The sequence below is a fragment of the Emydura macquarii genome, unplaced genomic scaffold (genome assembly GCF_026122565.2).
Source record: "Emydura macquarii macquarii isolate MOO-44397 ecotype Brisbane River unplaced genomic scaffold, CSIRO-AGI_Emac_v2 contig_1230, whole genome shotgun sequence".
NCBI classification, from domain to species: domain Eukaryota; kingdom Metazoa; phylum Chordata; order Testudines; family Chelidae; genus Emydura; species Emydura macquarii.
Window position 1 is genome coordinate 14,392,624 of NW_027131367.1, and position 132,241 is coordinate 14,524,864.

Below are 132,241 nucleotides of genomic sequence, written 5' to 3' on the forward strand. Positions count from 1 at the left end.
CCAACTATACTGAAGGTCTTTCTAAGGCACCTGGTCTCTAACGGACACGGGAGCCAACATTGCAAAAGGCCTTCAGGATTTCTGTGTCAGAGCTGCATTCGCTCTGGTCCAAACTCTATCAGGTTTCTGCATCACTTTAGGCCAATGGTTCTCAACCTTCCCAGAAGCTTGTTCCCCTTTCAGGAGTCTGATTTGTCTTGTGGCTCCTCACGTTTCACCTCACTTAATGAATACTTGCTCACAAAATCAGACGTAAAAATACAAAAGTGTCACAGCGCACGCTTACTGAAAAGTTGCTGTCTTTCTCCTTTTTACCATATAACTATAAAATAAATCAACTGGGATATAAATATTGTACTTGCATTTCATTGCATCGTGTATAGCTCAATATAAACAAGTCATTGTCCATATGAAATTTTAGTTTGTACTGACATCGCTGGGGCTTTTTATGTAGCCTGTTGTAAAGCTAGGCAAATATCTAGATGAATTGATGTATCCTCTGGAAGACCTCTGTATACCCCCAGCGGTACATGTACCCTTGGTTGAGAACCACCGACTTAGGTAATAACTGGTGTAACACTAGTCCCAGCTCCAACTCCCTTTCTTGGGACAAACAAATCCCCAAAGCCTTTCACAAACTCTTCCTTGATTAAAAAATGCCAAGTCCCACAAAAACTAGAAAGCTAAAACTCTGCCCAGTGGCGGAGGAAAACCCAGGGGAAGACAGAAGAGTCCTGCTGTTCCACAGCCATTTGGGGTAATCACTCATCTGGCTATCCCAGGTATTCCTAGAGCACCAGTCCATGCAGGGCCTAGCCTCTGACATCATCATCATCATCATTTACTTGTATTGTGGTAGTGGCTGGGAGCCCTCGGACCGGAACCCCATTGTACCACTTCCTCCTAGTATTTTACATTGGCTGGGTATTACTGAAAGCTTTTTGGAGGCCAGGACTGCCTTTTTGTACAGCGCCTAGCACAACGCGGTCCCCGGCTGGGGCTCCTAGGTGCTACTGCAATACAAAGAAATAACACTCTCCCCGCATTCTACACAGAGGGGAAACTGAGGCACGGAGCAGCCAGGTAACTTGAGGCGGGTCTCACGTTGCCAGTCAGAAGCGGGAAGGCAGCCCCGCCGGTCACAGGGCTCCACTTTATTGACGGGGGCTGCCGGGGACTCAGAGATGGGCGATGGTCCCCCGAGCCCGTGGGGCCTCTAGTTCTTTATGAATGAAACCAGAGCCGCTGCCGTGCTCTCCAGCGGCCGCTAGGCGGCGGCGGCGAGCCAGACGGACGCGTGGTGCTCCGGAGCGGTGCAGCCCGCGCCCTGCCCCGCCGCTGCTCCAGTGTGTCCCGGCCGAGCACGGCAGCAGCAGCCGCCCCGCCTGTGTCTCCTTCTCTCCCCGCCCAGGTGCTGCCGGAGCCGCCGCTGCTAGATGCGCCGGCCATGGAGGGCGCGCAGCCGGGCCCCGGGGCCAGCTCCCCGCCCGGCGAGGCGGCCGAAGTTTTGCTGCGGGGGGTGTTCGCCCAGGGCCCCCCCCCGGCGCCCAGCTGCGCCCTGAGCCTCACCCGCGGCCGGCAGCTGCACGTGGAGCGGCTCGGCTCCGCCGGCCCCAGCGCCGGGCTGCCCCTGGCCGACTGCATCGGCTGCCGCGCCGCCGCCGGCCCGCAGCCCGGGGAGTCCGGGCCGGTACCGGCCGCCTCCTTCTCCGTCGTCTGCTACCCCTTCCAGCGGGGCAGGTGGGACGCCGCCCCCTCCCGGCAGCGGCTGGTCCAGACGTTCCGCGTGTGCGCGGCGCAGGACGCGGAGGGGAACCTGAGGATCGCGGAGACGTGGGCCGGAAAGATCCGGGAGCTGGCGGCGCCCCAGGTCCCGCCGCAGGCAGGTGAGGGCCCGGGGAACGAGGGACGGGAGGGGCCGGGAGATCGCCCCCAAGCCCCGCTTTCGGGGACCCTTGCCCTGCTCCCCACGCAGGTTTCCAGGGGGGAGAGGCCCTGCCCCCCCCCCCCGCAGCTTTATTACTTGTAACTCTGGCTCCGAAGTAAATTCACTTCCACTTCGGAGTTTTTTTTCCCGGTCCGATTCACTCCGGCAAAGCTCCACCCGCCCCCTGCCCCTGGAGGCACCGGGTGCGCTGCTTGCTCCAACCCCGTCCCCCCCCCGGTTCCCTTTCTGCAGGGAAGCTGCCGGGGTTGCTCTGAGGGCCCTGCTTCCCCGCTGTGTGTGGGGGCCGGGGGAGCATCTGCCCGGTGAACAAGGAAAGACCAAACGGTGTCACTTGGAGAGCCAGCGCCGGGTGCCTGGCCGGGGGAGCGGCTGGGGGCTGGGCGAGCCGTCCTCTTAAAAGAGGGGCCAGTCCCCCGGCTGTGCTGGGCCGGCCCCGGCCGCTGGGCCACCGTGGGGATGCGGGGAGGAGGAGGCAGGGCTGGCAAGAGGCGAAGGGCCCAAGGACAAACTCAGGAGTTGCCGGTAGTCTCTGCCTCTAAAATCACGCTTGACCTCTCCCAGCCCCAAACCTGTCGGACCGGGCCAGCCCGGGTGCCCAGCGGATGAGTCAGGGCTGTGTAGCCGTGGGGCTGGGCCTGGTCCACCCCCTTGGTTCTGAACCCGGTCCACCCCCTTGGTTCTGAACCCACCTGTTCTTGGGACCCACACGATGCAGCTCAGGGCTGTCAGTGGACATGCTGGGACACTCGCATCAGGCCGGGGAGGCAGATGCTATGGGAGCCGCTCGGACAACAGGTGTTCTGGAGGTGGCAAGATCAGCAGCAGGGAGCAGCTTGTTCTGGGACAAAGTCCCCATTTCCCCATTAACCCCCCTGACTCATTAGCGCACCCCTCCCCTGCTCTCATGACAATTAAAAACCATTTAAAAACAAGTAAAGGCGGGGACCTGATCTTCCAGCCACCTTCCTGCCCCTCGCTGGCCTGGGTCACGTGGCAGCACCTCCTCCCTTGGTTGACCTCTTACCAGTTACCGACCCCCCCACGGTCATTGTTCTCCACACTGACTGCAGGTAGAAAGCTGTAACACCTGCAATCACTCACCTACCCCAGGCAGTGCCGTGTTTACCCAGCAACTGCAGGTGGTCTGACGGACTGTGCGGAGCACGGTTTGCCTAGCAGATCACAGCAACATTCCTTGGGCCGGCCCCGGCCGTGGCTTCCTCCCTCTGCTGCGCAGACCCCGTGCCCAGCTATTCTCCAGGCACCGTTGCTTTCCCGGCAGAATGCCCCGCTCTTGGTGCCATCTCAAGCGGCTGGCAGCTTCCCTGCATCCAAGGGGGCTCGGCGGGTGCCACAAAAGTACACGCACTAGGGGTGACATTGGGGAATGTCGCCTTCACCTAGCGTCTGTCCTGAGGCATCTCATTGTGCAGGACATCCAGCGTGGGATGAGGCTGGAAGGGGAGAGACCCAGGCTGGGAAATCAGCTGCCTTTTGTCAGTGTCAGCAAATTCTCTTCCCAGTGGGGCGTCCCAGTTTGAATTGCAGTGCATGGCTGGCTATGGGCTAATGCCAGGGCTCTCCATGTCACAACGGTTCCCTGATATCTTTCACAGGCTTGTTCTCCTGGGAACTGTGCGCTTGCTGGGAGGGGGATGGGCACGGTGACTCGCTCAGGGCTATTAATAGAAACGAGCCTCAGTTCTAGGTCACTGGCACAAACCCAGCCTCGATTAGTAGCGATCGAGACACACAAAGGCTGTTGAATGGCCCAGGTGAAGTCAGGTTCATTGTCTCAGGCCAGTTCCTAATGGACAAGTGTCCACCTCCCACCACCATCACTTCAGTTGGCTGCCTGGCTGCTGGTCTCGGCTCGGAGGCCAAGGAGGGCGGTTTTGGTGCATGGGCCGTTAGGGAAAAGTCAGGCTGTTGCCTTCTGTGCTGTACCTACCCTGGGGAGAGGGGCCTTGGCTTTCCAGGGCTGCGAATCCAGCACCCCCCACAAGCACTTAAAGAAAGCAGCTTTGCCGGGGAGGGAGGGGCATGAGAGATCTGCAGCTGGTTAACACAGAAACGTCCTAAGGAGGGAATTTGAAAGCTAACACAGAGCAGGTTCGTTCTGCTCATGAGGGTTTACACCTGGACCCAGGTGGAAACTTTTGATTTAAGTGTTTGTAGCTTAAAGACAAGCATAGGCGTGCACAGCACATTTCATTAGGGTGTGCACCCAGGGGTGTCAAACTCAATTCCCGCGGCGGGCCACATTTGAATTACCCGCCGGTGGAATTCTCGGCGCGTCGTGGTCTCCACCGCGAAATGTCGCGCGGAGTGGGATTTCGGCGGCAGATGGGGGTGTGTTCCCAGCCGCCGCGAAATCTCCTTTTTCGGCGACAGCTCATTGTGTCCGCCAAAAAACCGCACACCTGCCAGTCTTTCGGCGGCAGCTTCAAACACTGCGAGATGGCGCCGGGGGCCATATCAGAGAAGGTTCGCGGGCCGGATAAAAACGGCATGTCTGATGCCACTGCATTAGCGTGTGCCTGGGCACACCTGGGCACACCCCCTACGCACGCCTTTGAAGACAAGGGATGTAACCAACCTGAACTCTTTAGCATTTGACCCTCCCAGGCGGGTCCAGCGGAGGACTGGCTGACACGACGAGTGATAAAATTCAAGACTTGACTTAAAATAAAATAGTTACAGCAAACAGGCATCACAGCATCACCGACCACTACCTTGGTACTCCCCCTCGAAGGTGAACAGTGCACCCAGGGGTGATCTAAAGAATGGGTGCAGCCCTCTCTCTAACGGTACCGTAATGGGGGACAGGCGCACCTATCTAAAATCAGCGTGCTGCCCTTTGTATAATCAATTCTAAGAACAGTTAACATTAAATCCACCTCTTACCATAATATATATATATATATAGAGAGAGAGAGAGAGAGAGAGGTCTGCTGCCATAATGAAAGATTTTCTGCTCCCTCATTGGCTATTTAACACTGAGCATTGTCTTAATTAACATCTGCATAAGGGCCAGGCCAGTAACTCTCAGTACTGAGAACACTTTCCAAGCCATTAACATTTTATACAAAACACTTGTAAAAACCAGTGAGGACCAAAACCTGTTAACAGGCCCCATGTTTATGTTCTCACTTCTCTCTAACTTACCTCTGAATTGTCTCACTTCACCTTACTCAGATTTTACATGGCCTTGCTGGACTATTGTCAAGCCTATTATTAGGAAGTAGGTTTTGGGGCCTATTTGCGTTGCTATACAACATAAGCAAGCACCATCTCTGCGTGCTATGTGGGGGGAGGCGGGTACACCAGAAATCCCAGGCAGGGTGGGAAATGCACTGCAGCGTGTGTCAGGCCCCGGTCCTGAAAGGTGCCGTGCTGCCTCCCTCGCTCCACAAAGTGGAATGAGTTGCGAGTGCTCTGCAGCATCCAGGATCGGGCCCTAGCCAGCCTGGGTTCAAAGGCACGCTTGTGGCTGTCCCTGCTGTGAAAGGCTCAGCTGGTGTCGCTGCTCATCAATGCCCCCGCTGTCAGGATCCGACGTGGGACAGCCACACTGAAAGACCCTGCAGAAGCTGACAGAGCAAGAGGAAGCCTGAAATCATGCGGTGGTTGAAAAGCCCACGTCTTCTCATGACTCAGTGTTTCTGAGCACTGGCTCCCGCCCAGATCCAGGGGGGGGCAGGAGGGAAAGACGGGCTGGCATGTATAAGAATAGCTGCGGTGGAGAGAGACTCTAGTTAGGAGGCCCCTGCTTTGCTGTGATGATACCATTGCCTCAGCCTTTGTGACAGATTTCCCCGAGGGGAAGCGTGTGCGAGGGGGGACGGTGAACGGGAGCGACAGACAGAGAGCGATGGCAGCTGACTCCGTGCCCAGAACACTTGGCTGTAATTCAGTCCATGAAGTGACAGACGGGAGCAGGGAGGGAAGGAGGTTTCTTGCATTGACCTTTCTGCTGGGAGCGCGTCACCTGTTCAGAGCTGGGGGTGGGAGGTGGCATCCTTTCGTTTCCGTCTGGCTGAAGTGGCTCCTACCCCCCCCCCTGCACAGCTGGAGGTGGGGGGACTGAATAGTGAGTCCTAGTTTATTCTGGCGCTAGTGTTCTCACCAGGACGCTGCACTCCTTGTGCACAGGTAGGGTTAGTCAGTCCTTGCACGCGCTGTACGTTTAAGGGGTAGAATAACTGGTGCTAGGCAAGCCATAACTTGGAGTTTGCTCCCATAAGGGGGCATTCATTCTTTTCTCCCCTGAATCTCTTCTCACCACAGTTGGTGGGGGGCACTCTTGCTGTCAGACCCCAGCGGTGAACTCGGAAGTGCTGGTGCTCAGGCGTTCGCATCAGAGGGTCATCGACTCCATCTGTCAGCTCCCGAATGGGGGGACCTTCGGTGCATTGCGTTACGAGGCACGTTTCTTTAATCAAACAGCTCCCCGCCGCGTGGGCATGCTGTGGGGTGGGATCTGTGTGGCAGCGCGTTGTTTGCCAGTAGCAGCGGGTAACGTATTCCTAGGTTTTGGCTTTCAGTTTGCTATGCTGATCAGATGCCAACATGACAGGTGCTGGCTCCATCTTAATCCAAATCTCAGGAACATAAAAGGCCACATCCATTCCTGGCTTAATCCCGTTGTCTGCAATGGAGTTACATTAGGGACAAATTTGGTTAGATGTGCGTAAATCTGACTGTCTGATCAGAGATTGAGTTGTATGCACCAGTTTACATGTCCAATTGCAACAATCAAACGTTGAAATTAACAGTGTGTTGAAAGGGACACACTCAACACACATTTGGCGCAATGTTTAGATTTGTATTTTTAAAAGCATCTTTTCCAAAACCTAAGGCCAAAAGCAACTATTTCCTGACCTCTAAACACTAATAAATACAATTCCAGTGGAAAGATTTGTTACACAACTTCGCCTGCTGTTAGCGCTATGACAAAGAACCTGATTTCACTGGCTTGTATAGCCCAAAGAAAACCGAGTTTTAAATTTTTTTCCTTCTTAATAATTAGAGATGTCATTAGTAGCCTAGAGGAAAAGGATGTTTAATGTGTGATTAAAAAAAAAAAATTCACACCGTTCCTTTGAGAGGACATTTTCAAATGCAAACACGTTTAAAAACAATTCCTTCCATAACACCTTATTATTAGAGCCCAGGTTTTCAGAAGGTAACTTGTGCTCTTGCTGTTTATTTACTTTGTATCTTTCACCCAGCTTGGAGAGAGAAACCAGATGGACCGATTTCACTTACTGCTGATGGTTTCTGATGCAGCAACACCTAGGGAACCCAAACAGGACTGAGGGCCCCATTGTACTAATGAGTAACACAAATACTGAGCCCATTATCCTGCCCATTTGTGGTTGCTGTGTAACCCTGGGTTGTTGTTGTTTGGCCCTGCATGGAGGCCATTGCAGGAGCGGGGTCTCAGTTTCAAACGCTGAAGGGAAAATCTGTAGAAAAGGGCTAAGAAATCAATGGATTTTTAAATTATTTCATGAGTCTCTCTAGGTCGCAGTTGCAAACCAAGCTACTCTTGGAACAAACCATCTAAAAATGACTGGTGGGGCCCCATGCTTCAACATGTCATCTTTCACAGCCGCACACGTGTGTATCTGGAAGTTTGCACCTGTGTGTGCTGGGAAAGATAAGGCTAGTGGCATACAACTCCTGAGAAGCGTGTGATTTTTGCAGTGAGCCATCTTAAGGTATGACTGGATGGCTGTTCTGCCAGGGGGGCCATGAGTTTCTCCAGGGTGAGGTTGCCTCCTGCACCCGTGTAGGAAGTCAGCACCCCACCTTGGCACCACTGAAGGCCAGGGCTGGCTTTCAGCCCAGGGGTGAATTTCAAAACTGGCGTTTTCCCAACATTTCTTTAATTCTAAAGAAAACCTCTTCGGATGTGGCACAGAGCTGCCCCCCTCTCTCCACTGTCACTGAGGGCTGCAGAAGGGGCAAGCGTGCGTTTTATTTTTAAAGAGAAAAGGCTATTTAAAAAAAGAAGCTCCATGTACAAAAGTCCTCTGAAAAACAACTTTAAATAGTGAAACCACATGTTCCCAGGGAGAGCCACCACCCGGCATTGTCTGGTGGAACAAACTCCACCCAGACAACCTGGAGGTGTTTGCGTCGAGACCCGGTGATGTTCTGGCCCAATGCCAGCGTATGAAACTGCTCGCAAGCTGCAGTGATGTTGCATCACAATGTCCTCACGGTGCAGCACGTTGGTGAGATATTTCGCTAGCCCCGCCCGTGGTTTCGAGGACTCTTGAACATCTCACAAGCCCAGCTTTCGGGTCAGAGACTGGCTTGTTATTTGTTGTTTATTCAAGGATCAGGGCTGCTTTCTGCACGCAAACACACGCACAGTGAAAACTGCTCCCTGCCCCAGTCAGTCCCTGACTGTTAAAATGAGGACGAAGGGCAGCGGCCTTTCCCGGCTAGCTGCTACCACCTCAGCGTGCCACGAGGCTGGATGCTTTCAAATGAACTAATGGGGCGATGGGGGGCAGGGCGGCGGCACACCCCATTCTAGCACATTCCCACCTCAGCCCCGTCTACATGTGCAAGGGAAGCTGTGCTCAAAAGTCATGTCCAAGCTCAGTTCCTCAGACCTGGCTCCTGCCAAATCCCTTTCCATCCGGATTTAGCCCAGCCTGCACCCTGTTAGGTCAGTGGGAACGGTCTCTGAGCTGCGTTTTCACACATTCCTTAAACACAGGAGCCAAGACTTTTGAAAAATGACGGGCGATTTCGTGTGCCCAGCCTGACAGCTGGGCAGGGCCTGATTCAGACCGGGCCGAGCACTCACCCCCGTGCTCTGAAAACCAACCCCATAAAATGCCTCGAGTCGGGCACTCAGGAAACGAAGCCCCCCAAATCACGAGGTCACTCCTGAAAATTCTGGCCAGGATCATTTCTCACCAGCGTTACAGTGAGAACCGACTCAGCAAGATAAGGGAAGCATGAGGCTTTGGGGACATCTCACCTGCTTAGATGTGCTTAAATCCCCCCCCTGCTGAGTCAGGGCCTGAGCCTTTCTCTGAAAGCCCCCCCCCCCCTTTGCCCTGGCGCAGCTCCAGTTGGCAGTAGCACTAGACTGTAAGGTCTTTGGGGCAGGGACCATCTTTTTGTTCTGTGTTCGTACAGCGCCTAGCGCTGTGAGGTCCTGGGCCAGGATTAAGGCTCCTCGGAACTATCACGATACAAATAGGTACCAGGCTGTCTGCCAGCATTATAACCACTGGGCCGTGTAACCCTGCTCAGACTCGTACCTGTCTGCTGGGGGAGATCCCGTTATCTCACTGGGCAGAAAGTCCAGGGGATCAGGAGCAGCGGGAAGGACAGAGTCCAGCCCTGGGTGCTGGGCGGGAGGGAGGGACAGTCTGAGCAAGGCTAGAGGACGGGCTGCTGAAGGCGACCAGGGGCTGGTCTAAGTGACAGCTCCAGTGACCAGAGGAAACTCTCCAAGCGAGAGCTCGGCCTAGTCAAGACCGCAGGGCACGTCTGTGCTACGGAGGCTATATCGGCATGGCTAGGGCGCCGTGGCGAAGCTAGCTTAGCCCTATACGCTGTAGCGATGGCAGGGGCTTTTCTGGCTCTGTAGCGCCGCGCCCCTGCCCAAGCAAGGGTAGCTTTGTTGATGGGAGCGTTCTTCGGGCTTGGGAAAGCTTCCTAACGACACTGACCTGGCGTCGTCGTTCTCACGTAGCTGCGGGAAGCGGATGGCTCTTGGCCTGTCTCGCAAGGGTGGAGTCACGTGGAAGGACCTGCTGGAGCCACCCTTTCCCCATCTGACCTGCAAGGACACCAGTCTCTTCCTCCCACCCATCACCACAGCCCTGATCCTTTCCTTCCTCTTGCTCCTGAACCCGGGGGCTCTCTGCCAAGGGAGAAAATAGCCTCCCCCAGCAGGCAGCCGTGGCTCAGCTGCTGCTCTGCTTCTGCTTCATTGATGCATCCGGCCCGCTCTGCCTCCAGGGCCCGGTCCCTACAGAGCCGAGCATCCTGCTGTAATCAGCCCTTGCTGGGCCTGGTGGGGTGTTGCTTTCAAGAATCCCCGAGGTGCAGATGAAGCGCACCGACAATGCTAATTAAGTTTGGATTCTAATTAGCACTTCGTTTCCCAGCTGTTTAAAACTGGCTCCTAGAAATGCCATCAGCCCGCAGAAAGGGGCAGGGGCCTAGTGTTGCACCCCCTCCAGCACGCAGCTTCTGGAGCTGGTCGGAGGCGACCGGAAGGAAGAGCGTGGCAGCTGGAGCCCAGTCTGAGCGGTTCGCTTCTCCCTCTGGAGAACGGCCGGGGAAGCAGGAGGTCTCTGGTCTTATTCTCCAGCCCAGGTTCCCCCAGCACCTGGCTGTCAGATGGGACTTGCTGGTTTGGGGTAGAGGAGCTGCCTGACGCCAGGAACCCAAGAGAGGAAACGTTTCACAAGCCCCCCAAGAATCGCTCACACTTAAAACTTGGGTGGACATAGCTCCAGCGTGCAGGGATGTGAAACATCCACCCCCGAGCGCCAGCGCGGTGCTGACCCAGCCCCCCGGCTGGAGGCGGCGAGGTGGATGGGAGAACGCGTCTGTTAAGCTAGGCACCGCCGCTGGGGGAGGAGGCGTTCCCACAGCTATGGAAGAACACTTCCCGCTGCCGTAGGCTGCGTCTACACAGCGGGGCCCGCTGGCCTCGCGCCGGTGCTGTACTAATTCCACCAGTCCCCATAGCATAGAGGTGGGCTTCAAGCGTGACCCGAGTCCTCAGCAGCAGGGCTGCCCTTTGGCCTGCGTGAGATGATTGATGGATCACCATCAGCGCCTAGCGATCACCTCACCGCCACGCCCAGAGCCTCTGCAGAGCGGCCCGGGACTGAGCGAGCTGCGCAGTCTGCTCGGGTGCTTACACGGCCTGCGTCTATGAACCAGCCATGGAGTCTCTGCCCCTCACATGGACGTGAACTTTGTGCTTGTGGAGCGGACTGGATTGGAGACCCGCCCCCTCCGCAGCATAGACACAGCAGAGGCAGCAGCAGGGCCGGCTGGCTTCCGGCTTGGCCCGGGGAGGCCACTTCGAAGGCAGCTCCGTCTCGGTGACCTATTCCGACCTCTCAAACGTGCCAGGTGTGACAGTGGTTTGTAACGTGATGCACGCCTGGGATCGGGACGGAGACCAGCTGCTCTAGTCACACAGGTGCAGTGGCGTAGGGAGGGTCTCCAGGACCCTGGAGCCAAGCCTGCATTTGCGCCCCCCAGCCTCACGTCCCTCCCTGTCCCCGCGCAGGGCAGGAGGGGTCCTGGCGCCACGCCCCCAGCTGCCCCGGGGAGTGGGGTCTGTACCTGCGCGGGGTGGGATAAGGTGGGGGGGGGGGGGGGAGAACCGCAAATGCAGGCTTGGCTCCAACGCCCCACACTCCCCGCACTAACCAGGCACGTGGTGCCCACGTCTCCTGCTGCAGCCCGTCGCTGGCTCGGATGGGGTGGTTCACCCCCCCGGGCTGGGGAGGGAGGCTGGGCTGGGCCGGCCCTTTCCGAAGGTAACACCATCCAGCGTTGCCTGGGAAGGGATCGGAGTGAAACGATCCATGCTCTGTTCCCAATTCCCATCTAATCCCGGTTCTCGCACTGCAGCCATCGCTCCGATGCTGCCATCGCTGGTCCTTGCTTCGATTCTCGTTCCCCACACTGCAGAGTGTTACACTTGGTTGTGGAACTTTTTTGGGGGTAGATACTTGAAATGCTGGATCATTGGTGCTCTCACGCTACACAGAGGATCTCGCTGGGAACATTGCTGCCTGCTGGTGACCGAGCAGTTCATCTATTTCTTGCATCTAGAAGCCAGCTCATTTCAGAGAAGCGGCATCAGAGCGAACTTTGCAGCCAGCTGTTTTGCGGCGTGAGGGCTGTGATTCAAGAGGGGTGAGGAGGGAACATGACACAAGGAAAATCAGCCGGCTGGGGAGGGGAGGGAGACCGTCTGCCCGATCTCAGCATCTTTCTGCTGACTCACTCTCAGCTTGTTGCTGCTGAGCCCTGGAAGAGGAACCAGGCTGCCAGATGTGTGTCCCGCTGGTATGTCAGATGTTCCCCCGCATCCCACAGTTACTCAAGAGAAGGGGAGTCTGTTGAAATCTTGTAGTTTCCTGTGAGTCTCTCTTGCCCCTTTGGCACACCAAGAGCTAAGTCCCGGCATCTTTCACTGCCCCCCGTTCTGAGCGATGGAGGGGAAGGATACACCCCCCCTTGGAGAGGCCTCCACAATTCGATACAACTGTCCTGTCCCTCCAGCGTCCGCTGCTGCTGGGCTGGCGAGGCTCGTCAATAGCCAGACCCCAGGCCACCGACCCGGGCAGTACTTTCTAGCCACTCTTCGTGGCCACGTTTGCTCAGCAGAGGGATCTTGGCAACAGCCAAGCCCCCGGCTGGCCGAAGAACGGCTGAGGTGGGAGGTGGCCGTTTCCCCCGGCGAGCGCAGAGACGGAGATCGGCGTGAAAGCAAGTTCCCCCAACTCCCACCCCAGCAAGGTCGGCGCGCAGGCTCCCTGGGAGCGTCGCCTCCTCCTCTCTGCCCACCCCCAGCTTTTGCTTTTGGATTCCTAAGAGCCAGTCGTGAACAGAGCCACTCCTTCAAAACCCACGGGGTCTCCTCCTGGGCCACGTCCAGGGCCACCGACAGCAGTTCTGGGCCCCAGGGCAGAACGGTCAGTGGCTCCCCGAGAAAGGTGGCTGAGGGCTGAGTGGACTCCCCAGGGAGATTACTGATGAACCTGGGAACCTCCTCAGCCGCCCGTGAACATGCCTGGTGCATAATAAATAAGCTCAGCTCAGGGGAGGGGCGGACAGTGTGTGTGTGTGTGGGGGGGGGGGAGAGGAGGGCAGGAGACCCCCAAGACCTCAGGGGAAGGAGGTGTGTGGAGGAGAGGGGCACTTTTAAATGGCTGGGGCCCTGGGCAGTTGCCCCCTTTCCCTTCCTGTCAGCGGGCCTGGCCATGTCTGGCATGTCACTAAGCCGCCCACAGTCCGGTGTAGGTGGACACCCCGTGCACGGGAGAGGGCTGGGCTAAAGCAGCCAGATGCCTGACTTGAACCAGCCACATTGCCAAGCCCACGCGTTCAACAATCACGAATCAGGCCCCCCAAAATCATGAGATTTAAAAAAAAAAAAAAAAATCCTTCATGATTTTTAAGCCAAAGAAGTGATAAGTATTTGAGCTCTTTTTCTTGGCCCTTTACGGTGTCATTGCTTCACATTTCTCAGCTTTTCTCCACAGCCGTGGGAGCTAAAACCTTTTTCCTTTTCAATGAAAGCTGAGATTTTTGCGTAATCACCTGACTCCAGGAGCTGGAGCTTTAAGACGACACCAGATATCATGAGCTTTGGCAGTGCTGGACCAGTACTAATGGACCCTCATTTTCAAGAGAGGCAAAGCCACTCTGGAAAAACGCCAATCAGAAATTCACAGGGGAGCAAAGAAGGGAAGTAGATTAGTGTGTTTGACTAGCTGCACTTGATCCCTCGTCCCTCCCTGATGGAGTTATGCTCTGCTCTGAGGCTGCTCAGCCCCTGGCAGGATGAGGTCCCAGAGGAGGGGCCCAGGGAAGGGGAGAGCATGTTGGTCCCTGAACCTCTTCCATGCAGAAGGGTGTCTGTTTCAAACTGATAATGAGCTCCAGCGGGTGGGGCCAACCAGCTGCTTCCCAAAATCCCGTCACACAAGCGTGGGAGGGGTGGTGGAGGCAGGGTGGGGCCGCTGTTTATGAGCCAGTTTTCGAGAGAACTCTGTGCAACAGGCCTTTGGGTAACAAGGGGCACCCAGTTTCCTGCTGTGGAGAAGCAGCTGATTCTCCCCCGTCCCGAACGTGGCACAGCTGACTACGGGCACATGCATAGTGATGAGGTTTTACCCTCCTCCTCCTCGTCTGCACTGGGCACTCGCAGCAGCGTGCCCCGGCCCAGCGACAGACACAACTAGCCTGACGCGTGCTGTCAAGTCTGGCACCCAGTCATTTAAACTGGACTTGGACAACGCTCTGGGCCTCTTGGGGAACGCACTCAGATATTCAGAGGTTGACTGTCGTGGCGAGAGACTCTCACAGAGCTTCACACCCCGTGTGCTAGGTGCTGTACAGCCTCACAGGGTGGCCTGTTTCCTACCCTACAAAGCTTGCAGTCTGACTATAAGCCCACGACTCCTTGGGGCACGGTCTCCCGACACAGGAATATGGATCTGCTCTGCTGGCAAAGAGTCCCTCGTGTTGACACAGCTACACAGACAACGCGGTGCTGCGTATCAGTCTAGTAAAACCACACCCGGGAGCAAAACAAGCAACACCGGCACTAGCTAGGTTTTGCCAGTATAAGTGCGTCTAACCAAGGGGTTTCTGCTGGCACACCCGTGGGTAAGGGATCACACCTCCTCGCACAGCGGTGCCGGCAGAAGTCTAATGTACACATTGGTCCCAAGCCTGGGCTACTTGGAAAAAGCTTTACCGACGGAGCCCTGCTGGTAAAAGCCTTAGTGCAGATGCAGTTATACTAGTGTAACTCTGCTTATATCCCTTCCCTGAGCTGGCATAAGCATTTAATACCGGTATAGCCGCATCTATGCTAGAGGAATTTGCTGGGTAGTGTGGACAAGGCTGGGCTGTAGACAAGGCCCCAGAGTCAAATCCTGGCCGCAGCGAAGTGCCCGGCAAAACTCCCTTAGGTTTCAGCGGGGCCAGGATTTCATCCCCAGTGTATAAACGACAGGCACCTAGGCCACAACCAGCATGCCACTGACGGGTGGCACAGCCCCCAGCCCTGGCTCCGACAGGTGGGTGCGTGGCCCTGAATCTGCCCCCAAGAAGCTTTAGTTATTGTGGTGCAAGTGATTTGGACCAAAGCTGACGGAGACAGGCTGTCCCCATGGAGAGCAGGAGCGTGCGTTGGAGGGGAATCCCACGCCGGGGAGGGTCACAGTCAACCCCCAGGTGCCAGTTGGTTCCCTACCTGGAATCGCAGCCCTGGGGGCGTCTCACGAAGGAGACGCAGCGAGAAAGGATGGCAGGGGGGAGGAAACGAGCCATTGTAAATCTGTGCTCAGCACCCACCCCGGGGATAGGGTATTGACAAGTGCCAGCCTCGTCTGGGGGGGAAGAAGGCTTCTGCCCCAACCCTATGAAGAGTGTAGACGTCTCTTCAGATGGAAAGGGTGAGGTTCTAACCCATTCGTTCCCGGACCCCTGCAACGCCAGGGTTGCGCAGGCCTGCTTTAAAGACTCTTCCCTGGCTAACGCTGTTGAGTCCAGCGTGCTGCCAGCTCCGTAAAGTTGGGGATTTGTCTGTAGAGAGCCCTGCCTGAGTTCTGTGGGCTGCTTCCTTGATGACTAGTTCAAAAGAACATGACCAAGCAAATGTTTCTGGCAGTGTCAGCCTCTCTCTCTCTCTGGTGGGGTCAGGAAATCTGAGCGAATTTATGAGCCACATGCACCTCTCAGACAGCCCGTGCTGTGGAGAACGGCTTTCTGGGCGGTGAAAGCAGGGCTCAGTGGCTAAGGCACCAACCTGAGACTCAGGAGATCGGGATTCAGACCGTAGCGCTGCCACAGACGCCTTGTGTGACCTGAAGCAAGTCAGTTAGGCTGAGCCTTTTTCCAAAGCCTTTCAAGGGATTTAGATGCACAATTCCTATTAACTCCAGAAAGTGGAGTGTCTAAATCCCCAGGGGTTCTGCACGTCTGTCTTGATCTCTCTGCGTCTCATCTCCCGATCTGTAAAATGGGGATAGAAGCACCTAGCTATATGGATCTACACTGCCATTCCTTCCACGTTCAGAGACGCAGGGACAATATGGCTGGTTTCCCTGCCCCTGGCGCCAGACATGGTTAGAAGATAGTTCAGGCTGGTAGGGTAAATGGGCATAGACTAGCCATGTTCAAGGAAAGCAAACTGAAAAGGGGAGCGATCGCAGGCGAAGTGAATTCACTCTGAAATGTGACCTTCTGTTCGCTGAAACTTCCTGGCTGGCTCTGCCCCTCTCCAAGCTCAGCTGTCAGATGCTTGGTTTCATTTGATTAATTATTCACTGGTATTTACAGCGAGCATCTTGTTCATCTAGGTTAAATGCAAACGTAAGGCACTTCATGCAAGGTGTGACCTCGTTGCTCTTCCCTTTGAATTTCTCCCCTTGGCGGGGAGAAGATCCTATCGCCGCCTCCTAAGCAGCTTATCAGGAGGGGAGAAGGGCCACCAGTTTATGCAGCTTTTCACTTTATCACCCTAAACACTCTTGAATTTGCCAGCTTCCAAGTTTAGCCGGCTGCATAGACACCGGCAGCTTCCCTGCCCTCCCCCTCCCCCACAGCTTCTCTGGATGCCCAGAGGTATGTTCATCGCAGCTTTGCAAACTAGATCCCACAGCTGGAGCCCTGGGGACCTGATTAGCCCCTTCCCGCAGGGTTCAGTGGGTCCAAGGGAGGGAGTGATTCCTGTGTTGCAGGGGAGACCAGGGAGGAGGGTGGTGAAGTGCCAGGAGGCGGAAGACGATAACCTCTGTGCAGGGAAAGCCAGCCCCAGAGCAGCGGCCCTGGAAGGTTAGCCACACAGGACTTGCGAACATACTTGAGCAGGGCTTAGTGTGGTGATGGCTGAACTGGGCTGGGACAGATCTTGGCTCGATTGCAAACAATGTTCCACCTCTGTTCACCGTGTTGGCTTAAAGCCCCTTGGATCCCCAGTTGGCCTGTCCACTCTGGCCTGGCCCAGCTGTGCTGCGGCATGGCCGATCAGCACTGAATTCTCCTACATCGAGCCACCTCCCCCCTCCTGCAGGGTGCACTCGCTCTACGAACCGCTGGGTTCTCCCAGCACTTGGCTTCGTCTGGGGCTTGAATCACCCCAGTCTCCTCTAGACTTTCTGGCCCTCTGCATGCAGGCCTGTGCATGCAGCCAGAGCAGGTGAAGGGCCCAAGGCGGCTGTGATGGCGTAATAGGGTGCAGGGGGAGAACACGAGGCCGTTGCGTTAGGTAACAGTCGATCTGTTCTGCAGGGCTTGCAATCTCCCCATCCAGCCTCCACACCATGGAACACGCAGCCCGGAGCTGCACAGCCACACGGGCTGGTGTTAGAGCCGGAAACGAATGGCAGGGCACTGTTTGCCACCGACTTTCTGGGTGACCTTCAGCAAGGTCACGGAGCGCCTGATTTTCAGAGGTACGGGACATAAAAACGGCCATGCTGGGCCAGACCAATGGTCCATCTAGCCCAGTATCCGGTCGTCTGCCAGTGGCCAGCACCAGGTGCTTGGAGGGAATGAACAAAACGGGCCATCACTGAGTGAGCCAGCCCGTCATCCGCTCCCAGCTTCCGGCAGTCAGAGGCTGTGGACCCCTGGGGTTGCATCTGTGACCATCTGAACTAATAGACGTTACTGGACCTATCCTCCTTGAACTTATCTAGTTCTTTTTGAATGCCATTATCATTTTGGCCTTCACAACATCCCCAGGCAAGGAGTTCCACAGGTTGACTGTGCGTTGTGTGAAGAAATACTGCCTTTTGTTCGTTTTAAACCTGCCGCCTGTTAATTTCATTGGGTGACCCTCCGGTTCGTGTGTTATATGAAGGGGTAGATAACACTGCCTTGTTCACTTTCTCCACACCAGTCACAATTTTATAGACCTCTGTCGTCTCTCCTGCCTTAGTCTTTTTTCCAAGCTGAAAAGTCCCAGTCTTTTTAATCCCTCCCTCCTATGGACGCTGTTCCAGAGCCCTAATCATTAGCTGCACTTCTCTGTCACTTTTCCAATTCTTATATATCTTTTCTGAGAGGGTGCGACCAGAACTGCACGCAGCAGGCAAGGGGTGGGCGTGCTGCACCGTCTCCATTCCCAGTGAAGTCAACTGGAGCTGCTCAGCCCCTCTGAAAACCAGCCCTCATCCTCTTTCCCCCTCTAACAAAGTGAGAGCACCACTTCCTGCCCTGTGGGTGCCCCCAGTAGGTGCCACCCAAGCACCAGAGGCCAAGCAGATGCAGCATTGGACTGGGCGTCAAAAGATCTGCGTTCTAGTCCCAGTTCTGCCACTGGTGTGCTGGGTGACCTTAGGTAAGTCACTTGCCCTCTCTGTGCCTCAGTTTCCCATGTGTGCAATGGGGATGATACTTAACTCGTTTGCAAAGCACTAAGCTCTATAGATGAAGAGCGCTAAGAGCCAGGTATTATCATTACTGCACTATCACCTGCTCTTCTGTGCCGTCCTGCACCCAGCAGCCTAGCGCTGTTGACGAACATCAGTGAACATGATGGCTCTACCAGGGGTTGGTTTGCGACGCGTTTATGAGTGACCCTGTTTATATCCACCACCGGGACAGGCAGCAACCTTGGGTGGGAGATGGTTACCATCCACGGTATGGACAGGGCCAGGAGGCGCTGAGGTTGCCGGGGTCTTGTCCTTCGAGCGGCCTTTGTCCTGGACAAGGCACAAGCCTGAATTACACTTGAGTAAACTGACACCTGTGATAACAACAGCAGGAGCGTGGGAGCACAGAGCTTGGGAACGCTTCGCTCCATGTCCTTTAGAGCTGCTCCCTATTGGGTCAGGACACAACCTGGCAAAACCACCTGGGCCCCGTTTACACTCCCCGTCTTTCCATCAGTCCCTGAGACCCCGGGGTGTGAATTATCCCAAACAATGCTAGATTAGACACAGCCCCAGAGGCTGCATTTGATCTGTTTGTTCTTTCATCTCTGGCGGCCTACGCTTAGACCCTGTCTGTACCGCACACATTCCCGTCTCCTGTGAGACACGGTGGGGGCCCGTCTGCGTTAGAACTGCAGTAAGGAAGCGTGTTTAAGCTCTGGCAGATACCGAGAGACCACCGAGGGCTGAAATGTGCTTCCTCCACCGAAGTCTTTTTTCCTGTCCACACTGCTGTGAGCCTGCCCCCTTCCAGCACCACCTTCCTGCTTCGATTTCACAACCCTGTTTCAAGTGCGATTAATCTTTAGCGAGGCTTTTACAAGCCCTCCATGGCACAGCTAGAAGGCGGCCGTCTCCTGGCCTGCTTACAACGCTCCTGCAATCTGTAATGGGGACAGCACCAGAAGGGTGCAGCTTATAGGACAGTAAAAGGCACGTCAAATCCTACGTGCTGTGTTCGCCTGCTGAGCTTAGTGGCCACGTGTAAGGTCTGACTCCGTGCTGGAAGAGTGTGGGAAGTAGGATGGGTGACCACGCTCCTATGCAACTGCATCTCCTGACTCAGGTTTTAAGGGGCCTTAACTCATGGATTTGCAGCCATTCTAGAGATGCGGTGAGCAATAAGCATCTGCCATGGGTTCCTCTCTGGACCTACTGCACGGGGAATGAGACTGGGAAATTACTGGGGATGAATATAAATGGCAGCTTTCATCACCGGGCTCTTCAGCATGACTAACGAGCGCTCTGTTTTCTGCAAGGGTTTTAGTCTCAGTCGACCCAGAGCTGCCTCCACCACATCCCAGCCACCAGCAAGCATTGCGCACACAAGTCTTCTCACTCTCCCGCCTGCCTTGCTCTTCTGCTGGCCAAGCGTACAGCAGGTGGGAGCTGCTCCCGGTCACAGGCAGAAGGGACAAGGGGCGGAAAGAAGAACTTGTGTGTCTCGTGCTGGCCTGGCTGCAGCTTTTGATCTGTGACCTGTCCCTTGAGCCATGGGGTACACTCAGGGTTGGGAACATCGGTTTAGTGTCCAATTGCTTCTCTTGCGGGAGGCACAGAAAAGGGGTGTGTGTGTGTGTGTGTGTGTGTGAGTGAGAGAGAGAGAGAGAGAGAGAGACACAGCTCACACAGCCAGAAGGCTGCATCAGAGGCTCCAGGGTTTTAGGAGTGCTTCATTCTCCATGCAACACAGCAAGGGACCTTGCTCTCCCTGGCCCTAAGTGACCATGAAAACTCTGATACTGCTGCTGAGCCTTGTCTACACTACAGTGGGCACTGTCTGCTCCACTGCTTTGGGCTTCTGGCCACCGGTGCCAGAACTAAGGAGCTCCCCCTTTTAAACAAAGGAAATGTATGTGCTTGGGAAAAACATCATATTGCTAAAGACCAAGATGCATTTTGTACTCCTGGGGAATTCTGCACAAACGCAGAATTCACGTCCTCCACAGAATAAGAGATTCTGCCGGGGAAGCGCTGCAATTACACCTTTTGCCCCCGAAGAGAGAGCAGTTGGCTCACCGCTGGAGCAGCCAGCCATGGAGGGGGAGGGGGCGCTTTGGCTTTGGCACTCCCTACAAAGGTTCCGGCCTCTGGCACACTTGTAAGATACTCTCACGCACAAGTGCTTGTAACAGGTCACGCACTGCACGTGCTGGTGCAGCCGCTCCGGTCCCCAGCCGCTCCTTAACCCTGCCAGCCTGCACCCCTGCAGTGCGAGCACAGAGGAGCAATGCCAGCAGCGCAGCTGCACCGGTTCCACCAGTGCTCCTGGCACCGGCCCACGGCAGTGCTGCCCACCAGTCACTGACAGCTCAGAGCACTCTCAGACCACTTCCACGCAGGCCCAGGAGCGGCTCCACTTCCCGGGGATACGCGACGGGCCCCTGCTAGGCCCTGCACCCCTCCCCCAGTGTAGCAAAGGTGCAGGAACTCCCATCCCAAATCAAGCCTGATTCAGACTCATTTGCTTTACCCAATAAGCGATTTTTAGCCACAGTTTCCCAGGGTCTGATGAATGGCTTCACCCAGCACTGAAACGTCAGCGACTTCCCCTCCCCACGCAGCGAGCCAGCAATGTTCTGCCCATGTTACTGCTGGCCAGGGCTAGTGCTGGGGGGTGGCTACCTCTCCCACGCTCCTGGGAGCCGGACAAGGGAGGGATGGTCACAGCAACATTCCCGCCACGATTCAGCCCAGCTTGCCACCCACCTGCCCCCCAACCTGCACCCCTCAATCCACCCTGATGGCAAATCCCAGCTTGCGACTCACCTGCCCGTGGCTGAGCTGTAGGGCTGCAGGGGCTTGACTGCAGATGCCTGGAGAGGGGGAACCAGCTGGACTCTGGGGCGGGAGCTCTTCCCTGTGGAAATGGGCCTAGACTTCTCCGACCTAGCGGGAGATAAGAGACGAAGGAGCCCAGCCAGCAGAGCCCAGCTAGCAAACACTCCAAGCAGTAACGCAAGCTCCTCCCGCCTCGTTTGACTTGACTAGATCTCAAACACCTGGCCCACCGGGCACCGACTGGCTGGCTCAGGACTGCATGGCTCCCCTCCTAGACAGGCTGAGGTGGGGCCAGGGAAGCTAGGACTGGGGCCAGCTGGGCTGTGGGGAGAGGGCAGTGTCCAGAGCTGTCAGCCCAGGATCTTTCAGCAGCGAGGGAGGAGAAGAGGCTTTGCTGAGGAGCTGTGGAGGTGGGGGTCAGGTCAGAGCAGCCTTTGAATTCACATGCTGTAGCGAGCAAGCGGCCGTTGGCTGGGGGAAGCCGCTAGGGCAGGGGACTCTCCCCCCGGCTGTGGCCGGATCCTGAAAATTCAGGCTGAGGAAGGCGCCTCGGGTCCCAGCCGCCCCATTCCCGCCCAGGACCGGGGAGCGGTGCAGCATTAGGCCCGACCAGCGTCGAATCTCTCCTCTGGTCTGCTTGCAGGGGCGACGCACGGACTCCTGCCGCGGCCCTGCCATGCCCTGCTGCTGCTGAATCCCCGGAGTGGAACGGGGCAGGCGCTGCAGCTGTTCCGCTCCCACGTGCAGCCAATGCTGGCCGAAGCCGACATCGCCTTCACCCTCTTTGTGACCGGTGAGTCTGCGCCCGCCGCAGGCACCGGGTGGGCTGCTGAAGAAGCTGCAGCAGCTCTGCCCCTAGTGGGTGCCAGGCACCCCGTACTGCCAGGCAGAGGGGAGGGCGTTTCGCTGCGTGGGGGGTTCTGGCTGTCCGAGCTCTCCCCGGGTGGCTGGCAGGCTGTGCCCCGTGGGATAGCAGCTGGTGTGACCATTTCTCTGCTGCTCTGCTCCCCACGCCTCTGCGCCCGGAAACATTAGTCACGCCCCAGCTGGGAGCATTGCAACTAGTGCTGGGGTGTAACAGGCAGATCAAGTGCGACTCGTTCACATCCGACCCGTGGGTGCACGGTAGCCAGCTGAACAGCTGGGGCCAGATGCAGGCACAAGGGGCGCCTTCCCCTCTGGCACTGCACGCCCCGCTGCACCATGGCCACAGAGGGAGGAGAGATGGGCGGGGGAGCTGCCGGGTGTCGCTCTCCTGGGGACCGGCTGGGCACGTACAACACGGGTGCCGGGGTCCACAGCGTAGGAACAACGGGTCCCGTGCCCTTGGCCCTCAGAGCTCACCCTGTCCCGCCTCCAAGGCCAGGCTAGGGTCTGTCATGCCAGCTGGCTCCGATTCTGGGAGCTGGCTTGGCAGAGGGGGTGGGAAGCCCGGGTGACAGCCGGTGGCGGATTCCCCTAGTGCCAGGGGAGGCTGGGCCCGCCTGGCTCAAAGGATTGTGCAGGGAGAGGCGAACCTCCTGATTCCTGGCAGCCCCGGGTAGGCGAGGCCGTTCCAGCCCCCGCTAGCAGCTCTGTCTTTCTCTCCCCAGAGAAACCGAATCACGCCCGCGAGCTGGTGCGGGTCGAAGACTTGTCGCAGTGGGACGCCGTGGTCGTGCTGGCTGGGGATGGCCTGCTGCATGAGGTGAGGAGACGGCCAGGCAGCTATTACGCTGGCAGCCAGGAGACGGGCCAGTCCCTTGGGCCTGCCTTTCCTTTGCAGCGCTGGGCAAGGGGCGCGCGCGTGTGTCTCCTGCCCACGGCAGAGCGTGGCTCTGCTCCTCCCCAGCGTCCGTGGTGGGAGCATTCGTGGAGAACGAGGGCCGGGTCCGCCTGGGGCTCGGCTCCCATGCGGGGGTGAGTCTCTGGGCATCACCCGTGGCCCGGTCTCCGCTGACCTGCACTGGAGAGGGGAGTAGGTCAGGACTGGCGGGCAGCCACGGAGCTGGGGGCGGGAGGGGAGGAGAGGCCTGGAAGGAAAGGGGCTGCAGGGCAGAAGTGGGGGTGGGGATAGGGGTGCAGGTGGGGCACATGGCTGGAGCAGCAGGGGGAGTGTGGGGGGGCCTGGAGCCCGAGGGCTGGATGGCCGCTGTGCGTGGCTGGGGCAGGCTCTCCCGCTTAGCCTTTGCCAGTGGTGGGGAGGTCGCGGCGCTAAGGGGGAGAAAAGACAAAAGGGAAAAATAACTCCTGGTTCTGCTGCGTGTGGCCTGGAGCCAAGCTGGGCACCGAGGGAGGGAAGGCGCCATCCAAAACTCCTCAGGCTTCCCTGGGCCTGGGGGGGCCTGGTCCGCGTTGCCCCCTACCCCCCAGAGTGAGGCCCCGGGGCTGTAGTGGCTCCCTCCCGTTCCCCACCCCGGCCAGGGACAGGAAGGGGCTGCTCCGGTGCGCGCTCCCGCTACGCGGCTCTGTCTCTGCAGGTGGTGAATGGACTGATGGAGCGTCAGGACTGGGACGCCGCCATCAAGAAGCCTCTGTGCACCCTGCCCGGGGGCTCTGGGAACGCCCTGGCCGCTTCCATCAACCACTACGCCGGGTAAGGGTTTCTCGGCCACAGAGGGCTCAGCCGTCCCCCAGCCCAGGCCCCGGCCCGGAGCTGTGACCGCTGGCTGCGTAGGGAAGGGGCGCACAGGGGAGAGACGGAGCAGGCCCCTGGGAGGGAAGCCCACAGACAGAGGCACTGACTGGCTTGCCAGGGGTGGTCAGATTCGCCTGAGACCTTGTAAACCTCCTTACACCATTGAAGCTGACTTCGGTAGCCAGGAAAGTAGTTTCAATGAATGCCAAGGGCTTCCCTCGCCGCAGGGCAGCCTGTCTGTACACAGGGACTGTCCCGTGGCAGGAGCTACCCCCAGGCTCCAGCCTCGGGTGCCATCTGCCACGTGGCTGGCACCATTCCTGGCACACCCGGGCTGCGGGAGCCTGGGCGAGGCAGCTAGAGAGGGCTGGAGTCTGCCCCGTGGGCTCGGGTTGGGGGGAGTAAAAGCAAACCGCAAAGCTAAGGCCCCCCCTACAGAAATCACCATCTTCACAGGCGGGTGGCCCAGCTGGGCATTACCGGGGCCTGCGCGGACAGAAAAGCCAGGTTAGACCCACGGCCGAGGGCCCCCTCCTATGGGGTGAGATTATTTGTGTGTGGCCACGTGCAAGGAAAGCGAGGTGACAGGGCCCGGCCTGCTCTGTACACAGAGACGTCACCATCAACCTCTCCACTGCCCGCCAGACGGGGAGGCAGGAGACGCGGGTTCTAGGCCCAGCTGCACCGGTAGGACTTGGGCAAGTCACTGCTCTGTGCTGTTCTTTCCGAAATGGGGGCGCTTCCGCTTGAGCAGCGTTGGGATCTGTTCGGCTGTGGCTATCCCCGAGGGGGGTTATTCCTGACGGGCTGGACAGGACAAGGGCTGGGGGAAGCGATGGCTGAATGTGAGAAAAGAGGCACAAGCCAAGGGAGGTGGGTTTTAAACCCGCCACGTGTCGGTTCTAGGGGAGGAGCCTTTTGTTCTGTTTGTTTGTAGACAGAGGCTCCCGGTGATTCCCAGCAGGTGGGGACCTTTGACACCCCCCAGCGGCTCCAGTCTCGTTCCAATAACTTGGCCGGATGCGCCCAGTGAGTCAGCGGCAGAGCCCCGGGGGGTCCCGAGTGTCCCTCGACCGCTGGAGCATGCCTCGGCCGAGGTGAGGGGCCCAGCTCAACGGATCTTCCTGCTTTTGTTTCCGTGACAGCAACCCACGGGCCTTCAAGGAGGAGCTGCTGACCAACTGCACGTTTTTCCTCTGCAAAGGCCTGTACGCCCCCATGGACCTGGTCTCCCTGAGCACGGCCTCCGGTAAGCGCCTCTTCTCCTTCCTCAGCTTCGGCTGGGGCTTCATCTCCGACGTGGACATCGCCAGCGAGAAGTACCGCAAACTGGGGAACGCCCGCTTTACCGTGGGCACCATCCAGCAGCTGGCCGCCATGCAGGTCTACAAGGGCCGCCTCTCCTACCTGCCCGTGGAAACGTCCTCCCTCTCCTCGTCGCCCCGCAGCCCCTCGGCCCAGAATAGCCACCCTGGGCCGTGCAGCAACGGTCACCCCCTCCACATCCTCCCTCAGCCTTCACCGGGGGCGCGGCAGCCCCCTCACGCGGGGTCCTTGCCAGGAGACCCGCTCCTGGTCCCCTTCGACCAGCCAGTCCCAAAGCACTGGACTGTTGTGCCTGAGGAGGAGTTCATCTCGATTTTCGCCATCTACCAGTCGCACCTGGGAGCCGACTTCACCATGGCCCCTGCGGCTACGCTTCAGGACGGCTCCATGCACCTCTTCTACCTGAAGGCTGGGGTCTCCCGGCTGGCGCTGCTCAAGCTCTTCCTAGCCATGGAGAAGGGGACCCACCTGGACATGAACTGCCCCCACCTTCACTACGTCCCCGTGAGGGCCTTCCGGGTCGAGCCCTTCGCTTCCACCGGCCTCATGACGGTGGACGGCGAGCCGCTGGCGTGTGAGCCCGTGCAGGGCCAGGTGCACGGCCAACTCTGCAGGATCATCAGTGGCTCCTGAGACCCCCACCAGCCTGCCCAATAAACCGTTTCAAAAAGGGCTTGGACCCTGTGCGTCCCTGAGCCCCTGGGGTGCAATGAGGGAGGAGAGGCTAGGACCACTGCAGGGAACGCTTACACCTCCTCCCGCTCTGTCTTCCGCAGCCCGCTCCTCGCTCGTCCTTTGGGATAGTTCACAGAGGCCTTTTGTTCCCCTCGTCTTTCCCAGAGTCCCGTCCCCCCTGGGACCATCCTTTCTCACGTGCACTACAGGCCAAGCAATGAGGTTTGGTTAATTGGGTTGCAGGTGCGGGCAGTCCCGGGTCAGGAAGATGGTACACGGTGATCCCCAACGGCAGGGGACACCAGTGACTCTGGGGCGGGGGGGGGGGTGGTGGTGACAGGTGATGGTACCTAACTTCAGCGACAGCTTTTTCCAGGTCGGCTTAGCAGCTGCAAGGATATTTCCCTGCATCTAAATGCTGGGCTGCCTCCCTTCTCTGCTTCCGGAGTGGCCTGTCTTTGCAGGGACTCTGCAGATGAAGCCCGGTGATTTGCCAAATCCAGGTTCACCCTCCAGGCCTCCTCTGCGTTTCTGCGCCTTGTTTCCCTCAATGAGAAAACCGGGCTGCTCCCTTCCCACGGCTCAGCTACAAGAGCGCGTCCCTTGGGCTTCAGCACCAGCAGGTACGACGGGCTCTCAGCCCAGAGGGCCCGTGGGGAAATGAGAAGCAGCTCGACCATAAACAGCCAGGACCAACATTTGTTACAGTGACCCACTTTTTTTTTTTTTTTTTTTTTTAAAAAGAAAATATTTCTACCAAAAGCTCCATGTGGACACAGAGTTTATTCTTATGGTGAAACAATAAAGCTCTAGCTTTTCCAAAACAGGACTGGGCTTTTCTATTGCGCGTGCTCGGATTTCACTGCAAAAAGTTTCATTCATTTCCTCCCCGCTCAGCGGGATCGCTCTTGTGTAATAAGTTATAAAGTTCCTTGGAGCAGCAGCAGCGCTGGGGTTATTGCTTTCAGGCTTGACCAGCACGGAGCTGTGCGCTCACAAATGCACTGCCTCTTGGTGTTAGCACACACTCCCCTTAGTTTCCAGGCTGCAGTCTGGCTACGCCACCTCCCATTAGGCCAAGGTTTTAAAGTTCGTTAGATAGGAGCCATGAGGTTTATATGATGTGACTGGCTAGGGGAAAACCACCAACCAAGTCCAACAGCTGTGTTTAGGGTGAGCTTCAGAAACATTTTGGAAAAGTAGGTTAAAAAAGACAGAAGTTTTACCCTAATTATCTGTATAACATCAAACGGCAGAGCATTCCTCAGTGGGCAGAGAGCACAGGGATGGGCAGCATTGTCAAAATCTAGCTAGTGTTTGCGTACATGGCCCCATGACATGCTCTAGCATAGGCCGCAGTAGGTAGCGACAGTGGTAAAGACCATTCACATCCACACTCCAGCGGACACGCACTGACTTTCAGCACAGGTCCCTCCCACGTATAATTTTTTTCAGGCCTAGTACAAACTTGTAACATGAGCCCCCTGCCACACACACAGCCATGGGGGTTGCAGCCTGGGCCAGGCCTCCAGGGCCCAGTAAAGTGTACCCGTTCTCCTCCCTCCCCCCCCCCGCAGGGTTATCTGTACAGCTATGAAATCTAAACAGACAAGACTTTATGGGGGGAGCTGGCTGCATACACACTGAACATGCTCCAAGTCTGCCTCCTCCAGCCCGTGTGTACTGCTTACACCTCTTCAGTAGAATGACACCAGTTTTCCAGTAGCCACTAATCTCTGGTGGAAAGCAACAGTAATGAAACCAGATTTAGACTCTTCACCCATGACAGTGGATCAGTGCAGGCAGCAGGGGCTGGTCACAATTAGAAATGATGCACTTAGGACACCCACGCAGAGACAGAAAAGTCAAGTTGTTTGCTAGACTGTCATGAGCAAACGGAGCGGAGTTATTTTCAATCCAGCAAGGCAGGCAGCCACTAGGAACCATATGTCAAAGTGAGAGAGAGAATGGGTGTGTGAGAGATAGGAAGGGGGAAGAGAAGGTACCTTTCCCTGTGGTATTTGGCCAGGTGTACAAATGTACGCAGTGATACTCTAGTGACTAGTCTAAACTCTTTAACTGTGTCTAATTCCTTCTTCCCTTGTTGGGTGATTGGGCTGTCAGGAGAAATCATTAGCATATGCAGATGATCAGGTGGCCTGCATGTAGAAATGTCTCCCCCGTTCCCCTATGGCAGTCTCAGTTCTGAAAAGTTCTCTCGGGGAATTCCCCCACATAGACAGAGGCTTTTCCTGCATGTCCAGCTCCTGCAGCTGTGGAATTTTATCTTGTAAATCCACAAATGTTTCAGAAAGTTCCTGGATTCTCCAGCGCCTGCTCTGTCTGCAGGAGGATTTGCTTTGCAAGGGAGCCCTGCATAGACACCTGGCAGAGAAATCTGCAGGTTGCGTTTCAGCTCCTATGACCTTCAATTTTTGGCCCAGCTGGTTTGAGTCTGGTTTCATGGCATCCATCCTGTCCCCCAGGCCTACTAATCTAGCACTCCTCTTCTAGCTCACAGTCAATTTTCTGAAGTTTAGTAACCAACAAAGTTGGCAATTGCTGCTGTGTAAACTCCTCTCCCCTGGTAGGAAGTACTAGAGCATTCTGCAGGTGGAGGCAAAGCCACAGAGGCATATGGCCATCAGCATTGTCCCCCCCATTTAGCTGTGCTCATTAAAGGACAACTAGCTGTTTGCATAAAACTCGTTACCTGCAGCAGCTCCTGGGCTCAGAGCCGTGCGCTGTCAGACTGCGCAGCCGAAAGAAAGGGAGGCTCCAGTCCTATTGCATGCCTGCATTACCCACCCGCTCCCTGCAGGACAACTCGCCGCCCTTGAGTAGCCCCACCCCAGCAATGCCCTGCTGTCACCTTTCTAAGCAGAGAGAGCAGTCAGCTTCCCAACTCCCCGCAGAGCCTCCATCTACGCACCGGCACCGAGGGGGCAGGCCTGTGGGTGCGTGAGAGCATAACAGACCTGGTTCACTCAGGCAGGTAGGCCCCTGACTATAGCTGCCTGGGAACAGACCTGGCTACAGCAAGTGCCATTAAAACACAGCACCCCGGCTTCTGCCGTTACCTCCACAGCGTCCTATGCTCAATACGGTGCAAGCAATGAGTGCTGAGCAGTTCAGTGGTGCTCTCTGAATTCTCATGGCAGTCATTAAGGTTCATTTATTTCTGCTGTGGTTTCTCCTCATGTCCTTGACCCGTCCCCACTCCCTGTCCCTTTAAACCTTTTCTAACCACACCTGTTCAGTCATCATCCCTTAACGAAGGGTACTTTCCACACAGCACTGGATTAAGTCGGCCACCCTGCCGGAGCGGAATGCCTTATTCCCATTCTGCAGCATGGGGACAACAGAAGCCCAGAGAGATTCAGCGATTTGGGCCCAAAGTCTTAGAATCAACAGAAGAGGCAGGATTAGAACTCAGAACTTTCTAAATACCAGGCCTGAGCACCACCCACTAGCCCCTCGCAGCTCTGCCTGGTTGGTGGTGGGATCTAAGATTTCACTCCAATCCATTGGTTCGGAAAGTTTGAGTCATTCAGCCTCGATTCATCCCGCTATGCCCAAACATGACCACGGTCTCTAAACGCATATCCTCCCGTGGCTGCAGCGCCAAGCCGACCTTTCAGGCAGTAGGACAGAAGTAAGTTGATTGTCGGGGTCACGACAGGGCTGAAACAGCAGCACTGAAGGCAGAAACCTTTCCAAAGAGGTGCAAGCTTTCCCACAGCCTCACACTCCATGGACAGTGTGTCTCTGGCGCCTCTGATAAGGCCGTCAGCCCTGGTCGTTTAGCATGTGGGCACATGTCCACTAGCTGCTAGGCAAACCCACTCATTTCACACTGGTCAGCAAACAGCAGACGTGTTATCTTTCAGGTTAGTGCAAGTTTAAATTAGGTCTGCGTAAGCCACCTCCGAATGATACATACCGGTGTCTCAGACCCCATTACCAGTCACCTCATTCACTGTCTGACTAGCTGAACTTGTGTGAGGTTGTTGGATCCTGGTGTGACTAACACATTTGCTACTGGACAGAAAAGCTGCTCTTCCTGATTCTTGTATAAATGAAAAGCCGTCTCCAAAGCCTGTAGCCCTCAGCGGGCTTTCGATTGAACCACAGGCACACCAGTCAGCAACACAGCAGTTAACTATGCTTCCTTAGGGCCAGATTCTGCCCCCTTCCTCACTCTGGCTCCACTAGGGATAGCGAAACATAGCTCTTATGTAGCACTTCAGATCAGTAGATCTCCAAGCCCTGGAGAAACAGATACAAAGAACGGAAGTGACTTGCCCCAAGTCACCCAAGCAGGCCAGGGGGGAAGCCAGCAGAACCCACGTCTCCCGAGCCCCAGTCCCGAGCCCTGCTCACTATCTGTCGGGTCGATTTCAAGAGCAGCGTAAGTACCTCCTAGGTCTGAATAAAGGTGGCAGCCTCTTTAGCCCTGTTGCACGTGATGCACACAGATACCACACATGGAAGGAAAAGAAAAGAAAAAAAAAGCACAATCAGACCTATTCACAGAGGCAAAATTTAATGGCAAATCACCTTTCCTCCTTTATTACATCTTCATTAGCCGAACCAAAAAAAAAAAAATTTTGCAGGTAAAAAAAAAAAGTGAGTCACACAGCACTTTATACACATATGGTAAGCAACCCAGCATTCACATCTGCACGTGAACAACACACCTCTAAGCATGGCCTCAATCATAGTCAGTTCCATGGTTGGTTTTTAAATACTGTACAGAATCAAGGCTACAAACTGATTTTGTAATATTTCTGCCCCACCCCTCCCCAGCACTTAAAACAGTTACAGGCTGTTTTTATTTGTACATCACACAGTCCGGTAGCCAGATTTAAGGCTAACAATATGCATCATGCTTTGGCTTTTTGTGTGTTTTTTTTTTTTTTTTTTTTTTGTTTTTAAGGTTTTGCCTTTTTAAATTTTATTTGTTTTTAACCTTTAAATATTACATACGTACACCAAAAAAATTACATAGCTGCAGTGTGCTCAACAGCAATCTCATACCCGGAGCTTCACATTATCAAAAGCTTAGAAAACTTGTAAACCTCTGTGTGCGTCTCAGTTAGGGACAGACAGTTATGAAGAGCTACAAAAGCTCCAGCAATGCAGCCAGGAGACAGGAGAGCCCCTTCAGAAGGCCAATAAGCAAGAGCTTTCCCAGCTGGAAATTCCAGGAGCCTGTGAAAAGCTCTTGATTATGGTTAGAGAAACAGACTTTCTTGGGGGAGAGAATCATCTGGCATATAGTCAGGCTGGCTCTCAACGGCGCCTCTTCTCCCACCACCTTCCTCCAAGCAGATCAGCTCCTACAGCTGGCTTTTGCTGCAGCTACTCTTGTGCCCACCACCCTTCCAGGAGAAGAGAAACAGCTATATAGGAAGAGGGGTGAGCAACGCCAGAGCCCCCCAGTCATGTGGGGCAACATAGCAGATTCTGTTCCCTACTGTGTCTTTCTAATAAGCAGCTTGTCAACTCCTTCGCAGCGAGGAGACCGACGGTTGCATCTCCATAAGGAATGCAGTGACACAGCAAAGGAAATGAATCTCTAGGTTGTCGTCTGGCCGTCAGTCCAGTGAGTAAGGCGTCTAGCAATGTGTGGAATGACCCCTGCACCAAATCCTTCGCTCACCCCTGAATGATGGCAGCTAGCTTCCCACCCTTGCCCTTTTACACCGGAGTCAGTTTTCTTGCCCATGAAACAACGGCAGCTTCAACGAGAGCCACCAACTATTGCACCAACCCTCCCGTCCCAAGCCTAACACTCTACTCCAGGCCTGCGGCTCCCCTGGGCAATCGTTGCAATTCCTGGGGAGGGCTCTGTTGTGCTGAAGTGGAGACCAGAGATCCAGCCCCAGTGTAACACTTCTCCCGTGGTGCCATTCACCTCGTGTCCTGCGCCAGTCTGCAGTTCATTGGTGGGACCAGGATATGGCCCTTCTTCAAGTGGATAATGTGCACCAGAGGCACCAACCCCATCAAGGCTGCCGACAGCTCTTTCAAACGCCATGCGATTGACCGCTGACGCTCCCGCACTCGGTTTTGGAGTTAGCAGCCCGGCAGCCCCTGGCTTTGGCCGGGGTGACATTGGTGGGAGAGCTGGCGAGGAGGAATTTGTTCTGGTGTCCTGGGAGGAATTAGTCTCATTCCCCATCTTTACTGGCCAAGCTGAACGACGCGCATAGCTATCCCATCTGTGCGGAAGCCCAGCGTCGCTCGCGAGTTTCATCTGCTGGGAAGGACAGGCCTGGCCTCCTGTATGGCAGATAACTGGCATTTCTCATCTGCACTGGATGGGGGCTTATCCTCAGGCTCGACTCCTGACAAAAGCAGGGCTGGGGCTTGCTCTGGGGTCTCCAGCAATGCACGGAAAGCACTAAAAGCAAGCTGCAGAATAGGATGTCCCCAGATATTCACTGCTGCCATCACACTCCCTTCAAAGTGCTCAGGATCTGCCAGTGCAAACACCTCTCTGCTAAAGTGCGCAGATCCCACTAGCTACAGAGCAGCATGGTAGATGGGATTAAGGATGCACATCCAAGGTCTCCAGTGCTGCTGCCCTGCCTGCTCCAGGCGATCACAGGGAAGTGCGGGAGGGATGTGGGATGGGGAGTGGTTCACACAATGAAAGCTGTATTTGCTAAAGATACACAGTGACCCGTTTTCTACTGCGGCCCATGCTGTTGCTGTCAGACCCAAGTCCCACCATCTCCGGTGCAGTTCTACACTTGCTGATCTAGCCTCAGGAACTGCTGCAGCCCTGAGCAACGTATCAACAGCTGAGGTGGTGGAGAAGCAGATGCTGCACCAGGCTTAAATCCACACAGAAGCTGCTGGAGCAATGTCATCTACCCTAGATCCATCCTTGCTGCTGATCTATTGGACTTGAGCTGAAAGTGCTGGGGAACACCTGGCAGCAGGGCAGCCACTGCCAAAGGTTCGGTGCTGGTGGAAGAGCGCCAGCAGGGATCTGAATCGTGTAAGTTTCCGAAGTGCAGGCACGGTGGGGAGTGGAAATGTGTCTAGTCTTTTGGTGAATAATAAACCCAGAGATGCCTGAAATTCCTTCCCGAAGAGAGATCAGAGGGCTAGGACCACAGGGAAATCCCCCAGTATTGCCCAGGGCTGAGCAGTAGCCTGGACAGCACTTCATCTCTGCATCCCAAGTACCCCAACAAAGCAGTGGGTGAGCTGAGAATCTCTGAGTGACCAGCTATGGGAAGGCACCAACTAAAGCAAACCCACAGGGAGCAGAAGACTTTGATGCAAGCCTAGTCTAACGTCAAAGCATTCTCAAGCTGGAACAGACATCAGGGAAGCCGGAAGATGGTAGTGAAGGGAAATTGAAGGACTGGGCGGTCAAGGCCTTTCATCACCGGATACCACAGTAACCATACCTCTCGGACGTAATCCCAAACTGAACTCTAGTATCAGACACAGCACCCGGGGAGTGCGGGGAAGGGAAGGGAGGCCACTTTGCACAGAGAGGTGCCTGGGGTGAAAGAGCACGGAGGGTCCCAGCTGCAAGGCTGCTTTTGGGTCTGATGGAAGGGTCTCAACATTTCAGGTTCAAACTCTCATGAGGAATGGGAGAGGGTTGGGGGTAGTGAAGAGCCAGGAATGAGCTAGGAGGGCTACCACCTTCTTTAGAACAAACCAAGCCGAGGAAGAGAGCCGGGAACGAGCCACGCCACTTTAATGGGAACAGCACTTGCCAATTTCCTTTCCGCTTTCCCCTTCTCTTCTGCATCTGTCTGCCCCTAACCTGACGCTTCATTTGTCCTCCCTCCACTCAGGGATACTGGCCTCTACTAAGGCAGCCCGGTACTGCTGCAAGACACCACGGATGCTTTTAATGAACCCCTTGGAGAGGGGGAAGAGAGGAAACCCGATGTCAGGGTAGCCACTCTTCTCGGGGAGGAAACTCCTGTAGCTCTTTCTCCTTTTCTTTGGTTTCACACTAGGCTGCGAGGCAGAGTCCTGGGTGGCTTTACACTCGTCCGTTAGGTCTCTCGCTAGGGTGAGTCCTCTGGCGTGGCCCGTGCCCTCGGAGTCTGAATATTGATGGCCGTCGCTGGCAGTGAGTGTCAAGGCGCCGCATCCAGAGTCTTCCAGCTCCTCCTTCCCGTCTAGCGCCAAGTCAGAAAATTCAGCCGCCGCCGCCGCCCCCTGCTCCAAGGGGCTACTGTACTCGCCCTGCAATCGCATATTGTCCACGGGGCTCTCGGCCAGGGTGCCGCACACAGACAGGAGAGAGGAGGAATCTGCCCCGTTGGTGTGCTCGTGGCTCCGTTCCACCAGCTCGTTGGTCTCTAGCCAGGACTCTATCCGGTAGACCAGGCGCCAGCCGTTGCAGTGGAAGTGCTCGCGGATCTCGTGCTCAAAGACTTCCACAGGCCGGCGCAACATCTGCATCATTGACTGGACCACGCGGATCAAGGCCATCTCGTTGTAGCAGCGGCTGTTCTCATAGCCCTCCTGAAGGCCCCGGTCGCTGTCAAACCCTGCCTCGTTGTAATAGGGTTCATTCACTAGGATCAGGCCTGCCAGAAGAGAGGGAGAGCGGAGAGTTGAACAGAAACCTCACACTGGGCTGTGACCTACAGGAGGAGCTGCTGGGCTCTGCCTTTGCGGAAGGGGGCTTAGGTTCTACCTACCACTGCTCTCCCCACCACGAAGCTCTGTCCAGCTTGGCCTGCTGCCACCCTGAGGTACACAGCACAGCGATGGCAAGCAGGGGGCGCAGGGCAAGGTTTTGACTTCAATAATTAACTTCAGCCATGCTGGATGGGTAACATCTGGGAATATGGGCAGGTGCATCTCTGGGGGACCTGGCCTCTGACACTGCTTGGGACACTAGCGAGAATAGGTCTGGTGGTCTCCTGCCAGGGGGCGGCAGTCATTTTTCAGACTACAAGAACACACACAGTTAATAGCCTCCACTTGGGAGAAGCCCATGACTGGACTAGTAACAGGTCTAGATGCTGGTACAGCACAGGGTCAGGTACGAGGTGCACTGCAAGAACTCTGCAGGAGGCCCAGAACTGAAGCAAAGCAGGTGGGGAGCAAGGGGCACTGGAAGAGGGTGCGAATGGGGAAATATTTCACAGTCCTTGCCTATGCTGTGTTTAGCTTCATGCTTTTCAGGGCCAAACTCATGCAAAAAATGATGCCATAGAACCAAACCATTCCCTGAAGCAACGCCCAAAGCTGCTTTTACAACAGACTTTGCCTTCAGGTCAGGCTGGGCCATATTTACTTTCGTCCTTTTCCTTTCAAACCACCGTCTTTGGCGCAGCAGTGTTAACAGGAAATGCAGAAGCCAGCAAGTCACCCACACCAAGTTCTCTCTGGTTAACATTTTCGGCTTGCTGTATTGCATGGGTGTGGTGATGGCACCATCAACCAACATCACTAACTGCTTTCGTGCTACTGAAGGTGGGATCAGGACATTTCTCATATACCAATGGACCAAAGCACTCCCACGTCACATCCCTGAGCTTTTAGAAGACTGGCTTGCTAGAGAATTTCCAAGCCGGGTCTCTCGTGATCTGCTATCTTTGTCAGAGCCAGAAGGCGGCCTCCTCATGAAGTCAGTGCTGCAGGGCTCGGCACACCTATGCTTCCTTTCACAGAGCAGTTTAGGAACCGGCATAAACACAACCGATGCAGGTGAAAATAAGGCCCATACTGGCAGGGCTGGTGACTCACTGCCTATAAAGAGCAGAAGGGGCCGGGCTTCTCTTAGAGGAGTTTTTTTTTAGATGTCAGCAGCTGGCTGGAGGTGGCTGTGGTTCACCTTCCCAGCACAGGGTAACAGGCAAGAAGCGAGGGAGGGCTGCTCTTGCAGTGAGAGGAAAGGGGGAGGGAATGTTAAAGGGACAGACCGCAGCCAAGAACAGAGGGATGGGTAAAAGCTCACATCTGCTTTGAGATGGGAAAGTGCCCTCTTTCACACAGCCCAGCAAGGCAAGGGAATCTCATGCTGGCCCTGCCTCTCCGTGTCCCCTCTGGAGGGGGGACACTCCTCCAACCTCCCTCCACCTCCCACTGGCTCTGCAGCCGCGTTTACCTTGGATGGAGATGAGCACTTGGAGAAGGCTGGATTTGCTGGTCCACCTTTCTGTGCCCTGGAACACACACAGGAGTTACCTTGGGCAGCTTGTCATGAGCAACAGCTAATTCAGTTCAGTTCTTGTCAGCATTTATCATAGAAAACAAGGGAGGCGACAGCCTTCGGACTGCATTCAAACATTTGCAGCTGGGGCCCTGTCCCCCTCAGATCTGATTGTGCACACCTATTGGAAAGGTCTGGGGGTACAACCCAGGCTTCATGAAACGATGGGCCAACTGCACTGGCCTCAGGCTGGGTGTGGCATGGGCAAGCTTCCCCTAACCCGGCGGCTCGAACACCTCAATCCAGGTACGGAGTATCCGCCCTGCCGCTCCAGAACTGGGGGTCTCAGGCAGGGCCTGCACCAGTCATGCTGACTGGGGGGAGGTGGAGTATTTATTGTGGCACACAAACCTCCCCCCCCCGCCCCATGCATCCCACAAAAGTCATTGATCACTACTCAGAAATCTAGCTGTCCCAGAGCAAAGAGGGAGGGCTCATTAAACTCACTGTGTCCCCAGGTCCGTGCTATGCCTGTTTCCTGCATGACTTGATTGCTCACTGCAGCGTGGGCAAAACCCATGTTCAAGGCCAGGAAGAAGTAGCCTCAAAGGGTAGGAGAATGACCCCCTGTAAACACCATGATCCCCCACATGCACCCTCAGCTCATCAGCCCTGACGGGCCCGTGGCTAACAGTAGCCAGTCCACAGCTCATCTTCCAGGGATGAACGTGGGTTCTGAGATAAGGCTTTCAAAGCCTCTCTCAAACACCACACTCTGACTCGGTCTACTCCAGCCATCCTGTTCAAACCTAGACTGCCAGGCATGGTTCAAGCCCAATGCAGACAGGGCCACCACACAGCTTTTCCCCCCTCAGCTTCCCCAATTTTCTCTCTGAACTGGAAAGCCGTCAGACCTCTGGGGCTAGTGGGTGGTGGCAAACACTGCTGCCCCGTTTCACAGCCCCATGTTGCGCACAGGGACTGAGTGCAGCATTACCTTTCCTATCCAGGTGCCCAGAAGGCTGACGCAAACTTTGCCATTGTCATACAGGTTGGGGTTCAGTCTCCCACTGCACTGGGAGAGGTAGCGGAAGAGAGGGGGAACAGCTGGGTAGATGTTGGGCAGCTGGATATCAAACAAGAAGAGGCCGTCTTCGTACGGAGTGCGCGTGGGTCCTTTAATAAGTGCTGAGAAGAGATCCTAAGGAGAGAGATGAGGTAAGCACAAAGGGGCAAGGGTTCTAGAGGGAGCGTCGGTGCTGCCCTCCATCCCAGGAAACCCTGTTAACACGGCAGAGCTGAGTTCGGAAGGGGGGGGAAGAGATAAAAGAGGCTCTCATTTTCCCAACACTAACTGGGGACCTGGAAGAACTAGCTCAAGTCTTGCAGATCAACGACAGGTGCCAGCTTTGTGCTGTGGGCTTTCAGCCCTGAGAGACTCAACCTCCCCCACCACGCTTCACACTTCTCAAACAGGATTTCAAAGGGGTCTCCACTCCGTGACTGGGTATGCCCAGGCCTGCACGGCTCTCCACCCGCTCACCTGCCCACGCTTCCTGCTTAGTCTAATTCTGCAGCCCACATTCAGTTGGCAGAGTAATTCAAATGCCAGGTTCCCACCCATTAGTTGCGATTATTACCAGGACTCTTGGAAATGCAAATGGGAGCCAATTGACTTTAATTATAAACTTCAGTGAATTGTAGATGCCTTGACAGCTCAGAATAGGGGATTGAGCCTGGAACTCTCATTAGCCTTCACTATCAGGGTACGCCCAGTCACATGCTAACCCACAAACAGACTGGAGCACGTGGACTTGCCATTCTGTCTTCAAACGTCTTGACCATGATACCATCAGGCAGAGAAGTCGCCAGCAGTGCCATTTCTTTCCTCACTGTGCTGAAGAACTTCTTGGCTTCTGGTGGCTGGAACTCCAATTTCTTAAAGGCATGGGTATCTAAGCAGCGAGGGGAATTACAACACACCAGATTACAGAAAACCCTCCTCCAAAATCAAGCGTCTTTACAGGAGGTTTTTCCCTCCCAGTGATTGCACCCAGTATCACAGGGAGGAGAGAGAAGATTTGATCAGTGAAGCTGGCAAAACATGGCTGTATTGTCATTTGAAATCTCCAGCCAAGAGTTGGCAACAAAACTCTACAGCAACTACACTGGGACCACTTCTGTGCAAGAATTTACACCTCAGCTGCAGAGCTGTGTTAATAGCCTCTTTCTCCACAGCCACAGGCTCAAAGCAGAGGCTGGGTAAGTTTTCCCATCTGGTCTGACCAGGATGATCTGTTTGCCGGGTATCTTACACTGTGCTGGCACCAAAGAACCCGGCAGTCATTCTGGCAAAGGAATGTCTGTTTGAGCACCAAGAACCACTGCACTCAGAGAAGGCAGAATCGATACAAGAACATCAGCTGTCTCCGTTCTGCCTCTCACCCGCCACCCCCCCAAACCTTCCCCCACCCAAGAAAAGCTAGTTTAAAACTTGGCTGCAGCAAGGTTTTCGTGCTGGTAGGTTGTTGATCGCAATAGCCCTTAGCAAAGCTGGAGGCAAGGGATTCCTGCACTGCACACTACTGCAGCACTTCAACGCCAGAACTGCCTAACGGGGAAAGAAAGGGAACCTGCACCGCAAACGTGTCACGTGTGACAGCGCTCGGAGCACGAGACCCAGGGGCAGTTCCCAGACCTATCTGCAGAGCAGTCTGAAGCCTGTTTCATTGTCCCTTCCCAAGTGAGCGAAGCATTCCAGGAGGGGTAACTCCTCTCCGCTTCTCCTAGAAGCAGAGAGTTTATGAGAGGGGGAATGACTGCAGGGGCCTCAGTGGGGAAAGCCGTGGAAGACTACAAGTTCCCACACTCACCTGGGGCACATTCCAGCACGGAGAAGACCTCCCCCTTGGCACTTGTGAAGGTGACTCCAGGCTTGCCTCCACTCTGCTGGCAGAGCACTGGGGTCTCACTAGGCCACTCCGACCTCACGGGTGTCTGCGCCTCCGCTTTTTCTTCCTTCTTCTCCGTCTCCACCATAGCTTCCATCTTCTCCTCCTCCACGATGGCCACGTTATCCAGGGTCTTCTTCAGATTCTCCTGCAGCTTTTTGATGTCGTCCAGGAACTTCTTCTCTCGGGTGGGCTTTTCGGGCTCTACGGTTGGCGAAGTGGGAGAGCCCGTCAGCAGCTGTTCCACAGTCATGTTCTTCAGGCTCTCTAAGATCTTGATGGCCTCCTTCAGCTCCCGGAAGCTCCTGGGTGCTCCCTCTTTCCCAGCTTTCTCCGCAGTTAGATCAGCGACGGCCATAGCGACAGCACCCTGCACTTGTTCCTCTACTTTTTTCACCTCTTCCACTATGGGCTCCTCGGGCGCCAGCACTTCGATTTTTGGGTGGTCGTCTTCCATAAGGCCATTGTCCGTCTCCCAACTATCGCTCTCATCCTCCCACTCATCAGAGGATGCCCCGCTGGTGCTGCCATCTACAGAATCATAGTCCGACTCCTCGATCTCTGATTCTATGTTGTACAAGTGCTAATGGAATCAAAAAAGAACTGAAGTGGTTCAGGGCCAAAGTACATGTGGTTTAATTACTGTCATCTTAGATGGAGATAAATCAGTCTTCTACTGTTAAAAGAAAACTGGCAGCTAGAAACAGTGTTCCTACGAACATCATCATCATCATCTCCCCAAAACCAATTTTTAATTTACCTATGTAAGGTGGATTCTATTTGATCTGAGTCCTACACTTAGGAAGCTCCTGTGAGCTGAGTTTTGAATCAGCATTTTTCCCCCTGAAAGTAGGGTGTTTGGGAATAGCTGGGGCAGTTTTAAAAACAACACAGCAGTCCCAAGAACTGAGGCTTCAGTAGCAGACCAGAGAGAACATGCATGCTAGAACTGCAAGACGGAAGTCCCAGATTTCTGAACCCCACATACATTTTGTAGGTATTACCATGTGTTAGATTTGTATTTCTGTTTTTGCTTCTGACCCAGTTGCTGTGTGAATACAATAACCCAACTCGGCTGTGTCTGCATTCCATGCATCTACAGAAACAATGCCTGAACTAACTAGAATGCATGTGTCATTAACTTCTTGTGCGGCACATTGTAACTGTTTTCAGAGCTTTGCTATGAATAGTCTCCAACCACTGCACGTCACTGTCACTTTTTAAGGTGTAATTGGGATAAGGAAGCCTTACTAGAATTGCTGATCTGATTTTTGTAAACGTGCTCTCTCCCTAACCCTCTTTGCTATGTACGTCAGAGTCTTGCTTCCCCCCCCCCCCCCCATTCTTGCAGCTTTAACTTCCAGAGGACTTTTGTGTGCTGCATCTCTCAGACAGTCTCGCAAAGCAGGCATGAAAATTCACCAGCTCAGGTACAAATTCGACTCATCTGCTTCCCCTTTGCCATGATGGCTGATACTGAGAGTGGAGTGGGAGGAACAAAACCTAATGGATAACTCCAGAGCAAGAAGTCGTTTGTAAGGCTGCCTTGAAGAGAGGCCTGTATGATGGGACGTTTTAACCCTGAACTTCTGGAAGTTTGAGTGATACTGTATAAAACCTATACAGCTCATAAAAAGATGGTATGCAGATGTCTTGTACAAGACAGACACACACACACACAAATCGCCACCTGCATCAGCACCATTACATGCCAGTCACAGGCCACACAAAAAACAGATTGCCAACTGTGATTAGATACTGGGGCGATAGACCGAGGCTGCCAGACTTGCTGCCCTTGCGGCCCACCCACCCCAGATCTGAGTTGAAAGGCTACTTGGTTAGCCAGCTATGCCATCTTCATGTTTATTTTTAAATCCATTGACAGCGCCAAGCCAGCTAGTCTCCGAGTACACGCACAGAAACTAAAATTACAGTTTTATCAATAGATAGCTTAGGGTCTTGACATGCACCAAAGCCCTGTAATTACATGTTCAGACAGAATCCAAGGGAACGGAGTGACACAACTTGCTGCAGAGCCTCAGTGTGAGAGCAGCTCTTTGTGGAGCACACACCAGCCCTTTGATTCTGCCTGTCATCTAGTCACATGTGACAATAGAGGGAAGGGAGACAGCAGACTGCTTTGTAACATCCTATTCCATGTCCATAGTGCAGGCATTGACCATTCTACTGTAATTAATGCAGAGCTGCTTGGTTTAAAAAAAACCCTCTTGATCATCAACTGCTTTCCGCACACCAATGAGCTTCTGTAGCAAGAGAAGCAGTGGTGTTTCTATGCCGCTCTGATAGGGGATGGGACCTATCAAAAGGCAAATATTCTGTTTTCTTTAGAATGTCTCTCTTCACTAAAAAGAGCAAGGACAGGAGAGACAGGACGAAAACGTAAGCAAAGACAGGCATTAGAAGAGTTCAAAGAAGCTGGAAACAAAGACGTGGAAGACAAAGTAAGGGGGTTAATTAGGCAATGGATTAATGCATTAACTCTCTTGGGTTTTTTACAATGTGCTCACCTCTAACTGTTGCTCTGGGGAGAGATTTGGATTCAAGTTCTAGGTTAGGTCACGATTTAGTGGTTCTAGTCCAGACCCTGGGGGAACTTTCCACACATCAAGTACTACCATGTAATTTAGTGCAATAGCCCAGCAATGGTCTGGGGCTAGAATAGCAGGGGGTGTCAGGTCAGACTGGGGCATTAGCAAAACAAGGTGATGACCTTGGGCTAGAGTAGCAGGGGAGGCTGCAGGTTAGCACTGAGGGTCACTGGCAGATCTTCGTGTACAGAACTTTCTCACGCAGTAATCGCATGGAAGCCCCATGGCTGGATTACCGAGGTGCTACAGGTCAGGAAGGAGAGTCATTGGCACAGCTGTGTGCAGACAGTGGGGGTGGGAATCTGTCCATATAGTAAGAATCTAGACAACATCATCTTCTCAACACTCAGGAGCAGTGAAAAGAGGTCACCAAATTCAAAGTTAGTTTTCAAGAGATGGGAGATACCAACAAGACCAAGCAATTGTATGTCTAGGTTTACAGGAATGGGAAATCCCCCATCACATGGGGGTGAAGGTAAAAAGAAGTAGGAAACACAATCAGAGTCATTTATACAGGCTCCAGCTGTATCTTTGCATCTGTGATCCAAGAACAGTGTATGTTATTAAACCGAGTTACAGGAAGCACCGCAACCCGCCCCAGAGCCGCTAGGAGCGCCTTACCTGAGGCAGAATAATGGTCTTGGAGTTATCAGCCCAGACTACTTCCACTTTGCTGCTGACATCAACACGAGCCACCTGTCCTACCGAGGGCTACGGAAACAAGAGCAGCAAACAAAGTATCACACGCTCTTTCACGGACTTTTAAGTACAGAGAATAAAGGCTTTGAGAAATAGGTTCTCTCCAGGTAACTGAGGCATGTAAACATGGACCCAGTCCAAAGGCAAGCTTTTGTCTTGGGAACACAGTGAGAACATGGACTGGAGCAGCAGGAGCATGAAAGACTGCCTTGGACACTAGAAAGTCACCACCTACGGGAACTGTCAGCCATATTACAGGATTACTTCTGACCAACATCAACATTATAAAGCTCCAACCTTTGAGTACGGAAAGTATTTTTAATCGCCTACGACAGCTATCAATGGGCTCCCACTACAATTTTTTGAATTAGGGTGCCATCTAGTGGTAGTTTGAAGAATTTTGATAGAAAGATTTTGCGGTTTGTTTGCAGAGCCCAGCACTTCTATGACAGGGCAGAGAGCTAGGCCTGGATAGGAAGGAAGGGCATGTCTACACAGCCCATGGCAGCCAGCCTCCCAGCCCGGGTTGACAGAATCAGGCTAGAGGAACTTGCACTAGCACGCTAAAATCAGCTGCAGAGACAGTGCTTTGAAGTTGCAGCTCAGGCTAGCCCTCAGGCTGAAAGACCACACATGCTGCATTCGGCTTTTTAAATCCCCAGCTTCATGCACTCAGAATAAAAAGCTTCTTAAGCAGGAACAAAGCTTATACTGGCCAGGTGAGCAGCTGCAGGCGTGTGTTTCATGCTGTTGGAACTCAGACATACTACCACTACTTCGCCTATCAGAGAGTTGAGACCTCTTCCTACACTTCCACCCTGCGGATCTCAGTTAGCGTACGAGTCACATCTAACATGGCTAGACCTGCAGCCTTACGGAGGCCCACTATCAGTGACCAGCTTATATTCTTTCCAAAACGGAGGGAGAGCCCACTCAGAGAAGATCACCTGACTCAATCTAATTTAAATATGCAAATCAAGTTTATAACAAACAACAGCTTTATTTCCCAAAGCAAAACAAATGTCACTAGCTATAATATACATTGATCATCAATCCCCCCCCCTGTTTGGGGTCCCCCCTGGAATGTCCATTTTAGACGTTACACTGAAATCCCAATGTGGGATCCCCACAAAGATACTTGTTGGATTTAAATCAAATCAAGCCCATTTCATTTTACATTTTTGGTTCCAGTTGCTTTGACTTTCAGGGCAGGTTCTCACCCATGTTCCACCCTGGCAGAGAGGATTTCGGTGCTGCTTCTCTCAAGATCTGAGATTGTGTCTATTTAGGGCATCATGTTTGTTTCTTCAACCCAGTGTCCTTTGACTGTCGAGGGTGGATAAGTATCTTGTACCCATGGTCCCTTTCAGTCTAAACCAGGGGGCAGAAAATGCAGACAACATTGGAGGCTGGGATTTTCAAAGATTATGGGAGCTAGGTGCCCAAGTGGGACTTGGAGAATCTAACTCCCTTTGGTTCCTTTGAAAATCCCGGCTAGGATTCCGGCTGCAGATGGCTTTATGCAACACGAGCATGCCTGAGACTCACCTCATCTTCCTTGGCCAAGCCTCCTTCCTCAGCATTGCTGATGCGAATCACAATGTCCGTGGTGCGGAAGCGGAAGTCAGGGTGATCGGCGATGTCGTACACACTCACGTCCTCCTCCTCCCCGATTAGCTGGCGTTGCAGAGAACACGCGCGTGCACGTTAGCGCCAGAGTGCTGCACTGATTTCTGGAGTCTGCTTTTTACATTTAAAATGCTTCCTGCAACTGCAGTTTGGTTCCCAGCTCCCCTGGCCACTTGATATCTTGTGGCTAAGAGCTGCTAACCCTTCCCTTCTTTCATCCTGCTGCTGCTGTGCTCTGCTACTTGATCTTACATGGGTCAGCTTAGGAAAGGGACTAAATGAGAGTTCAACTCACATCCTGTCTTTTCACCCAGTTCATCCTCACCTTTTATCTTCGTTTCTATGCTGTATGGATCATGAGCCGGGGGAACACTTTCCCTCCCCTTTGAATAGCCGGCCTTCCCAAAAAGAGCTAAAGGGTGAGTTGAGCAGAGCCAGAAGAGACAGGATTTATTATGGATACAGGGTCTGTTACAGCCAAACAATCAAAGGTGGTAGGCGGGTTGGATAAAAGGCTCATCACTTAATAGGAAATAACATCCCCCTGCCAAAGCCTCTGGCTTGAGGAATTGGTATTAGATACAGGAATGCCTCTCTGGGGCAGTCTGAGGCTATGTCTACACTACAAATGACGTCAGCACAATTTATGTTGTTTAGGGGTGTGAATAATCCAACCCCGAGCGATATATAAATTACACTGATTTAAGCGCCCGTGTCGACAGGGCTAACACCTCTCAAGGAGGCAGGAGTTATTAAGCTGACGGGAGAGCTCTCTCCCGTCAGCTTAGAGCATCTTCGCCAGAAGCGTTACAGCAGCGCAGCTGCACCTCTGTAAATGATGGGGTGTAAACACAGCCTGAGATTTTGCTCTAGGCGTGAACTAGCTCTGGTCACTTATGCTGCAGCGCACTACCCCACAGGCGGGGAAAAGTGGAAAATGAGCCAGGAGTAGAGAAGCCATGGCAGCACTACTGCAACTTGCCCACGGCGTAGCAGGAGTCTGCAAGACGAAATCCTCCGAGAACCACGGACTTGGGTGGGGCAGGCGGATGTGGTCCGTAAGTGGGGATGAAGGGTCAAGAGGTCTCTCGTGGGGTTTGGGACAAGTAATGAGAGCTGGATGAGCACCGAGCTATGGGATTCTCTGCCAGCTAACAGAGTCACAAGAAGGCAGAGGCGCAATAGCAAAGCTTCAAGAAATCAACTGTCGTTGCTTGCTTCAGCACAAGCCTCTCTTCTGGCCAAAGGCTAGTGATGGCAAGCATGGGCAGGACAGAAATTCATGGGTAACTGAAAGGGGCGGGGGGGATGACGACGACAAAAAACAACCCAGCTGCTCCAGGATGGGGGTCTGCAAATCTCCGACCACCTGTCTGTTCTGCACTGTGCCACCCCTTGCAAAAACACAGGCTGTGTCTATGTCTACACGGCATGCTTTTTTTGGTGGTGTGTAGAGTATATACTTGGGTAGCCCCCCAGCACGGGTTCAAGTAGCAGCGTGGATGGTGAGGCCCAGCTTAGGTGAGTAGAGCAGAGACATGCGTGACGGGCGTGGGAATGTGCTGAGGATGTACTCTACGTGGCTCTCTACTCGCCTGGGCTGTGCTCTATGCTGCTATTTTTAGCCATATAGTGTCCCAGAGCCTTTCGCTGACAAGCATAGCTATACACCTGCAGCGTGGACGCAGCCTGCTTTTCACTGCTGCATGTAGCTACACGTACACTCTGCGCCACCGCAAGTGGTGTGCAGGGTAGACGTAGCCACTGAGAAACCCGTCACCTCCAGCAAGCCTACTGGCACCACTCGCCTACCTCCAAAGGGGACTTATTTCAGGGTGGAAGCATACAGAGTAACAGCCTTTGTGTACTTCACTCTCCACCGGCCCCCACCAGGAGGAGCGGGCTGCTTTGCCTACCTCAACATCGTCTCCGCTGGCCTTCAGCTTGAACCACTTCACCACACAGGTGCGGCCGACGTGGTCTCCTGACTGCACCACTCCGTACACAGCAGGGTCCTGGGAGGTCTGGGCTTTGGTTCAGGGCAGGAGGGAGGAAAATATCCAAGTGAAAAGCTGGACCCACGGCAGCCGTTCTCATCGCTTTAGGCTGATCAATGAGCTTTACTTTATCTTGCAGCAGCACTAGGGGAAGTCACCTCTGGCTTCACTGCTATTTGCCAACTGTCAAATGCTCAAGCCATCCTTCAATGCTGTGCAATGCCAGGATGAAAGCAACTGAGCTGGGGTGTTTTGAGGAAGTCAGGAAAGAGCCTGTCTTTAAAGGTCAGTCGAGCCAGGGATTTTTGTTTTTGGTGGGGATGGGTGAAGTGATACAGGGATGAGCACACTTGTCTGTGGGGACTTTCAGTGCCTGATCAGTGCAGGTTGCTATGGCCACTTCGCCTCAGCGCTCTGCTCTCTGCACTGGCCCCTCACGGTCTGTAGAACCCGATTCAAGTGTTGGTACGGAGGGGCAAAGAGGGCTGCCTGGGATGGGCCCTAGCTACAGGACACCTCTTCGTGATCTCCCACAATGGCTACATTCCACTGGAGCAGTGAAAGTGCCGGTCAATAAGTGGAGACTTGCGTGCAGGGAACGCCATTTCACAGAAGCTGCACTTCGATTGTGTCTGCCCTCAGCATCTTCCACGTAAAACCGACTGGCAATACAACTCCCCAGCGGGCTTCACGGAGTTTGAGTCTTCTCTTTCCAGGCTATAGAGAGCTTTGCATGCAATAGATTGTGGGGTTTTTTGGGGCAGGGAAGAGGGGAAGGAGGAGGCAGGAATTCCTAGAAATGTGTCAGACGAGACTAGATGCTGGGCCTGACAATTTATTAGAAATTAATGAGATCCAGACGCTCACTTTCCCTGTGCAACTTTGGAAGGCTCAGCCTCCATCTCTTGCTTTCACAAGCAACGCCGAGCCCGCAAGGCCCCAGCGCCTGCCAGCCCGAGGACTGAGCTCCCCGTTAAGCGTGAGCACTGAGAGAAGTGAACGCAACACTCAGCTCTGACTTAGCTTTCCAACTATACATAACCCCTGAAAACAATCCCCCTTCCCCCCAAACGAAAGCCCTTCAATTAGACCAATTTACTCCTACCTGGGGGGGAGAGGGCAAAGATGATGAGATTATTTTTAAAAAACCCTGAGGGTGATCTGCCACACTGTGCTCATCGCGGTCTGAAGGATCTAGATTAGAGGGCAGCTTTGATCTGCTGCAAGGGAAGAGGGAGGTGCATGCAGCATCTTAAAGCCAGGCCGAGTGCCATTCATCCTTCACATTCACGAGCACTGAACTCCTGCGCAGAGGTGTGTTTGCTAGAATAGTTACTTAGTTCCTAAGTCTCGTGAAAGCCAGAAGCAAGACAATCACATACTTCTGGCGTGGTTCGATTGGTTTGTTTCTTTTGCGGGGGTGTGTGTGTGTGTGTGGGGAGGGGGGTGGGGGGGGGGGGAAGGAGAAGAGGCCATTTTTAATCACAGAAAACTCTTTAGATTAAATATAGCCGTGTGAGCATCTTGTGGGGAAGGCCATTCAGGTGAAGTGAAACTGTGTGCGATTCATTCCTTCCATCACTCTGACAGGAGAGGCTGGTTGTGTGCTAAAAGCAGGCTGGCAAACCATGAATTTGTTCAGTCACCTGAACCATATTTAAGTGCCTGTTTTACTACACATTTGCACTTAAATAGAGGGGGTACAATAGCAGATTTTTTTATTAGAAAACAAAAAGCCAAGGGACTGTATTGGAGTGGGAAGGATGATCTCATAGCAAAAGTACAGGCTGGGGAGTCCGGAGATTTGGGTTCTATTCCCACCTCTATCACTGACTCAGTATGTAACCTTGGGCAAGTCACTTAAGCTCGGTGCCTCAGCCTCTCCATCTGTACAACAAGGACACTACTCTACCCATCTCCCAAAGGGGTTGTGAGGCTAGACTCAATATCTGAAAAGCACTTTGAGAGCAGATTGCAGTTATCGGATTTTTTGGGGTAAAGTGTTATTGATTTTAACTGCTCAGGCACTTGCAACACACTATGCACATTTTAAAAATCCAAAACTAAAATAGATAATTGCAAAGCATTCTTATTATTTGTTACAAAAATGATCCTTTGCCTTTTCTCCCAGAGCATATTTTTCATCTGATACCTCTTTTGTCCACCACAAAGTCCCCAGGGCAAAACTCATTGTTGTCCAGATGATGGACCGGAAACAACTCATTGGAGCGAATGTTGGTCTCCACCGTGCCGTCCTGCCACATCACATCAGCCGAAGTCATCGTGGTCACCACTTCTACAGCAACTCTGAGCATAAAAGACAGCACATGAATGAAGAAGCTGCCCATGGAGAGCAGAAGAGAATAAAGCAGACCCCCTCTGCCAATGGACTTTACCCATTTTGGGGGCTGTCCCCAATACCAGGAGCCAAAGCTAAATACACAGAGCAACAGTAGGAAAATCTGGGCTGCCTAGCACTCAACGTTCAAATGGGTACCCATGGTTCACACCTGGCATCAGGTAAATCAACAGATTGGGCCTTAAGGTCAGTAACCAATACAAGACTGAATGGGTTCATATATGGGACAGGTTTTCAGTCACCACAGATCTGAAATGATAATGTTTTTCCTTTGTAAGTCTGTATTTCGGGAACTCTTTTCCATTTCAGGAAGGCAATGCCCATTCCTTTCCTTCCCGTGGGAGCAAATGTACAGGGATATTAGAGCACATGAAGCTGCACCTGGCTCTGGCTGGAAGAGGGGTGAGATGGGGGAAAATTAGGGAAAAATCTTAGGTTTCAAAGGCTTGAAGTGCCTGAGCACTGCTGAAAGTGCAGAGAAATCTTTGAAGGTGGGACATAATGGGGATGAAAAGAAAGAATAAAGCTGCATATTATATCTCAGCCCTTTGGGACAGATTTGACACTGCCTGTTCCTTTGAAGAGCAGAAGGGTGTTCAGTTTAAAGACGACAAAAACTTTACCTCCAGGCCATTCCCACATACAATCACCTCGACTGCACAAAGCTAAACTCCAAGCCTAGAACAACTTTGATTTTGACATGAGAGTCTCACCTTCCTGCCTGTCCCCTCTCCTTTTTAAATGCCACAGTCACACATACACTCCCCCCCAACCAACCCAGAAGCATTTGCTATAGTGCACATGGGTGCACTTACTGCCATACAAAAAACCACTGATTTGGGTCAGGTTAGCAGAATTTATGGAGCAAAGGTTCCCGAAAGGTGCCAAGCTATCTTTGCTAGGAGCTATACTCAAATCTTTAATAAAAAATTATATTAAGGGCCAAACTACTGGATGTTTAATATTCCCTAACAGAATCCTTTGTTGAAGAAGAATTAAGAATGAAAGCAAGTTTCAATAGGATCCAGTGAACATCCCCAGAATTTACACTTCACAAAAATTCTATAGCTTACCCCCCCACAAACATTAGTGAGAGCCTGGAAATGAACAGCTATGGGATCCAGCCAAGTCCTCGTCGCCCTCGAATCATTCACTCAATCACCCTTATTAACTCTGCCCCCGTTTTGTTCTGTAATGGCAATAGGATGTTGGATGTATACGTTTAAGGATATTAGGTTTATTCATCCTTAACTTACAAAATCTCTTGCAAACAATATAGAAAGATGGGCAGTTTCCCAGTTCCTCCTTGCTTCTGGATCCTGTGGGTGGGCAACCACCACTTCTTCCCCTTGAGGGACGCAGTACAGCATCTCTTTATATTCCAACAAACTCGTAGTTACCGCAGTCATGCTTCCCACAGGGCAGGGTACACAATCACATGCTATTTTTCTGATACATCTTCACAGCTTTCAAACACCTCTCCGTAGCAAAGCCAACGAAGTGGGGAGATTGTAGCCCAAGCCATTTGGAAGCTTTAATGGGCAAATAAAAAATACTCTTTTTTAGAGAGTAAACAGGAGAACTTCTCAGAAAAATTCCACCATGGGAGGAGGTATGGCATGTGACATTTCAGGGGACTTTTTTTTTTTTTTTTTTTTTATAAGGAAGATGGAGGATCAGGTGCTGAAAAAAGGTTTATAATGAAAAGCCAGCCTTAACCTCTTTCAATGAATCAATGTTTGAAATGAAAGGAGGTGACAATGGATTCCCTAATTAAAAGAACTTACCTGTGCTTCAGCGGCTGTCCAGATGAAGCCATATCCATTTAACAAACTAAGCTAAAGTTGCATGCTGTATTGCTTTAATGCAGAGAGGCACCCATGTGGCTGATGCATCAGATCTGGTACTTCCAGCTGCATCAAGCCCATTCAACATGCAAGTCCCCTTTACTTCGCTCTTTCCAACAGCACTTCAGTCATTGTGCCTACAAAGTCTCATCAATTTTCTGTCTGGTTATTCAAGCAATAGTGAGACATGCAGGGCATTTCAGGATGATTGATGACCAGCTGCCATATAACCCTTAAGTGCCATCTGGGGTTTCACGCTCGTAAAAAGTAACTTTTTATACTCTCCTTGCAGCAATGTTATGTCTTCGAAAAGCCCCAAGGACTATGCTCTGTTTTTTTCTTCCTATGGAGCCATCTGTCCACAGTGTAAGTAAAAAACAGGTCCCTGTCCATTTCCTTCTTCACGTCAGCTGTAACCAGCTATCAAAGCTGCCCACCGGGGACCCCCTTCAACTGCACTAGAAGTTTTACAAGATAGAAGCTCCGTGTGAGGGAAATGGAGGTTACACACTTATTGATGCTGCTTCCAGGAAACCCTGCTCCTTTCTGGTGCCTCCCTTTCATCTTTCCCACTTTAATACTGCTCCCGTGAGCTCCAACGCCTTTGAACCCCTCTCCCAGGTTTTGGGGAAGTATTCCAGAAAGATAATATTCCACTTACACAGAAGCAAATCGAGATAATCGAATGAACAGTGACTGAAATACACTGTTTCCCACAATACTCCTATGCTACCGGATCACCCACATCGTCCCAGCTCATTTACTCCTTTCTGAGAGGATGCTCATCTAAGTATCTACACTTACTGCCAAACACGGGTGTTTGAAGCATGGGGTATCTAGCTCCCTGGATGCTGACAGACAGTGCTCTCAAGCTGCATTTTTTTTAGTTTTTTATATGAATTTGGTGCTGGTGAAAGACGCCTATCCAACAGTCCTGCAACTAGAGGACAGGAACAGTATGGGACGTGACAATGCAGACCCCTCCACTGGCCCTGACGATGTACCTCGGTGCTGACCTGGAGGGATCATTTAAGGGTGAATGGTCAGAGTTCAGTCTCCATCACCATTGATCCTTGGCCTCTCTGCTGAACTGCCAACCAGGGCATCAGCTAATGTTGTATTTAGACGAAGTTCTTTGGAACCGTATCACCTCTTCCCCTCTGTACGTACAGAACCGGGCGCCATGGGGGTCTGAGCTTAGTAGGGGCCTGTAGCATGACTGGAATCCAACAGTATTGATTGATGTGAAGTGGTCACCTTTCCATCGGGAGGCGGATGGAGACCAAATGCATTTCACAAAAGGCACCGGACAGCCATCAGAAGGCAACAATTGTTAGTTATTACCGAGCCGTGCTCTCATGCGACATGCAAAAGTGCACTCAGCCGGAGCTCCACGCTTCCCTGAACTTGTGTTGGCATTTGAGAACTCAGAGAAGGGAAGCTTTAGCAAGGTGATTGGCTGGGAATAGAAATCTGAACCTACCTGTCTCCTGGTTTAAACTCCCTGGAGATCTTAGTCTTCTTCTTCTTGTGCTTCCGCTTCAAGTTTTTGATAGAGAGGGGAATGCTCTTCTTGCGCCCTATGCCGCTGCCACTCTGGGAAGAGGCAGTGGAGCTAGCAGAAGAGGTCACGGAACTGGTGTCATCCGTGTCATCGGCTGCCTCATCATCAGCATCTTGTTCCATTGATTGGAGCCTGTAGTCAGATGACCCATCATCTTTCAGCAGGAAGGGGGGCTGCTGCTGTCGCCCTGCTGCTTTGCAGGAAGCCTCCTTCCCCATTTCTTCCGCTGCTCCTCCTTTATCTCCCCCACGTTTAGTGTGCCATTGGCAGAGTCCTCTAGTTCACATTTTGATCTGGTTTTAAGCTCTTCCGATTTTTGGTCAGCAGCTGCAGTAGACTCTCCATCGGGCGGTTCGCCGGTACCTTGAGAATCTGGGGTGCACGACATGATCTTCACTATTTGCTTTTTCAGCAATCTCCTCACCTATAGAGAGCAATGGTGGGCAGTAAATAAATGTGAATTTGGGTGTCTGTGCACACAAACATGTTAAATAGCCAATGGGAGGGACCACGTACGGAACAGAATTTGACTCTTTAGCCCTTTTCACACTCCACCTATCTCAGAGCATTTTACAAAGCAATGAGCTATTGCTAAAGGAGTTACCGTGCTAGCAAAGGCAGCAGCCAGTGGCATGTGCAGCCATGGAAAATATAAATGGTTTTACGAAGAGGAGGGGATGCTGGCCAAGGCACTGGGTAATTAACTGTTGGCATGACTACACAAGAGTCCAACTGGAAAATCCAGGTCCGATGGCTCTTTAATAAAACTATAGTCCATGTATATAGTGCTTTTGTTATGGAAGATCCCAAGACCCTTTATAAAACTAACTAAATGGAATCTACAGAGCTATACAGAAGGTTCTTCTCCCGGCCACTGAAATGTAACTACCCTGAGGTGGTACATGGCACTTCGTTGTTTGACAACAAACAGTTCAGCACAAGAAATGAACCCTTTCCCCGATTTGTTACTGCAGTGGAGATTTAATTTAACACAGTGAAGTTCTGCTAGGAAACCAAGTTTAACATCCCTACTGTTATGCAAAAATATGGGTTCTTTAATGGCCCAAGTGATCAGGACGTCAATATTATGCCGGAAAGATGACACCTCTGGCACTGGCTCTGTAGCGAGCAGAGAGAAGGCCATCAACTGTATGGCTTACCCCACTCTCTGCACCATGTAGGTGTTTCCAGGGGGTCTCATTTAAGTACCGTAGAACCTCAGAGTTACGACACCAGAGTTATGAACTGACTAGTCAGCCACACACCTCATTTGGAACTGGATGTATGCAATCATGCAGCAGTAGAAACAAAAAAAGGCAAATACAGTACTGTGTTAAACTACTAAAAGAATAAAGGGAAAGCAGCATTTTTCTTCTGCATAGTAAAGTTTGAAAGCTGTATTAAGTCAATGTTCGGTTATAAACTTTTGAAAGAACAATCAATATTTTGTTCAGAGTTACGAACAAGCTCCATTCCCGAGGTGTTTGTAACTGAGGTTCTACTGTACCAATCCAGCCCAAACATGCATAGCTCTCTGTGATAAGATCATTGCACAAGGTGACATGACTATAAGCAATAACAAGCTGTTTCCCTTTACTGTGACACATTTCATGTGACTTTTATGGGAAGATTTATGTTTTAAAAGGAGCATTTAAAATCCAGTCTATATGAATCCCAACCACTTGAGCAGATGTGTTTGAAACACAAGTCGTCCAAGTGCCCACCTCTCTCACTCCCAGCTAAGCTATCCCATCACTTTCCTGGGAACACACCTTCTTGGCAACTGATCCTTCCCCCAGAACACAGTTTCTTTCTGGGCATTCACAAGTGATTTTTGCAGGTTCCACTTTGGCAGGGAATACGTAGAGGCATCTTTCCCCGAGCTGCCTCTGTGCATGGTCGAAGCACCCCAGACGCTTTACTCTGTTAAGAGTGAAGATGAAAAACAGTCACCCCCCCAATAGTGGCTGACATCAGTCTCAGAGCAAGAGACAATGAACACTCTAGTGATGATTAGAACCTCCACATGATTAGCAGGTACCTATGCTGATGTACACCAGTCCTGTATGCATGCTGACTTATGCAAGGTCCATGTGGGTGGCACTGATGAAAATGGAACCAAATTTTGCATTACAGCTAATATTTCCCAGTAGACTAGAGTTCTTTAGGACGGACAGACATGCACAGACAGGCACGCACACACACGTACATATAAGGGAAGAGCTACAGAGTATGTCCAGGCCACCTGGGAACTGGGAGGAGAAGAGAGCCACCATCTGCTCCACATACAAAGGCTAGTTACTCTCGTCAACCTCCCAGAGAAAATTAAAAATAGGCCTCAATAGTTGGTATTTGCCTTTTCTTTCCATAGGCTGAGAACTCCTGCTCCTGAAGCACCTTCAGGGGGGATTGCATTGTTCTGTCCTGTCCTCCTACAGAGTTTCAAAACTCACCAACCCCCTTGCCTCACGCCAGCCTCATATCTTATGGCTGGCATGCATACCCTGCAGGGGGCTTCAGATGCTCCTCAACCTTGGCACAGCTCCTTGACTGGCTAAGCCATGTTAGCGGCCTTTCCCTCCCACTTCGGAGACAGTGCTCGGATCCCTAGGGTTCAAAGCTTCAATCCACTGCACCTCAAGGAGGGATGGAAGGGGATGAGGAAGTTGGCTGTCTCCAGTCACAGCTCACTCCCTGCTGTTCAGCTGGGGAGTACTGCTATTGCAGGAGAACTTGCGATGCTAGCCCTTGCAACCGTAAACTAAAAACCAACAGATGAGGCTCCCCCACCTCCTGGGAGACAGGAAACGGCTGGAGTAAAACTCCCTATGTAGAGTGCCGATGCCCAAGTTGTATTTCTTATGTCCATCTGCTGGGAGAAGGGCGTGTTACCCACTGACTGCCCTGGCATCTTAGGGTGGTGGGGAACATGGGTACTTTAAGCAGCTCTCACCTGGACAAGTTCTCCTGTGTGATTACCGAAGGTGGGGGGCTTACACTGTCAGTACCTCCAGGACAGAAACTTTTAGTGATCCAAGTAACCTTTAGTTCCATCACTTGTACCTTAAAACAAAGCAAAGAGGAAGGGGAAGGAAAGCGTCACGTTTTTCAGAAATTTTACTCAATCAGATTCTGAAACCCATAGATTTTCCAATATGGAAATATATAGTCAAATCGTTTTCACTCCTAGATGGCTGGACCTAACCCCTGGATTTTCAAGAGAAACAGCCATGGCCTGCTTCTAATTGTGCTTCCATATTGGGTAAGAGTTAATTGGATTCATCATGCCCCTGTAGTGCTCAAAATACCACAACTAATGTCTCAGGGATTCCAGTTCTTCCAGGAAGATTATCCCTGTTTTAGGAAGAAAGCTATGGTAATCCAGTACACTCAGTGTAAGAAGAGTATCCTAATGGTGCTGCATCACCACAAAACTCTCCTCACCACTCTAGTTGTGCACACAGAAAAAGCAGGGTGTAAGTCAGCAACCCTCTTCTCTGTCTGGATCGTGCACAATGCTAAGTTTCAATAGCAAAGATGTTTTTAATCATCTCTGTGATTAGCAACAATAAAAACCATCTCCTAACAGGATCATTATGAGAATCCCAATTGTACTGCCACAGACTCCAAACTGTAGCTGACTTTCTCTTGTGGTTCATCCCCCTACACCCTGATAAGCAGGGCAGGCCAGAAGGAGCCCTCTTGTATTAGAAAGGAGATAGAGAGAAGGCAGAAGGGAGGTGGTCTCTATATTTTAAACAAACTCTAAAGCAGCAGCTTAACTCCCAAGTCCATGCTCAAAGCTCCGGTCAGCTCAGGAAGCAAGAATCCCGACATCTTTCCCACACTGAGCTCTTTTGTGGCTGTAAAATGAGCAGAGTCACAATGAATTTCATGCCTGCTCTTGGAAGGTTGCCATGGCAGGGTAACAGAACTCCAAGATGCCAGCCAGGGCAGTGTTCCCATGGTAAGAAACCACGTGTCGGCTTACTGACATGTACCTCTTCCACCACCACTCTAAACTTGCTCTTGGTGCTCAGGACAGGCTTCACCCCCGAAAGCCACTGCACACTGGAAAAGACTTTTGAGGGACCAATGAGGACTTGCCCAGGATAAAAGCCATATGAGTCATCGAAGAAAAGGCCCTGAAAGAAAAAGGCAGCATAAGGGAACTGTGTGTCAGAGATCAGCTGATGCCTGAAGACATTCTATTGCTATGACATGGGATTTCTGCATTTCTCTTCCCTTGTTCTTGATCACTAAGGATATCTGTAAGTGAAGAGATCTGTTTGCAAGTTCCCTCGATTCTATGCATCATTCCTTTGCTGAAGTCATCATATCAGTTTCTATAGCAACAAACTGGATGTCACACACACACAAACAAGGGATTACAACTTAGTGGGGAAGAGCAGAGGTACTTGCAAAAACCAACGATCTTGATTTCATGCAAATGTTTTTGGTAAACTGTGGTCTGAGCACCAGGCTGGGAGACAGGAACCCCTGATTTCTTATACCTGCTCTCACAGGGACATTAGTGGCTTCTGACAAGTCACTGAACTTCTTTTCCTCTGCTTCCTCAGTTGCAATATAGGAATAATACTGCATATGTACCGGATGGCCATGTTAGGTGGATTTACTTAATATTTCTAGGGTTTGTTCTTTAAAAAAATAAAATGCTAGGAACAAACCCATTTACCTTCTGGGCAGCCTTTTTTCATGACAACTGAGGTGACTGAGCTGGAGATGGGGCATGGTTTTATATAGTAATCTGATTAACATGTTAGAATGTCTGTACTAATCATCATTTAAAATCTTGTAATTTTTCAAGGGTATGTAAGATTAGTGCTATATGATATAAAGCGTGTCAAGAATTTGTATGAGTCCAGAGCACTAAATTAACAGTCGTGAGAGAAAGAACAAAAGGAAAGATTTTCAAAATTTTCACAAAAATTTTCAAAAGTGACTTGTGATTCTGGGTGCCTCAGCTCAGCACACCTTGAAGAGGCCTAATTCTGAGAAAATACAAAAGGCCACACTCTGGAAACCCCACCCCTTTAAAGGGCATCTCAAGTTGGGCAAGCAAAATCACTAGTCACCTTTAACAAATTTAGGCCACTATATAGTGAGAGGCTGAACTTGTTCTGGATTGAGACGCATTTAACATTTTGAATCAGATATTAGAGATATTGGAAAGCAATTAGACAGACTATCCCAGTCTGTGAAGGATGCAGTCCCTCAGGAAAACACACCACATTAAACTGACACTCCAGTTGATCTTCAGTAGAGGCATCACACTCTAAGGAATCTGGTGGTAGGTCATTAGGATCCTGCTCAACTCTAGGATGTTGGCAGAATTTCATAGGATGAGTCCAATTGTATCAACAAAATAGAGCATTCCTCCAGCCATACCCATCAATAAAGGAACTTTAGCACAATATCCAATAATGTCTTGCTGACAGAGTCTAGGAGGAAAAGCAAATTCCTGCACAGCTTCTGAAGGGGGAAGTTTAAATCTGACTATTACACAGTGAAGGTTGTGGTCTCAGCCTGGTTACTAGCAGACAGCTCTCCAAAGCACACAGTCTGGGACATCAAAAACGGCAATATTCACTAGAATAGCAAAAAGTGGTGGCGGTCAGGATTAGAGAGGTACACCGTCAATTTAATTTTTAAAAATTAATTTAGAAACATTCTGGTTTCTGACAGAGCATCCTTAAAATAGCTGGTTTTTTGTTATTCCATCAAACATTTTTAGAAGGGTTCTTCCACTCTCCATTGATGTTCATAAGGGTCTTTTCAAGCAGAGCGACTATAATGAGGGAACAATAAAACCAACTGTATTTTGTGTAAGACACTTGACAGAGTATTTTGTCCTCACTAGCTTCTTTCCATTAGTGATCTCACAAACTACGTGTAACACTAACAATTACAACTATTACCAGACAGTCGTGTGCTTTTAAGTTGGTGTTCTGTTAAAGTGTTCCCTCCACGTGAAAAAAAAAACATAGCAAAACATTTTCAGCAGCTTGGTTTTTAAGTTGTAGAGCTAATGCAAATTACTGAGGCAAAGCCACATTTTCTTCCGACAGAATCTTATATTTAAAAAAGAGACAAGTTCTGGCCTGATTCTAAAAAACTTCTCCAGAGGAGCAGAAACTTACTGAGTCACTGACATGAGGGCAGACATCATAGAGCTTTGCTCCATCTTCTGTGCTCATAGAACACCTGGAAAAACAAACAAAGGAGTTGGGAGAGAGACCGTGCAATGGTGAGATCAACCACCTCAACAGCATCAAACAGCACCACGTTATCTATTATCTGAGCATCTCTGCCATTGCAGGAGCCTCAGGCATTAGTGGCACCTTGGTTTCTCCTGTTCTCTGCCTGTGGCACACAGTTTAGTTTCCTGAGGACTGAAATGTTTAAGTCTAACTCAAGTCTTTAAGCTTATCATAAAGGTATCTGGATGAAAATTAATGGCTTGTGTTATACAGAAGGTCAGACTAGATTATCTAAAGATCCTTTTCTGGACTTGAACTCTATGGTACAACTCTATGAGATTGATCAACATTAGGACTGATATCAGCACACTGCTGGTCCTTTCCAGGGTAAAGCAAGTTCTCTGGTTTTAGACATGAGCTGGGTAAACACTACTCCACTTTAAAAAGCATAACTGAGCACATGAAATCTATGAGGGAAGAGGGCTGCTGGGTAGAGTTCTTTTGCCTACTAGTATCCTGAACACAACTCAGAGCTGTCTCAGGGCAGCGCTGGAATCCAAGCTCTGGAAAGCTAATGAACGGTTTGCACATATCTGGTTAGGCAACGCATTCTTTTCTGACGTGCAACCTGAGAAGGGATTTCAAATGATTCACTGATGGGAAGACGCTATGAAGGAGCCTGTGCTCTTTACATGGCTAGGCATGGACTAGTAACACCAAAGAGGGTTTTAAATTGTGACACTAACTGGAAAGCAACACTTCAAATTAGCAAGAAACAGAAGCATGATTTATAAAAGATATTTGTGATCTGTGATCAATATGCACGTGAGGTTCCTCTGGTCTGGGTTATCCAAAGCTAGGATACCATATCTGAAATCAGATACAGCAATCCAAATTATAGCACCATGTACAGCTAATCTGGAATATCTCCAGAATGATTTGCTTTTCCTCAGGAAAGATGCTCAAAATTGGTGCTGCGAAGCTCCCTGTTTATCATCTCACAAAGACTCAATGTCAAAATGTGCTCAGTTTTTTTCTAACTACCAGCCCTGCAAACTTTGGCAATGTGCGATTTCTGGAGCAGAATCATATGGTCAGGGATTGGCTTTGCTTCCTCTAAAGGATGACAGAGTTACCAAATATCCAATGTATACTTTCACACTGGTGGACTGCCAGTGATCCCAATGGTATCAGCCAGAGAAATTATACACCCTTCTTGCCCAAAACGTGTGGCGAAAATAACGTGAGCAAAAGACCTGCTGCCGCCAGAGGAATGGCTGCGTGAGAGAGACACCGACGTGCTTTTAGTACTCCTAGCAGAGACTAAGGTTCTCGAACCTAACGGTAAAGGGGATGTTCTGTTGCAGAAAAGTACCTGGCTCCGTTGGACAGCTTCAGAATGACTTGGTTCTTTAAGTCATAGACCTTCCCTAGCCAACAGTCATAGGCTATGTAGTCGCCGTACATAAATGGCTAAGGCAAAAGAAAAAAAGAGGAAAAAAAACTCCTGTAAAGTGCAACCTAATTCTTTGGCACATCATGTAAACACCACACAATGCAGAGTGGCCAGCTATCTCAGAATGGCCCAGGACTTAAATAGCAGAGCTGCTGCAAGCTGGAATTAAGATATACTTGTACTAGTGCATGCTTTGCATGCCAAATGTGGCACGATCTATACCTGCATCCTCTAGGTAATGGAAACAGCTGTGTCTCTTCCTTGACTTTTTCTTAGACCGTAAAGGGCAGATAAAATGTCTTACTCTATCTGTGAATTGCTTTGCAAATTATTTATAAGGAGGACTGGACAGAGGACATTTTGTCCTTGCATAGTATGATCAGTTTCACCTTCATGGGGATGTTATTCCAACCAGAGAAAAGCAGCTCATGTCCTTTTTGCAGGAAAACCTCCATCTGCAGTCACCCACAAATGCACATCTCTGCGGAATGGTTGCAGCATTCCTCATCAATTTAGAAAGGCTTCAGACATCAGCCATTTTTGGAGGGGTCAGGTGGAGGAGGGAAAGAAGCTTGTTTCAAGTTTATTTTCCTCAGTTCAATGAAGAAAACGAACATGGGCCTTCAATTTACCATCTAGCAATCACCCACTCACTCAAAAATTAGAGTGGCTGCAGGGAAAACCAGATCTGACTCAGTCTGCTTCAGCTGGACCCCTTTGCTCTTTTAAAGATATTTTTGTATAACCTGTTGATATAGTAACTGTGTTGCAGCTCAGACTGTACCATTGTCATGCGACTACCAGGGTCAGGTGATCACATCAGCTAATCACAACGCAGAAGCCATCATTCAATACTGACAGTCTTCTCAGTTTAATGGGATCCAGCATTATGATCAGAAAATACAAGAGGGAGGGGGATGCCACACTTCCCTCTCTCAGTAAGGATTTTCCTGGTCAGTTTCGAATAAAGCCAAGTCACAGGTGGACAACAAAATACTGAAGTGTCCGTCTTACAAAGAGCACTGCTTCCCTGGCGTTCAACACCAGCCCTGTGAAGTATCAAATCCCTAGCTCCCCTGGGAGGAGAGAGGAAAGATTTTGGCTGCATTCTCACCCAGATATGTTGTAGGTCTTTGCTGTTGACAGGATAGAGGATACAGTTGGTTCCTACCAGCTTCACAGCACACTCTATGTTTACATCGATTACAGTCCCGCACTGGCTGTCCTGAAAATGCAAATGGGGTGGGAGGGTGGGGAGAGAAGAGGGTCAGCAACTGGGGAAAATTCTCAAGTTGTATGTCAACTGCATGCAGGTGAAACTGACAACCCTGAATCAACCCTGGATCACTTCACACAGAAATTTAAAGCAGTCTGAGTCAAGGATGGAGGGAGGAGAGGTTAATAAAAACCCTTCTTCCCAGTTATAATTTTAAATTGATGTTGCTGCAGCAGCCTATAAACTCCTGCCTCCACTTATATGAGGAGACAGCCAGTTCAGTTGTGAAGTAAAACAGTTGCTGCTTGTTCATCAGTTTAGCACTTGTGTCCATTGTACCTTGGCTCCCAGATACATGGCGTTCTGTTATTGTCATGCCGAATTTAACAACAACCATTGGGACTCAGCAGGATTTTCTCCCACAGGTAAAAAGCTCCAAACAGAGGGCAGAGCATGAGTGCCAGAAATCCAGAGTCTATAAACCAATTTGTTGCCCTTTTACTCGGAGAGTTTCCTCTTCAACAGGTTTTATATATTTTTCTTCACCTACAGCTGGCAATCAGTGCAATAAATAACCTGGCATCTTTCACTGGGCCAAATGTATTAAGTCACAAGATTTCAAGCCAAATAACATACTTGTTGGTCCAGTTAAAAGATTCATTATCATCAATCCTTGCTCACTTTTTAGTGGGGACCAATGATCAAAAATCTTCAGTTAAAAAAAACAAAACAAAAACGCTATGCTCTAGATGTGTGCATTTAGAAACGGTTCTGCAGTAACATGCACATTTCACATACGTACAGTTCAGCCCTCCAAGGAAGAGAAGCTAACCCAAACATTCTGACACACACAGCAGCTACTCTGCCCTCCTGACACAATCAATAGTTTTATCTATTAATGACCAGAGCCCTGACTAAACCTGACTAAGGGATGGCATTGGCTTCAGTAGCTGTCCTTGTGTCCATTAATAGTAGACCTTAGCGTTTGAGACAAGAGAAGCGCACTTTGAAGAGCTGACAACACCATACAAAGTACTGAATGAGCTAGCTCATTCCACATGAACATAGCACCCATTCTAACAGATTTATTTACTCAAGCCCTGGATCTAGGGCCACATGCAGCTTTCTTGGGAATGCACACATTTTTGTGGTGCTCAATTCTCTCTGCCTGGCCACAGGGACAGACAGTCGTAGGAAGCACCTCATTCACAAATAGAGACGGGGACTGTCCAGCATCGTATTGGAATAGATTGCTCGGCAAATGAACCAGAGCTGTCTGGTTTCCCTTCCATCCCTCCTAGGCAGAATACAGGGCTCGAGGCAGCGAGGTGCAGGGAGAGAAATCATTCATCTGTTCCCTTCTTGGTAGTCCAGGGGAGAGGGATCAAGGCAGGGAAGCTCATTTACCCTCACCCTGATGAAGAGGTGGATTGGGACCCATAGAGTGAGTAGGCAGCAGCACATCTTTTCTCCTCTCCCTAGCACAGCTAGGCCAGCACTACCCAGCAATATAGGAGACAACATAAGAAGCACTACACAGGCAGAGACCAAGGCAGGAGTGATGTGTTTTGTACACCTGCTTCACAAACTACTGCTACTCCTTCACGCTAGTGGCTGGGCTGGGGGAGCAGCTCTCAGATACACCACGGATAATACACTGACTTACTTCATAGGCTCTGTTTGATACGATTGGACCAGCACAGCTCTCAAACAAAACAAGAAGCCCTGACTATGACAGACAGGGAAAACGTGCTGCCAACAACTTCCTTCAAAGACTTAAGCACGGTTTTACCAGAGCCCTACTTAACTGTTTTCCAAGACAGCTGCTGCTAGCACAGTTCAAGCCATAGGACAAACAAGGCCTAGACAGTCAATCTTGCCTTTAAGTACTCAACTGTAGCGGCTCTTTACTTTGCATGTGACTACTTGCCCCTGTCCATCCCGAGAATGATCCTAGATTTGAGAAAACCCCACCATGTTGTTGTTTATCATTTAATACCTTTGGTTTTAGATGTAATAATGCCAGGTAAAAGAACCTGAACATTTTGGTTTATGCTGAACATTCCAGGATTTCATCCTTCTCGGAAGATGCAATGTTTGTGCATCAGACAGTGTGTCCCAGAACTCTCCTAGCACACAACAAAACATTATGTTCTAGAGGCTGCAATTTCTAGGGCCTGTAAATTTCTAACAAATGTTCTCTGGGTCCCTCTCCCCCATCCTTCATTTCCAATCGAAAAGGCACAATGGTAGTACAATCAAAGTCTTATCAAATAGGGGACGTATAGCGATGCCTTCACTGCACTTGATAAGTAACAGTTCTCCCCTAGCCACCAAAAGGGATGAAATCAGAAGTAGTTCAGAGAATTCTCTGCTGATTTAGTCTGTCTCCTATAGTGTCCATTTTCCCCACTTACTGACGAACGCTGTCCAAAGCATCACATCACACTGAAACACCGAACAAGAAAGGTACAGAGAAGGGACTCTGCATTACACAGCAGACCTGCCAGTGTCTGGCTATGTGCCCGGGTCCCCTGCCTCCACTCCCTGCCCATTTCCAAGGCTCTCATGATTAACACTGCTATGGAGAGAACAGAGGATCAGCAGAGGAAGTGTGGGGATTGCTCAGTAGCAGTCCAGTATCGAGTTGGTTACAGAGGTAGGCTCAATCATATTGCCTGGCTCTGCTAAGAGTAGGCAAAAAGCTGCTACTGCATCAGATGCAGAGAGATTTCATAATTAAGTGTTTTGAAACCAAGTTAATTTTTTCTTTGTATTTTCAACTGTGATTTCTCCATACCCAATTCCAGCCAAGCCCAAGCCAGGAGGTTCCCCCAGATTCCCACTGTATAACACCTTCCTGCTCTAGTTTTCCATTCGCCTCGTCCCAAGCCCCTCTCTGATGAAGACAGAGTCAGGAATGGTTCTTGGTTCAGTAAGCAAGAAGCTCCTGTTAACCCAACTGGAATATGCATCCCCCACAGCACTCCCAATCAGTTCTAAAATCAATTTCTCATGAGCCAGTGATGAACGGGTGGAACTGGAAATCTAGCACTGTGCCCTTCAGCACATGATCAATCACAGTTTAATTGAGTCCTGGAAGCTGGATGAGTCAAGCGTCCTATGTTGCAATTAATACATTCCTGCATGTCCATCATGCATCTCTTGGTGTCTCCACAGCATGCATCATGCTGGAGAAATGCCAATGTTTGTGGGGGATGTGGGATGGGGAAATTTCTCACTTGTCCAATTTACTATTCCTTCCAACACAGCGTCATCAAAAAGGCTAGCAAACTCCCTTCTCCACTGAGAGAATCACTGCGGCTGGGATGTAAAGGGATGCTGAGAGGGTTTAAAACTCCACACTGTGTTCACCATTCGCTTCCTGCCATTTCTCACCCTTTTCCCATTTCCTCTAAAAGGGTATTTCATGCCATCCTCCTGCCCCTAGCATGACCTCCCAAATTTTTGGGTCAGGCAGCACTCCCCCATATCCTTTGAGGCAGGTGAACCCAGAAGTTTTGGTTTATTCTGAAATGTTCTGCATTTTTTTCAAGTCTTTTCAAGGAGAACTATTGTCTGCAAAGGTTTTCTACCTCCCACCATTCCCATTCCACTAATTGATACACTTGTGTCTAACTGTGAGCTCTTCAGGGGAAAAAGCTGTCTTCCATTTTATATTTTACCAATTGTAAAGCACAGTCTCTATGTAATGGTAAATAACAGATTTGTAAGTCAACGCCCTCTCCACTTGCCATGTTGAGATTTTAGAATTCCCTCTGAAGATTGAGAACCACCCCTAAAACAGTGCAGTGAATGCAGAAAATGTTCCATGTGGTCTGTCTGCCATGCCAACCGTACAGGGAAGCCATCCCACGCTTGGGGTTTTGGCAAGCAGAGTGATTCACAGCTATTTTAACATATTTCTACTTTTCGGATGACAAATTTGGTTAATGATTTTAGAATCTTAAACTCCCCTCCCATTTAAACAGAAAATATTCTGCAGCTCATTTTGTAATGTGTTTGAAGGGAGTCTTTTTGATCATAAAGACTTGATCATTTTTGTTTGTTTTCGTTTTGAAGGAAGGAAGAGAGAAGAAAATAGCTGGTTGCATTTTCTTTCCTTTTTTTTAAAAGCACATCAGGCCATTAGTGAAAAATTAAGACCAGCCACATATTAGAAAGGGTCAAGTGATGGCAGAGAGTTAAATGCTCAGATCTACACTAGAGGTGACAGTGTGCGCAACAGCAGTTTTGGCACAGTAGGTCATCACATTACCAATAGAAACAAATCATTTCAAGCTTCTAGGAAGAAAGTAAAAAGCAGTGGAGGGTAAACAAAAGGAAGACTTGTCCGTGAGTTTCCCTATGAGAATGAAAATGAAATGCATCTGTGCCCATTTACTGCCAGGTGCTGAAACGTGGCCTTAATCACCCATCCACCACACACACAGGTCATACCCATTGTGATCACAAAAAGTTAGTGGCCAGCTGTCTCCCTCACCACACCACCAGTGGGTCTGATGTTGGAGGGGAAGCTGATACACATGCCAGAATATATAATTCAGGGTTGTAAGACAGGAGTTAGCAACTGCAAAAGATTGCCAGGCTAGCTAAATTCCTAATGAGATCATAGGCCTCATCTGGGGATGGATATTGAACATCCTTGATATTCCCTTCATGCCATCATAACCACACATCTCCCATGAGTGTTAGTGCTCCAATATGCTATAACATGGCAATTAGGACTTCAAACAACATCAGGGAAGAGGAAAGCTTAGTCTGCTGTTTAAGCACCAGCCTCCAGTCTGCTGAACTGGCTATGCTAGACACGTTAGCATACGTCTTGCCTCAGGACCCCATGGAGTTTTCATACATGTATTCTGGGGCAAGATGGACAAGAGAGCACTCGCTGGAGATCTATTTTGAAAGGCCTCTCAGAGACACTTCTTCTCATTCAGGAACAAGGTAAGTGATGCTAATAGCACTACAGAACTCGACGTTTCCATTCCAACCATTATTTCCAATGGATAATGGGGCAGAGACAATATTCTGCATGTAAATGGGTATGCTAAACGCTGGGGTATTAAGAAGTTTGATGATAATATTTCTCCAGTGCTGACTCTACTCGCCTTGTAAAAAGGTCCCATGCACAGGATGAATTTTAATTTGGCGAGGCTCAGTTGCAGTACTTGGAGGTGGCTCAGCTAGAACGTGAACTACTGTATTGGCTTGAACTTATTAATGAAACAAGTCTTCCCCTGCAAAACAGCAAGCTTGTTGCATGTGATCGACCAGACCTGCGCCAAGTTGGGGATGGGCGAGGCGGGGAAGAGACATCTCTGAGATGGTTTGGGAACTGTGTACTTGGAATGTGAAAGAGCAGATATCCTACCGGTTTAAAAGCAAGAAATGTAACAGCATGTGCAGATGAGACAGCCACCCAACCCAGCTTCAGACGAGCAGACAGCAGGGAAAATGGGAGAGCTTATGGTACAAACCTCAAACCAGTGCCTTCCTCTCCTAGCGTGGGATTCCCACTTCATCTTTGCTACACCCACACTCACAAAAAACCCCCAAAACACACCCCTAACCTTTAGAAGTCCAGACATCAGAAGCGAAAGCCACACACTTTACCCTCAACACGGCATTGGGAGCTCTCATACTGCTCCAGTGTGGGGTCAGCCCCTGTGGCAGTCTCCAATTAATGCTCCAGCACACACCAAAGTGGATGTAAAAGAAAAGTGGAGAACAAATTGCTGCTTCCAAAAAGCGGTCTGCAGCACCTCCACCACCACCCCATGGGCAAGCATAAAAGAGTCCCGTTTAAATATCACACATGAAAGCAAGCAACTGAACATTGACAAAACGTACAAGTGCTTATATACAAATACTAGAAGCCTAAATACTAAAATGGGAGAACTAGAGTGTCTGGCATTAAATGAGGATATTGATAAAACAGGCATCACGGAAACTTGGTGGAATGAGGATAATCAATGGGATATGGTAATACCATGGTGCAAAATACACAGTAATGACAGACTAGATTGTGCTGGTGGGGGAGTTGCACCATGTGTGAAAAACCTAGAGTCAAAGAAAATTTTTTAAAATGAATCAAATTTTACCACAGAATCTCTATGGATAGAAATTCCATGCTTGAACAATAAAAGTATGGTAGTATTTTCCTACCGCTAACCACCTGACTAGGATGGTGACTGTGAAATACTCAAGAAGACTAGAGAGACTACAAAGGCAGAAAATGCAATAATAATGGGGGATTTCAACTATCCTCATATTGACTGGGTACATGTCACCACAGGATGGAATGCAGAGATAAAATTTCTTGACATATTAAAGGACTGCCTCCTGGAGCAGCTTTTCCTGCAACCCACAAGAGGAGAGGCAGTTCCTGATTTAGTCTTAACTGAAGCACAGGATGTGCATATAGCTGAAATGCTTGGTAATAGTGACCATAATGTAATGAAATTTAACATCCTTGTATGGGGAAAATGCCAAATAAACCCACCACTGTTGCATTTAACTTAAAAAAGGGGGAACTGTATAAAAATGAGGAAGCTAGTTAAATGGAAATCAAAAGGAATAATCACAAAGGTGAAATGCCTGAAAATGGTCTGGATACTATTTTAAAATATCATAAATAGAGGCTCTAACTAAATGTATACTCCAAAATTAAAAAAAAAAAAAAAAGTAAGGGGACCAAATAAATGCCACCACGGCTAAAAAAGATTGTTAGAGGCAATAAGGCATCCATTAAAAATTGGAAGTCAAATCCTAGTGAGGATAATAGAAAGGAGCATAAACTCTGGTAAGCCAAGTGTAAAAGTATAATAATGAGGCCAAAAAAGAATCTGAAGAGCAACTAGCTAAGGACACAAAAACTAACAGCAACCTTTTTAAAAGTAAAGCAGAAGCAGCAAGTCTACCAAACAGTCAGAGGCCATCAGATAATCAAGGTGCTAAAAGAGCACTTGAGGAAGACCAGGCCATTGTGGAAAAGCCAAATTAATTCTTTGCAGCAGTGTTCACTCAGAAGTTATGGGGGAGATCCTCAGATTTGACATCTAAAAAGAATGGCTCAGGTGCAGGGAACTGTCCCAGGCTGAGGTGTCAGTAGAGGTGGTTTTGGAACAAAGAAATAAATTAAACTGTTACAAGTCACCATGACCAAATAGTATTCACCCAAGAGTTCTGATGGAACTCAAATATGAAATTGCAGAGCTACTAATTGTGGTATGTAACCAATTGCTTAAATCAGGTTCCGTACCAGATGCCTGGAGGATAGCTAATGTAACGACAATTTTTTTAAAAACTTCAGAGGTAATCCTGGCAATTACAGCCCAATAAGCCTAACTTCAGCATCAGGCAAATTGGTTGAAACTATAATAAAGAACAAAATTATCAGACACAGATAAACACAATATGTTGGGGGAGAACTCAATACAACTTTTGTAAAGGGAAATCATGCCTCACCAATCTATTAGAATTCTTTAAGGAAGTCAACAAGCATGTGGACAAGGGTGATCCTATTGATATAGTGCAGTGTTTATCAACCTTTTAAGTAGCAAGTACCCCTTAACTTCTGAAAATTTTCAGAAGTACCCCAACACTCAATTTTCCACGGGATTTTATATTTACAGACTAATGTGAGCCATATGTTGGAAGAAGGGCTGAGTATATAAGGCCGTGATATGACAGATGTCAGATCTAGAGCGAGCACCAGGGGTGCATAACTCAAGTATGTACCTGGGCTACAGCTGATGTTGGCCAAATTAATGAAACTTTCTGAGCAGCATGCCAATGCTGGGGAATATAAAGCACCATGCCAAATTTTTTGCCATAGATTTGAGAGGAGGAAGGGGTGAGAGAGAGATAGGGAAGGAGGGCAAGAGAGAGAGAGACAGACAGGAAAAAGAGGGTAACTGGTGAAATCTGGGGCTGGCATAGTTGTCAATTTCACTGCTCAGCTAGAGTAGTGAAACTGACAAGTTTTCTGGGCACTGGGCTTTGATCCAGGAGGGGAGCTGCCACCTGGCTGCCAGCCCAGGAGGTGGGCGACAGCCACCCACTCTGAGCTGGGACAGAGGAGGCTCCCGCGCTGGCTGGAACCCAGGGATGTGGGCAGGCGGCTGCTGTCTGTGTTCAAGCCGGGGCACTGGAGGCTGTCCCTCGGCTTAGAACCGGACACGGGTGGCTGCCATCCAACTGCGAGCCCAGCTCGTGAGACTCAGGAGGCTGCCACCAGGCTCCCACCTGGGAGCTGGGACCTGGCATTGGGGGGATGCCACGTGCCTTTCCCAAAAGCCGATGGCTGCCACCTGCCTCCCAGCTGGGACTTGGTAGGAAGCGGGTTGCTGCCGCCCGGCTTCCCCAGAAGTTGGCAGCTGCCGCCCGCCTGCCTTCACTCTGTTTTTCCCCGGGTATCCACCGCCTGTGTCTCACGTACCCCCAGGGGTACGCGTACCACAGGTTGAGAAACTATGATATAGTGTACTTGGACTTTCAGAAAGCCTTTAATAAAGGTGCCTCACTAAAGGCTCTCAAGCAAAGTAAGCGGTCATGGGATAAGAGGGAAGGTCTTCTCCTGGATCTGTAAATGGTTAAAAACACTGAAAACATGGGGTAGGAATAAATGGTCAGTTTTCAAAATGGAGAGAGGTAAATAGCTGGGTTCACCCAAGGATCTGTACTAGAATCTGTGCTGTTCCACATTTATAAATGATCTGCAAAAAGGGGCAAACAGTGAGGTGCAAAAATTTGCAGATACTAAATTACTCAAGATAGTTAAGCCCAAAGCTGACTGCGAAGAGTTGCAAAGGGATCTCACAAAACTGGTGAATGGGTTACAAATGGCAGATAAAATTCCATGTTGGTAAGTGCAAAGTAATGCACATTGGAAAACATCATCCTAACCATACATACAAAATGATGGGGTCTAAATGAGTTGTCGTCCTCAAGGAAGATCTTGGAGTCATTATGGATAGTGCCCTGAAAACATCTGCTCAACATGCAGCAGCAGTCAAAAAAAGCTAACAGAGTGTTAGGAACCATTAGGAAAGGGATAGGTAAAAGACAAATATAATGCCACCATATAAATTCATGGTATGCCCACACCTTGAATACTGCCAGCAGTTCTGGTCACCTCATCTCAAAAAGGATATATCAGAAATGGAACAAGTGCAGAGAAGGACAACAAAAGCCATTAGGGGTATGGAACAGCTTGCATATGAGGAGAGATTAAAAAGACTGGGATCATTCATCTTAGAAAAAAAGATGACTAAGGAAGTCTATCAAATCCCAAAGGGTATGGAGAAAGTGAATGGGGGAAGTGTTATTCATCTTTTCACATAACACAAGATCTAGGGGTCACACAATGATATTAACAGTCAGCAGGTTCAAAACAAACCAAAGGAAGTACTTCTTCTTCACACCATGCACAGTCACCCTGTGGAACTCGTTGTCAGGGGACGTTGTAGAGGCCAAATGTATAAGTGGGTTCAAAAAAGATGTAGATAAGTTCACAGAGGTTAGGTCCATCAATGCCTATTAGCCAAGATGGTCAGGACACAACCCCTTGCTCCAGGTGCCTCTAAACCTCTGACTGCCAGATTCTGGGACTGGATGACAGAGGATGGATCACTCAATAAATTGCCCTGTTCTGTTCATTCCTTCTGAAGCCAATACCAGAGACAGGATACTGGACTAGATGGACCATTGGTCTGACCCAGTATGGCCGTTCTTAGGTTTTAAGTGGGATGCTCCACACAATAAGGGTGCAGGGAGACTTGTCCTTTAAATTTAAACCTCAGAGGATATGCAAGCTTTTCGTTCAATTATGTGAGCTTATCAGCCTCACAGGCTCAGGAGACTGTCTCTTCCAGATGTGCACCATGACTGATACCTCTTCTCTAACCATAGCCGGAGGTCAAAGGAAAACACTGGATCTGTTAATACAGTAAAAAATGAAACTGTCTGATACTTTCTGGGTGTGTTTGACTTCAGTCTAGGTGTTTAGGCCAGTCTTAGATATCCATGCAGCAGTATCATGATCTTTTAAAAGCAGCACTTACATTTGAGCTCATGTGTCTGACCACATCCCGGGGGACCACTGAGCGATCCTCAAGCTTCAGCTAGAAGAAGGAGGGGAGGAAAAAAGACCAGGTTTAGTGACCTCAGATGACATTTGGTCAAAATCTAGGACAAAGTAAATGAAATAGTCTATTTAATTGTCAATACTTCATGCTTCTGGAATATAGAGCCCTTCCCGAAGAGGATCTCACAGTGCTTTTATAGACACTGGATACATCCTCTCAGCACCTTTCAAGGCAGGCATTATGTCCATTTTGTAGCTTGGAAATATGGCAATTAAGTGATCTGTCCAGAGTTTTGCTGTAAATCAGTTCTGTTGCAACGCCAGGAATAGAACACAGCAGTCTTAACCTCAGTTCCTGACTCTCCCAATCCACATTCAGGATCCTATAGTGGAGGGGGGGAGGGGTGTTATAGGTGAAAGCATATAACAGTGCAGTTCCTCTTTCTCCTGCACTATTTATCTAACCAGTCAAGCATCACACACAATACCTCAAAATTCTTGTATGGCTTTTTGGAAAGCCAGGGAGCCTTAACTAGCTAGGGATGTGATCTGTGTTACTGTGTTCTCCATCCTAGCCAACGCTCACCTTCAAACCAGTAAAACGCAGAGATTCTCTAGCCCCGCAGCAAAAAATTTTAAAAAGCCATAATCCACAATATACAAGACATTGTTTATGCCTTCTGTTTCACGCAGCAGTCCCATTGTCCATGCCAGATAACATTCTTGTATCAGAACACACCATTAAAAGCAGAGGCTAAGATTTGTTGATCTCACCTTTCAAACTCCAGGCTTCTCAAAGCACTTTCCAGTAATGAGTTAGAAATTAGTTCCAAAGCAACTGTGGCAGCAAATGGAGTAGCTGAACAACCATTATACACTCAGCAATAGCTGTCACACAGCCTTGGGCACCAGAACTCACTGAGCTGAGGAAGGGAGAGGATGAGGCAGCACGGTTTAGTGGATTAAATGTAGTAGCAAGAGACATGTACTTCTGAATTCTAATCCCATTTCTGTCAATGATCTGATGTGCAGCTTTACACAGATCACAATCTCAGTTTTAAGATTTCCTCCTCTGTTAAACATGTGTAATACCAACATAGCTTCCAGAGGTGTTGTGAAGGCACTTGAGCTATTGTCTGTACAACATTTGCAGCACTGAAAATATGCTGAATATCATCACTGCCACTTTGGACAAGTGTTCTGGTACCTACAAGAACTGAGGCTAGAACCACTGGTTAGCATTTTATTCTCAAGACAAACTTTTAACACGGCATCATCTATCAAACCATTGGAAAAAGTTGCCAAGGCTCGTTGTGGCTCTTCCTTCACTGATGATTTTTAAAATCAAGACTGGATTTTTTCTAAAATATATGCTCTAGGAATTATTCTGGGGTGTTCTATGGCCTAGTTTATACAGGTCAGACAAATGGTCCCTTCTGATGGCCTTTTCCCATCAATCCGTCCCAAAATTCAATACTGCTTCATCAGCATTTGGAAGAAATCCAAGACGTAGCCTGAAGCTTGGATTAGCGATTTAGTCATAAATTTGTAATCTAAGGGCAAGTGCTGGAACCAAACCTGTATTGTCTTTTTGATAAGATTTTACTGAAACCCAATAAAGTAACACACACAATTAACTATACTGAATGGTTAAAGCAGGGGACTGGAGTCAGAATGACACAATTTTATTTCCTCCCTCAGTTCTACCATTGTATATCTTTGAGCAAGTTAATTTATGCTTGTTTGCCACAGCCTCAAATGGTTAGGATACTTCCTCCTCCTCCCCAAACTCTCAGGAGGACTGGGGGATTAAGTTTTTGTAAACCTATTTACTTTTCATCAAAGGATTTCTAAAGATATTGTTATTTTAACAGTAAACCACAAGTAATCATAGTGTGTATATTCCAGTAAATAAATACTCAGCCATAAACTGCAGTCTGGTATTCTAAAGAATTAACTTATTCTGATATTCAAAATGTACAATTTATGCTTATATTTTAACATTCATTAGAGTAATTTAACTGCAATGACACTGGTGTTAAAGAACACCACAACACATCGTAAATTAAACATTACTGACTATATCACACTTCCTTGTTATTAAATATAGCATCTGGTGGATCCCTAACAGGATGATCTTATGCCAAGCAACAGAGACTGAACTTAAATGTTTCATAATTTATATTACAATAAAAAGTTGCAAACAGGTACCCTGTTCCCACCCTGCTCCTAACAGTTTACACACACAGTTCACACACTCACGAACGAAGTGGCCTGAATATCCCACCCTTCCTGGAATTTTTCTTCACTGTTAAACAAAAACAGCCTCATCTTAAGATCCTTCCCAAAATGTGATGCACTTGAGTTGCTCTCTGCAGCTCGTCCCTGTCACCGATTTAAAACTCTCTGCCCTAAGTGAAGCTCAAGGATTTTATACTTCTCTAGTGCAGCCAATAAGATGCACCAGGGTGAGCCAGTAAAGTGGTGCTATATCTGTATGCAAGATTGCCGCACCTGACACCCTGTCACAATATTTAGAAATTCTGTTGTCACACAGAAGGCTATCAAAGCCCAGAGAAAACTAAGTCAAAGAAAACTAAAAAAATAAATAAATTAAAAAGGTTAAAAATATGATGCCTTTTCTTGAATACCCGATATTCAGCTCACTCAAGTTTCCTCTCCTCCTCCTCTTGTATTTGTGCCTAGAAGAGCAATGCTGTCTTCAACTGAAGTACAGCCTATCAGTCAAAATTATGTAATTAAATATTTAGAGTACTTTTAAACATACACCTACATCTCATTCACTATATTCCTCTATGAAAATCAATACCGTGACAAGCCTTCTGCATTCATGTCATATGCCTTGCTAATGCCAGTAGGACTCTGAAGCCCCAATTCCTTGAATAGGCACCTACTTTGCTATTCCTGAGTAGTCCTGGCATTCTTCCATGTTTTTCCGCTAGTCAGATGCTTTGTCCCAGACCGACAGCACTCAGCATTGTGTAATATACCTGGCTTTGAGCTTCACAGCAAATCCATAGCCAAAAAGGCACCACCTTCATTTTAGCAGGGAAATGCTAGTCTGCAACATCACTTTCCAGGTCTGGTAACATTTTGCTTTTGAGGGATGCGTGTGAGGGGAGTGGACAGGGGACGAGGGAAGACAGTGGGAAGAATACAAATTATTTCACCAATTACTTTCAGCAGCAAACTAAAAAGCTGATATTTCATGAAACAATTGATTCCAGTTTAAAAACCGGAGTTGTTTGTTATTATATGCACAACTTCTAAAATACCTACTGCTCTTTGTAGACCACTCAGGATATGCTAGGGTTAAATTCTCATTGTGATGCATGGAGATTTAACCACTTAACTCATTAAAGCTAATGAGCTTCTCTCTCAGAGAGCCACTCTCTATGTTAACAAATCAAAGTAGAGCAATTTGTTTGGATGATTCAGAATAGCCCCAAGCCAAGAATTGTGTCAGGTAAAGTAGCAATCAATTCTGAAGCCATAAATGGCAAGTATTTCCTTAGTAGAAATATTACTGAAATTGTTTTTTGAAAAACTAGCTCTGTTGGTACAACAAACAAAAATAACATGCATGTTTATTTATACACAAAAGTGGTACAAGTCCTCAGAGTTCTCTGAAATAGGACACGATCTCATATGCTTAAACACAACAGGGGCCTACATTATGAATAGAACTAAATTTTCAAGCTAGTACTTTGGTTATGCTTGGAATTTCACCACCTGAGTGAGGCGCTTTCTCCATTGATAGACTCCAGCTATTTCTCCCCTCGCCCCTATGAAAATGTAAGTGGTCACTCATTATCCAACCAAAACAGAGGTAGAAATGTGTGCATACACACACACGCACACACGCCATTTGCCTTTTTGCTCCTTGGGGCGGTGACAGGATATTTTAACGTAATAGTTTCTGCAAGTAAAGCATTTCTGCATGCAAAAAGACAATCGCGAAGAGTGGCAGCTGCAAAACAAGTGTTAACTGTAAGCAGACAATATTGTTACACATGATAATTTTGAATAGTCTGTCCTCTGCCCAGGATAGAGAGAGAGAGATGCACACTAGGGAACAAGCTTAACCTGGAGAAACAAGCAACAGTATTAAGAAGAAATGCATCCCATGTGAAATGAATTCTCTCTTTTTGGTTACTAATGGACCAGCACCAACACCACAAAAAGGCACCGCACCTACACCCCTTGTAGGCTCAGAGGAGAAAAACCACTGATCAAATGGGCCCTGGAGACTGAACTACCCTTAGACACGCTCTCCAATTTAGGAGTCTAGACAAAGGCAGGGATGTCAATGAGAAGGCAACCTGCCCTTGACACTACCCAAGCTGAGACTTCAGCCTCCAAGGCTGCCCATTGTACCTTTCACCAGCAAAAAATTCACGTCACCCAAACATAATATGTATTTAGCATGTACGACAAGGACTGTGCTGCAATAAAAAGGTGGGGAGAAAATAACCAGTCTTGATGATACCCGCTAGTTAGTGTATGAGTATACATATTTTATTATATAAAATGAGAATCAACACTGGGAATGCAAATGTTAAAATGGAGGAGCAGCAGCAAGAGGAGAATAAGACAGATCCTTCTTTAGAAGCTAAGGGCAGACAGCAGCCTTTCATAAACAGAAATGCAAGGCATGAATTTCCTTCTACACCTGAGAAACAAAGCAGACTGGTGGCTGTTAGCAGAAACACTTGAAAACATTCTGTAAAGAACAATTATGTACCGTCTAGGATGGCAATGGGCTAGATGAGTGAATAGGTTCTTCACAGCCGACTTTTATCTGATTGGAACTCTTTCTGTTAGTTTGATCTGAACTGAAATTTGGAGAGGTTCAGAGTAAATGATGTCAATTGACAAGAAAGCCAGCAAACCAAGTTCTGACCTGCTCAGGCCTGATAGTAATCTCTATTTATTTCTCCTTCCTCTCACGTGGCCTGGTACTCTCGGCCAGCCCTAATCCATCGTCTTGTGTCACGGTCTTTTTAAAATCACTGTTTCAAGCACTCTTGATAAATACATGTAAATCTTGCTCAGACACTTAGAAAAAGGGTGGACAAGTATGTTTTGTGCTTGGGATGATAAGCTTTCATGATTACTTAGTGAAATGAAAGAAGAGGAGAGAAAGTCAGTTACATTTAAAATATACCATTGTTCCAGAATCTCCTTTTCCATGAAAAAAGTGTGAGGCTAAGTGAGGATAAAGTAGCTTTATTGTGTCACATCCATTTCAGTCCCCATCTTTATCTATCTACCAAAGGACAATCCTGCCTTGGCCCCGAGAGGGGCAGCCTGGATATCTGTTGACCTTTCCTAGCTCAAATGTCCATGGTTTTAGTCTCCTCCAAGCAGTTTCCTGAACTGAATGAAGATCTTAAATCAACATACTGTACCCATTCCAAAATTAAAAACTAACAAGCCTCCTCTGGATGTCCCTCCAGGTCATTGTCCCAGCAGCAAATATCCAACAATCCCCATATAGCATTTTTTATTTTTAAGGGGTATCCACATACTCAGCACCTGAAGTTGCCATGGAAACCTGTAGTTCCAAGGCTGGGGGGAGGAGAGGAGGAAATCAAGCTAGCAACAAACATTTGGGAGAGTCTACTGCAGCAACAGGTAACGAAAGACTGCAGTGCTCTCCCTGATAACAACAGGAAATGAGGACCCTGAATTTGACTCCATGATACTTTGTTCATTCTTTCAGCCCCCCTCCATCCTCTGACTCTCCTCTCCCCTGCCACTTTTCAATTAACTCCATCCCCCAAACACGATGCCTCTTCCTACAGTTAAAAATTCATGAAAGTCAAGCTTTTTCCAAAGGCGTTTGTGCTAGAAGCAATGTTTTCTCCCCAGGTAGGCAAGGCAGCTACTCTGACAGCCTGTTGGGCAGGTACTATATTTCTAGAAGGTGCTTTGCTATCCCTAAATACCCTCCCTCCTCAATCAGCTGCCCTTTCAAAAAAAAAACTCCTTAATGGGGTTCCAGGACCCCCTGAAGAACATGCATTCCTTCCCTATCCTCCCCCCATCTGTCTTAATTCAGACATCAATATTTTCAAGTGTGTGGATGTCACCAAATGCTTGAATACAAGTGGCCTTGATTTTATGTCTTTGGGCTAATATGGAAGGAGGGGGTCTCCTTGCATGTCTGTAGGGTGATATGGGAAAGTAGTGGATCTGAGTGAGCATCCTTGACACACGAGCAGATGGATGGGAAGGAAGGGCCAAGTGTTCAAATTTGGCTACTAAAATGAGGCACCTAAATCCAAATTTAAAGAAGCTAAATAGAGATTTATACCAGCAATTGGGAATAAATTTTCAAGCTGTTGTCATCTAACTTTAGTCATCAAAATCCACACTGATCCTGCCAAACAGCTGTTTTAGATTTCCAAGTGTTTACTTAAATCCCTATATAGGTGCCTAAATTAGCACTGCGGGGCTTAACACAGCTATTTAGCTGCCTAAACAAAGGTCTGAATGAATACAGTTAGACAATGAAGATTCCAAGTTTCGTAGGAAGCACCAGGAGGTACTGAAACAGAAGTTTCTAATGGTTTTTTATAATAATGTGTAGCTACTATTAATACTATGTCAGAGATACTTATACAGTGTGTGTTCTATTTCATGGCATGTGTTCTATTTCCCCTTTTGTATCTTAGGCCTTGTCTACTTATGCTGGCAAAACTTTTGTCGCTTGGGGTGTGAAACACCCCCCAGCAAAATAAATTTTGTCAGCATAAGCGCTTGTGTGAATAATGCTATGTTGGCAGAAGAGTCTCCCCCACGGACATAGCTACTACCGCTCGTTTAGGTGGTTTTATTATGTCGGTGGGAGACATAATGTGGCTACGCAAGCGATCTTACAGCAGCATAGCAGTACTGATATAGTTGTGCTGCTGTAAAAGTTTTAAGTGTAGACTAGCTCTTAAGTTACTTCCCTTTAGAGAGACCCTTCTGTTACACTGACCAGACTATCATTTGTCAAAAAAATTAGGGAAGACGGAGAAAGCGTGAAGGTGGGTGGTTTTGGTGGCCTGGGATACAGGAGGTCAGATTAGATGATCTAGTGGTCCTTTCTAGTCTTCAACTCTATGACTACGTGGGAGAGACTGGAGACCTGAAAATGTTGTGGATAATTCTGAACACTAAGAGGATCAATCAAAAATCCTCATGTCCCCAATGCCCCCGAGTTTTTTTGATCAGCGTTCTACACAATCCTGGAAGTGGTTCAGATCAGCTTCACTCCTAACACACTGCGTCCTGAGTGAGTGGATGGTTATGTATTCAAGGAAGGTGTCTTATGGAGGGAAGCTAACCAGATCACTGGAAAGAAGAAATACTGCCTGAAATCTTATAACCCGATGGCTCTGAAGACAGCACCAAAGAACGCAGGAGGATTATGACAAGTTATTAGGCTGCACAAGAGGGTGAACAATGCTCCCCGTTGATTGGCTGAGGAGTTATAAGCAGTGTTATCTCCAGATTTATTCCTGCAGGCCATAAATATCTACTCTGTGGCAACCTCTTCCAGGTGAGAAGTTCAAAGTCTGCTCTAGCATCAGGAGGTTGGAAGGACTTCAGGTCAGTAGAACATCACTCAGGGGTGTGAAAAATTCACACCCCTGAGCGACGTAGTTAAATCTCCAGTGTAGACAGTACTAGGAGAATTGTCCCATCGACCTAGTTACCGCCTCTTAGGGAGATGGGTTACCCACGCTGATGGGAGAACCCCTGCAGTCAGCATCTTCATGGACGCACTACAGCGGCGCACTGGCACCACTGCAGCATTTAAATGTAGGCAAGCCTTAAGTATTTAAAAAGACACTAGGAGGCAGCTTCCTGTTCTGATCTCACACCTTGAGAGTCAGAAGATCTGAGTTCTATTCCCAGCTCTGCCTCTGGATTAGTGTGATTTTAGGAAACCGAGACACAGTAACCTGTCCAATCTGCAAAGTGGGGACCGAGCACACTTCACACTTTTACAAGTGCGCCTCATCCAGCTATCTTAAAGTATTGTAACTGAAAGAAATCAGAAGCCTCTTGTTAAAGATGCAGAAAGGGGGTGCTTTTTAAACACAAATATTTGTCAGAGATATCCTGCATTTATAAATTCAAATACAAGATACCCTGTGCCTACCAACTGACTGTTTCCTGGGGGCCATCATCTGTGAATGCACAACTCCCCACTTGAGTCCCAAAGTGGTTTTCATCTAAACAATGCTTAGTCCACCTTTGAATGAAAAGCAGCCAAGCATTGCGACTCTTCAGAAGCACAGGGATTTTTTTTTTTTTTTTTAAATCAATTCAAAAGCATACCTGAGCTGGCCAGACAGCCAAGTGAACAACACAAGACACTGTTTTCCAGGATGTGAAGTTGAAGCATAACCTCCGGTGGGCAAGAGGTGAGGCAGGGATTTGAACATGCTCTTCTGTGGCTGAGCATGGAGCAACATTAGAGACGTCAGGGGATGCTCAGGGCCAGCAGACCCATTTCAAAGGAATGCTGATAAAATTAAACAGATTTACACAGTGCACCAGGATGGGTTATTTAAACACCCCCCACCCCCAACCCTCAGGCAGTGGACATCCACCTTGAAAAGCGTTATTGCTTGAAACACCCTGTGGGAGATCAATGTCAGAGAACATACCTCCACTTATGGCTTCTTTAACAGATCCAGGACAAGGTTCCATAATGATGGGATAATCCACAGGGCAGATTTTCAAAATGCACAAAGGGGATTTAGGTGCCCAACTGTCTACATCTCTTTTTGCATTCTGAAGTCCCCCCTAAAAATGGATTTTAATAGAGTACAGCTCCCGTGGTCACCAGGCAAGCAGACTCTGAATCGGCTCATAATTTCTGACATTTAGTTTCATGCAAGCAGTATCACGAATTAGACATTTTTCAGTAAGAAGGCCACAAGAAATGTCAATTACAACAAACTAATCTGAACTGTGTTTTACATTTTAGACAGGTAACATTTTCAAACAAACAATCTGCAAAAGGACTGTCCCAAAGAAACACTCATAAGGAGTTGTGTTAGATCAAATTACAGGCCCACCTGATTTAGTATTCTGCCTCCATAGGCAGGTGACACTTGTACTTCATAATGACTCTTGGGAAGTAGCTATGCAGGGGAGAGGAGGAGGGAACTGAGACAAGGGAATCCCAACACCCAGTGGTGATCAGCAGATACCATGAAAAAGGAGATTTGAATAGCTAACGCTGTAATATTGTCTTTAGCTTTCATAACTGACCGTGTTCTAGGATGGTCTGTTATACTGACCTTTTTAAAGTTCAGCCACACCATTAGCCTTTACAATCTCCTGAGACAGCATGTTTCACAGGTGACCTACACATTTCATGAAGAAGTATCTGGAAGCTTTAAATTGACTGTCCTTTACATTCTCGTTTTGGAACAGTATAGAGCACGTGATTGGTTTAAATTGTATCCTTTGATCCAGTTCCTTCTTACTCTTCTCTTCAGACTAAACAAGCTCAGCCTTTCCTAGCAACATATTACCCATAGTATGCTAACCAGTTTTGTTGCCTTTCTCTGGGTCTTTTCAATTGCAACTATTCAGAGGCCAGGCAAACAAGACTGATCAGTATTCTAGATGGCCGCCTTTTGACAGATGTGCCATTATATTGGTATATTTTCTAGTCTCTTTTGAATTCGTTCAAATGCCCCAGCCATACGTTTTGCTTTATACTTAATACGATAGGAGCCCTAGTCATAAACCAGGACCCCGCTGTGCTAGGAGCTATATGGACACAGAACAGAGGCAGTCCCCACCCCAAGGGCCTTACTGTAAGGACCAACTTTTTATTCTGTTTGTACAGTGCCTAGCACTATGGGATCCTGGGTCAATGATTGGGGCGCCTGAGAACTACTGCAATTCAAATAGTGACATTTGTGGGAGAAAACCTTTTGATCCTTTGATCCAGAGAAAGCCTTCCCCATGTTCCTTTTCCAAGGAAGGTAGTAAACCCTCTCAAAAACCTAATCATCAACTCCCATCTCTATTCTCTATGGAAGCAGCTCAGACGTGACAAAGTTCATGCATCAGTTTTAATTATAAACTGTATATATGCTCAGATCTGTAGCAGAGGAAACAAGCCTTAACTTAAATATTCCTTGTCCAGAGCTGTCAAATAGATTTATTATACTGGTAACAAACTATTTACATAACTCTGCAAATTTACATGACACATTAGAAAACAGAGCAAGATGCATTCCCTGGCCGGATGAACTCACAATCTAGAGTCAAGACAAACCATGAGGCAATAATTCGGGTAAGGGAAAGCACACAGAAAAAGACAGGCGGGGTTACTGGTGTTATTTAAAGGAAGAGAAGAGACTGCTCTTGGCAGACAATAAGTGGGAGAATTTTCTAAGCATAGGGAGCAACAGAAGACATGAAACTGAGAATGGGACATGATGAAGGAAGCTGGAAGGAGGGATGATTGAGAGGAGCCTGGAGAGAAGGCAGCAGTAAGATCATGTATTCAAAGAAGGTGGAAAGCCAAATCAATATTGTCTGTTAACCCTTCCCTTCATTCTGCTCAGAAGACCATCATGAATTCAGAGTTCTTAGTGTAACCTCCCACGTTTTCAAGTCGATCTGAAATAACTAAACAAGAATGCTTTGGCATTGCATTGTCTGGTTTAAACAATCTAAACAGGCTCTTCTGTGCCTCTCTGGGGTCTACTCGCCCTTCCTCTGTACTATTCATAGGAATAGTTGTAGATGTGAATAATTACGAAAACCACCCTAGGGCATCAGATCTGAACAACATATATGTACTTGCCTGAGCCCCACAAAGATCGGTATCACCAGTGACACAATGTGGGAAGCCCAGATCTAAACTGGTATCATGCGACATACCTGGATGATAGCATGTTGTACAATAAGCAAGGCTTGGGGCCTCGGAAGCAAAGGAGCATTCAACTATTTTTACGTAGTCACACAAGAAGATCAAACCAATTGGCTAGTGCTTAGAAGACTATGAGGTTTCATACAGAGCCAAGGGTGCATTTCTAATCTTGCTCAAACTATGCATTTTGAAGTTACCAATGAGGAGATGTCTTGCTGCAAGGTCAATTTAAAGGCCACCACTCTTTGCAAGGAAGAGCTGTACACACACAGTGGTCAGTAGACATCCAGGGATGAAGGTAACTAATTCATTGTTTATAAGAGAGGAAAATGTTTTAGGTAAGGCACTGGGGTGAGAGTCAGGACTATCCTCTGCCCTGCCACAAATCCACAATGTGACCTTGGGTAAGGCTCTTACACAGTCTCAGTTTTGCCATATGAGAAATGGGAAAATTACTACTTACCCACTTCAAAGGGGTGGTGCAAAGTAACTCATTAACTCCTGCGGAGTGCTTTGAGATTCTTGGGTGGCAGACACTGAAGGACAGGCAAAGATGTGTAACAGTGAAACAGAAGTTTACTGACATTTGCCAATAAAAAAATCTAATCCTTCCAACCAAATACAAAGAGAACCTGTGAAAGCATGAGAGCACGAAAGCACTATTCTTCATTCGAAGAACAGGAAAGGGAGATCAACTACCCAGTCTAGATCACCTAGCCACCAAGCCACATCAAAACAGGCTTAAAGAATCTCTTCCTGTCAAGTGCCCTGCTGCCAGAAGGTGACAGGTTCAAAAAGCAAGGATTCTCCTAAAAGAAGCAGACAACTGAAGTAGTCTCTCTCCTACTGCTCTTAAGAATTAAAGAGAACCAGGTCCATGATTAATACCAGCACTAGATGGCACTATGTTACTTAACTAGGAAAAAATTAATCTACACAAGATTCTAGTTTAAAAAAGATAGACATAGGAGAAAGATACTAGGAAGTGTAAAGTACAGACAAACACAATTTTGCATATGTGTGTGTGTGTGTGTGTGTGTGTGTGTGTGTGTGTGTGTGTGTGTGTGTGTGTGTGTGTGTCAGCATTTTTACATGGTAAGGCAATCTCTCAGCATTGCCACAGCAACAGCAAAACCTATTGAAAACAATCCGAAATGAAGGCTAGAAATCCCAGCCATGACAGATCGGGTAGTACTGCAAGACAGGGAAGTGGTACTGCACTCCACCTGCGTAGCCCAGAAACCCAGGCCAGTTTGGTGGTAATATCCTTATTTTGAATGGAACTGAAGAACACAGCTGTGGAAGCCTCAAGTCTGGTTCAGATACCTGAGTGAATATCTACAAGTGAAGGTAATGCTTATTTGGCAGTGTCTGTTAAAACCTGGATGGGGGAGGGTAGGGGGATAAGCTGCAGATATTGTATTAGGCAACATTTTTGGATTGCTGGAACAACAGAGAAGATTTATTCTAAAAGAAAAATGTGGACATGAGCTTTGAGCATGAGTTGGGGAAATTTTTCAGACTCTGGCATCTTGACTTTTTGCATTTATCATCTTTGCTATTACTTTATGGTTTAAATATGATTCTGCTTTTGGAGTGTGAACGAATCTCTTTCTTGTAGCACATCAGGTAGCTGAAGCCAAAAGGAACTTTGAAGTACATACACTGTGGCTTAAGAGCACAGAGAAAAGATACCAGTTACCATGCAAGGGCTTTCTGCTCTTGTGGTGGACTGCCCTGATACCAGCACTGATACCATACCCTCAGTCTGGTGACTAAATCTAATCATAAAAAGTCATCTAGCACCTGCCCGTATAATCAGTGAGACACACCACTGCAAAACAGAGGAGGAAAGTGATTTGGATTCTACTTGAACTGATCTGCCTCGAGATAAATCAAAGAAAAACTGGTAACACAAAAATTGGGTTGTCAGATCAACATGGACAGATATTTAATTTCATCTGTTCAATACAGCTAATGAAGTTTACTCATCTTTGCGAGCTGGAGTACTATATAAATACAAAATATTGCTAAGCTCTGGCCCACTTCACAAATTATCTTACATATGATTGTTTCCGCCCAATACCTTTTTCAAACAAGCAATAAGGTTTTATTAAACCAAAATATCACTTTGCTCACCGTTAAATTCCCCTCCTCCGGTACACACATGCACTGGGAAGTGAAGCTGTTTTGTTACTTTGAAAGATAAGTCCCCAGTCAGGTGAACATCATGTGGGCAGACTCACTGCTAACTTGAAGCAAGAATCCACCTTACAAACAGTTTCGGAACAACAAAAGGGAGATACGTCAGCTGGAAAAACTCACCATGTCCACTTTCAATTTGGTAGGCTCATGTGCTACTGCTGTGACTACAGAAGAGCCATTTAAATTAGCCTCTAATTGTGAACAATTATTCAAAGGCGGCACGAGCTGCAAATAGCATAGAAGAGAACATAAAGTCAGGAGAGAGGCAGACTGATCTGGGATGCCTTAATGAGGCATGGACATTAATGTTTACCATTATTGCTTGGAAGCACCAACTACACTGCACTGCTCACTTCTATAGGCACTCATGTAATTTTAGGATTATATACTCACTACACGTATATCACCGTGCTAGGAGCAAATCTGTAACACTAGATGGAAAAGAGGCAATGAATGGTTTGGGGTTATTTTCTCTCTTTTTTATTTATTTATTTATTTTTTTTGAAAATCAGATTTACCTCTTCTTCTCCCAAACATATCAGGATTAGAGACTATGAAAGTTCAAAATGAGACAATATGTCATGTTAGGTTAGGTTCTACCCTGCCCATTTCCTGTGGTATATGTTTGAAGGGTAGGAAAAATGTACATTTATACAGACCTTATGAACAGCATTTTATTTATGAAACTGTTTAAAATTCTGAACACATTCAGAGCTCTTTGGCAGGATGGCAATGATGCCACACCCATAAGTACAAGTTTGACATCAAATGGCTGGTGTAATAAAGCCTGCAGTTCCTTTCCCTTCACTGATGGCCCCCATGAACATTTCTGAACCCACAACCACGCAAACACACAGATTCTACATTTCTCAATTTCCTTGGTCCTTTCCCCTACAAAGAAAAAAAACCAGCATTTGAGCGAAATAGTTGATTCTGTTTTAAGTTCTCCAGAGACCGAATTGAACCAAAACTCCAAACAGACCCTGTTTGCTGCTCAAGCCTCTGATGGGTTGAATCCAAACACACCTAACATTCAGGAAGAATGGATACTGTTTTCAACCCTCCACATCAGCAATGTTTCGATCTAGGCTTTTGATGCTGCTTAAAAGACAAAGTTCTGACCTGGATCCTAGTCTAACTGCTAGCACACTCAGCTAGGATTACTCTTTTTATTTATTTAGAAGTACTGCTTTGTGAAGCTGGTGGAACAGAGATAAACAGCAACACTGAATGGAAATATATAAATAGCTCTAGCTGAGACCATAACAAAAGCTGGGTCACACTACAATCTGCAAAGTCAATACTGGGCAGCAAGAACTTGGGGCTGACAGTTTCTCTTGTAAATTCCCTTTCAGAAATGAGACCATGCCAGGAAGTGAATATCTAGGGAATTATTCTGGGTTAGTATCTCAAACCATTGAAGCATTTTATCTCACAAAAACAAATTGTATGGTCTTGTTCAATTACATACTAGCTGGAAAACCCTGAGTTAGGGAGAACAATCCACTCAGTGAAGTGCATATGGGTCAAAGTAAATTCTCTGAGTTAAAACAGAATTTTCCTTTTCAGTGACCTTTTCCAACCTAAGAGCTTGGTTTAGGGATGTGGTGAAGTCTAGTTCACAATGCAGGAGTAACACTGCTGTACTGTACAGATCAGACAGCACAGGGGACAAAGACAGCAACTTATGAGGGTCTCTATGGTCATCCCTCAGGTCTCTCCCAGGCCTAATAAAAATGGACCTCAATCCTAAGAGGTGCCTTAGGATGCCCCTGCAATGTCAATTAATAGCAGCTGCAGCAGCGGCAAGAGAGTTTCCTCCATCAGCAGTTTCCAAAGAGATATTCTGTTAAAGGCTTTCTACAAAAGTAGCACTGCTAGGGGCTGGATTAAAAAAGCAACTATTAGTTTAAAACAAACCCTTTATGAGTTTTAAAAGACAATGTCCAACCACCTCTGGAATCCTACAGGCAGCAGCTCTCCGAAGCCCAGTGACAATGTGCATACTCAATGCACGTGTTTAATTCCCAGATAAACAGAAAGCCACTCCCCTAGCTCACACTGCAGAGTTGGTGTGTGAAAGCTACTGGGACAATGCAGCACAATTGCATCATTGCCTGGAAAAACCTCAGCTGCAATTTCGGTTCACTGAGAGTTTCAACTCTCCTCTCTCACCACACAAATGCTGTACTGATTGTTATGAAAGAGAAAAAAGAAAGAAAGAGAAAGAAAAGATGTGTTAGACGACAAAATATTTAAGCCACAGGCTGGATTGTCAGACTATAAGAGCTCAATTGCTACATTCAGCCCTTACGTTCTACAGCCCCCTGCACTGCTACATTGCTTTGTATTCAGGAGATTTTACCACATGGGAAATGGAAAAGAAAAGATTAAAACGTTTTTCACAAATAGGGCTTTAATTCGTTGTCTCCATCCCACAGCAGGCCACTGGTGCTTTTTTTGTTATGTTCAAAGAAGAAAATAGCATTAAGTTCCCTGCAATAACGGGAGGTCAAGTAATGCAGGAATTGATAACATCAGTGACACAATATAGAAATAGCCACACAAGGTTTCTTAATCTTTTAGACAGTGATGTATAATATTCATAGAAAAGAGGTATTGATCGCAATGACTCAAGATAACAATAGCGCAGGAAGCTTCTCAACCAAATCCTGAGTTGCACCACCTTTGCCATTCTGTTTCCGAGTCACCCCAACCATGTCGTGTATGCACACAGGCAGCTCTGCCAGTGCACCTCCATCCTGGCCTATAGCACCCCTTACTACTCCAGTCCGGAACCTCTCCGGAGCACAGGCTACTTACTAGCTGCCCCCAATTATGCCACAAAACATCTCACTGCTACTACAGCCCCGACTGGGACTATTTTTTTAATCCCGCTCCCATCCCACCCAGCAATACCCACTCCCACATTGTTTTCTGCCTTTTTATCTCACTCACAAAAACCTTAGATCCCAAAAATCCAACGAGACACAGATTCTCTCATGCTACTAAAAAACCCCAAAAGTTGGTTTTATGTAAATATATTTAAAAAAAAACAGGATTCAGACACAATTTACCATTAAAAGAATAAAAAAACTTGCATAAACCATGTAAAAATACTTTAATTCCTGTTATAATAGACATCAAATCTCTTTCTATCCCTCGCTTAAATTTAAGTATTAAAACTTTAAAAAAGAATTTGCTTTACATTGCTGAAATTCTATTTACGACAAACTGATGAGAGATTTAGGGTTTTCCTCGCAAATTACCACAGTCTTGTTTTTTTACCGACCCAACAAAGTACATTTTCTTGCTCCCGCTATTACGGTAGCGGGTCCTGCAGGACCCCAGTCCCACTGCAGGGCTGTAACTGCTACAACAGGGCCATGAAACTGAACAAAATAGCTTCTGATGGGCTGCTTCTTGCTAATGGACACATCAAAGTGCAGGAGGATGCTGTCTCGCCCTTTTAATAATATCAGTATATTTTACTGTTCCTTCCTCTCACAGCCAAAGTCCAAAGGCTTCTTCTGCTTTGCACTAGAAAACTAAGTGCCAGCTTCAACTCACCTTACAGGTGCCTTCTAGATTTAATCAGTTTTCTTCCTCTTTACCCCTAGCTTTTAAGATTTGGATAAAGGGCCAACGCTTCAATGAGAGAGTATTATTTTGACACAGCAAACCTTCCAACAGCAAAGAAAGGAAAAGTATCTTCCCCCCCTAGATATTCAAAGGTATCCCACTCCAAATCACTCAGCAGAGTGCTTGAGGCACCAGTGGTTTTCAAAATTATGGTTCAAGTTCTTTCTGATCATTATACAAAGTTGCCAGAAAAAAACACAGAGAGAAAGACAGTGCTCACTAGTAAAATGTTGAGAGATACACTCCTGTAAATAGTTACCAAGGGACATGGGCACCAAAGAAGCAACAATGAAATCAGACATCCTTGGAATTCACTCAAAGTATGTGCAATTGCAATTTCAAGGCACCTGAAGCTGACACATTAAATAATTCCCCAATATACCCAGAGATTAAAGACAAACACCGCTCCCATTAACTTTTGCCAACCGTGTTTTTTCCTCTATGCACAGTATGTGGAAAGTAGGGAACTCCAAAGACACATGCATGCAATACTGCTGGAGACCGTAGGCCTCAACCCCTTTCTGGGAGTTCCAATAGGACTGCAATCTACCAGGAGTATTACATTTGCAGCTCACAGGTAATGTTTTCCAAAATGCCTAAATCCTATTTTTAAACGTGACGTAGGCTCTTAGGAACCAAACAGCATGTCTACGCTACAGTCATGGAATGCAACTGCAACTTGTGCAGACATCCCTGAACCATCTTTAATCTAGCAGTGAGGCTGCAACAACGTGCGCCTCAGTATGGTTTAGCCCAGAGAGTAATTATCTAGGGTTCTCAGTGGGCTTACACAGCCTGCGCTAGCAGCTACATGGCCCTGGTACGCCCAAGCTACATTAGGTGCGACTACTCAAGCGGCAATCACCCATCATGACTGCAGTATAGTCACACCCGAAGTCTCATGGAAGTCAGTTAATGGGTTACGGGAGCTTTAAGGCTGAAGTTGATTTCTATGCCGAGAGAGAAATCTGAAATCTTAACTTCTTAATGAGACACGTCAAAGCCTTTGCAACAGAGAGGAGTGGGTTTCCTCAGGTAGAAACTCTGAGCTGCCCACTCTACTATTACCTTTCTAGAATTATCAACAGAAGACTATCAGATTGCAGAATTTTCTGACTGGACTTTAAGAGTGAGGTTGGATGGTGTCACACTTAAAACCTTAAATTCACTCACAAGGTCTGCCTTAGGAGCCAGCAGGTTATCCATAAGAATTTGTTTAAGTACTTAGAGCAGGCGTTTTTGTATATAAATCTTTAGTAAAAGACAGTAGAGGGCTAATCACATTTGCATCTGTTGTCCCTTATGGCGGCAGAGCTCATCGCGTTAGAAGATGGAAAGAGGAAAAGGAAAAGTTAATGCTATCCCTTATGTTAAAGTACAGTTCTACTCTGTGGACACTAAATAAATAGTGTCATGGGGCCCATGTTTATTTCCTCTTAATTGCCCCATATCAAATGTGCTCCACTTTTAATTTTTTTCCCCTAAATACCAGTCCTGTAAATTTGACCAGAAATCTGAGTCAAGCTGGGTTCTTTTCTTTTTATGCAACCTCATTGCTTTCATAGATTTGCACAGGTGTAATTGATTGGAATTTAGTCAGACAGACAAGGTGGATGGGTAATATCTTTTACTGGACCAACTTGGACAGAAGGTAATACCTCACCCAGCTGGTTCTCTAATATCCTGGGACTGACATGGCTACAACAACACTGCATGGAGCTTAATAAGCAATTCTGTTGTTGCCTTAGATGTGGAAACTGCAGGCAAAATAAGCACAAAGCAGTAAAAGTCTGTTTGTTAATGAAGGTACCAGCTCGGATGCCAAATACATGCAAGAAGGAGATCTGTTCAGTAAAAAGGGAACAGTTTTTACACAGTCCCTTTTCAGAACGGAAGTGCACTTGATTCCTGGTACTGCTGCAATACTCAGTCTTGCATTACACCTGCGCTACAGCCTTATGGGACCAGGAATATTTTAACCAGAAAAAAACCCTGCTTCTAAAGACAAATGATGCAACTAATCAGTTACAAAGCCACCTGATCCCTTGCCCCTACAGTGGCTTCCATCCAACTACATGCTTTGTATATCTGGATGTCTTTGCACCCACACTATGAAGAATAAAAACAGCCTGGAGAACAACTAATCAATAACCATGCTCTGCAAAATGCATTTTACCTTCCTAAAAGGAGAGTCGGTTATCCTTGATGGTGAAGTCCCAAATTTCTTGGAACAGGTAAATCACTTGATGTCTATTTCCTAAAGTAACTTATTTTCTGAAAATATACTGCTATGCGCACACACAGTAGGAAAGTTTCATTATTATGTGTTATACAGGTACCATGTGAAGGATTTCAGACCATCACAACCCAGTTGAAAAATCTGAGCCACAAAAAACAATTTTTGAGAGACTACTCTAACACTAGAAATATTTAACCTTACAAGAGGTTTCCTCTCTACCCAACAGTTCAAGAGTGCTCTGCTACTTCCTCCCCGGACCATCCGCTCATAGTGCAATGGGGTGGAACTGAATGAGGGCTGGTTTAAAAGCAGTGTCTACATGGTATGGTGATGAGCATTCTACCAATACTTGAGATTGACAGAGTTGCTGATGTCACAACATATGGGGAAAAGCAGCATTATTGGATAGTGTGTTTCAAGATCATTTGAAGGGCCACACAGCATAAACTGAGTTGCATCAGTAAAAAACAAGTGTAAGAACAGTTAGCTACATCAATATAAACCTGGAGCTGTGTTCTAGAAAGGTCTCTATTTGGTTAGTCATTCTCAAGCTGTATTTTATGGGATGTCACTCCTGAGTGCATCCCTCATTAAGTTATCTGTGAAATACATTTTCTTCACAATTTCACCACTTTCTAACTCCTACCAGCATGCATGTCTGTTCTCAAGTTCTTAAATATGGCCTTAAATATCATATAGCTCTTAAATAACACAGTGCAACACCACAGCAGGCCAAGGCAGTCCAATCACCATCATGCCGCATTTATACGCCACCTTTTACCCAGAAAGATCCCAGAATACTTTGCTAACTACATATATGCAAAGAAACAAATTCCACAGCCACTGACATGCAGCCAGCACTGGGGTGGAATGTGGGAGTTGTGCGATGTTGCTGTACTTCGTTAAACAGGACAGGATAGGAAATGATTAACACCGTGACATACTCATCTGAACCAGCAGGAGGAATAGAAAATGGCAGAAAGTAATGGCCTAAGTGGAATTTGGCCAGGACACAGACCTAAAACCCTTTACACTGGGAGGTCAAGGCTTCGGTTGTTCTCATCTGAAAGAGAGCACTTCCACGAGCTCTGTGTTCATGGCACCACCGTGGAGCATTGGTTCAGTACTGATTGGGCAAGAATGCTATCTATTGAGTCACCTATTCCCAGCTCTCTACCATGGACTGCCCTATAACTCATTGCACGCGACAATCTCCGTATCTCAGATGCCTCATTTTTTTAAAAATGGAGATAATATTTTACTCTCTCATCTGGGTTGAGGAGAGGTTTAATTTGTTTGTACAGCACTGTGAGATACTCACTAGCTCAATAGAAGATACTATAGAAGTAGTCGTATTATGCACAAAACTTAGCGCTCAGGATTTACAAGTACACAACAGTGTATGTGTACACACACACACACACACACACACACACACACACACGTAAGGACCTTTTTTACTATGAATATAAAAAGGGACACGCTTTCACATGTCCTTTGTTCTCCTACTACACACTAAAGCCAAAAGTCTCCTGATGCAGCAGTTCCTGTATTGAAAGGTTCTTGACGGAGAATACCTGCAGACTAGAACTATGAGCATTAGGATCACTGCTGACCACTGCTGACATCACTGCTGGCTGTTGTCCTGCCAGAGATTTTTTGTATGCCTCTTATCAGAAAAATCTCACTCGTCATCTATTATGCTGCTATACATATGGGCATCATGGATTCATTCTTAGGACACAAAGAAGTCATTCCCCTCCCCCTTGCAACACCAGCTTTGTTTCCACTTTATTAATCAGCGCATATTCATTTCTCATTACCCATGAGCAATGCGCCTAGGTTACACCGCCAGCCATACGTGCAATGTCAGGTTTACCCTGCAAGGTACTTAATGATGCTTCACACATCACTGCTTTCCTGCTCATTCTTGCCTTCAGACCTACAGGCTAGGAATACACGTGATGCCAGCAAATGAGGGGACACATTTTTTAGGCCACTAGCCCCACAGCCTTTAAAAGAACCACGTGTGCCATTTTTCATTTGTTGTGGCCAAGACTGAAGGTCTGACACAGCTGGTTGGCCTTATTGTATATGTATGGATTAAACAACATGTATAAAGCTCTCCCTTGCAAGGAGGGTCTTGCACTGGATTAACAAGATGAAAGGCTGCCACACTTTGGACTGTGATCGCACTGAAATCTATTCAACACTCCTTTATTTTATGTACATTCCTATGACTATGTACTTGGCTCCCAAGATTGCTCCTCTGCAGTACGGATTTAATCAATCCTCAGACTTGTCCTGAAGGTTTCAAGGTGAGGAATAGGAGCAGTGATGCTTAGCTACAGAAAACGCTACTTAAAACACTTGCAGGTCACAGTGTTTAAGCAACTGGCAAGTCTTCAAAGAAACCTCTAGGGCAGCTGCACCTATTCCCAAACTCTCATGATGCCAGCAGCTGTTTTGATCAACTAAACAAAAAAATGCCAAGCATCTCTTTGCCCATGTGGCTGCTTCTTGCCCTTTTTTTGGGACTGGGGGAAGGGAAGGTAGGGGAGGAGGGTGTAAATTCAACCATGTTTAAATCTGAGGAAGACACTAAAACTGGTCGGAGTGGGGAGGTTTGCAAATACAGAGGATGATAGAACTGCAATGTGAAGGGACTGCTAGAAATTTATACAATGAGGGCTGCAGCAATGTTAATGTTTATTTCTACATTCAGAGAGGAAGTCAACACAGATACTGAGGCCAGGGATACAGACATAAGCAGCTTCCCCGCTCCCCACATCAAAGTAAAGTTACTTCGGTATAAATAGGGGACACTAACAACAGGGATGAGGAGTTTCTGGCTACTGGGACAGAGCACTAGTTTGGGTTTCCCTGCTGCTAACCTCCACACCAGACCCACCTCTCTAGATGCCTTCCACCTCACAAACCCTCCATCACAACAGCACTCTGCAAAAAGGGAAGCAGAGCAGACTCAAGCTAGTAGGAAATGGCATCAAACTACTCTCAGGGTCTAAAGCGTCTGTGGGCCCAGTCAAGGATCTAATCCAGAGTCCCAGCCAAGCTCATGCTTCTACCTGCACTTCCTATCAGTCCCACAATAACTCTGAGAAACAGCCATGCCACGATGCGTTGTCCCTGCAGGGACAACGGCTCATTCCCAAGAGCTTCACTGTGGCACCGCAAGCTGCCGAGATACAGAAGATGCAGTTAAGAAATTCCATTCTTCAATCTGTCCGGTCTCATGATCGATGTACACAGGTTGCCCAATGTATTGTTACGATTAGAAAGCATCATCTTGAAGTTCAAGGTTTATTCCAGTGTTTCTCAAATCAAGCCTGCACCGCACCGCCGAAAAGAGGAAGATTTTCTCCACTTTTCGGCAGACGGTATGGCATGGGCGCGCAAGGGTTCCGGGGGCATGGCATGGGTACGCAAAGATTCCGGGGGGGGAGATAAAATTGAGAAACACTGGTTTATTCTCTCTCAATCCTATATCAAGTTTATCACGTTTCAAAATCTCTCAAAAAAGACACATCCACAGTCAGTTTTACAAGGTAAAACAAACCATTGTTCTGCCTCCCGCACCCCCACAAACAAAGCTTTTGGACCTTTCAGAACCTCGTTAGCCGTTTTGTTGATGTGGATGCATAACAGGAAACACAGAGCTCTGCCACAGCTTAGACCTGACAGAAGTAAAAATAGCCCACGTTTGTGTTAGTAAACGAAGCAGGTAAGACCAGGACATACACGGAGAGCAGATTGTAATAGGACATGCACACAATGAGACTGCAAAGAAACTAAGATTATGTAGCATAGAAATGACAGTGTTTGGGGAGATTTAATAGATATGAGATCAAGGGTATAGTACAAAGTGATTTGCCTCTCCTTTTATGTTGGCCCAGAATGAGAACAAGGGGTTACTGAATTAATAATTTAAGAGAGAAAAGAAAATAATTCCTCAAGATGACTTACAAAGTGGAAGAAATGGGTTTGTCTCCTCTGTTTCCTTATAATGTAAAAATCTCTTAAAGTGAGATTTGATTTGATAGTTCTAAAGTAAAAACAGTCTCCCCTGGTTTTGCTAGAGATCTCCTTGAAGGACTAAGAATTAGAGAGAGTTTACTGAGTTCTTAACTTAATTTTCCCACCGAAGAGGAGCAGAGGACATGTGTTTCCTCATATAGACTAGCTGAAGGTCCACTTCAGGTGTGGCTACCATTCAGCAGTGAGGGACATGTTACCAAGAAAATCCTTTGGCTCCTCACTGGGACTGCCAACCAAGATATTAATTAATGCCAGCTGTGGTGGTGGCTGTGTGATATTGACATCTGTCTGCTAGGAACAGCAGAGACTCACCAATTCATTTCATGTCAGATACCAACTGCTAGTCATCGTTAGCCTGGCCATGATATGAATGAGGGAAATGGCCATTTCCCTTATTTCCCCCAGAAAGAGGGGAAAGCTTCCTTACCTTTTCACTCTGTCTTTGGAGATCCCCAAGTATCTGGATCAGTATGGAAGATCTCAAACTAACAGGCAGAGACAGTACAAGCAGATCTTAAAAAAGCGTCAATCTGTGTGTGTGTGTGTGTGTGTGTGTGTGTGTGTGTGTGTGTGTGTGTGTGTGTGTGTGTGTGTGTGTGTGTGTGTGTGTGTGTGTGTGTGTGTGTGTGTGTGTGTGTGTGTGTGTGTGTGTGTGTGTGTGTGTGTGTGTGTGTGGTGTCTGCCGGCTCACAGAGCTTTTAGTTGAAAGTTTGAAGCAGTAGAACAACATGGAAAATAATTAACAAACTTTATAATTAAACTTTAATTTAATGTTTTGGAGAAGAATGAAGCTTGTACTGGTGTGGAATATATTCAAGGGGCATTGTCAATTTAACCCCAGTGTGAACTAACCCATTTCTTTACCCATTTACTACACCATCTTAAAGAAAGAAAGACGGAAGTTTTTTAAGCCAGATTTACTAGTTGCTATTTAAGCTTGTTTACATTTTGCATTTCTTTCAGCATGGTCACTGAAATGCAAAGTTAGTTTCACAGATTTCTCATAGAAGAGCTGTACTCTACCTACCACAGAGCAAGCTGTCTGGCTGAGTGGGTTTTCAAGAAACTTGGAATTTCTTTGCCACTATGAAAATACACATCTTCGAAATCCACTCATCATTTTTAGGTCCTCCATGCAAAAAATGTGTTTTGACCATAAGTTCCTAATTCCTCCTATAGCTAGTTTCAGTTCAGAGTTAATTTTTATGGATATACTTGTTATGAGCAGAAATACTGGCACTCCCATTATTATTCAGTTACACATAAAAAGAAACACTAGACATACAGAATACGCTCATCTGAGAGTGCTTGAATCACAATGTTAAATCATCTGCCATAGCAATGTTCCAGAACCATATCAAAATTATATTGTCACTACGTGCACAGAGATCAGGGGTAAGCCTTCTTGACAAGTCACAACTAGGACAACACTTCTAAACGTTTTCATAAATTTATTAGCTTAGCACATTGGAGACTTTGCTAGTATTAAACAGGCTGATAAGATAAAACCATAATCTGCCAACACTGCAATCATCACTTCCTTGTAGTGAAGTTCTCTACTCCCTAAGAAACAAAATCTCTCTAAGACAATGTTGTACAGTATCTTTGAACAGCAGCACCCTGAAAATCAAAATGAACATTCTGCTTAAAGCTAAAACCTCTATTTTAAAAAACCCCAACAACTAAGTTACTTTAAGCAGATGAAGCTTTTGATGTGGCAACTTTATGACATCAATTTAAAGTAATTATTTTCCCTCTAATATTGTTTATTCTTGTAAATGATGGCACCCTCCTCTAAGTATTTTAATAATTTCAGAAAGCTTTAGCGACAAAGAAGCAGAAAGATGTAAAACTCAGTCCCTCTTCACTTCTAACAAACACACACACACACACACACACACACCATTGCAAAGTCCAAGTAATATCGGAGGTGCAGAATGGACCAAGGCAAATTACAAGTCTCCTTTTGCAAAAAGGAAATGTAACATCTGTAGTCCAGGCCCACAATGAACCAGTGTGCACACATGATGGAGGAAAAAATATTTTGGTAAGGAAACCTCTGGCACTCACTTTCAGAGAGCAATTGTAAAAAAGAAAGAATTATGGAAAATACATGAGTAATACTGCATTGAAAAACACACCATCAGATATTACTGACAGTCTGAGCATGCAAAGAGACCACTTTCATGATTCTCAAAGAATCTTTCTAGAATTTACCAGAAAATAGTGGAATAGGAAGAAGTTTAGCATTTCCTAAGAAAATAAGTCATTCTATTAGCAGAAATCAATCCATATCCATCACTATGATGCACAAAAGCATTTTTTGGGAAGGGAACACAAAGATGTGCAACTGCAAGAAGAAAGTATTTAGGTTTCAAAACAGACTCCATAAAGGAAGACTGATATATAGCAGCATTACAGCATTTCTTGAGAGACGTTGCTGCACAGTTTTTGAAAGTCCTATGATGCAAAGGCAACACCCTTGATCTGACAGAAGATATAAATGTTCAGCTACAACTATAGCTTCTCAAACACTCTATATGCTGTTTACACACAAATGACATTTCAGTAGTGTCCCAGCCCCCCCGCTAAAATGGTGTATCAATGCCAAGATGGGTTAATGTACTGTTTCACCTCTGAAGGCCAAAGTTCAAATCATGGCTTTTAGGTCATAAAAGAAAATACATGTCACTGTTTCATCCTAGTCCCTAGTGGACGTTTATTCATATTGCAAAACCACTACACAACTTAATATGACAGGCGGTCTCTTCTCCAGAGAGGCCCAGGATGGGAACAGAAGCAGTGCGGAGGGTCAGGCCTGAGTGAAATACAGCAGCACAGCTGTGTGGGGAAAGCTTGCACAGAACAGCATCTGACTGCACTGTGCCTACCTGGAGTCTCTGCTTTCAGTCCCACACCAAGAGGGGAGCATATGAAAAATTCCCCATCTTTACCATGTCCCAGAACAAAGTTTACCCAAATATTACTACGCTTAAAAGTGAAGTTGACCCAGAAGACTGGAAATATGTTAGGGAAAAATACCTAAAAGGGCATTTGTTCATTGAATTGGCTGACTACACGCACCAATGCCTCCTCAATGGCAAAGTGAATCAAGGCCCTGTTCTCAACTTGAAGGCATTTCTCCATTTGGATGCAACGCGATAATGTTGGAACACTGCATCCAATAGTTCCAGCCTTTCAGGGAATGTTCTCGGCATCAATGGACAGAACCGTATAAATGCAGCTCTCCCGCGAAGCTCATAGAAAACCTCCAGCATAAACAGAATGTCTTCCAAAGGTTTTGGGACCTTTCGTTCCTATGCCTGTTACATAAATCCACTAAGCCAACACACTGCTTTCTAGCACAGAGGAGAGACCAATCTGCAGTGCACAGAAAAGAGGCTGCAGGAATTTCTCCTTAATGTTACTACAAAATGCCCTCATCTATGGTGGGGATTCATGTTTCAGAACTATTAAGTCTCCAAAGAGAAAGAGCTCCCTTCACTGCTTTTGTGACCCCTCCTGAATCAATGAGCCACACCTCCCTGGAAACATACACCATTCAAGAAGTAAAACAGTGATAGTCTTCAGTGGGTTTTCTTTTGGTATGGCAGCAGGAAGAGGAAGAAGACAGCTGTGTAAACACCACCTCTAGGGACCAGCCCATTCAGTACTTTCACGGAGAGTTTCTCATTGTAGTTCTCCTGCCAGCAGGTAGGGACCAACACAATACACTCAAAGACAGATTAAGAGGAGATCAAGGCAAATCAGAATCAAAGGGAAGGTAAAAATGTATGTTGACTACATTTCTCTCCAAGCGATGAACCCTATACACTAACTGTACTCCAGATGGGGTGAGTGATCTGTGGAATATACCACATTGGCTGTTGCTAGGGATGCCAGGGGGCTTTCCAGATTTAGGCAGGTAGGGCTACCATCCCTTTTTGACTGCATCAGCAACTCCCGACTCTCCCCCTCAGGATGTGAACACTGACAAAAAGTCCACCCTCATTCCAGCTGCTTGGAGCGGAGTAAACCAGTTATGGGAGTCCAGAGATAAGAGTATTTTCTCTGCAAAACTGCCTTGCTGTCATGGTCATACATGCAATAATCACAAAGAAAGACAAAGCAGCTGCGGGGGCAAAACCAAAGGAGAAGCCAAAGCATCATAGTGGAAGAGATTAAATTAAGTCTAAATGCACACTGAGTTTTTCCATGTGAACTCCAATTAAATAACAGAATATGTTGAATTAATATGGCACTGACACTAATGCCACATTCACTATTTTAACGTAAGACATAATTCAACTGTGAAAAATTTCTTTAACTATTGTGAGAGAAAGCCAGTAAATTGAGAATTGAGACTAATATGTAAGGCTGACTCTTTGGCTTTAACTTATGCCACTGAGAATACAAAACAACTTAACTAAGGAAAGGCCAGAATACTAGCCTGGACTTTTCCCAAAACTTAAAGCATCAACACTGAAAAATTGAGAACAGATTGTTTCTCTCACTTTCTGCATTTTTTTTCCACACCTGTTTAAGGAGCTTTAGATATACAAACAAGGATCAGAGTTTCTAAAGAGGTAGCATGTTCCTGTTATTTATTACATATTCATTATTAGAGTCCTCCATTTAGGAGCACAGTAAGACACACATGAAATCTATTAGATCATCAAATCATTCCTCTTGATGATAACGATATCCTGCCCTGACAGAAGTAGTGTTGAATACTGAACTGGTAACAACTTGTTCTTAGTCAAAAGGAAGAGAAGTGCTAGAAATGGAGGGCTGCATAAGTCCCTATGGCATCACCTATCTCAATGATTTGAGCTTTACCCTTTAAAGCCCAATTTCTACCCTGACTTGTGTCTTGCAAGTGCAGAGAGGATGTGAAATGCTACCAAATCAGAATTCTCCATTCATTTATACCCACTGCAGCATTGTACTCCCACTTTCCACAGGTATTCATGTGTACACAAGGTGGAAGGCAGCAGAGAATCAGGCACTAAAACTACCCATTATTCACAAGCAAAAACACACAGCCCTTTTCATCATTTTGTTACAGAAGAATAAGCTATACAGTGCTTAACGCTTTACCACAATAGCTATTAAAGGGCAGATTTACTTTGTGAACTAAAAGACATCTCGTGCTGGTGCAGGACAAATTTCTAACCCCACATAAAACTAAACAGAGGAACTTTCTAGTTTGGGAGTCCAAAGGGCAAAACCAAAGGTCCAGCCACATGGGTCAGTAGGTGTTCTGGGCGAATAGGTAGGTACTAGAAAACTGTATGATCAATATAATAAACCACTACAAAAACATCTGTGTAGCTTTCATGGAAATGACAGATGACAACAGATTCAAGGCTTTGGTGGATATGTAAAAGAAACACCAAATATCTTTTAGATAGGACCAGCACATTTGTTTAATTAAGATATCAAACTGATATGTTAGGGAGAAGCTTTAGGACTGAGATGCTTAAGGTATGCGTTAAATATCTGTAAATATACACCAGAACTAGGAAATGATTGGAGGCTAGGGAAGAGGAGTCTCACGTGCACTCTCTAGGCTCATCGCACCCAAAGATGAGAAGACCAATGAATGTGCATACTCCAGCGACTATTATTTCTCCAGAATTCCCACTTTCACCCACTACAATCCTCTATCAATGTTCCAGCTAAGCTGCAGCACCTCACACCTTCCCAAAACAGAATTATTACATGACAGAAAGCAGATTGCTTTTAGGTATTATCAAATGTTGGACCCAAATCAATCTGACAACGTCTCTTTAAAAATGACTGTTTCTGCTAGTCAAGTAAAGTTCTAGTACAGTTTCTCGGAACAGTGTGAATGGATTTTTTTCTTTGAAGAATACACGCCAAACCGGTTACAAACTGTAACCCCAGGCACTCTATAAAGCACAGTTTAATAACGTGGTTCGGAATAGAAAAAATTCTCAGTTTATCTGAAAATTTCCGCTCTTTGAGCAATAAAGGTCCACACACAGATCCATTACAATGGGTACTGCAGCCAGCTTGCAGCTCAAGGCCAGAACCAGACCTGTCAGTCACAAGCAGCATGGGAATGCCCTGCCCACTGAAGTTTCCCCAGATGGGATAATTCTCACAGCCAGAATAATTCAAACCTACTTCTCCTAACTACAGACTGTGTTAAATAGACTTTGAAAAATAAAAAAGCAAAATGATTTCTCCTACTACTGAGCATGGGAAATCCCCCTTAACAAACCAACCCCAAATCTTTGGATGTCAATTTCCCTCTTTATTCTGGATGAACCATTTGTCTCTGGGGTGGGCTGCATCTGTGGACACCATAATTCAAATAAAGGACATTTTCTAGTAAGCACATATATCTTTTCCCATTGTTATTCATGTCCATAGATCTGTTACAATAGGATTTTCACAGCAGTGTGACTTCAGGGTGAGAAGCAGAATTGCCCCTTATATACTTTATTTTGGATGTTGACATCTCATATATATAAGAACGGCCATACTGGGTCAGACTAATGGCCCAGTGTCCCCTCTTCCGACAGTGGCCAATGTCAAGTGTTTCAGAGGGAATGAACAGAACAGGTAATCATCAAATGATTCATCTCCTGTCACCCATTCCCAGCTTCTGGCAAACAGAGGCTAGGGACACTTCAGAGCATGGGTTTGCATCCCTACCTTTCCTGGCTAATAGCCATTGATGGACCTATCCACCCTTTCCTGTACTTTTTCCAATATATCTTTTTTGAGATGGGGTGACCAGATCTACATGCAGTATTCAAGATGTGAGCATATCATATTGCCTCTATAAATCCATGGTATTTTCTGTGTTATTATCTATCCCTGTCCTAATGATTTCCAACATGCTGTTGGCTTTTTTTGACTACTGCTGCACACTGAGTGGGTGTTTCAGAGAACTCTCCACAATGACTTCAAGATCTCTTTCTTGAGTGGTAACAGCTAATTTAAACCCCACCATTTTATACGTATAGTTAGGATTATGTTTTCCAATGTGCACTACTTTGCATTTATGAACATTGAATTTCATCTGCCATTTTGTTGCCCAGTCACCCAGTTTTCTGAGATCCCCTTAAAACTCTTCACAGTCCGCTTTGGACTTAACTAGCAAGTAGGTGTTTTGTATCATGTGCAAACTTTGCCACCTCACTGTTTACCCCTTTTTCCAGATCATTTATGAATATGTTGAACAGTACTGGTCCCAATTCAGACCCCTTCGGGGACACCACTATTTACCTCTCTTCATTCTGAAAACTGACCATTTATTCCTCCCCTTTGTTTCCTATCATTTAACCAGTTACTGATCCAGAAGACTACCTTCGCTCTTATCCCATGACAGCTTACTCTGCTTAAAAGCCTTTGGTGAAGGATCTTGTCAAAGGCTTTCTAAAAATCTAAGTACACTATATCCACTGGATCATCCTTGTCCACATGCTTGTTAACCCCTCAGATAATTCTAGTAGATTGGTGAGGCTTGATTTCTCTTTATAAAAAAGATGTTGATTCTTCCCCAACAAATCGTGTTCATCTATGCGTCAGATAATTCTGTTCTTTACTATAATTTCAACCAATTTGCCTGGTACTGAAGTTAGACTTACCGGCCTGTAATTGCCAGGATTGTCTCTGGAGACTTTTTAAAATATTGGTGTTACCTTAGCTATTCTCCAATCATTTGGTACAAAAGCTGATTTAAATCATAGGTTACATACCAGAGTACATAACATCCTCCATAACCCCTAGGCATTCGGATGTGGAGAAGATTTCTGACCAAAATGGCACTGGCTAAAGACAGGATGACCCAAATATCAAATTTGGTGAATGTATATAGATTGAGGGCCACATGGCAAATCTCAGCACAGGAGACATGACTATGCTGTTTTGAGTACAATACTCGATCTCAGAGAAAGCTCCCAACTTCAAAAATAGAAGGGGAAGCAGAGATAAGATGACAATCTCCCTAAAAGGCAAACGCAGCTTGGGATGCTGCTGGGAATTAGACAGATCAATGATGAGGCAAAATGTTGCTGAATATTTACAATAAAATTTTGACCTTTCCTTTAGAAAAGCTCTGGGTGTGTTGCCTGATGCTGGGGAGTGGGGAGACAGACAGAACTGCTGTGGGGGGTGGGGGTAGGGCAGGGATATCAAGAGGTTGGGGCATTCCTCTGCTGCCCAGAACTGACCAGTTTGATTCTGCCCTCAAGTGGCAAGCAAGCTGAAAAAACCCACTGTAACATATCTGCGGACCTTAGCATGATGAAGAAAAACAACAGTATCCATTCTGGTCAGAGAAGTCATCCTAGGAACTACATTACAGTAGAACCTCAGTTACAATCACCAGAGTTACAAACTGACCAGTCAACCACACACCTCATTTGGAACAGAAAGTTTGCAACCAGGCAGCAATCAGAGACAAAAAACGCAAATACAGTACAGTACAGTTACATGTAAACTACTAAAAAAATAAAGGGAAACAGACTTTCTTCTGCATAGTAAAGTTTCAAAGCTGTACTAAGTTAACGTTCAGTTGTAAACTTTTGAAAGACCAACCATAACGTTTTGTTCAGAGTTATGAACATTTCAGAGTTACAAACAACCTCCATTCCTGAGGTGTTCGTAATTCTGAGGTTCTACTGTAGTTACAACTGTGCTTAAAAACTGTTGTAGCTACCACACTTCCACTCAGGACAAAGCTCTAAAATCAGTTCATTTAACCAGTGTACTTTAAGACTAAGATGGATTCTTAATACCTCTTGGATTCTAGAAACACCTTTAAGGTATTAAACATCCTTCCAGAATTTAATGGCCTATAAAATTGGGCCCATCTGAGAAACGTATACATTACTGAATATATTTCTAATACAAAATGTTTGAGGCAGCCTTCCAAAACTGTCATGAAAGTTTACTAGACCACACAAAAGTGTCCTTGCCTATCCTTTACCATTTTTCCCCATTATCAATCACCACAATGGTTTACTTGCTAATCTTAAAAAATTACTCACCAGACCAAATGAAGAGACCTTTGAAAAGGTGATCTGAGCTCCAGAATCAGCAGGGATAACCCCTAAAATCTGAATGCAGACTGTAATTGCATAGTGGCAAAATTCTGCACAGACATAGCATGTGAGCCGATGTGCTATGGAAGTCATGGAGGAGGGATAATATGTCAAGAACAGAAGTCTCTGGCTGTGTCTGCATTGAGGATTTTCCAAATGTTTCCTTCAATTAATACAACTCAGGTGCAGCTTCACAGGTGTTTATTACCATGCTGTCTAACCTGTCTAATGAACAGAGTACTTAACACAACAGCAGCCCAACTTCTCCAGGGTTCTCAATATCACTACCACCACCTGACTGAAGTTGTGAGAGCAATGGTGGGAAATTTTTACAAAGTTTCCCTAATGGCGAAATGGCCACCGAAGTCCTGCGATATTAATGTTTGAAAAATGCTTTGAAGATTAAAAGTGCTAGGTAAGTGCTAAGTATCCTTATCAGCAAAAAAACAGCACCCTATTTCTTAAAACAAAAATGATTCATACACATAATCCTCTTTCACTCAAGAAAATTATAATAGTGTCTTTAGAAAAATAGGCAAAAAAAAAATTAGTCCTGATGGAACAAATTCTAGCCCCTCCAGTACTAACCTATTTTACTCTAAGTAAAAGCTTCATCTTCCACTGAATGGGATGGAAATACTGCAGTTATTTTTTAATGAAAATGATACAGCTAAGATACCAGAAAATCCCCAGTTTCTACCTAAGGAGAAGGAGGTGAAGGCCTCAACTCTGGTCTTTTTACTTGGTGATTAGACGGCTCCCCTGCTTGTCTTTGCTTCTCCCTGCCTAGCCTTCTTACCAGTCTTGAGCTCCATCTTTATAAAAAGAGCATCACCATCACAAGCAGCTATAGGAACTTATCACTCAAACAGTGTTTGTGACACATCCTGAATAAGGAATTGCAAGTTGTGCAATTTTTATGTTATAAAATAGCTGCTACTTAATGGAGCAATGGCATAGCCATTTACTTTCTGTTCATCTTGGACACAAACTGGGGGCTGTGAAATGATAGCAGCACAAACGCAAATTGAGTAGAGTTTTCTGTTTAAAATTTACTACTGGAAAAAGAAAAGCTCACAAACTTAACAGAAGGTATAGCAGGATATCGATTACCCCCTTCCTCTCCCCAAACAGCTTTCCCACAGCTCCTGATTGCCATACTGTTCACCCATTTCATATCCCAGGGAGCAGCATCAACAACTGCAACAAAGAAAACTAAGGCCACAATTTCTAGAGCTCAATGCCTAAAGTTGGGAATAAATCCATATTTAGGATCCTAAATAAATGACACAATTTTCAAAAGGGCTCAGCACCCAGCAGCGCTGTGTGATGCCACAGGGAGGTTGGATGTTCATAACTTTTGAAAACTGGGCCGCTCATTTAGAAGCCTAATCTTAGGCACTCAGTTTTGAAAGTTATCCAAATGCTGAAAAATACACAAGAGAAATGAGCTTTCCAGCTTAGTGTTTATCTGTCCTCCAACATACCTACACCTAATTCATCTGGGGATACACAAGTGCTGGAAACTAGAAACCTAACGGGCAAAAACTTCCAAAGTCTGCAGGTTCTTTAAAGAAAGGTCTGGGGGCCAAGGCAATATTTACATTAGTTTCTAATCATTCATTGGTTATTAAATGCCAAAGCCTGGCCTTGTGTGAGACATAGAAGGAGCCGAGGTCACTGCCTCAAGTAGCTTACTAGCCAATGAATGTCCCCGTTCCAACAGGTTATTGCTCCTTTCATTAGAGGATGCCAATAATGCTTAACATATGGATACCCGTAAGTTTCTTCAAGTTAATAGTACGTATGTGCACTTACCTCTGTGCACGTCCACTTACCACTGTGCACACAAAGCAAAGACAATTACATTAGGCTTAAAACAGATCTATTTGGAAAAAATTTTAGTCGTTAACAGATTTTTATTATTTTTAAAATCTGACCACGTTGGTCCTTGTGTTTTTATCCTTTCTATTTGTAAGATGGCTAGCCTGCAAAAGTGGAAGCAACGCTGAACTCAGTGCTTACCAGGCATATCTTCTTTAGAGTAGCTGAATTGCACATTAAAAAAAAAGCCAAACTTCTACATTCTGCCCCACTAAAATTTGGTTTGTCGGTGTCCAAAATGGATTTGTAGGAGATACAGATGTGTCTGTTCCTCTATAAAAATATACTGAAGATTTTCATCCAGTGGTTAAACTTTCAAGGAGTTTCACTTTGTCAGCTCCTCTGTGGAGCCTGAACAATGTCTTAAAGCAATGAGCCCATAACAGAAATCACTGCAGTCCAAAGACAAGGTTCAGTACAGCTTTTATTGCTGTACAGACATAGCCAACACAATAACTTTATTATAGTTTTATAGCCTGTTGTTTTCAATGCACAGCTGGGTTCTGAAGGAAGATCCTTTCTGCTTCCAAGACAAGCTAAGATGAGGAAAGCAAACCCAAAAACCAGTTCTGACTCTGCATTCAGTTCAGGAATGAAGGTAACCACACACAAACCAAGGACATCAGATTCCAGTACCACAATACTCAAGTGGCATAGTCACATCCTGGGGTGCGCCTTGCAGCTGCCACAAGGATTTTCAGAGTCACCATGTAAAAAGCTCAGCACTGCTGTACTTGAACAAACTTTCACTAAGTTCCTAACTTTTAACTAGTACCCTACTTTCTGACCAGATTCTGACCAGTGTAACTACATACAGCACACAAGAAATCCCCCTTCACAGTTTCATGTTAAGTGACAAACACCACCTGATTTCTTTCCCTGAACTGTTGGAGTATTGCCATTGAACAACTAACCTGCTTCACCCAAGAGGTAGCTGCATCACATTTTTCTGAAAATGTTGTATAGTTGACAAACTCCAAGATCACTATTGCTGAAAGTAGTTAGCAAAAACAAACCGTATTTTTTCAGTTTATTGGTGCATTTGACAATACTTTCTCATATAACCAGTTTCGCTGTGTCCCCTGAATAGTCAGCATCTCTCTTTCTGAAAATACCTTAATAATCATCAATGGGGAGCAGAAAAACCCTTATACTTCTCAAAAAGATGGAATTTAAAAAAGGATAAACTATCTAAAGGAAGTGAAATATGGGAAACGGACTTCTTCTGATGCTAGTCAATTTCACAGAATTCAAGTTGGTAGTCCTTTTTAAGCTGCTGTAATAGCCTGACATGTCAGAGGTTGAAGTCCCTGGTAAATATAAGCAAACTTTCAGACAAAAAGCTGCAAAGTTATGTGTAGGTGTAATGGTGATGGGAAATGGCAAGGAGAACTTTTTAAATGTATTTTATTTACATTTGTTTGTTATTTAAACTGGCCAACTTAAAATCTTTTATTTATTTATTTTAAAAAAAAAGGAGCCTCCTGCCACTTAATGTGATTTCAGAATCACATACTATTTTTAAAAAATTTTCTTCCCATTATGACTGTGTTAAAAAGCTATATTGGGAAAACAGCGAAACTGAATTACACATTCAAATTCTGTCAAATGCACAAAGCAAAACTGAAAAAATAGTCTCTTCTTTTAGTTCTAGTAACCATAAGCATGACATGCAAAAGTAGGTACAAAGATTTCAGAGAGGAATGTTGTTTTCTAAGATGATGTTCCATCCTAAAAAAAGAAAAGAAAAAAGAAGCACATGGTGGGGAGGGAACAGGCAGAGTGGAAATAATGAGGCAGGTTCTTCCTAGCCAGCATTTAGGAAGGTGTCGTCAACGTTCAGAGCCTTTGAAATCCCTCAAGTAATTAAACAGTCAAATGGGATGAGGCTTTTAGCTTTGCAAATGTCAGTTATTAACATTGCTCCTAGTACCAACACAGACACCAAATATTAAAATGTCTCTTTTCTTTGATGAGAAGGGGAATCAGAGGGAGGGATACAGAAAGGTGGCGGAGGGGGAGGAAAACAAGTGAAATCTTGTCCTCAGAAGTATCTGTCAAAAAAATTCTGCTATTTGAACTCAATGCAGATTCTCCAAGAGAGATGACAAAATTAAATTTTCAGAGCTGCTTCAAACCGCTTGTCTGTGGCAGCCTGCTCTCTGACTTGCATAATGTAAATGAAGGAGGATTTCTTATGAGGGTTGCAGCAAAAACCTCACTTGTGTAGGCAAGTACTTTAATGGCTGGTATGGATTTTCATCCTCTTATCTCATTTGTTAAATGTCCAAGTTATTTTTTATTTTCAAGAGCTATGGGATCTTAACTGAAAAACAAGAACTATTTGTTAACTGTATCTGATGTCATGATGAATGCAGCTGATTTGCTGCAGAATCAGCACTGGAAAAAAGAGATGCTGCATCTCAACGCCTTTCCCTGACGAAAGATTTTATACATTTTAAAAACAAAAATGGACTCAGTCAGACAATTATGTATGGATTTCTTCATCTGCCTATTATCACACCACTTCCATGCAATTCATACTGATTATTTTGCTATCCTTCATGTCCATGGGACAGTGCTAGCTGTTATTTAAGTGGTTTTGATATTGCAGGCTACACAAGGTTTCATTTTTATTATAAAATGCTTGTGATGATCCCTGAGACCTGGTCTACACTGAAAAGTTGCATCAGCACAGCTACACCTGTCAGTAACTATTCTGACATAAGCCCCAGCATAGATAAACTATGTCAATGGAAGAGGGCTTCTGTCAACATAGCTAACAATTTGGGGATTTGGTTTTCCTACACAACAGGAGAAATCCTTTTGTCAGTGAAACGGTGTCTATACTACGGGGTTACACCTGCCTAGCTATGCTGACATAGCCATGCAGTAGCATAGACACAGCCGTCGCCTCCATAACGTAGAGACATATCTTTTGTCTACAGAGCCAGAGTCAAATGAATCAAAGTTATTAACCTGCAGAGCAAAATGGACAATCAAGTCAAGGGCAAATAACCTTGCAATAGATGTTCAGAGGATTGAAACGGGTTATCCATTAAAGTGATTCAATTTTTCACAGAACTGCAAAAAATTCCAGTAAGCCTTCTCCTCTCTCTAACCGCTGTGAATGTCAGGTGGTTCCTAAGAAATCTCCAGAGAGACTAACTGAAATGTCAGAAGCAAGAGAGGGTTAGATACAGCTTCCCTGCTCAATAAAAACCAGTATTAATGGTTTAGGGTTTTAAATTCGCATACCGCATCAAAACTACAATTCTGCACAGCCATCAGCATTTATTCATAGTGCCTGACAAGAAATCATACTTATGTGACCCAGAACCATCCATCTTTACCTGTTAAAAGCTAAATACCCTACATCTGTGAATTTCTAAACAGAAAAACACGTTGGCTGCCTTTGAAGATGGAAGGCTTCACAGGCTCTTAATTTTTCAGCCATCAATCGTGGTTATGTATCACATACAAAACTCTCTAGCGATGATTAACACCTGAATAACCCATACTACATGATCTGAATTAGACTGGAGAGAAAAATCACAAAGCACAGAGTGTTGAGGTGAAGGGGAGTTGTTGCATGTTTATTCCAGAAGAATTATTGGGCATCTTCTCATCATGTTGCTCCTTGCTAACGGATGGCAAGTACATTTTCTACAACTAGCCACATAACTCAGAATTTAGGACAGAGCCCATAAGGAGCGTTCCATGCTGTGCAGCCTTAACTCCTGCTGAAGCCAATGTGCCAACTCCCAGGATCAGACCATTACCAGCAACTCATCTGCAGTAAGAAGCACAGATTCCAATGTGTAGGGATGGAACACTTGATAAATTGCCCTATTCTGTTCACTCCCTCTGAAGCATCTGGCACCAGCCACTGTCAGAAGACAGGATACTGGGCTAGATGAACAATTAGTCTGACCCAGTATGGCCGTTCTTATGTATTTGGATCTCAAAAGATAAGTTTGATATCAACTACAAGCGGGATAAAGAGAAGAGACCTGCCCTAAACAGGAAACTTTTATTCCTCACAGTGCAAATACAGAACAATGGTTGTTTAAAAGTTTAAGTCAAAACTGATAACTAAGGGACAGAATCCAAACAAAAAAGAAATTTTGAAATGAAATGGGACTCACTTCTTTAAAACAGTTTTTTGCCACTTCATATTCCTGACTCAGCATCTGAGGTCAAGAAATTATAGGAATAAGCAGTGGGAGGGAACAGGAGGACTGTGTGGGATGGAAGCAGAGTTGGATCTGCAATGAGTAGGGCCTTACCAAATTCACAAATGTGAAAAACACATCATAGACCGTGAAAGCCGGCTATCGTAGGGGGTCGCAGTATTGCCACCCTTACTTCTGTGCCGCCTTCAGAACTGGGAGGCCGGAGAGTGGCAGCTGCTGGCCGGGCACTTTACAGGTGGTCGACTGCTCAGGGTGCTGTAGCCAAGGAGGGACCGTGGTCACTCCCCCCCCCACACACACACACAGCCAGCCAACCCAAGAGCCCTTTAATCCTCAAGCACTGGACCCAGAATCAGGAAGCAGCAGGGCTGGGGGTGCCCCATCCATGGGCTCCTACCATGTGCCAGGCTCCAGCTGCTAGTCCTGGCCAGGCTGAGGAGGGATGGGAGACTTCCTCTTCCTCTGCACAGGCTGCTCCTGGGGATGGGTCATATCCACCTCTAGGAACTTTCCCCGGCTGCCGGAAGCTCTGCAGCTGCTGGCTGGGAACCCAGCTCTGACGGCAGCACTGCTGCCAGCAGCAGCGCAAGAAGTAAGGGTGGCAATATCGCGACCCCCTACAATAGCCTTGCGATTCCCCATAACCCCCTTTTTTTAGGGTCGGGATTCCCATGGTTACAGCACTGTGAAACTTCAGATTTAAATATCTTAAATTTCATGGATTTAGATTTTTAAAATCCTCTGACCATGAAATTTACCAAAATGGACCGTGAATTTGGTAGGGCTCCGGCAATAAGAGTTCTGGGGGTAGCTAGAGAAAACAAGACGTATCTAATGTTAACAGTCACTGGATTGCTGGTTAGAATCGGTTTCCAGTGCAGTCTTGAATGGAACAGCAGCAACAGCCAAAATTTAGAGCAAACTGCAATACTAACTCATTAGTTTCATTAGCATGAGAAAAACTTCCAACACATTTCTGCCACTACACCTTGACCTGGCTGTTCCAATCCTGGATACGTATACACTTCTGCCAATGCAACTTGATCAGCATACTCCTGACCTACACAATAAGGAGGACATGCAGTACCAGTACAAAGCTATATCAGAATGGATTTTTTTCCTTACCACTATCCCATGCTGAGCATGATAATTCAAAAACAAACTAGCACTATAGTATTTGTCACTTGGGTTAGTGCTATTCTAGACTTTTCTTCTCGTCTCCCTTGGCAAGAAGGCCTTTTACTACTGACGAAATAGGCATTGTTACAGCACAGAACCGGAAGTCAGGACATCTGACCTCCTGTGAACTCATAACCAGAGCACCTCATTTTCCCCATCTAGAAAATGGGAATACCGGGCTTTGTGAAGATTAGAGTTTGAAAAGAGCTTTGACATCCTGGGATGAAAGGTGATAAGAGAAGGGAAAAGTGTTTTTAAATGCATCATAAAGTATCTATTAACATTAATTACACTTATACATTTTCGCTCACCACCTTTCCTAAATGCATACTAGGGGAGAAACCCTTGAAATGAAAGTTAGACTGGGTTCAAAGTGTTTGTAACTCCTTTGCTCGGAAAGTGGTTGCTGCAACTCCACTGATGCCAGTCAGCAATTGCTCCATCTCTTTAGGATGGCAAATTAAAAAGAACAAGAATTATGTTCAATGTGAGGACAGTGTCCGTATGCGCACAACTTACATCAACAAGAAGGAGGGTGATTCAAGTTTTGCCACATGTTTTTAAGAAGGGGTTGAGGACAAGCCAGGACTCAGATGAGATGCACGCTCTCAAAACAGGAGATTTTGGGCTAGTCAGCAACCAAGATTTTCAAATTGTTTCAGTGTCCGAGATTACATGCAGAGGGTAGAACGGCAAGTTTGAAAGGAACATGAAGAGGTAGCATATAAAAAACTGGTGTGGATGCCAGAATCTATGCCACCAGAGAAGAACCTTGCTACTGACACTACTAATGGGTACTGGATTTAGGAAAATAACTATATTCAGGAATCAAATAAGGAAGCTTAATCTACTTGCTCCAATGGTCGGGCCAAAGGGTCTTCATCTGTTACCACAGATCCTAAATTCACGTTCTGTGGTAAGAGAACAATTTTACTAAATATTAATATTAATGAAGGCGATTGTTTAAATCCAAGCAGATATTGGTCTCCAACATTTACTGCCACAATATGTCAGCACAGGAATGCCAAAAAGCTATTGAGGCTAAGGAATGAAAAAGATTAGCTTATCACTATCCATTCCCTAACATATTAGGAAGATTTACTTTTAACCTGGCTTTAGAAGGACAAATTAGGAATAGTGGTAAAGTTCTAATTCAGGTTGCCTGGTTATATAGTTTAGAGAACAGCCCTGCAACTTTCTACATTTGCATAAGAAGTTAGTGGTTATCTTCTGTTATCCTTATATGTTGCTACATGTTATATAGCAACATGTAGCAACATATAACATATGTTCCTTATAACAGCCTTTTCTGGGTTTCTGCCCTCTCTGAAGCTAAATGGGTGAACTTGCCAGTAATAATATTTTACACTTAAACAGATCCTATTTAAAGATCTTAAAGTGCTTTACACACACCAATGAATTAAGCCTCACACCTTTGTAAGGTAGAGGTGTGTCCACATAAGGACACTGAGGCATAAACCAAAAGCTGTTCTACATGCTGGGGTAACACACTACAGGAACGTGATTTCTGCGTATTAATCCGTCCATGTGGCCCCTGCTCCTGCCCATTAAAAGTTCCCTAGTACGCTTTTATATAGTGCTGTTTCAAACACCCTGTAGTGCTCACTGCTACTCCAAGTAGACAAGCCTCATTTACTCATAGTCTCAAGGCTTAAAGTCAGCAGACTGGTTTCTTTTTTCCAGCTCTAAAATTGACCACTTTTGACTATCTCTAGTCCCTCTCCATTGCAAAACCAATGACTAGTAGTAAGGAAAGTAGGCTTTCAAAAGAACTGGGAGGAGCGTAGGGAAGAATTTTAATCTTAAATCCCTGATTTAATTTTATCAGGCTGTAGGTAATCACGTTAAATACTTTCAAAGAAAGTGAAACTTGCAATCTCACAGCTAGAGGTACCTTTGCAAGAGTCAGATTTAAAATAATGTTTAAAAAATACATACCCTTGCTTACAGTTAGTTACTAACACTTTAAACTATTAAAATGGCAATTAATGTTCTCCTCCCCACCACAAATATGTGGTGTTTACATTTTGCATCTCTCTTCACTTGGACAGTGAAGAGTCAATGTGCCGGTTTAACATTTCGGTTCTCACCTATTAACAGTGGGCAATGTTTGAGTCAGAAGAAATACAGGGAAGAGTTTATTTTTAAAGTTGTTTATAGCAAAAGTGTTTATGTCAGGGCTACATTTCTATTGGTCTCAAGTTTTTGTAAGATATTGTTTTTAACCAAATGTAAATTGCAGTCCAAATTGTACCTGAAGGCTTCCATAAATTTTGTCACTGGGGCAGATTTTCAAATGGAAAGTCAACAGGACAATTTAGGCACTAATGCATATTACCTGGATACTCTTACACCCTCACTGAAGGGATACGGCTATAAAAGGGAAAGGAAAGGAGCTACCCATTTAAGTAGTCTACTTTGAATTCTGTTACTTTCAGGTCTCCTGCGTTTTCCATATTGCAATGTGGTATAAATATAACTTGATAAAACAAGGGCTAACATTTTCAAACCTGAATGTCTAATGCCGGACTCCTAAATCCATATTTACACACCCCAAGTGGCCCGTTTTAGCAGCTGAAGAATTAATTTGAAAGCTTAACTTTAGCCACCACATCTAAACATTTTGGTTGAAGATTTTATTTGAAAAGCAATCATTCTGGCTTAAGGACAACAAAACCAAAATGAGAGTCTTTGTTTTTTAAACTCTAGAAATATTGTAGATATTATTCCTTATTCATTTTTCATAGATTTTAAACAAGATTCAACATGCTTAGCGACAATACAATCTGCATTAAGCTCTACCTATTAGTGTTGTGTGATCCTGCCAATTTCTACCGGAATTACAAATGCATTGCTTTCAACAGAAGTCTGTTGCATGATTTTGAGGGGGTGGGTAAAAGATTGTGCTAAGAGATGCATATTTTCACTTACCACCGTAAAATAGCATGCAGCTTCTTTCTGTTTCAATGATAGCACAGGCCTTCTGTTGTGTGTGGTACCCATTCATCCCAAGCCCCTTTGTATTATGTTACAGTGCCCTCTCTCTTTTGTCTCCCATCTACTGTCAGTCACTGCATGTAAAAGGCAGCACTAGACTAACTTTGGGAAGTGGGAGTACTCTAAACCACTCACATCTTGCTTCAAGTATAATTAAAGGTCAGGAATTAACATATGCATGACTGATAGGAATACACATTCAGGAAAAAAAAAGTAAATCCATGAATCCACTTCACGTCTGTATACCATTACGTCACACTGAAATCTTTAACTGTCAAAGGCTATTGTATTTAGCAGTTAACTCCCCTATATTGAGATTTTTATTATTTTTTAGAAAAAAAAGGCAGTGCACCCATTTCTCCCCCAAGAACAGAGAATCTCTTAACAGGGCACTGTTTAATTCACCTTCACAGACAAGGGCCATTATCACAGTTTCCTGGACATTTTAGGATTATTGTAAAATGTAAAGCAAAATCTGAATGAGACAGCTGCATTTTGATCTCCTCTAGGCAGCTAAGAGCCGTATCCCTTCCCGGTTAGAGACACAAGGAGAATTAAACGCTGCCCTTTAAAGTTTCATGAAAGAAGGGAAATATATTTCAACCCCAACAAAATGAGCACACAAGAGGCCAGTGAGACTTCCAATAGGAGGCAACACAGTACATTAATGAGGTATAACAACCATCCCATACCAAAGTGCCTCCTGACACCAGGAATAATCGCCATGTAAGTTTTTCCCATGAAGATACAGGGGTGCCCTTCCTATCTTCTCTGCACAGCCCCACAGGCTTGCAGGGCAATCCAGGGACAAGGCCCCTGGCCCTAATCTCGGCATCCTTTTGTTGTCACGATGGGCAGCGCTGAGCGGACAGACAGCACCCTCCAGAACTGGCAGCGGCGGGTGCAGGGGGCGCATGTGACCGACAGCCAGCCAGGCTGGAGATGATTTGGAGGAAAGCTCCCTGCCCGGGCAGGCCGGGGAAGCGGGGGATTTCCGAGGAGGGCTGGCGGATCGCGGCGGCCCCAGGCCGTGGCCGGGGGCAGAGCCCCAAGGCGCGGGGTGAAGCATCACGGGCCGGCGCCTGGGCTCGCACCGGTTCCGCACCGGTTCCACGCCGGCGGCTCCCCCCCCCCCCCCCACGCCCCGCGCGTGCGAATCCATGCAGATGAGATGCAGATGAGCCCGCTCACCTTGGTCTCCTTGACGTGCTGCTTGATGCCCTCCGGGTACCACTGGACCCGCACGTAGCCGCGGCGCAGCGGGCTGGCCCGGCTCTCCTCAGCCCCGCCGGCCCCGGGGGCCCCGGACTCGGAACCCCCCGAGCTGCCGGCCCCGGCGCCGCGGCCGCCCTCGTCCTCCTCCGAGTCGGAGTCCTCGCCGTGGATGAGGCGCACCAGGCCGAAGCGCACCGAGCCCCGGTAGCGGCCCGACACCAGGTCGTGAGAGAAGAGCAGGCGCTGCGAGCCGCCGGCGGGCGCCGGGGCCGGGGCCGGGGCGGCCTCTGCGGGCTGGTCCGCCATGGCGCTCGGGCAGCGGCGCGGAGACAGACAGACAGACAGCGAGCGCGAGCAGCCGCCGGCAGCCAGGCAGGCAGGGAGGGAGGAGGCCCGGGCCGAGGCGCAGTCACTGCCCGGGGGCGGAGTCCGGTGGCGCGGCCCCGCCCACCGCCGGGGAGCCGGATGCTGCGCGGGAGGGGCGGGGCGGGGAGGGAGAAGTGGGGGGGAAGGGGGAGGGGAGGGAGGAAGAGGAGGGGAGGAGAGGGAGGAAGGGCAGGCACTGGTGGAGGGAAGGAAAAGGGGAGAGGAGGGAAGAGGGGGCTGGTGATGAGGATTGCTTCCAGGTGCTTTACAGGCGGCTCCTTAGCCCTCTCCTCCCCCTCAGCCCATGGGGATGAATTATTATTAATCATCTCTAGAGGCCCCAACCAAGACTGAAGCCCCCTTGTGCTCGGCCCTGTCGGTACACATGGCAAGGGACAGTGCCTGGCCGAAAGGCGCTGACACGGTAAATAGAAAAAACAGAGACAGGGGATAGGAAGGGGAGTGGAGGCATGAAGTGACTTGTCCAAGGTTACCCGGCGTGGCAGTGGCAGAGGCAGGAATAGAACCCAGGCATCCTAGCCGCCCACCTCATGCTGGGACCTGGAAACCACACTGCTTCTCAGAGGAAAATCACCTGGTTTCCAGTTACCAGGGCAACCAGCACACACAGTTTAAACAAGTTCCAGTGAAACTGAGTGACTCCAGCTTTAGGGTCTACTTCAAAGTGCCCATTTCCTTCTCTCCCTGCCCCGCAGCCCCTCGGAGAAGCAGCTTCGTAGGCATTTTTTTTGCTTTCTCTAAATCAGTGTTCTTAAGGTTTTGTTTCAAACAGGAAAGGGGCCTCAGCTAGGTTGTCAAGGGAGCAGCTCTGTGTCTTTTTATCCTCCAGCTTTGATCCATGGGTATCTGTGGCACCCGAGGTACAGACTCGGCTGCTAATGCTGCATCTGTATATAAATGGCACTGAATGGAAAAGAAAAGAAAAAAGACTGGCAAAACAAAGACAGGATCAGGGTAGGAAAATAAGAAACATGGACGTGTAGCTATATCTACGTCCTCTGCCCCTCTCACCTTTCTAGCCTTTTCCTGGTCAGTCCTGCTGTGCACTGCCTAACTATCAGGATACCAGCTTCTTGCTGCTGGCGCACCACTATGCAAAGGGCTCCTCGGGGCTCCCTATCTGTCCTTCTCCACTACAGGCCTGACCTCCTGGTGTGCTGCCTCCATACCCCTGCTGATTCCCAACCTACAGACTGCAGGGGAGATGGGGCTCAGTCAGGGCTCCAATCCTTTCCCTCTTCTTACCTCTCCTCTCTCTCTGCCTGCCATGGCAGAGTCAGTGCCACATCTGCTCCACTAAGCAGGCATTCTTGTTATCTGTGGCTGGCTGGTGTGTTGTTCATCAGGTGCACCCAACTCTTGGGTTTGGCCTGCTGGACTATGGGTACTCTTCTCCAAATCATTGTGAGCTCCTGACGCTAGTGCTGTAGGATGTGCCTGATTGACTCTGGGGTCTCCGGGAGCAGCTTAAGGGGTTAGGTTTGAGCTATAAAGCCCTAAGTGGCTCGAGAGCCTGCCTCTCTCCATGGGCATTACTGCCGCTGATGTGCTAATGGAGGTGGTCAAGCTGGATCAGCCATAATGGAGGAAGCTACCAGCGGGGTGTTCCCCAGGAAGAGTCTTGAGTCACTTTTGGAATTCACTTTGCACACTGAGCTGCAGTATCCCAAATCTGTTGACCTTCAGATAGCACCATGATACTCATCTAGGTTTGTGGGGAAGAGGAGCTTGACAAGGGCTGGTATTTGTGAGCAGAGTGGGAGATTGCCTTTCACTTTTGGTTGGGAATTCTCTGTGTTGAGACGTGGGTGTGCAAAGTGGCTGCAGGTTTGTTCTTTTTTTTCCTGCGAGTGTATGTTAAACTTGCTTAGAGCCACCATTCCCACCTCCAGGCCAGCTCTTGAGGGTCTCTCAGAAAGCCATGTTTTTTACACTGGTCCCAACTATGGCCCTATCCTAGTGGCGTATTGGCTGGGAGGTTGCTCAGATTCTGTACAAACAAGGCAAAGCCCACCAAAGTAAATATTATGATTATACATCATTTGTATATTACATTAGTATTTAGAGGCTACAGCTGAGATCCAGGCCCCACAGGTGTTGGGTGCTGTACAAACATAGTGAGAGACAGCCTCTTCCCCACAGAGCTTACTATAATTAGACAAGGTAGACAAATGGTGGGAAGAATAAAGTAGTCAGATAGCAGATCAGTAACAGAGCTGGGATGAGAACTAAGTCACCTCACTCTTAGGCAAGTGCCTTATCCACAAACCTGCAGTACCTGCCTAATGAGAATCTTTCCATTGACTGTAAAGGACTGCATATCAGGCTCTTAACTTCCAGGTGCTCAATAGGCTGGACTCAGATATCTAACATTTTGCTTACAGCCCTGAGATGAAGACTGTGGCCACTCTTCTGGCACAATGACACTCCCTACAATTAGGATAAAACTCATCTGTGCAAGAGACAGAGCTTTCTCATCGGCCAGCGCAAGACTGTGAAATTAACATCCTCAGGGACTAAGGGCCATCACAAATTTCACAATCTTCTGCTCCAAGTGCCAGGCATATTTCTTTGACCTCGCCTTCTCTAACAAAAACATATAGCAACATGTACATAAAGTAAGGCCATGTCTACACGACCACTTTTGCTAGCAAAACTTATGGTGCTCAGAGGTGTGAAAAAAACCACACTTCTCCTGCCAATACAGCTACTGCCACGCCTTGAGGGGGTTTTACTACGTCTCCAGGAGAGCTCTCTCCTGTCGGCACAGAGTGACTACGCCAGCAATCTTACAGCAGCGCAGCTGCATTGGGTACAGCTGTGCCCCTGTAAGGCTCGTTGGTGTAGACATGGGCCTATGTAAATAAATTACAAACCAAAGGACAAACATGAGAGATGTTAGTTGCATTGCTTAATGCTGTACTGGAAAGTGCTCAGCTACTACAGTGCATAGACTAGAATAGTGCTGTGTGAGTCCAGGGTCCTCTGGAGCTGGCATGTGCCATTAACAGGTGTAAGATGTTCCCTAGTCAATGAGGAAGCATTATGTTGTTTAATGGCTCCTGGAAGTCTCGTTATTGTGTGTAAATGAGTTTAATATTTGGATTCAATGTCTTCAACACGTTCTTTGAACTCAGTGGACTCACTGGAGTAAAACAGGTTCTTTAAGGGATTTCAGTGGCAGCTATGGAAGGTATAAAGGTTTCCATTTTCCAAAGTGGCTTTAGAATATTTGGGCAGGCCTGCAAAACAACATTGTGTCTGCTCCTTACTCAGACAGACCCAATGCCCATGCACTAGACTAACACAGGTATGTGCAGAGCTGACTGAAGGATTTTGGGGAGGATTAGTGAGATGAATCTTTGGGCTACACCCCCCCAAACCTGGTTGACCTATTAGTTAGGCTGTGTAGGCGGGTCACCTTCTGTCACCTGCTGTGGAGCGAAGCGAAGCTCTTCAACCAGAGCGATTGGTTTACATTTCCAAGGGTTGTACCAAAGAAAAGAGCTAGACACGTAGCTTTAAAAATAAAATCAAAGTTGAGCATCTCCTCCATATTTTTAGCGCCCACCCCACCCCCAGACCAGGTAGCAGCACCCGCTAGCGTTGCCAAGCCCAAAGACTGACTGTGCACTTTTCAAGTTTACGCAAACAGATTCTATTGCTAGAATGCAACTTTGTGTGCCTGCATGTTCTAGAGGATCTGGGTCACGTTCTGCTCCCGTTCAGACTACCATACATGAGGAAGAACATCATTGCCTTCACCCCCGTGCCTCTGGATTTACACCGATGTGACTGAAATCGACAGTCCAACCCTCTGGGCCCAATTCTCAGGTCCATCAGGATTCTTTTGCACAGCTCTGACAATGCAAGGTGGCCATAAAGCCATCTTAATCCTCCACCTGGGAATTTCCCTGGTGTAGGGGTGTGGTTGGGGGTGAAAAGGGCATAGTCAGAGCATCATGTGTCAGGCTGGCCCCTGGCGGCATAGGCTGTAGGCTGTTAGTGAAGCTTTTTGAGGCAGGGACTGGCTTTTTGTTCTGTGTTTGTACAGCATCTAGCACAGCGGGGTCCTGGGCCATGACTAGGATTCCTAGGGGCTATGACAATACAAAGAGCTGATAACCAGAATAACAACCTCTACCTTTGGGCTGCTCTAGTTTATATCTGGGGACAAAATGATCCCCCAGCTGTCTCAAAATCAGGGAGTTGCGAAGGTGAGATCAAGCCACCTCCCCTCAGGTCCTATGCCAAGTGCAACTCAGCTGCACCCCAAACTTGGGTCTAATTTCTATTCCCTACATGATGGAATTTAGCATTTTAACAAGGTGGTCATGTTGTAACTTCTAGGAGCAGTTCCGAGTTTTCAGCATTACGCGTGATGCCATCACAATGTCATACCTGGACACACAGAGGAGCTGGAGGGAATCATGTTTTCTGACTGGGAAAGGACAGCATCAATTGGGAAAGAAATTTTAAATCTCTCATCTATGTCATGTTGATACAAAATGTTCATTAATATGGACAAGGTGCGCTCAGAGCCTGCTAATAAGAGGGAACTCCCATCCACGTACAATGGAGGCCAGTGACATGCTCTAAGAGTGGGACAATCACTAACTTTTTACACACAGAGCAAGAGGCAGGTGCGTATAAACACAGTGATAAAACACTCAGAGATGATGCTCAGTCAGATCTTGGACATTCCCCAGCTTCTCACTTTGAGCTGACAGTGCCTCATCCCGGTCACTCCATTGTGATGGAGTGGGAACGGGCTTGCCCTAGAGCAAATTGCTGGCTTATATATGCAGTGCCCTCATCTGCTGAGCATAACCATTCACCCACCCCTTAATGGGCACATAAATGGAACAGTCCTACTCCCTTTGAAACAAGTAGGTGCTTTGCCTTTGGTGTCAGTGGGAGCGGGCCCTTTAAGGAGTGAAACGATGCCATATTGTGCCACTAGAGTGAGCAGTTTGCACTCCAGCTAGTGCTTACATTCTTCTTGCCCTTGCAGCAAAGGTTTTCATGTTGCCACATTTTATCCTCCCAAGTGACATTTTCCAGCTTCCATTCACCGCACATACTAACAGCTGTATTACACACCAAAATAATGAATGGACATAAATTGTCTGTTTGGACTCTGCCCTGTGCCTGAGTGATTGCACTCTGGAGAGCAGCATTCAGACTTCAGCTTGCAAATAGCCATTTGATGCACGGAGTCAAATTATGCAACTAACCAGATTAGCAAGATGTGCATTTGAATGGGCCCACATCAGGATAATTTACTTACGTACATAGCAGTTGAGTGCTATACGTGTGTCTGCACTGTACTTTTAATTGTGCCTCTGACGTGTTCTTATTTGGAATTAAACTTCTCATGTCAGTAAAGAAGAGTGCCCCTTTGCTTTATGACTCTATAGGCCAGCGTTTGAGCTGTTTCAAAGATGGCATGCAGCATTGGATGGCCTCTTTGTTCCCAGAACAGTGAACGAAGTATGTTCCACTGGATCAGGGGAGCAGGCATTAGGATGCCTGGGTTCAATGACTCTCTGGATGATCTTGGGTAAGTCAGACCAACATTGTAAAGAATGGCCACCTATGTTGGGTGTGTCACTTGTTTGGGTGCTCACATTAAGACGTTTTAGACCTGCTTTTCAGAAGAGCTGAGGACTTGCAGCTCCCACCTACCTCAGTTGGATTTGGGCGTGCTCAGCATTTCTGAAAATGAAGCACATCAAGCTGGGCATCCAAAAATAGAGACCTTTAAATCAGTAGCCATTTTAGAAAATGGTGGCCTGCATCTCATGGCTCAACATGCCCCCATCTAGTAAAATACTTGCCTAATGCAATGGGGGTGGGGGCAAACTGGATTTACTATTTGTAAAGTGCTTTTGGTTCCGTGCATCGAAGCGATCATCATCCTTGGCCTCTACACAAGCGTGACATGTAAAATCAAGATGGGCTTCGTAGTTCTGGAGCCTGGGTACTACACTGATGAGCAGAGAGCTATATAGCGATAAAGAAATGCCCAGTTTAGTTACCATTAGGAATAGCGGATCAGAGTCCCTGTTGGTGTAAATTGGCACATTGCTGGTATAAATCGACTTCAGTGGAGCTGCTCCAGTTTGCACCAGCAGAGACTATGACCCAAACTTAATACAGTGTGACTGTCTATTGGTTCCCCAGGTCAAATTAATGTCTGTGTTCAAAGCACAGGGCACCCTCTGTAAGGCTGCTCATGGGAACCAGTTACTGTGTGTGTATTGTTACAGAAAGACATACATTTCACAGAAGTTTACAGTGGACTCTGAGGGCATTAGGAGCCTGATGTCAATGGGCAGCCTTATTATGAAGAGTGTAATAAGGAGGCAATGAAAAGCCAACTTATGTTTGCAGATAGTGATTTTATTCCCTATTTCTCTTGCTGAGCAACTTATAGTGACATCCTCCGTACCATAGGAAGCACTCTCATGCCATCTTGTGGCCATTTGATTTAAATTGGCTGCTCATTGTAACTATGTGGATAGACTGGTAACTGTCTGGAAAGACACCTGTCAGGCATGATCTAGATTCTAGAATAAATCAGTGGTTCTCAACTTGCGGCAGACCTGGGGGCATGCAGAATCCAGGGGGTACATCACCTCATCTAGATATTTTCCTAGTTTTACAACAGGCTACATAAAAAGCATTAGTGAACCTACTACAACTAAACTTTCAGACAGAATGACTTGGTTATACTGCTCTATATACTGAAATGTAAGTACAGGTACACTATTTATATTCCAATTGATTTATTTTATAATTATATAGTAAAAATGTTTCAGTAATAGGCTGCGGTGACACTTTTGTATTTTTATGTCTAGTTTTGCAAGCAAGTAGGTTTTAAGTGAGGTGAAACTTGGGGGCATGCAAAACAAGTGGCTGGAGAAGCCTCCGTAGGAGGGGAAGAACTGGAGGCTCTACTGTTACATAGATCCCTGGCTCCATCCCCAAGGACCATTGCAGCAGGAATGTGCATGGACCTGTGCTCTCTGACGTGCACATGCTGCTAGTGTCTTCTGTCCAACTCCCGCTGCAAAGCTGATAGGGTGGGAGTCCTCCCCAGAAGTGGAAGAGAGGGAAAGATTTAAGCCTCCATAAGCAAATTATAAACTTCTCCAATCCTCCTGCAGTGAGGGGCTCACACTTATCACAGCTCAAAAGCACTGGCTTAGCAGGAGCTTAGGACTCTTGTTCAGCTCTGTAGCTAAGGACAGAAATACTGTAAGGTGAGCAGAACCACACCAGATGGATGAAAACCATTGGCACCACGTGGGCAGGCTCAGCAGAATGCTCCAAGACTGAGAGCGATCCTTGCAGGGGAGGGGTGAAGGCCTCGACAGCCTTGGTTGAAGGCTAGGGGGTTTGGATTCCTTTACTTCACTGCTGACGCTTTGCTTGTTGCAGACACGCAGCTGGACACCCTTGCAGGCAGATACCTCCCCCCCAGCCTGAAGCATTGACTACATTCATTGTAAAAGCCCAGTCTCCGCCGTTGTGTATTACTGCATGCATAGCAAGGGATGCATTTAGGAATGCAATCTTTCTTTTGTTCCTGATAAAAGACTGTAAACAAACTCCTAGAAACGAGGTCACTGGGGCTATTCACTGATCTTAATCCTGCCAGGGAATTTAGCTTCCCCAGTAGGTGGTGCTCTGCCTCCTTACAGCGTCCAGCTCAACCAAAGTAATAAGTGCCTTGACCCTGCTCCCAGGCATTATTTACAGGTGACCTGCTGCGCTTGTATAAGGTGCAGGATGACCCAGTAATAATTAGAGATGAGCCTATGTCCTAAAGTTCAGACTTAGATCCAAAAACTGTCCAAAATTTTGGGGACTCAGATTCAGGGATTTGATTTAGGGCCCAATGTCACGGCCCCCACATGGGAGGAAAAAGGGTACACTTTACCAGGGTCCGGAGGCCTTTGGGGGCCCGGCCCAGGCTGCAACCTCCATGGGTGTGTGTGTGTGGGAGCGGGCCCCTGTTACAAGTTTGTACTGGGCCTGAAAACATTATGCTTGGGCCCTGCTCAACGCTGCTGGAAACCCTTTTCTTCTCTCGCTTCAGGCCTTCCCCACAGCAAACCCCCTCCTCCTAAACTAGTTGGATTGTACCTTGAGTTCATTATGACCTAGTTAAACCACTCTGGCCTGGGAGAGATAAGCAAATGAGGCTAATTGCGTGGTGACTGGACCCTGGGGAGAAGATAACAGAGGCTTCCTGCAGTTTAGCAGGGCTCTGCAAAGCATGATGCCTCGACTGAATGCTGGTTTGGGTTGAAGCTTCATCCCTTGCTTAATTAGGTAGAAATGGACAAAACTGTCCCCTGATTTGTGTATGCTTGTCCCTGAATTGTGAATCATGACCATCAGTTAGAGGTAACAGGATAGGGCTCCTGGTTCATCAATGCCACCGTTTAACTGGTCCTAGGTCAGGACAGAACTCAGTTTTTGCCTATGCAGAGAGCAAGGGGCTCTCTCTCAAACCCAGGGGGCACCTGCATAATGGTGCAAAGCCCAGCCCCCTGAACTGCCCTTTCCCCAGGCTGGTTGGCTTCCTTAGGAATTTGCCCTGTAGCATTAGATGATGCATCCAGTCCCCTTCACGAGAGGGAGAAGGTGGGGAGGGATTCCCAAACCAGGAAGGAATTCTTAAAAAATCATCTTATAGACAAACTTTCAAGACACAGATCTGAGCCACCCATGGATCACCCAGGGGCTGATCCATAATAATAGAGATAGGGACTGACAACGCTATTTGGACTCTTCTGTGCTGATCTTCAGCCATGCCTTGCCCAATGATTTGTGGGGTGCATACTCCCCGTTTTTTGCCTGCAGGAAAGCAGCTTTTTGAAAGAGAAGTGGAAGCCAGCTGGCAAATAGGACTCCAAAGATATGGATCAATGAAATTCTGACTTCCTTCACCAAATACATTCTTCACTTCAAATTGTGCTGCCAGAAAGAAAGCAAAGAGGTGCAGGGACACCCTCAACTACTAAGCCAGGACTTGACAAATTTGTTTCAGAGCTAGGAGCCAGCCCAAAAATTAAGGAGTCAGACAACGTGGGCCCAGTGGCAGGGCGCCCTGGCCAGAGCACAGCAGCCGCTCTCCCGGCCCCACCCCTTTCCCCCGCCCCTCTCCCACAACGTGGGCCCAGCGGCGGGGCGCCCTGGCTGGAGCGCGGTAGCCACAGCACTCCCCCATCCCAGCCCTGCCACATGGGCACAGTGGTGCCCTGGCCGGGGCGCGCCACTCCCCCTGGAGAAATACTAGGCGCCAGACTTAAATTTCTAGGCGCCATGGCGACCTGGCGCCCAGGGTTTGTCGAGCCCTGTACAAAGCAGCAATCCTAGAGAATCTTTAAATGCACTGAATACACTCCAAGCCTGGTGTCCTGCTGTGAATTTACTGCAGTAACAAGCAATCAAGTGATACTGACAGCCCCATGCTGTGTTTTGGAGAAATGGTTATTAGAAGTCTGGAGGAGAGTTAGAAAAACAACAATCACTGGGGCAAATTTTCCACTGGCATAAACTGGCGCAGCATTATTGCCATAAATGCTACTGCATTCATTTAAACCCGCAGAGAATTTAGCCCACTATGCTTTGTTACGTGCTAAATTCAGTTACACAGGCAGGAAAGCTGGATAGTTCTGGTTCATTCCAATTATACTCTACAACTGTGCAGGATACAGAGTGAAAACACAGCCGCCACTAAAACACAAGGTAGAAACATTACATCAGTGGAACCCCTCTCACTGGCAGCCCTGCCCTGTAAGGGCAAGATACTGTTACACTGCAAATCTTAAAAGCTGCTTAAATCCTCCTGGGTGTCATAATCATAATGCATTACAGCAGGGAAAGGAGAAAATTGCACAGATCTTTATGGCAGAGGAGGCTCTTGGAGGCTGGATTTATACGTCAGTTAATGCCAAAGTGATGACAATGAAAGAGTGATGTAATTTTCCTTCTTACCCTCCCACTCCCCCAAATTATAAACAAGTAAAACTGCCACTTGGACAATAAAGGATGGTTGCAGACAGATGCAGAAATGACAGCTCTGAGCCCTGTGAAGATGCTGTGGGAGCTGCTAAATATGTAAATCTCTGTACATTGCTAGTGCTCTGATTCTAACTGAGTTTTTGACCTCTCCACAGCTACTAGACAGTGACAGAGAGAAAGGGACTGGTTCAAAATACATCCTGGTACCATAAAACTGCCTCCATACCATGGAAAGCAGCACAGCTTTAGCCACAGTCTAACCTGCCCTATTCTGTTTAGTTGTAACGGGGATAGTTTTGTTATTTTTAATGCTATTTTCTGAAAGTTTTAGTTGGGTGTTTATTGGCTTGTATTTCTGTTTGGATTCCATCAAAAATACTAAAGAGAAAAAAATATTTTATCCTGGGGTTCAGTTTGATTGAGATTTGGAAGTTAAACACATCCTGACCTTCTCCAGCTTTTCTGTAGGCGGATGTGGAGCCAGGTTCTGCTCTCTACTACTCCTGTTTTACATCAGTGTTACACTATTGACTCTACTGGAGTCACTTTACTTTTACATCACAAATTCAGAACAGGATCTGGCCCCTGAGTTGTTGCTGATCTCCTTACTGGTACCTCCCTTTATGCTACCTTGTGTCTAGAATATTTTCTACTAACTTGTCTTTGCCTCTGTTTGTTAGGGCAAAAGCCTGATTACTTTACTCATGTAATAAGTCTCACTGCAGCCTGGCTCCTTAAATTGTAAGATCCTTAGGGCAGAAACCTTCGGTCTGATTCTGATTTCACAAATGTTACATCAGTGTAACTCTAGTGACACCACTGGAATTACTAGCACCTTGCAGACAGATGCTGCTGTGTAAGTCTGAAAACAACCTTCTTGCCCCTAACAGCTAGTAATTTCCTGATGTTTCTCTTCTCTATTCAAGCCTGGTAACATGTTCACGGTTCTGCTTTCCTAGTACTGGACCCAATTCTGCTCTGTCTCACACTGGTTTTACACCAGTATGACTGCAATGGCTTCAATAGTGTTATCTTTTCACGTGACAGTAAAATCCAATTCCCTGTATTTCATTTTTAAGTCACAGTCCATTTCTTCTTTGCTAGGGATGGATAAGCTATTCCACAACACATTTGCCTACAGGCAAAACATAGCGATTGACTGATGGCTAAAAAAGCTCTACAGAGAATACATTAAACACACAGGGTCAAATGCAGCCCCAATTTATGATGCAAGGGGTGCATTTGCACTGAAAACAATGAAGTTACGTTCACTTTCACCATGCCTGAATATAGCTCATTTAAGGGTCTGATGCAAAGTCTATTTAAATAAACAAAGACTCCCAGTGACTTCAAATGGCTCTAGATCAGGCCCTAATTGTATTATATATTGATGTATTAGTTCATGTTTTCTAGCTATGCACCTACTCATTGTCTCTATGTAGCTGGCTACCTGAGACTTGCAAGTAGCACAGGGTATCTAGCAATCAGCTAAAACGCTTTATCTGTCTGCAGACAATCACACCAGGAAAGAAAAGCCTGATAGGATCCTTTTGCTGGCATGTCATCTTAAAGCCTCTCACCTTTCTCTGTGACTCATCAGGGTTTATAAACGTCTTACAATTTCATCACGTGCTCTATAAATAACAAATATATAAGCATGAGCTTCTTAAGTCACAGCAGAATAAAAGCAGTAGGCAGGTCAAAATTCACTGCTGCCTGTTTCCTCCTCTCTCCTCTGCTAGAGGGACTGCAAGACCAGACCACACCATCCAGTGAAACAACTTTCAGAGGTCTTACAAGAACCTGTATTCCCCACACACACACACTCATACACAGGTAAGTGTCTGCATTTCTACTGTAATATGTGCGGTGCTAATTTTCTAGAGTGGAAAGTAGCCTTTAAAGAGGCCGTTCTACTCTCCATACAATAGGCAATTGCATTTGGTGCATTGTCTTGTAGCGCAAGGAGCTGTTAAATTAAAATTTGCTTGCATAAACATTAATTAGAATGTGGATCCTACTATATAACACCCCACCCCACAACCAACTCTGTTAAAAACTGAGTTGTGATGAGTCTTTGCAGTGAAAAACCTACTTTTTAGATCTGGGAATAGACAGGGCTTAAGTGCAATTTTCAGCCCTAAAATTGCAAACAAATCCTCAGGGTTTCTAACTGATCTGAACATTCAAACCCCAATTCAAATAGGTGTACATAATAGAATAAAGAAAACACTGGTTTGAGTTGCACGCCAGCATGTATTATGGGCATGCTGAGCTGTTTACATGGGAGCACAGGCATCTCCATGCACTATATGAATGTTTAGATTCTTTTAGCACATGAATGTAAATGAGGGATATAACATTTACATGTTCGATCTTGGGCAGGTCACTTCACTGCTGTATTCTCAGTTTCCCCACATTTGAAAGGGGATAATGATAGAGCTGGGTAGGAAATGGTTTCCCTAGCCCCTGAAAATTTGTGATTTTGACAATTTTTTCCAGCCTGAATTGTAACAGTCAAAATCTTGAAAATTTTAGCAAACTGGAAAGTCTTTAAAAAAAACTTCAGTTGGAATCAATTGACATGTTCCACTTTGATAATTTCAGAATGTTTTGTTTTGACCATTTTTAATTTAAAAACTATTTATATTAATTAACTTACATTTCAAAACAAGTCATTTCAAACCAGAGGAAACAAAAAAAGGGCAACCTTTGCTCACTATCACTGACTTTTGCCCTAAGTGGTCCCTGATAATCATCTTGGGTGAACTTTTCAAAGCTGCCTGAAGGATTTAGATGCTAAATTCCCATTAATTTCTATTGGGAATTGAGTGTCCAAATCCCTTAGGTGGCTTTGAAAAATCCCACCCCTTGTGTATAAAGGTCTCCATCTCAGACATCCTACCATCACTGATACTGTGTGTGTCTTTATATGGTACTGGGTGCAGAACTGTTAGAAAGATTTCTGATGGAGTGGTTCCTGTCATGAGCTAATCAATCAATTAATTTGTCATGACCCAAATAGAAATATTGAGAGAGATTAACAGGGAGTGAATTCCCACATTCACAGTCCCTATCAGTGGTTCCCAACCTTTTTGAGTGAAAGCCCCACTAGTTAACACAAGGTAAAACACGCGCCCCGCTCACACCCCCGCTCCCTCACCAGCCAAACACATATAACCCCTATAAACACGTATAATGATAACAACAACAGTAAATTACATAATAATCAATTACTCTTACCTGAGTAAGAAGCTAAGCCTTCCCTGGCGCAGCTGACACCACACGCCTGGATGGAGGCCGGGGGTGCTGGTGGGCTGGCTGGGGCGGTGCCAGGCCCCCTCAGGCATGGGGCTGCTCCACTCCAGCTGGACGCGTAGCTGGAGAATACGGGGAGGGGGCTGCTTCTCTGCTCTGGCTGGCATGCAGCTTGTGGCTGCTCAGCCCGGCCAGCAGGGGGCGGCTCCTCTGCTAACGCCAGCACGGGGTGGGTGGCAGGGGCTGCACCCGGCTGGCACGGGACTCGGGGGGGTGCTGATCCTCCACTCTAGCCGGTGCGGAGCTCGGTGGGGCTAACTGACCTCAGTATTACTGATGCCTCATGGATCCCCTGTAATCTTTGTCCCTCCCTCTCCCTCAAGGGGATCCCGCATCCCAGGTTGGAAATGATTAGTTCCTATGGCTGCTGCAAAATTGGCCCAATACAATGTTAACAATTCGTTGGACCATATCTTGATGCCCTTACTCATGTTAAATAGTTCCTTGTTCTACAAAAATAAATCCCACTGAAGTCAATGGAATTACTCATGGAATAAGGTGTTACTCACTGTCAGTAAGGGTAGGAGAATCTAGCAATCATATTTACTTACATATTTTTCTAGGGCTTGATCTGGGGGTATGCTGAGAACCTGATACAGGAGCTCAGCACCTGACAGGATGAAGCCATTGATGTATATTTTTTAGTCTAAAGAAACTCTTATTGCATGCTCTGGGGTGTATCTGACAGGCCGATGATCCACCATAAATGGTTAATCCAATCAGCTGTACAATTGGCTTCTTAAGATTCAATTGTAAGATTTACTAACACTATTAAAACCGTAGACTTTCTAACCTTTCCTTATAGCTTGGCCATTGCTATATTTCACTCTTAGATTACGTCCCATCAAAGGAACATGAAATATCCATTTATAAAATTATTTTTGGAGTGAATTAAATTAGCACAAAGATGCTCAGGATCTTTATTACATTGTGATGAACAAAAGTAACGCCTGAAGCCATGTATAACAGAGGCATTAAATAATTAGTTCCATTTATACATAGAAAATAACTGACTGATACAACTTATAAGGGCGATCAATAAAATGTTAATCAGCTAATATTGGAATAAAACGATTTAAGAATTTTTACAATAAACCTGACAGCACCAGGCTTAAACGAGCACAGTTAAAAGCTCTTGGGTGTTTAGAAATGACACCATCTGTCTGTTCATAGCCAGAGTCAAGTGCTAAATGGTTGTGGCTATTAGAAAAAGGACAGTGGCACATGAACATTTTTGCAACTATCTTACTATAAATTTGGAGGCTGAAATCCTGGCCCCATTGAAGTCAGCAGGAGTTTTGGCATACGGGAGTTTTGTATCTGTAGAGCCTGGATTTCACCCTTTATCTACAGCAGTCAGAGTGGTAAGGGTAGCACTGCAGGCTTCCACACAGCAATCTCCTGTCATCTCTAAACAAAGACCTTGGGGATTTATGACAGTTAGTGTCCTACTCTCTCTCTCTCTCTCTCTCTCTCTCATCTGATTTCTCCTACAGTTCTTTCACTCTGCAAAGTGCACGCGTGCGCGAGCGAGCGAGCGCACACACACACACGAAAGTCACATCTTCATAGTTTGTGTCCAGAGCTCAGACGTGGTCACATTTGTGGAGAGACTGCATTAAAGAACAGCTCCAGCCTCCCAGGCCCTCACATGGTATATATAGCAATTCACCATAAATAGAGAAAATAGCAGTGCTTGGCTAACAACACCATACAGTCCTATTTTTGATGCACTGTGGCTGCTGGCAGCGCTTTTGTTTGTTTGGTTATTTCTGCAAATCCTATTAGCTAACAGAAAACTTGACAAATGCCACTAATCATGGAGTCATTCTGCAATGAGTCAGAGCTGCTAGAGTTTGAACTGGGTCTATACTTTGCAGCTCAGGCCTCTCTCTCCACAAACCCCTCCAGGTAATGCCGTGCACCTTGGTAGATGGAGGGGGAGAGGATGGCCATCTTATCACTTTGCTTAAGGAGTGTGGGGGCTTCACCTCTCATGAGCTATGGAAATTGTACACACCAAGAGAACACACACACTGTGTGATTGGGGAGGGGAGAAGGACGGGTATGTCCCAAGGTTTTTCCAGTAGCTCTGGAAAGCTGCAGGGACTTGGAAGCTGCATAGAAAGAATCTTAAAGCAGTTATTAAAAACTGCCGTTATCTCTGCTCTGAGAGTAGCTTTGTCCTGCTGATGGTTCTTGCACTGAAGAGACCAATTACAGTGGTCACAAAGAGTTGAGGGCTTGATCCAACTTTGGATGTCTTATCCACTAACTACACTCCAGAAAAGTGACCCATTGAAGCCGACAGATTCTGGCCCCTTTGGTCCTGGCAAGTAATAACTTACTCCATTCATTTCAGTGAGGCTACTTGTGAAGCAAGTTGGAGGGGGCAGAATCTGCTCCTTAATGATCACTTTATTCACACAATCTCTCTCTGAGTGGAGCCACACACTGCTGGGAGAGCCTGCCACGCCTTCACCTTGGGTACCACAGCCAGCACACAGGGCTCTTCCAATCTCACACCAGCCGAGCACTCTCTGCTCTGCTATTCCTTGTATAGTTCAGGCACATGGATAGCATTTGCTCTCTCACTGAAGCTGCCTTGTAAAACCATCCTGAGAATTTACCAGCTCAGGCCCAATATCTATGATATCTATATTGCCTTCCCTACCTCCACTTATACCTTCCAGTTAGATGCATTTCCTGTTACACCACTCTCTTCCAGCCCGAGCATCAGCCTGAGAAACAAAAGTGAGGAGTAAAGATGTGTCTAGGGTTCACCTCAACCAACTACATCAAACTCTACAACTTGTCCTTCCTACACTAGGATGTTGCACCATCTTAGCTAAGATGAATTAACTATCTTTATCTGATTGTAAATCACACAGACTCTTCTAGTATAAACCCAGCGAGAGAAAGTATAGCGGAGTCTAAGCTGGTGTAATTTACCTGCGGAAGGGACTAGAACAAGATATAAATCACAACAGTTTAGACTCATCCCTGAATTTGGCCCAGATTAGCTGCTGTGTATATGCTAGAGAAGCTCAGTAATCTCCACACCCAGGTTTCTCTCTCTATAAATAGATAAAGATCTGTAAAGATGAGCAAACTCTGAGGAGCCCTGAGAGCATTAAGGAAGCTACAGGAACTATTGGCTGGAGATTTTTCTTCCGCTGCTAAACTGCAGTGCATTCTAGTGGCAGACCCATACACTCCTACCCATAGTCACTGCTGTGTAATTACACCCAGGGGTAAACAGATAAATTCCAACATTTCCCCCAAAACATGAGCAGCAACTGAAGCTTCCCATCAGCCATTTATCTGCATTGGAGAGCCACAGACCTAATGCCAGTATCCCAACCTGCCCCCACTACTGGAGTCACTTGTGGACTCCTTTTGTGCCTGACAATCTACCCAGGGAGCCTGCTCACAAAGAGACACCATATAGGCCAGATGCTGGACAGTTACCTCTAGCACTCAAAAGACAGCCTGTACCCTACAGACTGCATCCATCCCACTGTATTCTCTGCCCATGCACATTACATTTGCCAATGCCTTTTTGTACACTCCATCTGCAGCTCATTCGTACCATAGGATATACATTTCCTCCTTATTAACTAACCCAGACCGGAGCACACAGGAGGCTGGGATAGTCCAGAAGCAGGTGGGCAAACCTGTCCCACAAAAGGGCGCCCAGCCAGCAGCACTGCCCAGCAAACACCAGAGATCAGAATGTGTGCGCATGGGAAGAGAGAAGGCGATGCCAGCCCTACACCTCCAGGAGGAGGCAGTTGCTTCCAAGCAGCTCGTCTCATCCAGGCATGGACACTCCAGCTAGGCAATTTTTCTGCCATTAGCTGCTGCATGCAGGGAAGCTCAGTCCAGCTAAGGGGCTTTTCTGGTGGGCTGAAGGAGGTTCCTTCTTTTAGGACACTGTCTCCAAACCTTCAAGTTCTCCCTAAGACATAAAAGTGCCTCCACAAATCATTCGCTGTGCAGGTCACCCCCCTTGACCCTACTTCCTCCTCTTCTCAAAGGGGAAAAAGCACTGGTCTCTGAGTCCCTCTGTTCAGCTTGCTAATTACATGATTACAATAAGAGCTTCCCAGAAAGCAGAAGATTGGCTTGCCAGCATTAAGGTCCCCATCTTGCAAGGTGCTCAGTGTTTTCTGCCACATGCTGAGCTCCCACGGAAGCGGTAGAGAGTTATGGCTGCTCGACACTCTGCAGGAGACACACCCAGCGCCAGGCAGGATCAGGCCATAAAAGTGCTTTGTTGAGTCATCAAATCCAGCTTTTAGGTGACCTTAGAGTCACCTTCCCTCCCCCAGCTCACGTCAGCGCATTAACCCTGCCCATCTCACCACTTAACCCTGCAGGCTGGTCCCCAGGCTCTAAAAGCCATTTCTCGTCCCTCTGCGCTGGCATTGTTGCTCAGATCCTCAGCAGGCAGGTGGCTGGCTTTTGTTCCTACACTTCAGATGGCTGGCAGGTGGCGTTTGTTTTTGTGATCC

General features: G+C 47.2%; 2 protein-coding genes across 3 annotated transcripts; one reads left to right on the forward strand and one right to left on the reverse strand.

Annotated features, from left to right (window-relative positions):
- The first annotated feature begins 1,447 nt into the window (after window positions 1–1,447).
- SPHK1 (sphingosine kinase 1) lies at window positions 1,448–26,251 on the forward strand. 2 transcript variants are annotated; one of them, XM_067547604.1, is made up of 5 exons: window positions 1,448–1,886; window positions 21,557–21,706; window positions 22,506–22,600; window positions 23,373–23,488; window positions 24,676–26,251. In XM_067547604.1, exons 1-5 carry the CDS (start codon window positions 1,448–1,450, stop codon window positions 25,487–25,489), a joined length of 1,614 nt encoding a protein of 537 aa, XP_067403705.1. In that variant the 3' UTR covers window positions 25,490–26,251. The 2 variants fall into 2 exon arrangements, with proteins under 2 accessions (XP_067403705.1, XP_067403706.1); XM_067547605.1 differs by lacking the exon at window positions 1,448–1,886 and adding an exon at window positions 21,172–21,334.
- Window positions 26,252–30,060: 3,809 nt separating this feature from the next.
- Window positions 30,061–114,488, reverse strand: UBE2O (ubiquitin conjugating enzyme E2 O). Its single transcript, XM_067547606.1, is given in 19 exon segments — window positions 30,061–34,107; window positions 35,637–35,694; window positions 36,679–36,882; window positions 37,500–37,636; window positions 38,555–39,215; window positions 41,863–41,952; window positions 43,489–43,617; window positions 45,486–45,598; window positions 47,719–47,873; window positions 51,256–51,562; window positions 51,565–51,760; window positions 53,109–53,259; window positions 54,290–54,399; window positions 55,338–55,481; window positions 57,498–57,561; window positions 58,933–59,030; window positions 60,128–60,238; window positions 70,318–70,377; window positions 113,955–114,488. Coding segments are annotated over 19 exon segments (3,888 nt in total). The 5' UTR covers window positions 114,285–114,488; the 3' UTR covers window positions 30,061–33,337.
- Window positions 114,489–132,241: the final 17,753 nt, after the last annotated feature.

Excerpts from the sequence above, each read along its gene's own strand:
- SPHK1 (XM_067547604.1), top strand. The coding sequence starts at position 1,448 with ATGGAGGGCGCGCAGCCGGGCCCCGGGGCCAGCTCCCCGCCCGGCGAG. Across the intron at positions 1,887-21,556 it reads CCAGGTCCCGCCGCAGGCAG|GGGCGACGCACGGACTCCTG; the intron begins GTGAGGGCCCGG and ends GTCTGCTTGCAG. Across the intron at positions 21,707-22,505 it reads CTTCACCCTCTTTGTGACCG|AGAAACCGAATCACGCCCGC; the intron begins GTGAGTCTGCGC and ends TTCTCTCCCCAG.